The sequence below is a fragment of the Ambystoma mexicanum genome, chromosome 9 (assembly GCF_040938575.1).
Source record: "Ambystoma mexicanum isolate Mex_15411 chromosome 9, UKY_AmexF1_1, whole genome shotgun sequence".
NCBI classification, from domain to species: Eukaryota; Metazoa; Chordata; class Amphibia; order Caudata; family Ambystomatidae; genus Ambystoma; species Ambystoma mexicanum.
In genome coordinates this window covers 1479991513-1480135691 of record NC_090931.1, presented here as the reverse complement: position 1 = coordinate 1480135691, position 144179 = coordinate 1479991513, and positions in this window count along the sequence as shown.

Below are 144179 nucleotides of genomic sequence, written 5' to 3'. Positions count from 1 at the left end.
TCATTTCAGATCAACTCAAGCACCAGGGGGGTCGGTCTCCGAACACAGATGAAAACCCTTCAGCAGTCAGAGTTTCGAAATCACTATCAGCACCAAAGTTGTTTATTGGTGACACAATATTAATTCGGAACTTTACCAGAAAGTGGTGTGAACCTAGATTTGTTGGACTATTCATAGTGGAAGACATTACTCCCTCTGCAGTAGAAGTTCAAGGCAGGAGAGCATGGATCCACCTCAGCAATGTTAAAATTTGCAGTGGAGAGGCCTACACACCCCTAACGATCGATTCGAAAGCAAGACAAGAAGAAGAATTTAAGCCTGTGCAGACTCGATCGATGACAAAGAAGAAGGACGATAAACCAATTGATTGATTAAAAAGTGCAGATTTGCACTTGGACTGTGGCTTTGACTGGACACTCCTTACAGATATTTTAGCAGGTGTGCAAATCCGTTTCTTAAGCCACAGAATTCTTTTAAAATGAACTTTAGAAAGCTGTTGATTAATCGCAAAAATGCCAAAATTCGATTTTGAATATAATTTCGATAATTGGAAGCATGAACAATACACTGATTCCTTTCGTACAGCACAATTGTTTGGTTGAATCTATGGTTCTGACAAACGATGATGCCCATAGGCTCTTACTTGCTGTTTTCATATTCATTCTTCGAGTTTATCCTGCTCTTGTTGGGCATAGTGCCAACATACTTACTTTTCTGCATGATCCTAAAAATGGCCCTGCAATATGGAGGCTGCTTGCAGCGATAATTGAACAGATTCTGCAGCTACCTGATTTACCAAAATTGCCCGATTAAAAAGGTTTTTTCCTTCCTTAAGGTAGTATACAGCCATAATGAGGAATCTTGAAGATGGTACAGTTTTAGAAAATGAGCGAGGCCAAGAGATTTCAGAATGGCACAAGTGGTGGGGTTTCATATGCTGGTTTTTTATATATGTGTTCACGATCATGCTCTGCCGTCCTTTTATTTCTCATGAGTCACCTTTTGTATTATTTCTCTGGTTCAAGAAAAACAGAAGTCCCTTTGATTCTCCCCACTTCAGGAACTACTGTTGATGTACCAATTAATAAAGAGGAAAGGGCTTTTGTGTTCTCCCCCCAGAACAAGGTTGCTTTAGAGTTGTTTCCATGGGTTGCTGATAAGTTCAGAAGGAGATATAGGAGGGATGCAGAGGAAGACAATGAGTGGATAAATAATTATTTTAACAGCACAGCACATTTGGGTCATAACATGTGGTACCAGCACATGAAACAAGTAGGAGAGAGAACATCCAAGCAGGGTTGTTACGTTTGTGCTCTCATACCTTATGCCATGAGTGCTGCCCCAACTTTCATTGACAGAGAAATTCCAGAGTATGATGTCAGATGCCTTGTTCACCTTGCTTCATGTATGACCTGAGGGCAGTTCCAAGGAAATTGGGCCACTTTGCAATGGAGATCGAAATGGTCAATTCCATTTCAAGATTATATAAAGACTACACAGATGGAGAGAGAGCCTGTGTGGAAAAGCAAGATGCTCACGTATCCTACGGCAGGATAAGATGAAGTGGTCATAAAAAAGATGAGGAAGATGGAATGTCCTGATAAAATAGAGACACCTTGGGCACCTGGATGTTGGGAACAGTCTCAGAAGCTAGTCTATGGACGTGTGAAAACCAAGAAGGGATAGGAAGAAGGGCTGATGTCCTGTGCAGCTCACTTGTTGAAGTCAGACTATGTGGGAGGAGTACAAAAAGTGAATGATGAATGTTTAAAGTCATGGACTGAACGCGCCAAGCTTCTGACATGGGTAGAAGATGAATCAAGTCCACTGATTGTGATCCCAATCACAAATGCGACATTGTGCTTCCGAATGCCTCCTTCCCTTAAGAGGGAAGGAGGCATGTGGGAATTGATATAGGTTGCAAGACTACAGTTGATGTCTCCAAAATGGGAGCAGGAACGGCTGGCTTGATGGATCGATACTGAGCCTGTGCACCCAGAGCTTACATGAAGGTGCCTAAGGATGGGGGAGGAACTTGTTCCTTAGTGATTATTCATTTTCCAGCATTAGTGATAACTCAAAGTGACCTGAACATTGGCGAATTTCCAAAAGGGAACACCCATCTAAGGAAAAGAAGATCACTCGAGTTTCTCAATCAAACAAGGAGAGAGAACTCTTTTTCAGCTAAATCAATAGTCTCCTTTGATGCTATTCCATATGAGCACAGACTGTTCAGCAAAACTGCTTCAATCTTTACGGTTATCTTCATGCCTGGGATCCAGACAATGGTGAATGTGAAGTGGTTGCAAATCACTTGCTGGGAGCTCCTGCAGATGATCAATACTACCATAAAGGGATTCAATGCTATCAGAGAAGAATTGAGAGCCATAAGACTGATGACTCTCCAGAACAGATATGTCCTTGATATGATCACTGCAATGGAAGGAGGAGTTTGTGCCAAAATTGGGCCATCATGTTGCACATTCATACCTTCTCATGATGATGAGAATGGGACCTTGATGGAGGCCAAAACGCTGCTGACAAACCTGCAGAATAAAATGGAAGATGAGGTGGAAGGCATTGCAGACAACAGTTGGTTTGCATCCATCTTCTCATGGATAACACAATAGATGGCAAGTATCTGCAAGTTCCTTGGAGCACTCTTAGTGATGATCATGTTTGGTTCATTATGATACGGATAATAATCACACAGTGTAAGAAGACAACGAAGAAGGCAGTAGGAATGAAGATCATGATCGATGTCTAATCAGGAGTCAGACCCAAGGAGGTGACAGATGAAGAAATCAGAGAATATATAAAGGCCAGTATTGTAGCACCAGAGGGAACAAAGTTCCTGTATCAAAGAAACCGCAGCAAGTATGTGAGGCGATGGGTCTATTGTAATCTGAATGGCCAGTGCAGCTACATGACCTGGAGTATTGATGAACATGTAAAATCAGCAGGACCCCTGAAAGGAGTAGTAACGATCTGGACCCCAAAGAAGCCCTTCTTCTAGAGAGGATGTCTAGATGTGGAGACTGGTGAAGGTGTGGTTGATGAATCAAACAGAGGGGGGAGTGTAGAGGAGGAGCCAAATGCCTCTACAGGAAGTCCCGCCCCGCTGCTACCTTTGTGCTGGAAACCAGAGGCTGTGCCAAGTTTCATACCAGTAACTGTGACTATTCCGAGGAAGGACTTTGAAACAAGGTATCCATTAAGAAGACTTATATGATGTACCCCCGAAGAGATGATGATCTAATGGAAGCAGTACCCAAATATGAAAATAAGGGAGAAAGAGCGTGGTGACATCACAAGAAATAAGCGTGATGCACCGAGAAGAATCGTCGAAGGGGAAGATGTGTAGACTATATGGAAACTGATGAGTAAGCTTTTATGTGCAGAATGAAGATTGCATGTGTGAAGAGCACTGCAGCAAACACATGCCATTTTACAATTGTACAGACGCTGCAACGCAAGTACACTAAGTATTCTTAAGGCTGGCTATACGTAGTATATAGACTGCAGGCAGTGCAACTAATATATATGTACATAGAGTTCTAGACATTCGATAATACAATTTTAGTAAGCAAGTCTCTATGAAGGAAGATGGACTGAAAGCTATGCGTGTGTCGCAGCAAAGAATAGACTCGGATTCAAAGCAAGACCAAAGAGACTATCTGGCTTGATGTCAAAGACTGGAAGCAGCCATGAACTGGTTATCAGCGTGTGAAGTACAGTATACGTGAGAAGCCGAAGCATCCCTTGTTAAGTTGGAAAGAAAGAACACCATGAGTGCCAACTTTCTTCATTAAAGACCATTAAATGCTATAATACGAGCAAATTCACGGTCTCTGATCACGTGAGCTGGGGATTAAAATAGACAGAGAGCATGGTGCACCAGATTGAAGATAGGGAGTGCCTGCACTCCCTTATATTCCCAGAGGCGAGAAGCTACTACAAGGCCAAGTTCAAAGACAATGTGAATGGCAAATGGCATGAGTGATGAGAGATGTTGGGCTAATTGGGTGGGAGCATCGAGTGTTCCAGAAGGGTACAAGCATGCCAACCATTGTAGAAGGCAGTATAATGAAGATCCTTATAATTTGAGAGCCAATGAAGTGTTGTGTTTCTAATTACTGTTGGAGATGACTTCCACTATGACTTGCACTAAGGGAGGGCATGAGTGCCCACCTGACTATAGAGACCCAATCATGATCCTAACTCATATAGAAGGTATACTTAGACGTTCCCCTTGAGCCAACCACAATCTCACGTATGACGAACTTTTAGTATATAAATGTGATTTTTTTCATGAGATACTTTGAGATTATGCTGTGCGACGTCCGTTGATGTCTGTTGTGCTCCCTGTTTTAGACAATTGAAAATAAAAGTGTTTTTTGCCAATTTTCTAAGTCGGTCTTACTGCTTAGTGTAAGCAGTTAATCTCTGTCCCATCCATAGTATGATATGTTACCTTGACTAAAAGAGCTTCTAGGGTTCAGTAGGGCGCTGCTGTTCTTGGGGCTTGTTAAGGGAATGCAACTTATGTTTGTGATGGTGTATGCCCCCAACCAAGGGCAATTGTAGTTTCTGAGGGCAACAATTGCATGGGTGGTGAGTGAATGCAAAGGTCATTTGATAGTGGAGGAGACCTCAACAGGTGGGCTGTTACCAAAGCTTGATAGATGGGTGCTGGGAGTGGTTGGAGATGGGGTACCCCGGTGGGATATGAGGGCTTGCAGGCCTGCCTGGATTCTCACGACTTGCATGATGTGTGGCGTCTCTTTCATCCCCAGGGAAGAGGTTATACTTTTTACTCTCCGCCTCGTGACTTATACCCGCATTGATTATGTTTGTATTTCAGGAGAGTTGCTGGGCAGTGTGCTGGGGTCGGAGATTCTCCCAATAAGTTGGTCGGATCATTACATGGTGTTGCTGGATTTATCGTGGTCTGGGTTGAGCGCTCCTCGCTCATTGTGGGATGTAATGAATCGCTCCAGAAGGACTCAGTGTTTAGGGAGGAATTTGAGGGAGTCATTAAGGATAATATATTTTTTTTTTATGACACGGGTGAGGTGGATTTGTGTACTGTCTGGGACACTGCTAAAGTGAAGTGGAGGGGATTGTTGATTAGGGAAGGCACCCGTAAGAAAAGGGAGAGAACTTTATTGGGAAACAGGTTGCGCACAGAGATCAGGGTCCTGGAAAGGCATATACAGGATTCGAATGTGGGGTAGGGGAACAGATAGAGGAGGTGAGGGGCAAAAGAGAGGAGTTGAGGTTGTTGGAGGAGGGCAAAATTGTTCAAAAGCTTTCGTTTTTAAGGTATTACGAAAAGGTAGAAAAGGCAGACACGTTTCTGGTGGCCCGCCTTCATGGGCAACATGCCGATTGGTGGATAACGGCCATGCAGGGAGCAGAAGGCCGAGTTGATATGACTTCTGAGGGGATTGTGGATAGTTTTTCCTCCTTCTATGAGGGTTTGTACAAGGTGAAGGAGCGATTGGACTCTGGGGATCTGGAGGCTTACCTGAATGGGGTTTCTCTTCCGGTATTGACACCCGAGGACGTGGTGAGTACGGGCGCTCCTATAACGGGGGAAGTGATTTTGACTGCGATTCACCTTTTACAGCTTGGAAAGGCCCCGGGTGAAGATGCTTATATGCTGTGATTCTATAAATCATTCTCTGGTGTGCTGGTACCTCATTTGAGGAGGTTATTCGATAATATCTTGTCATCGGGATGAACCCCAGGTTCTTACGTGAGGGCCCTTATCTCAGTGACACCCAAGGAGGGTAAGGATCCTCGTTTCTGTGGGACGTATCGCCTCATCTCGCTTCTTAACGTAGATGCAAAGATATTTACCTTGCTTTCAGATTGGATACACACATGCCTTGACTGGTCCACTCGGATCTGGTAGGCTTTATAAGGGTGGCAGCAAAGAACGGATACAGTGTGGATATCCCTGCATCTGCTTGATCGGGCTCAAGGGAAGGGGGGGAGGCAATCCTACATTGCTGTCTATTGATGCTGAGAAGGCCTTCGACAGAGTTGACTTGGCCTTTCTCGCAGCAGTGTTGCGCAAGTTTGGGTTGGGGAATAGGGTGTTGAAGGGGATTACGGCTTTGTATTTGAGTCCAACAGCATGTGTGGTGGTTAAATGGATGGTTTTCCCGCTGGTTTACCTTGGGCAGGGGCACGAGACAAGGCTATCCCCTCTTGACACTTTTTTTGCGCTTTCCTTTGAACCGTTGGCCCAAAGGTTACGGGAAGATCCACAAGTGGAAGATATTACAATAGGTGAGGTGGATTATGAAGTGGAATTATATGCGGACGACATTTTGTTTCATCTGCGGAACCCGTTGGTATCGGTCCTGGCTGCGGTTGATTTAATTGAGCAGTACGGGGTGTTTTCAGTGTTTAAAATTAATGGGTGCAAATCCATCTTGTTTCCTTTTGACCTGGAGGCGGATCGAGATGCACAGAGGTTGGAATATTTAGGGATGGAGGTGAGAGAGGACCAATTGAACTACCTGTGGGTACTAGTTACAAGGGGTATATACCGGGGTTGTATGAAGCTAACTATCCTCCCTTGTTGCAGAGATTGTTTGATGATATGGTGAAGTGGGATAGACTTACCATATCATGGATGGGGCACCTTAATGCCATAAAGATGAACTTCCTCCCCAGACTGTTGTATTTATTCCAGATGTTGCCCATTGGGGTACCCGACTCCATGTTTCAAGACATGAAGGGGCGTGTGTTTACGTTTTTATGACAAGTGGGAAAAAGCACAGGTGGCCTGAGATATTTTGGTGCTACTGAAAGAGAGAGGTGGTGTGGGTTTTAAGGTGGCTCAGCTTTAAGTTGTGGTAATGCATCAGAGGGAATAGGTGGAGCATACGTGGGTTGAGTTGGATAATTATCACCTTCGACCAGCGATGGTGGGGTAATGGTTGTGGTGCACAGGGACCAGATTCCAAGACGGTTAAGGAAGCATCCTATACACTGAGTCATTTGGAATATCTGGGAGAAGAGACGCAAGGTGGTGGGGGTTACGAATTGACCCTCCATGTTGAGCCACTTGTGGGCCCTGGGAGTGAGGGACCATATCCCAAATTTGGAGAGGTTTTAGAGTTGGTTTGAGGCAGGTTTGATGAGGGTTGGACAGTTATAGAGGAATCAGTGGTTTATCCCTGTACCGGAAATGGAAGAGACCATGGAAATAGGTAACATGTCAGTGTTCTCATATTTACAGCTGAAGGGGGTGGTTACGGCCAAAGTCTGGAAGGGATGGGTGCAGTGGAATCTCACTCTGACGGAGAAAGTCCTCGACTCCCGAACAGAGATGAAGGGCTTGATCCCCCTGCTTTATGGTGCCCTGGTTGAGACAGGTAAGGAGAGCACTGATAGACTTTGAGGTAGGTGGGAAAGAGACCTGGGGATGGAATTGAACGGGGCTTTATGGTACCAACTGTCATACAAGGCATTTGTTGATTGCCTGCCAGTACAAGCTCACACCATAAAAGTATTGCATCAGTGGCAGTATGATCCGGTAAGCCTTTCTGAAATGTTTGCGGGTGCGAGTCTGCTTTGCTGGCACGATTGTGGAGTGCACATGGATTACTGGCATATGTTGTTTTGGTGTGATAGGGTGTGCAGTTTCTTTGGGATGAAGTGCTTGGATGGATAAAGGAGATGGATGGGCTTCAGTTCTGCTGACAAAAGGCAAAAGTCCTCACAGGAGATCATAGGTAGATAAAAGGCTGTTTTTCCACTGACAGATGTCAGATGTCCTCACATGATATCATTATAGAGATAAAAGGCTGCAGTTCGGCTGACAGAAGGCAGATGTGCTCACATGATATCAACATAGAGATAAAAGGCTGCAGTTCCACCACAGAAGGCAGATGTCCTCACATTATATCATCATAGAGATAAAAGGCTGCAGTTCCACCACAGAAGGCAGATGTCCTCACATGATATCATCATAGAGATAAAAGGCTGCGGTTCTTCTGACAAAAGACAGATGTCCTCACAAGAGATCAAGCGTACAGTTGTGTTTACAGAAGGAATATGCCCTCACAGAGATCAAGAGGAGACAAAACGGTTCATTTTCACTCACAAGACAGATGTCCTCACAGGAGATCATAGATACATAAAAGTTAGCAGTTCCCTGACAGAAAGCAGATGCCCTTAGATGAAATCATAGATAGATAAAAGGCTGCAGTTCCACTGACGGAAGCCAGATGGCAACATAAAAGAATATAGATACATTAAAAGCTGCAGCTCTAAGCTTGCAGTTGTGTTGACATATGCCCTCACAGGAGGTCAAGAGGATACAAAATGCTACAATTCCACTGGCAAGTCAGATGTCCTTATTAGAGATCATAGACGGTAAATGGATGGCATGTTCCTTTGACAAAAAGACAACTGTCTTCACAGGAGATCATTATAGATTTAAAAGGCTGCAGTTACTCTGACAGAAGGCATATGACGTCACATGAGATGATAGAGAATTGAAAGGCTACAGTTCCGATGACGTCGAAGTGTACAAAAAGAAGTAGTGGAACTATGTTCCCTGCTGGCCTGCACCCACTCCCCATAAAACCCATCACCATGCCCCCTCCCACACACAATACAAACCCCCCAAACACATGCACCTGCTGCTTAAGGAAACGTTCAGTGCGTTGCAGTGAAAGTGCAAGTCTCAACTTCTTCCTATACTTTTATTTTAAAAACGAAACCATTCCGGAACGGTTTCTTTTTAAAATAAAAGTATAGGAACAGTAAAACTTAATTAAAAAAAGTAGAGGAGCACTGCTCGCAACCGCTCCCGCTCACTTCGACCACTGGTCCTCACAGAGAGCATATTAGAGATAAAAGGCTGCAGTTCCACTGACAAAGGGAAGATGTCCTCATATGAGATCATTATAGAGATTAAAAAACTGCAGTACCACTTACAGGCGAAAGATGTCCTGACAGGAGATCATAGATACATAGAAGGCTGCAGTTCCACTGACAGAAGGAAGATGTCCTTAGATGAGCTGACGAGGAGACAAAAAGCTGCAACAGAATACAGGGGTCCACACATGAAATAATAGATAGATGAAATGCTGGTGTTCTGCTGACAGAAGACAGCTGTTCGCACAAGAGATCATAGATAATTAAAAGGCTGCAGTTCCGCTGACAGAAGACTGATGTCCTCACATGGAGACAAAAAGCTGCATTTCCTGTAACAGAATACATATGTATTCTGTTAGAGGAAAAATAAAACAAAAAATAAAAATAAAATAAATAAATGTCCTCAAATGATATTGTAGAGAGCTAAAAGGCTACAGTTGTGCTGACAGAAGGCAGACGTTCTCACATGTGATTATATATAAAAGGCAGCAGTACCACTGACAGACGGAAGATGTCCTCACAGCAGATCATAGATACATAAACGGCTGCAGTTCCTCTAACAGAAGGAAGATGTCCTCAGTGATATCATAGGTACACAAAAGGCTGCAGTTCTTCCAACAGAATACAGATGTCCTCACATGAGATCATATATACATACACGGCTGCAGTTCCGCTGACAGAAGGCAAATCTCCTCAGATGAGTTAATTATTGAGAAAAAAAAAGACTGCAGTTCTGCTGACAGAAGACAGATGTTCTCACATGAATCATACTTGAGAAAACGGCTACAGTCCTGCTGACAGAAGGCACATTTTCTCACATGAGATCATGGATAAAAGGCTGCAGTTCCCGACAGAAGACAAATGTCCTCGGGGGTGGAGCATTATAGAGATAAAAGGCTACGGTTCGAATGACAAAAGGCAGATGTCCTAAGATGTGAACATAGATAGATTAGAGATCATAGACAGTGAATGCCAGCAGTTCCTTTGGCATAAGACAAAAGGCCCGCTTCATGGAATTTCCTGCGCGGTCAAGAGGGACTTTGCGTGCCAAACCATGTGCAGTGTAGTGGGGCAGTGTAGGGGGCAGAACATGGAAAATGGGGAAGAACATGTGAAAAGGTGGGCGTTACGAAAGACGGGTGCAGGCAGTCCAACACACGACCACAAATGCGGGGAACAAGAGGTATTCATGGATCGAAGCGCGCAACCTCTCGACAGGGAAATGGCCACACAAAGCCCTTATTCTATTCGCTACTGGAAGACAGGCATATAGACACTTGCTCATAGAATTCACTGCACAGAGGTGAGATTGCATGTGGGATTTGGAGGTGCGTGCACGCAGTCGGGTTTCCGATTGAAATTAGGGGTGTGCGTTAGCTGGGTGCAGGCAAGTTTTATGGGGGTTCACACGCATATTTATTGGGAAATATCAACTTTTACGATACATGGTACGCATGTTGTTGGGGTGCTGTGTGCAGTTACTGGGGACCCTACGCAGTGTCGCTGGTGTGTTCTCTCGGTTCCGGGAGACCCCATGCAGAATTACTGAGATGCATGAGTTCGCTATGAAGGACAAGGCATAGGTAAGAATCAGTGGCTACATTTACTTTGCAGGTACAGCGTGTCGAGGGCGCTCCGGCCGCCACTTGCGCATAGCGTTGCTTTGCAGGAAAGATTCCATGACTACGCAAATCATGCACAAGTGCTTCGTGAGCGAGGGGTCATGCAAAGTCCTTCTCGACATGCAAACTTTGCAGGGTCTATGTGCACTTTTCTACAAATCAGGCCAAACATTTCCTCACAGGAGATCATTATAGAGATAAAAGGCTGCAGCTCCACTGACAGAAGATAGATGTCCGCACATGAGATGATGAGACAAAAAGCTGCAATTCCTCCAAAAGAAGACGGATCTCCTCAAATGAAATCAAAAATAAATAAAAGGCTGTGGTTCCGCTGACAGAAGACTGATGTCCTCACAAAGAGAGAAAAAGCTGCATTTTCCCTAACAGAATACAGATGTATTCTGTTAGAGGAAAAACAAAACATACAAATACAATAAATAAATGTCCTCAAATGAGATTGTAGAGAGATAAAGGGCTACAGTTGCGTTGACAGAAGACAGATACACTCACGTGAGATTATAGGTACACAAAAGGCTGCAGTTCCACTGATGGAAGATAGATGTCCTCACATGCACTGGCGAGGAAACAAAAAGCTGCAGTTCTTGCAACAGAATACATGTATCCTCACATGAAATCATAGATAGATAAAAGGCGGGTGTTCTGCCCACAGAAGACAGATGTCCTCACAAGAAATCGTTATAGAGATAAACGGCTACAGTCCTGCTGACAGAAGACAAATGTTCTCACATGATATCATGGATAAAAGGCTGGAGTTCCTGACAGAAGACAAAGGTCCTGGGGGGGCGGGGGTGGAGCATTATAGAAATAAAAGGCTACGGTTAGAATGACAAAAGGCAGATGTCCTAAAATGAGAACATAGATAGATTAGAGATCATGGACAGTGAATGCCAGCAGTTCCTTTGGCATAAGACAAAACGCCTGCTTCATCGAATTTCCTGTGCGGTAAATAGGGACTTTGCGTGCCAAACCACGTGCCACGTAGGGTGGCCTACGGAGAGGGCAGTGTAAGGGGCGGAACATGGAAAATAGGGAAAATCATGTGAAAAGGTGGGCGCTACGAAAGACGGGTGAAGGTAGTCCAACACACACCCACAAATGCGGGGAACAAGACATATTCATGGATCCAACCGCGCAACCTCTCGTCAGGGAAATGGCCACCCAAAGCCCTTATTCTATCCGCTATCGGAAGACAGGCGTATAGACATTTGCACTTAGAATTCACTGCACAGAGGTGAGATTGCATGTTGGATTTGGATGTGCGTTGTAGGGGAGGACTGGTCCTAGACGACCCCCCTCGCCTGCACTTTCTCCCCAGGTGAGGACTATGGCTCTCTTGGGCGTCCCCTCATGCCACCCGGGCCCAGGTGGTGGAGGGCTCACCCACTGGAGACATTGCCCGCACGTATTAATTGCCCACACGTATTAAAATTTAGCTAGGCCTAGACACCATTTTGTCTGGTAAAGATGGTGTGAGCTCAGCGCACTGTAGCGCGGCCCCCACCCTTGGAGGGTTTCAGTCATCCTTGTTGCCGCAGCACCCTGGTAGATCCGCTGCGAGCCCGTTCCCACGAACCAGAAGGATATGAGCTAGTGTAATACACTAACATTGTAACAGTTCACCTCCCGCAGTGTATCGTATCATCGCTCCCAGCATGACCCGGCCAGCAGGCCTAGGCAAAATGAAATGAACAGTAAAATGGTCGTCACAGGCCTGACAATCCTCGTATATCAATGTGTAGACTACTTGCAAAGGATGCTTTCCTCTCATAAAATCCCTTATATTATAAAAGCCTGTAAGATGTATAATTTAAAGAGATCATGCCCCCATGACGTAAGCAATGATGAGCATATACCATTGCAGTTGGATGCTAATAATAAAGGAACGCACCAGGAAGCTATTTGTTACGTGTATTACTGAGAAACTTACACCCCATGGGCTCGCGCCATAACTGAACTAATGCTGCTAGAATACACGAGAAAACGAATGTAACCAGACTGTGGAACTCATGTGAAGAATGCGCAAGAAATGCACTTGTTATGTGTGTATGTCTAAGCTTCTTATGTGCCACCACCGTCACGTACCGTGGCGAGTCATTTCCTATGTATTCCACCAACCCGACTACTACCTCACTTACTGCATATATATATATGCATATAATTAAATACTGTAGTTGTTAAAACATAGTATACGAATACGGTGTTCAGACTGGGTATAATCGAGACACATCCAGCAAAGTTGAAATGCATGTTTTAAAAGGATTTGAATAAGTATTATAGAATGTTCAAATGTTTGATGTTTATACCTAACTCAGCAACACACGAGGGAGATACCTTTGTGAAATACTTGCAAGGCCATTCCCCCTCCCACCCTGTGAGGGCTGCCAAAGGCATGAGAGCAGAGACCGCGCCGCGCTGCTTTACCTCCCCCAACCAGACTGGAGCCGCTTCAAAGATTTGTAACCCCCTCTGTAGCACCCAAGGCCACCACCCGCCACCTGCATTATTTACAGCACAGCAGTAAACCTCTGCCTGAACATACGCGCCCCCTCGTAAACCTCACAACCCACCGGACCACCTCAGACTTATGGCCCTGTGCAATAAAGACACCCAACACTTTGACAACACACAGCGGAACATCCATAACAACTTCTAACAAGGCAGAAAGACATGTACCGCCCGTGCCAGGCCCTGAAGCTTAGCCCCTCGACCTATGGCCCCGGTCAACAGGACACTGGTAACCATGCCCTGACGTATTGCCTCCAGTCCCCTCACAAGGTGCATTCCTCCTGTGTTGCATTAACCTGTTGTATAACCTATTGTAAGATTTACTGAAGAAAATAATGCTAAAAATGCTCGAATGACTGCGGTGTGCATGGCATAGGGCTAATAAGTCAGGAAGAGACATTCATCTCTGCCACTGGCCACGATGGCCCCACAACACCGCCTGGATGAACTCCGCCACCCGGCCAGGCCTAGCCCAACCCACGAGGCTGCCCAATGACGTCTTCCAGCCAAAGCCAACCACATCACAGCAGCACCTATAGTTAGTCGTCGCCACCCAATCCCCATGAACTTGTGCCCCTTATAGTGTGTAGGTTCTTATGACGTTTTTTGTAAATATATACGCCTGTCTTTGCTATTGTCAGACAGAGCGCTCTCGGAGTTTGCAGAGTTCTTTGCATGCCCAATTCTGATTGATAAACTCCCATTTACGCTCACCCGCACTCTGTCTTGGCCTTATTCCCATCTTGGGAGAGTCCTTCATTGTCTCTCATTGCGGGGAGGATCGTGCTGTTTGGGGACGCTTGCCTTCAGTGGTGACCCCGATTGCGTGATTTTATTTCTTCCTAAACCCATTATAACCGTCCCCTTTTGGCACGAGAATCTCCGGTCGAAAAGGGATACGCACGGTGAGCCGGCTCCGGGAGGCTGCCCGCCAACGGCGACCGGTACACTAAGAAGTGCGCACTCAATAGAGAAAGGGTACGGGATCCCGATTGGAAAAAAATCCCCTTTGAGTACCGCTCGCCGGAGCCGGGGCTGACTGTTGAGTTGACGGCGACACTGCCTGGACGGACCCAGTTTCGGAGACTATCGGTTCAAGACGGGCACGTGAGTACTGAGTGTGAGCGATTGTAAAGGGAGCGGGGAGAGAAGGGTAGGACAGGGAACGAGAAGGGGGTACGAAGATATACTAAAGATTACTCTAAAATTTCCTTTCTTTTTCTTTGCATATGGCCATTAGGATTACGAGGTGAATAAAGAGATAGAAGTGACGGGAACCTAGCTCCGAAAGGGGGTGGAAGGCGGCGCCGCATAGTGCTATATTGACTAGTGCTGGGAATATATGACGAAGTGAAATACAAGATAAAAGTGTTCAGCAAAAGGGGGCACTGAGAATATATTAGTGATCGCTACTACTTCTTTTTCTTTTTTCTTTAGGGGTAGGGGGAGAATAAAAACGGAATTAGCACAAACTTGGGAGAAAAGTAAGAGAACAAGGGTCCTACTAGAGGGGGGAGAGAAGGTTAAAACCTATAAATATATGCATATGCACTAAGTAAGATAGACAGGAACAGCCGGCTAGGGAGGAAAGGGAGGGCAGCGTGAATGGTGTACTAAGTGTTACCAAGAGGTGTGTGCACCTCGTATGTGTCAAGGGACGACTTTGATGTTGCGAATGTGTAAAACGGCTATAAATGTATAATTGTCAAATGGTCATGGTAAGTGTGACCGGATAAAAACTCTTTTTGAAGCAATGCTGAGACAGTGACGTGAGTGGGTACCTTTTGATTTCCGGGTTGATAGTGTCAAAATAAATGATGGATTGCTCTTGTATGTGTCCCCCGAAGAGAACAAAGTAGAAATTGTGTACAGACAGTTTTTGTATTGGGCAATCAAGGGAGGGAGAGCCCAACCGAGCATAACACTGGATGTGAAGTAGAATACGAAAAAAAAAACAATATCGATACTACAGTAACATTGAAGTTGCAGACATACAGAGACACATAAGCACTAGGAGGGCACACAGAGATGGGGCCTGAAACACCATTATCACATATTTGTAAAAGCCTTCCAGGGCACGCGGAGCGGATTAAAAAATACCACGACCAATGGGTAACCGAGTTGAAAGGAGAGGGGCTACCCCAGATATGGCCAGAGGGAGGGTCATTTGACAAAAGCGTTCTAGATATGGTGATGACATGCATTTTCTTGAAGTACCGAGGGAAGCAGCTACAGAATAGAAGGGAAATATTAGATCTTTGGCGGTTATTTGAAGAGATACCACCGCCTAAAGCGCCAGCATCAGATCCTGATCTCCCATCTACTACAGACAATCCACTGATGTTACAGAAAGATATCAAAGAATTACCAGGTGCAGCGCCACCAGTAGAGGTAATAAGTTTATACCCGATATTAAAGAAACCCGTACCCGCGGAAGGATACAGTGATCCAACGTATGTACCTCCCCCGACAACTACTACACCCCACCGGCCCACTGCACCCCCACCATATGAAAGTACAAGGGAGCGAGGCCAGGCGGGTACACAAAGGGTGGACATAGAGAAACTCACAGATGATCTAGAGTCAAGACTGTCGATAGCAAAGGATGAGCTCTCGAGGATAAAAAACATATGCGAACGGACAGCACTGGATACAACTAGAGCTGGACGTACGTCTAGAGCATCGGATGAAAGCAGAAGGCCCGAAGAGGGGTGGAAGAAGGGCGAGATCCTGTTTAGGATTGAGGAAGAACCAACGCGAATAATAGAAGTAGGGACCCGAGAGGAAGATGGTGGTAACGAAGAAAGGCTTGGGGGACTTAGAGAGGAATTACTATGTGATATTAGAGAAGAGCTAGACGAAAGCGACAGATTGAGTATGGCAATAGGAGGGGGAAGCGAGGGGGAGGAAGGTGCATGTTCTATGAGAACCCTAGATGATGAGTGGTCGGGACGACTAAGGAACAGAGTGGGGAAAATGGCATCACTGGGAACATCAGCAGCCAAAACGGGTCTGGATGCAACAACGAAAGGAAAGCTACAGCTCCCGTTGATACATAGGGGAGGAGGAAGACCTAACTATATCCCATGGGCACAGATGGATAAAGCTAATTTATTAAAGCTATTGCCCCCGTTATCAGGAGGGGCTAGTAAGTGGATATACGCCTTCGAAAAACATACAGCTGGGGTACCCCTAGCTGTAGGAGATGTGAAAAGTCTGCTCGTATCAGCGGTGGGAGACCAGGCTGAAAGAGTATGGGTTAAAGCCGGTTTCCCGGGAGTAACATTGGACTGCGACCGCCATGATGGGGCCTCCTTTAACACAGTGCGTGCTAGGGTGTGGGACGCCTTACGCGAAACATTTCCAGACACACCTGACTTACAGTCCGTGATGCAGTGTGCCATGAATGACGGGGAGGAGGCTATGGATTACATTTTTCGGGTCCAAGAGATGTGGAGAGCGGAAACGGGCACGCCCTGGTATCAATCGACATCTTTATTTTACTTCATTATAAAAAGGGGGCTCCCAAAGGAAGTGCAGAAGGCGCTTGACAAAATAGCAGGTATAGAAGCAAAGGGATGGCCGGAAATTCAGAGCATAATAGTACACCATTGTAAGCGAATAAAGGAAAGGGAGAAGGAGGTGGCGCAGAAAAGATTGGCAGACGAGGCGAAGTTGGTGCAGACAAAGTTAGTGAAGGTTGCAGCAGCAGTAGCCGCGCTCCCACACAGCAGGGAGGGGGAAGATGAGGAGGAGGGGCTGATAGCAATACAAGGAAGGGTGGCAACTAATTGGGCGGGAACAGGACAGCGGCAGTGGAACGAGCAGGAGCAGGGTGGAGGTCCGCAGTGGCAAGAGTGGACCCCTCGAGGGGGACGAGGTGGGTACAGGAGCCGAAGAGGAGGTGGACCACAGGGGTACGGGGGAATGGGAGGAAGTGGATGGCAGGGTCCCAGGGGCCCTCAGGGGAGTTGCTGGAACTGTGGGCGATGGGGACATTACTCCAGGGAGTGCAGAAGTAGACAAAACAACGGGTTCCAGGAAGTGGAACAGTATGGCCATCCCCACCCGGGAAGCCCATATGGCCTTCCGATGGGACAACAGCAACTGAGAGACCCAAGCCAGGGTAACATGAGCCAGCAACAGGGACCCCAATATAGAACACAGAACCACCCACAAAACATGCCTAACAACGACAGCATGCAATATACACCAGGCAACCCTTTCGCGACAGCAGCTAACGGGGCCCCCGCACCAGCACCTTATAACGGCATGTCAGTGGTCTCAGGTAACGTATTTAATGAAGGGGGGGCCATGAGACACCCCGCATAGGACAGCCCACAGAGAACACTTGCGTGTCCAGTTCTATCTTCCACCCACAGTGCAGCAGAGGAACCATTGGTGGGGGCGCAGATAGGAGACAGGCAATTTATATTCATGGTTGATTCGGGAGCGGAGAAATCATGTGTCAGAGAGGGCCGATTCCCGTTATCTAACAGGAAGTTAGAGACGCAGGGGTTCTCTGGGGCTGTAATTGAAGTTCCTTACACAGAAGCTTTGGATGTAACCATAGGGGGCAAGACCGTAAAAGCACCCTTACTGTATTATGAACAGTCCCCGATAAATTTGCTGGGGAGGGACCTTATGAGTAAACTTAACATGACCATATAATTTACCGAAGGAGGAATAGTGTGTTCTACACCCGGGATATGCCCCTTGCGTGCAATGTTGGTAGTGCAAGCCTACACAACCACACAGGAAATACGAGGGCTGCCACAAAAGGAAGAGATGTTTATTGCAGGGCTAAAGACTTTGGCCCTTATAGTCCCAGAGCTAAAAAACATGGATTGGAGGATTCCAGCAGAATTCCTCTTCCGCCCCATAGTGTGTCCGAATGCAACACCAGGATCAGTGGTGTCGTTGGATTTGCACGCTGTGCAGGTATCAACGAAGCGGATCGCTGTGATTGGAATGGACAGAGAAGGATGTGAGTGGCGCACCGTACTGTGTACAAACGCCAACCTTGCCCTACGCGAGGTAACAGATGAGGATCTCTTTTCAGACACAGAAGTAGATGGTGAGATAGTAATGGAAATAGCGATGCCCTGTGACATTTTGATCCAAGCCAGAGAGATCCCCGTCCAATTGATGGCAGTGGTAGGAACACCACCGTCATTTTTTGATGACGACATGAGGCTAGTACCAAACAATTTATGGACAACAGGCCCACATGATGTAGGGCTGTTGCATGGAGTACAACCTGTGAGAATAAACCTAAAACAAGGAGCTATCTTACCCAGAGTTAAACAGTATCCATTGTCCCGTGAAGCTGAAGAAGGGATAAAAGAGACTATAAATGCACTACTAGTACAAGGAATAATAGTGCCTTCAAACTCCCCATGTAACACATGTATTTATCCAATCAAAAAAGCAAAGGGGGGATCTTGGCGGATGATACAGGATTTACGCCCCCTCAATGATGTAATACAGAAAGAGTTCCCTCTAGTCCCGAACCCTGCATCCATACTATGCAGTATCCCAAAAACAGCATCACATTTTACAGTAGTGGACTTGAAAAACGCATTTTTCTCAATACCCCTGGCTGAAGAGAGTAGATACCTTACAGCGTTCACACTGGGGGGAAAAAGATATGAACACTGCAGACTGCCACAGGGATACTGTGAGAGCCCGAGCATATTCAACCGCATATTGCATGAAGACTTGGGGAACCTATCGGTAGAGAGTACGATTATTCAGTACGTGGACGATTTATTGGTGTGTGCTCAAGACAAAGAAACGTGTAGAAAAGATTGAACAACGCTCCTGACTTTACTGGCCAACAAAGGATACAAGGTAGACAAGGAGAAGCTACAGTATTGTCTGCCTGAGGTCCTATACCTGGGACAGCTCATATCGAAAGATGGAAAAAGAATAATTCCCGACAGGGTAGAGGCAATAAGATCAGTAGGAGAACCCACAACAGTGAAAGATATGCAGAAATTTTTGGGGATGTGCAATTATTGCCGAGCATGGATACTAGACTATGCAGCATACACCAGGCCCCTCCTACAAGCACTCAAAGAAGCACAACAGGAGAATGTAAAAATAAAATGGTCAGAAGAAATGAGCATATCGTTCAAATCACTGAAAGAGCTAATTTCAAGCGCTCCAGTACTAGCAAACCCTGATTATGGACACGAATTTTACCTATTTTCCCATTGCAAAGGAACACTTATGACAGCGGTGCTGACACAAAAGACATCCTTAGGACACAAGCCCCTAGCTTACTATAGTGGTACTTTAGATGCCGTGATGCAGGGTCATTTCGCGTGCGAACAATCGCTCGCAGCAGCCGCATTTGCGATTGAAAAAAGTGCCACAATAGTAATGGGATGCCCTGTGACATTGTTTGTGGAGCACTCATTATTTGCAATACTTGAAAGATCAAAAAGCACACTGACCACACAGCGGGCAACAGCATACGAGATTATATTGTCCAGCGCCAACATCCACATAGTGAGATGTAAAACAGTGAACCCCGCTACATTCATTACAGAAGCGTGCACAGTAGAAGACATGCAAAATCACGATTGCGCAACCCACACAGGAGAAGGAGGGGAGGGCACAGTGGTGTGTGAAAACGCTCTCAGCGAGGGGGAAGTGTACTTTGTGGATGGGTCTGCATCAATTGATATGGACACGGGAGAAAAACACGTTGGCATGGCGGTAGTGAGATTAGAGGAAGGTGAGTTTGAAACACTAGTACAGTACCGCCTCCCGTCGCATTACTCTGCACAGGCAGCAGAACTGGTTGCGCTCATAGAAGCACTACACGCAGCAAAGGGCTGTGCAGTTACAATATACACAGACTCAGCTTACATGACAACGACAGTACATGGAGGTCTAGCAAGATGGGGCCGTAGGGGTTTCAGAAGAGCAGATGGAACACCAGTGCAGCATGCAGAATTGTTAAAAGAATTAATTGAGGCCCTACAAAACCCTACTGCCGTAGCAATAGTGAAGTGCCAGGCCCATACCTCCAACTCAGACGTTGTGTCTTTAGGGAACGCGGCAGCGGACGCTGCCGCCAAGGAGGCTTCCTATTTTCAGAAATACGACACCGGTGAGTTCATGATCAAGAACACAACAACCAAAGAACTGTCAGAAGGGTATAACATGATGTCCTTATCACAAATACTAGAATTACAGGAAGGAGCTAGTGCAGAAGAAAAACTAACATGGACGAAACGGGGATGCAGCCAATCAGGGACAGATCTACTATGGCGGCAAAATAACTCAGGGAAAGTGGTAATGCCACTGCAGTTGCTAGAAGTTGCATTTCAACAGTTACACTTCCCCGCACACAACACCAAGCAGCACATCGCAGCAGAGAAACAGGAAGAATGGTTTGTGCCCTGTCTCCAGGAACATGTGTCTCGATTGACAATGGAATGTACAACATGCCAAATATACAACTCAGGAATGACATTACGCACACTCCGGGGAACAATTCCCAAACCCATTGGCCCCTTCAGAGAACTGCATATAGATTATGTAGACATGGGGGAAAGGTGTAATGGCTCGCGGTACATGATCGTGGTGGTGTGCCCATTTTCAAGGTGGGTGGAAGCGGGACCATGTGCGCGACCTGATGCCAAAAGCGCCGCCAAGTTCCTAGTAAGGGAAGTGTTCCCGCGCTGGGGAATTTGTGACGTAATACGCTCAGACAACGGCTCTCACTTTGTGAATGAACTTTTCAAGGAAGTTACCACGTTATTGGGTATAAAACATAAATTATGTTCGATTTATCATCCACAAAGTAATGGCGTAGTGGAAAAGATGAACGGCCTGTTAAAGGGCAGATTATCAAAACTATGCTTCTCATTGAAGAAAAATTGGATTTACTGTCTACCCCTGGCACTATTTGAGTTGAGAAATCAACCAAGTAAAGACCACCACTTGTCCCCACACGAGATCGTGACTGGGAGACGAATGAACACAGCACACTCTCCACTGCGTGAACACTCAGATGCTCACAGAAGCGCCGTAATATTGGGAGATGAGTTCACAGACTACCTAAGAAAATTAACAAGGGCAGCGCGCGCAATATCGAAGCAACTCTCCCCACCCTTCACTAGAGAAGAGGGAAATGTAACAGGATCTGTCACGGAGCCAGAGCAGCAGCTACAGTTAATGCCAGGCGACTCAATTTATGTCAGAAGCTTCGTGCGTCGGTGGAATGCTCCACGATTTCATGGCCCATACGAAGTAATATTTTGCACGCCCACGGCAGTAAAGGTGAAGGGTTTGAGATACTGGGTGCACTTAACCGACGTACGAAAAGCATACAGCAATGTACACGAGGAGATAGACGAGGAGGCACAGACAACAGCAAACGATGCAAATGAGTAGGATGTCTAAATATCGACTTGCGTGAGTGTGTGTGTCAGCACTGGACCTGAATGGAATAATGTCAGCACTGGAATTGAATGAAATAATGACTGACAAAGATATTACAAAAAAAAAAAAAAAAAAAAGGTTGTGTGTGTGTGGGATTTCCTTTTTTTTTTAATATCAGTGAGTGATGTATAATTAATGACATAATAATATTATATCATGTATATACCCTTGTCTGTGAATACCCCTCCCCCGAACCCCCACCCGCTTCCATTCCCCGTCAAATGTATTGGCACAGATGGTGCCTGCAAAACGTTTACATGCATGCACTTAATGCACTTTTATATCTCAAACAGGATCTTCCATGGCATCTAACGGGCAGCCTGCAACGGATAGAATTAGTAGAATGAAAGAATTAGTATATGAGAGATGTAGATATTCGTATGAGTGTGGATTATCAGTATGCATCACATTGTTTTTTATGATAATGTTTGGCTTGGTTACATATTGGTTTATAGCGTTCATCTCTATCGAGATGTACGAGGGGGGAGGGAGTAATAACACTACGGGACCAAGTAACAGTACCACCGGGCCCGATACAACTGCAGGTGTCAATACCAGGGAAGGTGATTTTTTGATATGGGACGGAACTAAACTTGTCTGGGGGTATCATACCACACCATCAAGTGTTGTGACCGCACAAAGAGAAAAGCCACATGGTGAAATGCAGAGCAACACAGTGTCTCCACCAGGGGTATCCAGTTACAATGCCCATAGTCTCAATGATCGAAACCCGTCTGCCATATCATGGTTGTATAACACCCCCACTAGCAAGCTTGCCCCCATCCCAAAAAACAATCTGCCAGATAGCGTCAGGAAAGAAAACGAAAAACTACTAGAAATGCACGAAATACTATATGATGAATGGGCCAAGGGGGGCGGGAATGAGGAAGGGGGGTCTAGTTTGCCCACTGCTCAAGGGGTTGGGAAGTACATGAGTAACAAGAACACCAGACGAAAGAGAGAAACATGGAGGAAGAAGTATGATGAGTACTATGGGCTAGGTCTAGATAAGATGGAAGACCCACGACACCCCCATCAAACAAATAAGTGGTATGCAGACATGAGTGCCACAGCTAAACAGACAACAAACGAAAGCTGTTATGTCTGTTCCCTCATCCCCCATGCATCAGGTACACCCAAAGTATTGTTACCCAAAGAGTTGCCTATTGTGGATGCCCAATGTCTCCTTCATCTCACGCTGTGCAGGATTAAGAACACCTTCCAGGCACACGAAGTGACTTTTCAAATGCTGCAGAACGAGAAAACATGTTAACCAAAAACGGCAGGAGTAGTATGTTTGAAAGAACCATTTTTTGTGATAGAAGGGACACTTTTTTCTGACAACAAGCGGAAGGATGAAGAAGTGCTGTGCAAAGCGGAGGCACTAAGAGGTGTGGTGCCGGATAAATTACAGTGGATAGAGGAAACATGTACACCAGTATGGAGAGAACACATTTCAAAGCTAACTTGGGTAACTGCCATTGAAAAGCCGTTCAAACTACAGAGCGAAATGGACTATAAACTGTGCTTTAAAGGAGAAGGGAGAACCCCCATGGGGACAAACAAGAACTGCAACAAGACCCTCACCATCCCAGACCTAAAGAAAGGGACTGCGGCCCTCATGGACACGTACTGGGTGTGCGGCAAACAGGCATACCTACACCTCCCCCAGTCATGGAGTGGCAGCTGCTCAATGGCTACTCTGCACTCGGCACTAATGGTGATACCAGAAAGCCACATCGATGGGAGCAAAAGGACACAGGAACGCATGCAGAGTGTGGCTCAACCAACTGCAGAGTCACAAATATATGTCCTGTCTTCTGGAAGCAAGGGAGAAGTGCTGACCCGTAAAAGACGAGCATCAAATTACATATCAAAGGCATCATCAGAACTATTGGCCCAGATCCCAGACAAATATCGATTATTCAGCTCAGCAGAAACATTTTTTGCCTCACTAGTCTCAAGTGTCCAAGCACGGGCAAACGCAAAATGGCTCCAGATAACACGCTGGGAATTGATTCAGCTGGCGAACGACACTGAAGAAGGATTCAATATCATCAGAGTTGAACTAAGAGCTTTACGACTAATGACCATGCAAAACAGGTATATCCTGGACCTGTTGACAGCGATGGACGGTGGTGTTTGCCGAAAAATAGGAAGTGCCTGCTGCACTTTCGTACCTTCCGAAGACGCAGAGAATGGCTCCCTGTCCCATGTGATCGAAGCAGTCCACAACCTAGGAGAAAAAATGAAAATGGAAGGTGGAGCAGAAGCGAGTACCTGGTTCGACAACATCTTCTCCTGGGTTCCCTCATGGCTTGGAACAACTGTGAAATTTTTAATACCAGCTGTTGTGTTCCTCCTTCTACTTTTTTGCCTGTGCCAGGTGGGTCTTCGAGTCTGTGCTAACGCAGTACCAAATGGTGCAATGATGATGGTGACAATGGGCAACTCACACGGTACAATAAAAACAATGCAAGAAGCACAAGTACAAACAGGGATAGATAATTCGCCCAGGTACCAACTGGTGCCCATATACCACGATAAAGATATTGTAGATAAGTTGTGGCACACCACCATCAAAGAGCCCCGTATACTAGAATGGTATGAGGAAGTTTGGGTAGATTTAGAAGCAGATGGTGGGTGCATATATCTAACGTGTACTCCAGATGAATATGCCCGGAGAGGTGAGAGCCTAAGAGCAGTGTGCAGGGCATGGATGCCCATCAAAGGAACTCCGGCATGGGATGAGGCGGTGATGGACGAGGCAGAATGTAGGAGGATAGAAGATTTAAAGAATTCGTTACTTTAGTAACGAAAGGGGGGAATGTAGGGGAGGACTGGTCCTAGACGACCCCCCTCGCCTGCACTTTCTCCCCAGGTGAGGACTATGGCTCTCTTGGGCGTCCCCTCATGCCACCCGGGCCCAGGTGGTGGAGGGCTCACCCACTGGAGACATTGCCCGCACGTATTAATTGCCCACACGTATTAAAATTTAGCTAGGCCTAGACACCATTTTGTCTGGTAAAGATGGTGTGAGCTCAGCGCACTGTAGCGCGGCCCCCACCCTTGGAGGGTTTCAGTCATCCTTGTTGCCGCAGCACCCTGGTAGATCCGCTGCGAGCCCGTTCCCACGAACCAGAAGGATATGAGCTAGTGTAATACACTAACATTGTAACAGTTCACCTCCCGCAGTGTATCGTATCATCGCTCCCAGCATGACCCGGCCAGCAGGCCTAGGCAAAATGAAATGAACAGTAAAATGGTCGTCACAGGCCTGACAATCCTCGTATATCAATGTGTAGACTACTTGCAAAGGATGCTTTCCTCTCATAAAATCCCTTATATTATAAAAGCCTGTAAGATGTATAATTTAAAGAGATCATGCCCCCATGACGTAAGCAATGATGAGCATATACCATTGCAGTTGGATGCTAATAATAAAGGAACGCACCAGGAAGCTATTTGTTACGTGTATTACTGAGAAACTTACACCCCATGGGCTCGCGCCATAACTGAACTAATGCTGCTAGAATACACGAGAAAACGAATGTAACCAGACTGTGGAACTCATGTGAAGAATGCGCAAGAAATGCACTTGTTATGTGTGTATGTCTAAGCTTCTTATGTGCCACCACCGTCACGTACCGTGGTGAGTCATTTCCTATGTATTCCACCAACCCGACTACTACCTCACTTACTGCATATATATATATGCATATAATTAAATACTGTAGTTGTTAAAACATAGTATACGAATACGGTGTTCAGACTGGGTATAATCGAGACACATCCAGCAAAGTTGAAATGCATGTTTTAAAAGGATTTGAATAAGTATTATAGAATGTTCAAATGTTTGATGTTTATACCTAACTCAGCAACACACGAGGGAGATACCTTTGTGAAATACTTGCAAGGCCATTCCCCCTCCCACCCTGTGAGGGCTGCCAAAGGCATGAGAGCAGAGACCGCGCCGCGCTGCTTTACCTCCCCCAACCAGACTGGAGCCGCTTCAAAGATTTGTAACCCCCTCTGTAGCACCCAAGGCCACCACCCGCCACCTGCATTATTTACAGCACAGCAGTAAACCTCTGCCTGAACATACGCGCCCCCTCGTAAACCTCACAACCCACCGGACCACCTCAGACTTATGGCCCTGTGCAATAAAGACACCCAACACTTTGACAACACACAGCGGAACATCCATAACAACTTCTAACAAGGCAGAAAGACATGTACCGCCCGTGCCAGGCCCTGAAGCTTAGCCCCTCGACCTATGGCCCCGGTCAACAGGACACTGGTAACCATGCCCTGACGTATTGCCTCCAGTCCCCTCACAAGGTGCATTCCTCCTGTGTTGCATTAACCTGTTGTATAACCTATTGTAAGATTTACTGAAGAAAATAATGCTAAAAATGCTCGAATGACTGCGGTGTGCATGGCATAGGGCTAATAAGTCAGGAAGAGACATTCATCTCTGCCACTGGCCACGATGGCCCCACAACACCGCCTGGATGAACTCCGCCACCCGGCCAGGCCTAGCCCAACCCACGAGGCTGCCCAATGACGTCTTCCAGCCAAAGCCAACCACATCACAGCAGCACCTATAGTTAGTCGTCGCCACCCAATCCCCATGAACTTGTGCCCCCTATAGTGTGTAGGTTCTTATGACGTTTTTTGTAAATATATACGCCTGTCTTTGCTATTGTCAGACAGAGCGCTCTCGGAGTTTGCAGAGTTCTTTGCATGCCCAATTCTGATTGATAAACTCCCATTTACGCTCACCCGCACTCTGTCTTGGCCTTATTCCCATCTTGGGAGAGTCCTTCATTGTCTCTCATTGCGGGGAGGATCGTGCTGTTTGGGGACGCTTGCCTTCAGCGTGCACGCAGTCGGGTTTCCGATCGAAATTAGGGGTGCACGTAACCAGTCTAGCAGGTGCAGGCAAATTTGATGGGGCTTTGCATGCATATTTATCTGGAAATATCAACTTTTATGATACATGGTACGCATGTTGTCGGGGTGCTGTGTGCAGTTACCGGGGTCCCTATGCAGTGTCGCTGGTGTGTTCTCTTGGTTCTGGGAGACCCCATGCAGGATTACTGAGATGCATGAGTTCGCTATGGAGGAGCAGGCATAGGTAAGAATGAATGGCTACGTTTGCTTTGCGGGTACAGTGTGTCGGGGGCGCTCTGGCAACCACTTGCGTGTAGCGTTGCTTTGTGGGAAAGATTCCATGACTGTGCGAATTACACCCAGGTGCTTCGTGTGCAAGGGGGCATGCAAAGTCCTTCTCACCATGCAAATTTTGCAGGGTCTATGCGCACTTTTCTACAAATCAGTCCAAACATTTCCTCACAGGAGATCATTATAGAGATAAAAGGCTCCAGTTCCGCTGACAGAAACAGATGTATTCTGTTAGAGTAAAAATAAAACCAACAAATAAAAGTAAAATAATTAAATGTTCTCACATGAGATTGTAGAGAGATAAAAGGCTACAGTTGCGCTGACAGAAGGCAGATGTTCTCACATGAGATTATAGTTACAAGGCAGCGGAAAGATGTCCTCACAGGAGATAATAGATACATAAATCATAGGTACACAAAAGGCTGCAGTTCCACTGACAGAAGACAATGTCCTCCAATGTGCTGGCGAGTGCAAAAAAAGCTGCAGTTCTTTCACCAGAATACAGGGGTCCACACATGAAATCATAGATAGATAAAAAGCTGGTGTTCTGCCGACAGAAGGCAGATGTCCTCAGATCAGATCACTATTGAGAAAAAAGACTGCAGTTCTACTGACAGAAGACAGATGTATTCTGTTAGAGGAAAAATAAAACATACAAATTAAATAAATAAATGTCCTCAAATGAGATTGTAGAGAGATAAAAGACTACAGTTGCGTTGACAGAAAGCAGACTTTCTCACATGAGATCATAGATAAAGGGCTGTAGTTCCACTAACAGAAGACAGGTGTCCTCACGTGAGATTATAGGTACACATAAGGCTGCAGTTCCACTGACGAACGATAGATGTCCTCGCAGTAGAGCACTTTAGAGATAAAAGGCAGAAGTTCCGCTGCCAAAAGGCAGATGTCTGCACAGGAGATCATAGATACATAAAGGCTGCAGTTCCTCTCAAGGAAGGAAGATGTCCTCACGTGAGATTATAGGTACATAAAAGGCTGCAGTTCCGGTGACAGAAGACAGATGTCCTCACATGAGCTGACAAGGAGAAAAAAGCTGAAGTTCTTGCAACAGAATACAGGGGTCCACACATGAAATAATAGATAAATGAAAGACAGCTGTTCACAGAGGAGATCATTATAGAGATCAAAGGCTGTAATTCCATTGACAGAAGGCAGATGTCCTCACAGGAAATTGTAGATACATAAAAGGCTGTAGTTCCGCCGACAGAAGACAGATGTCCTCACATGATTTCACAGATACATACATTATTTCAATTCCGCTGACAGGCGGCACATCTCCTCAGATCGATCATTATTGAGAAAAAAGACTGCAGTTTTGCTGACAGAAGACAGATGTCCTCACAGGAAATCATTATGGAGATAAACGGCTCCAGTCCTGCTGACAGAAGACACATGTCCTCACAGGAGATCATGGATAAAAGGCTGCAGTTCCTGACAGAAGACAAATGTCCTGGTGGGGGGGCGGGGTGGAGCATTATAGAGATAAAAGTCTACGGTTCGAATGACAAAAGGCAGATGTCCTAAAATGAGAACATAGATAGATTAGAGATCATAGACAGTGAATGCCAGCAGTTCCTTTGGCATAAGACAAAGGACCCGCTTCATGGAATTTCATGTGCGGTAAATAGGGACTTTGCGTGCCAAACAGTGTGCGATGTAGGCGTGGCCTGTGCAGTGGTCAGTGTAGGGGGCGGAACATGGAAATGGGAAGAACATGTGAAAATATTGGCATTATGAAAGACGGGCAGCAGGCAGTACAACACATGCCCACAAATGTGGGGAACAAGACATATTCATGGATCCGACCGTGCAACCTCTCATCAGAGGACTGGTATATGGGAGGACAGGTCAAAGAGACCCCCCTCCCCTGCAGTCCCCTCCTTGTGATGTCTATGACTTGTCAGGGGACCCCCTGCCACCAGGGCCCAGGTGGTGGGTGGACCACTGGCCGACACATGGACCAAACATACTGTAATAAGCTAGACCCAGGAAACCATTTTGAAAACCAGAACGCCATCTTAAGACATGACTCCATGTGCTCTGCAGCACGGCCCCCACCTTCAGAGAGTCCTCGTCTACCCTGTTGCCTCCGCTCCCTGGCAGATTGGCTGAAAGCCCGTTCCCACGACCAGTCGGACATGAGCTAGAGTTAGAGCAAACACTGTATCTTTCACCTTCCGTAGTGCATCATTATCCTCAGCGTGACCCGGGCAGCGGGGCTGGCTTGGAAAATAACTGTAAACCGTCCTCGATGAAACAAAAGCCTCTATCCCACACCAAGAAACTGTTCATACATATATACATATATATTGCATTACAATGATATTCCTTCTGCACGACCCCCATGTCAAAAATCTACAAACACTGCACGAATAGAAGAATGTGTTATTCTTTGACAACATAGTCACGATACTCAAACCCCCTCAGTTATGTGCACACACTCAGTGCCCCTGGCCTCCTACTATGTGCTTCTCTAGGGGTGATGTAAAGAGAGTGATACCAAGTCCTTATGCCATGACTACCCTGATGCTGCTAGAGTGCAAAGGAACACAAGTGCGACAGTATTGTGAGCTCATGTAAATTGTTTAATGAGATAAATAGAACGCCATCAAATGTGAATGTACGAGTTTAACGTGTATTACTGCTGTCAACCGTATTGGTCTGTTGCTCCTGTGTGCTCCACCAACCCTAATGCTACCTCACGCATTGTGTTTACAATATGATGCTAGAGCTGCTAACCTTGCAAATACTTACCCTGTAGTGACTAATAGAACTGTTGATATAGTTAACGTGTTTTGAAATGACTATGTACTGATGCAAAAATTATAGACGTGTAACCCTTTAGCCATTTTACATTATACGAATCCCTTCGTATTCAATACAATTTGCAGCTTGCGAGAAGACTATCATCGTGGGCATATCCAAGGCCACCTCCCCTCCCTTCCCATTGAAGCCTGCCAGAGAAAGCAAAGGCCCGAGCTTCACCGCCTCACCTCCCCCAATTCGGTTGGAGCCACTTCAAGCATTCATGATTCCCCCGCAGCTCACATGGCCACGAACAGCCACCTGAATTATTTACAGCCCAGCAGCAAAATCTGGCCATAACCAGAGGCCAGAGGTGCCCCCTCATAGGTCCCACGACCCACCAGTTCACCCCAGATTAATGACGCTTGTAAAAGAAGACACCTAATATTGCACCAACATTGTGTAAAAGCATCCGTCATGACTTCTAACGAGACCCCAAGCTCGGACAGCTTACCCCGTGCCCTGAGAACCGACCCCGTGGCCTATGATACCTAGTCAACAGGATAACAGCAACCCTGTATTGATGTATTGCCAAAGTACCCCACCTAATGCACATTCCTCCTGTGTTATATTAACCTGTAGAATAACCTATTGTAGGATTTACAGGGCAACTGACTTTGCAGCATTGAATGAATGGGGTGTGCATGGTCCTTAGGGCAGAAAGCCAAGAAAGACGCCTGACCGGACAGCGCCTCCCGGATGAGCCCAGCTGACCTGCCCACCCCACGTTGGCACCCGGCGGTGTCCACCAACCACGAAGCGATGCATCACAGCTGCACATATAGTTAGTCGACGCCACCCAATCCCCATGATCATGTGCCCCCTATAGTATGTAGCTGCCTATGACACTTTTTGTAAATATAAACGCCTGTCTTTGCGATTGTCAGACAGAGCGCTCTCGGAGTTTGCAGAGTTCTTTGCATGCCCTATTTTTGACTTAGATAAAGCTTCCCTTAAGTTCACCCGCACTTGGTCCTAGCGTTATTCCCATTCGTGGGAGAGTCCATTATTGCCTCTCATTGCAGTGAGGGTTGTGCTATCTGGGGACGCTCGCCTTCAGTGGTGACCCCGATTGCGTGATTACATCTCCTGGTACATCCCTTCTGTCCCCTCTGACACGAAAGTCTCCGGTCGAAAGGGGAGATGCACGGTACACCTGCTGCGGAAAGCTACTTGCCTACGGCGACTGGTACGCTTAGAAGTGCGCACACATTAGAGAAAGGGTAAGGAATCCCGTTTCAAAAAATCTCCTTTGAGTACCGCTTGCCGGAGCTGGGGCTGGCCGTTGAGCGTGTGGCAGCGCCACCTGGACGAACCCTGTTCGGAGACTCTTGGTTCAAGACGGGCACGTGAGTATTAAGTGCGAGTGATCCTAAGGGATAAGGGGAGTAGGGGAAGGGAGAAGGATTTAAAAAAAAACAACAAAAAAAACAAGGTCATTTAAAAAGGAGACACGTTTGGGATCACTAGAATCAATACTATACTTTCTTTCCTTTTTCTTTGTATATGGCCATTAGGATGAAAAGGTGAAAAGAGATAAAGAGACGGGAACCTAGCTCTGCAAGGGGGTAGAAGGCGGTGCCGCATAGTGCTATCTTGACTAGTACTGGGAATATATGAATAAGTGGAGAATAAGATAAGGTGTCTGGTAGAAAAGGGAGACACGGTGAATATATTAGTAAACACTTTTCTTTCATTCTTTCTGAGTCTATAAATGAAAATAGGTTAATACTGAGTAAAGACAAAAGGAGATTTGCGGGAAAAAGGGGGACCTCATATCAAATAAAGAAAGACTGGGTGAAACAAGGGAGGGAAGAAAGAGATTAAGGGGCCGATTCATGGAACAAATGTGCACCGAAAATCTATGCGAAAGCAGGCGCAAGCGCGAAAAAACAGGCACACGCGCACACGTGCGATTCATGGAAACCCCTGCGCGTGTTTTCCTCGGGATGTGCGCCAAACCCGTACATGGCGCACACGTCACTGAAACATCCCGAACGGCGTGCGCGACGCGCACAGTGAAAGCGCACATCCTCTGCGCACACACCAAAAAGGGGGCGGAACACGGGGCGTAACGTGCGGAATGGGGAACAAAGCGCGAAAATAAGGGCGTAACTGGGATGTACTGCTGGGAAGCAGACGGAACGGCCACACGCACGCGAACCACACGTATTCATGGAATCGAATAGGGCAAAGCTGTGCACGGCCAAAGACACGCACAGGCCTAAACACATCTGCCACACGAAGGCAGGCGGTAGCGTCCCTGCGCATCACAAAAGCGCCAATATACAGCAATGATGAATGTCCCATACTGCTATTGTGCCTGGGGTTCGCATGAAGTTTTTCACGTGATCGGGCCTGGGGGAGCGGGCTACGTGTATTACAGGGGTTCGCGTGAAGTTTTTCACGCGATCGGGCCTGGGGGAGCGGGCTACGTGTATTACGGGGGTCCGCGTGAAGTTTTTCACGCGATCGGGCCTGGGGGAACGGGCTACGTGTATTACGGGGGTTCGCGTGAAGTTTTTCACGCGATCGGGCCTGGGGGAGCGGGCTACATGTATTACGGGGGTTTGCGTGAAGTTTTTCACGTGTTCAGGACTGGGGGAGCGGGCTACCACTCACCGTCTGCCTTGCGTGTAGAAGAACGCATAGCCAACACCCGCTGTGAAGTAATAGCGTGTGAACCCCAACGGCTGGAAAACACACGCACCGCACCCCACGAAAAGCATGTACAGAGCAATGTAAAGGCACGTGGGATCTACAAGCCCTGCCAGGGAAATGCCCGTGCGCGAAACGTCACAGACGCGCTTACGCGCTAAGGGCCTTTGGTCCAATGAAATCGCGTATGCGTGCTAACGCGCTTATGCGCTAAGGGCCTTTGGTCCAATGAAATCGCGTATGCGTGCTGACGCGCTTATGCGCTAAGGGCCTTTCCTCGATTTACACGCAGACGTGCAAGATTTTCACGTGCCAAATCACTCTGTATCAAGCTGGCCACGTGTAAGCACACGGAAGACCATGCTCCTGCCCAAAAGGCCGAATTACTGCCCCCCAAACCCCCGAGCAGCCTCCCACGAGCCATCTGCTGCTGCCTGCCTGCCTGCTGCCACCGTGCCCTGCCATTTGGTGCCTGCACATCAGCCATCTGCAGGGGTCCATTTGCTGTGTCCACCCCTGCTGGAACAGAAGACTCCCGACTGGGATACCATCGCTCCACAGCCCAGCCCCAGGACCCAGTTGCCCACCCACTCCTGCCTCTGGGGTTGCCATGTCGGGCACTGAAACATCTGGCACCACTGGCAACCCCCAGCCAGAGAGGCAGAGGGGCACCAGCTTCACTGCCACCGAAGTTGGTGCCCTGGTGGAGCAAGTCCTGGGGCAGTATGATGCCTTCTTCGGAAGTAAGCGCGCCAACAAGGAAGGACGGACTCGGATATGGACGGACATCGTGACTGCCATCAACGCGGAGGGGGTGGCAGTCCGCGACTACCAACATGTCAAGAAGCGCTGGGATGACTGCAGGTCCAGGACCCTCTTGAAGGCCCGGCGCCTCGTGGAGGGGGGCCGGGGCCGCATGAGTACCATCCAGATGAGGGTCCTGGAACGCGTAGGCCCAGCGCTTCACGCCCAGATCCTTGAGAGGCAGACCCTTCTGGAGTTGAGCGGTAAGTGGCCAAGCATTGCTGTGTGAGACAGGGCATGTTGCAGTGTGCTGGTTGTCTGATACTTGCCTGTATGTGTGACATAGGCCATGTATGCATGGGTGTGTGCAGGGACGTCATGCATGTGAGACCAGTAATGTGTGAACCACATGGTTGGTGCATGTGTTCAAATGCAACATGGGTTGCCCTATGCGGAATGGCCACATGAAAGCATGCCAGTCTCTGTTCCTGGACATGGGTGGGGGTGAGGGATGGGTGCTGATGCCATGTACATGTATGCTGTCCATGTCTGTGTGTCTGACCTGCGTGTCTGTGACTTGTGAATGCCAGGGATGCATGACACATGTCTGTCGCAATGTTCAGGTTCACTGATGCAGCCTAGTCATCCTTGTATCCACTGTGTCTGTGGTGTACGAGGCCAGATGGATGAAACTAGGGTGAAGTATGTGCATGTAATAGGCATGGCCCATGATGCATGTGAGTTCCAAAACAACATTGTATGTTTCAAGAATCCCTTGGACATGTATGCTAATTTCCATAGCATGCGCCATTCCTGTTACCGCATGTGTTTTACCTGCACTGAGCCATGTGTTGTGGAGGGACATGATGGAAGTGATCTTTGACAGTGCCACTCATCTGCTATTGCTTCCTGTCTAGGGGACCATTGTACAGTACCCTGATGCTTGTGTTCTATGTCTCCCTCTACACAGCGCCACGTGAAGAAGAAGGCGGAGACGGCTCTGTGGAGCAAAGCGGCGGGGATGCCCCCACGGCTGCAGCGGAAGGGGTGGGTGAGCCCCCACAGGGGCTTGCAACAGTGGAAGACGGGGAGGTTTCATCCAAGTCGGTGGTTTCCAAAGAGGAGGAGGAGGCCGCTACTGAGGCGCACATGGGGCCTGGTGGGGGCATCCCTGCTGGTGCAAGTGTTGCAGTCCAGGGGCAGGGGCAGGAGGCAGCACAGGTCGCCGTGGAGGGGCCTGTGCATGTCACTGTCCCTGACACTGTGACTGCACCACCATGCACCAGCAGGGATGCCCCATCCAAGGCCCGTCCGCAGGTAGGGGGGATGTCCATGTCATCTGACTCCCCTCCACCTGCGGACGAGGGGACCCCTGGCTGTATGGAGAAGGTCCTGATTGGTGTCGCGTTGCGCACAGGTGCAATTCGTGATGAGGTGCGTGCTTCCCGGGAGGAGCATGCACGTCATCACGGAGAGCACCGTGCCGACGTGGCCCAGTTGGGATCGGCCATGGTCGGGGGTTTCCTACATGTGTCGGCCAATCTGGCGACCCTCTCCTCCTCTGTGGAGACTATGCACCAGTCGTTCTCCATGCCGTCTTCCGGCCCAGATGCCACCAGGGCCCCCTGTGGACCTGCCCCGACCAATGCAGCCGGGTTGGTGGGGATCCGATCCCTGCCACAGTCGGGAGTCGGAGGTCCAGCAGGGGTGGACACACCAGCAACTGGACCCCAGCAGATGGAGGATGTGACGGCATCATCGGGCAGGGCACGTGCACGACGGCGTCGGTGGATTCCATCAGCCTGGATGCCGTCGTGCTGGCACAGGCAGTTGCGTCGGAGGCAGCGGCAGGCTCGACATGGGAGGCATCATGGCTCGGGGCCATCAACATCAGGGGTGCAGGCATCGGCCGGAGGGCAGGAGAACCCTGGAATGGGAGTGCCTTCCATGTGGGAGCGGTTGGGCCAGCAGATAGGTGCGGAGCGGCAGCGGGCAGAGGAGGAACGGCTCACAATGGTCAGGGCGGAGAACTCCATGCGGAGGGCGCAGAGGCGGGCTGAGTGCCTCGAGGGTCTTCGCTGGGAGTTGGAGCTGGACACTGCTTTATCCCTGCGAGACCTCGGGGACAGGGAACATGCCCGCCTCCAAGCCATTGAACAGGAGTTCGATGATGCCCTGGCCCATGACAACATCCAGTGAGCCGTTGGACTAGCCCGCTGCCCATGTAAATAGTTATGTAGTTAGTGTTAGGTTTCCTTTGTTTTTGCATTTTCTTTGGACTTTTTGGACAATGGGCCACATTTTTGTATATAGTTATTTTTTATTAGGTAGTGTTAGATAGGTTTCATTTCTTTTGTTGGGATCATGGACCCTGGCTTGTTCACCTGTACATAGTTCACCGTTGGATTTTCTTTTCTTTTTACAATTTACCCATGGAGCAATGGCTTTCAATTATAATTTCCCATTGGATTTTCTTTTGTGGACTGTGACTTTGGACACCATTCCTTTGGATTCTGATTTTTGGTTTTGCATTTTTTCACGGACATGCTTCTTTTTACTTTTTTTACATTCCCATTTCTGTTAGTTTATTTTTGATTCAATTCATGTTTCCTTTAATACATATTTTTTGATCAAACTTCAATGTGTAGTATCATCTCATTGGTTTCATGCATATCATGATATGGGTTTTGAGATTCACTGACACCCATTGGGTGTATGTGAGGGACATGTGTTCGTTTCCAAACTTGCAATTGGTGTTCTATCATGTTATTGCCATTTCTAAGTGGGTGGATGCAATACTCGGGTGGGTGTTTTGCATTTGGAGGCTGACCATAGGGACCAGGGATCTATATTGTGATGACATGTTGGCTGGGGAACATGAGTTGGACATGAGTGGGGGCCTGCTGGCAGGTGCCCCACAGTGCTGGGGCGTGGGGGTGCAGGGGAACATGAGTTGGACATGAGTGGGGGCCTGCTGGCAGGTGCCCCACAGTGCTGGGGGGTGGGGGTGCAGGGGAACATGAGTTGGACATGAGTGGGGGCCTGCTGGCAGGTGCCCCACAGTGCTGGGGGTTGGGGGTGCAGGGGAACATGAGTTGGACATGAGTGGGGGCCTGCTGGCACCTGCCCCACAGTGCTGGGGGGTGGGGGTGCAGGGGAACATGAGTTGGACATGAGTGGGGGCCTGCTGGCAGGTGCCCCACAGTGCTGGGTGGTGGGGGTGCAGGGGAACATGAGTTGGACATGAGTGGGGGCCTGCTGGCAGGTGCCCCACAGTGCTGGGGGTGGGGGTGCAGGGAGACAGGAGTGGGGGGCTGGTGGAGGGTGCCCCTGACTGCTGGGGGGTGGGGGTGCAGGGAGACAGGAATGGGGGCCTGGTGGAGGGTGCCCCTGACTGCTGGGGGGTGGGGGTGCAGGGAGACAGGAGTGGGGGCCTGGTGGAGGGTGCCCCTGACTGCTGGGGGTGCTGGGAGACATGCATTGTTGATCAGTAGTGCAAGGTGACATGTGGCTTGGCTGGGGGGCATGCCCATGGTGGATGGGCTGCCTGCGGGACATGAGCAGGGGTGCAGGGTAGTCCCCCGTGGTGTGGGCTGCCTGCAGGGGCCGTGGAGGTTGTAGAGCGAACACCTGGGAGGACCCACACGGCCAATTCACGTGTAGTACTCCCCAGAACCCCTGAAATACACGTACCCTGCTGAAATTGCGTGTGGAACTTCCCGCGCACCCCTGAAATACACGTACCCTGCTGAAATCGCAGGTGGAACTTCCCGCGCACCCCTGAAATACACGTACCCTGCTGAAATCGCGTGTGGAACTTCCTGCACACCCCTGAAATACACGTACCCTGCTGAAATCACGTGTGGAACTTCCGGCGCACACCTGAAATACACGTACCCTGCTGAAATCGCGTGTGGAACTTCCCGCGCACCCCAGTAATACACGTACCCTGCTCGCACTGGGCCAATCGCGTGTGGAACTTCCCGCGCACCCCTGAAATACACGTACCCTGATGGAATCACGTGTGGAACTTCCCGCGCACCCCTGAAATACACGTACCCTGCTCGCACGGGGCCAATTGCGTGTGGAACTTCCCACGCACCCCTGAAATACACGTACCCTGATGGAATCGCGTGTGGAACTTCCCGCGCACCCCTGAAATACACGTACCCTGCTCGCACAGGGCCAATCGCGTGTGGAACTTCCCGCGCACCCCTGACATACACGTACCTTGATGGAATTGCGTGTGGAACTTCCCGCGCACCCCTGAAATACACGTACCCTGCTTGCACGGGGCCAATCGCGTGTGGAACTTCCCGCGCACCCCTGAAATACACGTACCCTGATGGAATCGCGTGTGGAACTTCCCGCGCACCCCTGAAATACACGTACCCTGCTCGCACGGGGCCAATCGCGTGTGGAACTTCCCGCGCACCCCTGAAATACACGTACTCTGATGGAATCGCGTGTGGAACTTCCTGCGCACCCCTGAAATACACGTACCCTGCTCGCACGGGTCCAATCGTGTGTGGAACTTCCCGCGCACCCCTGAAATACACGTACCCTGATGGAATCGCGTGTGGAACTTCCCGCGCACCCCTGAAATACACGTACCCTGATGGAATCGCGTGTGGAACTTCCCACGCACCCCTGAAATACACGTACCCTGCTGAAATCGCGTGTGGAACTTCCCGCGCACACCTGAAATACACGTACCCTGCTGAAATCGCGTGTGGAACTTCCCCCGCACCCCAGTAATACACGTACCCTGATGGAATCGCGTGTGGAACTTCCCGCGCACCCCTGAAATACACGTACCATGCTCGCACAGGGCCAATCGCGTGTGGAACTTCCTGCGCACCCCTGAAATACACGTACCCTGATGGAATCGCGTGTGGAACTTCCCGCGCACCCCTGAAATACACGTACCCTGCTCACACTGGGCCAATCGCGTGTGGAACTTCCCGCGCACCCCTGAAATACACGTACCCTGATGGAATCGCGTGTGGAACTTCCCGCGCACCCCTGAAATACACGTACCCTGCTCACACGGGGCCAATCACGTGTGGAACTTCCCGCGCACCCCTGAAATATACGTACCCTGATGGAATCGCGTGTGGAACTTCCCGCGCACCCCTGAAATACATGTACCCTGCTCGCACGGGGCCAATCGCATGTGGAACTTCCCGCGCACCCCTGAAATACACGTACCCTGCTTGCACGGGGCCAATCGCATGTGGAACTTCCCGCGCACCCCTGAAATACACGTACCCTGATGGAATCGCGTGTGGAACTTCCCGCGTACCCCTGAAATACACGTACCCTGCTCGCACGGGGCCAATCGCGTTGGACCTTCCCGCGCACCCCTGAAATACACGTACCCTGATGGAATCGCGTGTGGAACTTCCCGCGCACCCCTGAAATACACGTACCCTGATGGAATTGCGTGTGGAACTTCCCACGCACCCCTGAAATACACGTACCCTGCTGAAATCGCGTGTGGAACTTCCCGTGCACACCTGAAATACACGTACCCTGCTGAAATCGCGTGTGGAACTTCCCGCGCACCCCAGTAATACACGTACCCTGCTCGCACGGGGCCAATCAGGTGTGGAACTTCCCGCGCACCCCTGAAATACACGTACCCTGATGGAATCGCATGTGGAACTTCCCGCGCACCCCTGAAATACACGTGCCGTGCTCGCACAGGGCCAATCGTGTGTGGAACTTCCCGCGCACCCCTGAAATACACGTACCCTGATGGAATCGCGTGTGGAACTTCCCGCGCACCCCTGAAATACACGTACCCTGCTCACACTGAGCCAATCGCGTGTGGAACTTCCCGCGCACCCCTGAAATACACGTACCCTGATGGAATCGCATGTGGAACTTCCCTTGCACCCCTGAAATACATGTACCCTGCTCGCACGGGGCCAATCGCGTGTGGAACTTCCCGCGCACCCCTGAAATACACGTACCCTGATGGAATCGCATGTGGAACTTCCCGCGCACCCCTGAAATGCACGTACCCAGCTGAAATGACGTGAGGTACTTCCCGCGCACCCCAGTGATACACGTAGCCCGCTTGCCGTGCTGGTACAGGGTTAGCGCAGCCCTTTGTGCTGGATTGGGGATTTTGATGGCTTTTCCCTGCGCAAGAGGCGTTCTTGGGGGTGTAACTGGCGCTGCTGCAGGGTCGCTGCGCCACTGTGCGCCACGGCTGTTTTTGGTAGCTGGAATCCATGAATACGCTGTGCGCGGAAATGGATTTTAGCGCACGCAGCTGGTGCAGGGATGCGCACACTGTGCGCCAGCCGCGTGCGCCACTTGTGCGCTGAATTCTATGAATTACCCCCTAAAGGTTAACTTTCAATAGGGTATTGACTGTCATTGTATATGCATTATATGTGTTGAAACAGAGCCATGTTATAATGATTTTAGTAAATTGTAAAATGTGCATGATCATGGTGCGGTCATGGTAAGTGTGACCAGGAAACATCGTAAGGTGGTAAGCCCAATGAATTGAGCTGTTTCCTTTGAATATTTGTGCAGGAAATATTGGTAGTGTGTAAAAGGTGGTTTGCTCTTGTATGTGCCCCCTAAGTTATTTTTAGTATAAACTACACAACCACACACTCCCTTATTGCCAAGGTGTCAAAAAAGTACAAGGTTTCAAAGATATATATATATATATATATATATATATATATATATATATATATATATATATATATAGTTACACCAGCCAAACGCATACAATGGGGACAGAGACGCCCCTGGCCCATATCTGTAAGAGTTTACCTGGATATGCTGAACGCATTAGAAAATACCACGATCAGTGGGCCACAGAGTTAAAGGGAGAAGGTCTGCCCCAAATATGGCCCGAAGGAGGATCGTTTGATAAAAATGTTCTAGACATGGTGGCTACCTGCATCTTTATGAAATATAAGGGGAAACAGTTCCACAATAGGAGGGAGATACTAGATCTCTGGCGATTGTTCGAAGAGGTGCCCCCTATCAAAAAGATAGAGCTGACGACCAATTTGCCGTCCACCACAGACAACCCATTACTGATACCCAAAGGTGAAAAAGAAATGACTGAGGAAGAAAAGTCAGGTGAAGTGACACGGTTGTACCCTATACTTAATAAACTGGTGCCCGCGGAAGGGTATAGTGACCCCACATATGTGCCCCCAACTCAAGCTACAACAACACATGGCCCGACTGCACCCCCGCTGTATGAAAGTCATAGACAGCGTGACAGATAAGTACACCCGTAGTAGACATAGAGAAGTTAACAGAGGACTTAGATTCAAGGCTCTCATTAGCAAGAGAAGAATTATCTAGAATTAAACATACCTGTGAGCAAAGTGGGACTAATGCTGCCCGGTTAGAGCAAACACCAAGGGCACAAAACAATGACAGGGCGATTGAAGAGGGGTGGAAGAAGGGGGAAATATTGCTCAGAATACAAGAAGAGCCCACGCGAATAATAGAAATAGACGGGGCAAGTGAACATGCGGATGATGAGATTTTGGTCGCAGGGGCATGAGAGGATTTGTGGTGTGATGTGGAGGACGATGAAGAAGAAGGTGGGAGATTAAGTGTGGCAATGGGAGGAGAGAGTGGGAGGATGGATAGTACACATCTGGGGAGAACAATGGATGAGGAATGGACAGGACGATTAAGAAATAGGCTGGGGAGAATGGCTCCACTAGGGAAGAAGGGAACGACAAGCAAAGCGACAAAGGGAAAGTTACAACTCCCATTGATACACAGGGCGGGAGGGAGACCAAACTACATACCCTGGGCTGAAATGGATAAGGCCAATCTGTTAATGTTGTTACCACCACTGTCCGGAGGGGCAAGTAAGTGGATATATACATTCGAGAAGCACACAGCTGGGGTCCCACTGGCGGTAGGGGATGTAAAGAGCCTGCTAGTATCAGCGGTAGGGGACCAGGCAGATAGAGTGTGGGTCAAAGCTGGTTTCCCGGGGGTAACACTAGATTGTGACCGTCATGATGGTGCCTCATTCAACACAGTGCGAGCACGAGTGTGGGAGATACACCAGACTTACAGTCGGTTATGCAATGCACAATGAATGAGGGGGAGGATGCTATGGATTACATTTTCCCGGGTACAGGAGATGTGGAGAGCGGAAACAGGCACGCCCTGGTACCAGTCAACTTCATTATTTTATTTCATAATAAAGAGAGGCCTGCCTAAAGAGGTACAAAAAGCACTTGACAAAATTGCAGGGATCGAGGTGAAGGGGTGGCCCGAAATACAGAGTATAATAGTTCACCACTGCAAACGAATAAAGGAACGAGAAAAAGAAATAGCACAAAAAAGATTGTTGATGTTATTACAAACGAAACTGGTGAAGGTCGCTGCAGCAGTTGCGGCGCTCCCACATAGCAGGGAGAGAGAAGAGGAGGAGGAGGGGCTGGTAGCGATACAGGGGAGGATGGCAGCGAATTGGGCAGGAGCGGGACAACAACAGTGGAACAGACAGGAACAGTACGGAGGTCCACAGTGGCAGGATTGGGCCCCTCGAGGGGGACGAGGTGGGTACAGGGGTCACAGAGGAGGGGGGCAGGGGTACGGTGGAAATGGAGGATATGGGGGGCAAGCCCCCAGAGGTGCACAAGGGAGCTGTTGGAATTGCGGGAGGTGGGGGCACTTCTCACGAGAATGTAGGAACAGACCAAACAACGGTTTCAGGATATGGAGCAATACGGTAACCCCCACCCAGGGAGCCCATACAGCCTCCCAATGGGAAGACAACAGAGGCAACAGGAGCATGGGTATGTAGACCAGAGACCCGTTCAACACAATAGAACACAGGGTCACCCACAGAACGACGAACCTATGCTCTACACACCAGGAAACCCCTTTGCAATAGTCGCGAACGGGGCACTTGCCCCCGCCTCCTACAGCGGTGTAGCTGTTATGTCAGGTAATGTCTTCAGTCAAAGGGGAGCAATGAGGCAGCCAGCATAGGACAGCCCACAGGGAACACTTGCGTGTCCCATCCTATCTACCACCTACAATGCAGCGGAAGAACCATAGTGGGGGCACAGATAGGAGACAAGCAGTTCATATTTATGGTGGATTCGGGAGCCGAAAAATCATGCATACGTGAGGGTCGGTTTCTGCTTTCTAACCGTAGGTTGGAGACGCAGGGGTTCTCTGGGGCTGTCATTGAAGTTCCTTACACAGAAGATTTGGATGTGACAGTGGGGGGTAAAACAGTGAGAACGCCCCTACTGTATTACGAACATTCCCCAATAAACTTGCTCGGAAGGCACCTTCTCAGCAAGCTCAATATGACTATATCCTTCACAGAAAGAGGGATGGTTTGCTCCACCCCAGGAATATGCCCGCTGCGTGTAATGCTAGTGGTACATGCGCGAGCAACAGCACCAGAGATACGTGGCATGCCGGTAGACGAAAGTGTGTTCATTGAAGGGTTGAAAACTCTAGCCCGAGTAGTACCTGAGCTAAAAAGGTTAGAATGGAGGGTACCAACAGAATTCATCTTCCACCCAATAGTACGCACATACATTACACCGGGGTCAGTGATATCTTTAGATTTGCATGCAGTACAGATATCAGCCAAAAGAATTGCAGTAATCGGTATGGACATAGATGGGTGAGAATGGCGCACTGTGTTATGCATCAATGCTGACATTGCATTACGTGATCTATCAGATGAGGATGTCTTTTCAGACTCAGAAAGTGACGGAGAAATAATAATGGAAATAGCAATACCATGTGATATCTTGATACAAACAAGACAAGTGCCTGTACAGTTAATGGCTGTGGTGGGAGCACCACCTTCCTTTTTTGATGACGACATGAAATTACTGCCAAGCAACTTGTGGACTACAGGCCCCCATCATGTAGGGTTGTTGCACGGAGTTACCCCAGTCACGATAAAACGAAAACCAGGAGTAATCCTGCCCCGAGTCAAACAGTACCCATTGTCCTGCGAAGCTGAGGAAGGGATAAAGGAAACAATAAGTGCCTTATTGGCCCAGGGAATAATAATACCCTCAAATTCTCCATGTAATACTTGCATTTATCCGATCAAAAAAGCAAAGGGAGGGGCATGGAGGATGATCCAGGACCTACGCCCACTAAATGACGTCATACAAAAAGAGTTTCGCCTAGTCTCGAACCCTGCATCAATACTTTGCAGTATCCCAAAAAACGCATCCCATTTCACAGTAGTTGATTTGAAAAATGCATTTTTCTCCATTCCCCTAGCAGAAGAGAGTAGATACTTAACAGCATTTACACTAGGGGGGAAAAGATATGAGCATTGCAGGTTACCACAGGGTTACTGTGAGAGCCCCAGTATATTCAATCGTATCCTCCACGAAGACTTGGGAAACTTAACAGCTGAGAGTACAATCATTCAGTACGTAGATGACTTGCTCATATGCGCACAGAATGAGGAAGAGTGTAGAAAGGGCTCAGTTACCCTCCTAACACTGCTAGCCCACAAAGGGTACAAAGTGGACAGAGGGAAACTACAATACTGCCAACCAGAAGTATTATACCTGGGACAGCTGATATCAAAGGATGGAAAAAAGATAATACCTGACAGAGTAGAAGCGATCACAGCAGTAAGAGAGCCAAAAACAGTAAAAGAAATGCAACAGTTTTTAGGAATGTGCAACTATTGCAGAGCATGAACACTAGACTACGCAGAATACACAAGACCCTTACTACAAGCACTCAAAGAGGCCCAGCAGGAGAACAAAGAAATAAAATGGTCAAAAGAGATGAGTTACTCATTCGCGTCACTGAAACAGTTAATTTTAAGCGCTCCAGTACTCGCCAACCCGGACTATGAGCGCAAATTTTACCTATTTTCTCACTGCAAGGGAACACTAATGACAGCTGTTCTGACACAAAAGACATCCATGGGACACAAGCCATTGGCTTACTACAGTGGCACACTCAACGCAGTTATGCAAGGACACTTCGCGTGCGAACAGTCTCTCGCTTCCGCTGCGTTCACCATTGAGAAAAGTGCCACTATAGTAATGGGGTGCTCCGTTACATTATATGTGGAACACTCCCTTTTCGCAATACTGGAAAGATCAAAAAGCACACTAACAACACAGCGAGCAACAGCGTACGAGATAATATTATCCAGTGCTAACATCCACATAGTAAGATGCAGAACAGTAAACCCAGCGACATTCATCACAGAGCCATGTACAATGGAAGACATGCAAGAGCACACAGGAGAACAGGGTGAGGGCCCGGTGGTAAGTGAAAATGCCCTAACGGAAGGAGAAGTGTACTTTGTAGATGGATCAGTATCAATTGACAAGGATACAGGTGAAAAACATGTGGGAATGGCGGTAGTGAGATTAGAAAAAGGTGAGTAAGAAGTGCTAGTACAATATCGTCTGCCATCACACTTTTCCGCTCAAGCAGCAGAACTTGTTGCCCTAATTGAAGCATTATGTGCAGCCAAGGGATGCACAGTCACAATATACACAGATTCAGCATACATGACTGCAACGGTACACAGTGGTCTGGCCCGGTGGGGTGGAGAGGGTTTCGCAGGGCGGGCGGGACCCCAGTACAACATGCCGAACTGCTACAGGAATTAATTGAGGCACTGAAAGAACCTACAATGGTGGCAATCGTCAAGTGCCAAGCCCAAATGTCCAATACAGATATTTTATCTTTGGGAAACGCGTCAGCGGACGCTGCCGCCAAGGAGGCGTCATATTTTCAAAAGGAAACTGTAGGTGAGTACATATTGCAGCAACAAGCGAGTGAGGAACTACCAGAAGGGTACAATGCCATGCCCATATTGCAAATACTAGAGTTACAGGAAGGAGCAAGTAATGAAGAAAAAGCATTGTGGGAAAAAAGGGGTTGCAGCCAATCAGCAACAGATTTACTATGGCACCAGAATAACACAGGTAAAGTGGTGATGCCCATTAAATTGATGGAGATAGCATTCCAGCAATTACACTTTCCAGCACACAATGCCAAACAAAACATAGCAGCAGAGATACAGGAAGATTGGTTTGTGCTAGGGCTCCAGGAACATATATCAAGATTAGCAATGGAGTGCACAACGTGTCAGATATACAATTCTGGGATGACATTACGGACACTCAGAGGGACAATTCCAAAACCCACAGGGTCCTTCAGGGAATTACATATTGATTACGCAGACATGGGGGAAAGGTGTAATGGGGCACGCTACATGATAGTAGTTGTATGTCCATTCTCGAGGTGGGTTGAGGCTGGTCCATGTGCACGTCCTGATGCTAAGTGCGCCGCAAACTTCCTAGTGAGAGAGGTATTCCCGCGCTGGGGAATTTGCGACTTGATTCGCTCAGACAACGGCACTCATTTTGTGAACGAACTGTTCAAGGAAGTTACTGCATTATTGGGGATCAAGCACAAGCTGTGCTCGATTTATCACCCTCAAAGTAATGGCGTTGTCGAGAAGATCAACGGCCTATTAAAAGGAAGATTGTCCAAACTATGCTTCTCACTCAAAAAGAACTGGGTGTATTGTTTGCCCTTTGCACTATTTGAACTGAGAATCCAGCCAAGTAAGGACCACCACTTGTCCCTGCACGAGATTGTGACGGGGAGATGAATGCACACAGCACATTCCCCGTTGCATAGACACTCAGATGCACATAGAAGCGCCACAATATTAGGAGATGAATATACAGATTATCTGAAAAAACTGACTAGAGCGGCGCGTGCAATCTCAAGACAACTGTCACCGCCATTTACAAGAGAAGAGGGAAACCAAGCTGTGTCATTTGTGGAACAGAGTCCCCAAGGAAAATTAATGCCAGGGGATTTTATTTATGTTGAAGTTTTGTGCACAGACGGAGTGCCCCAAAATTCCATGGCCCAAACGAGGTAGTTTTTCGTACTCCCACAGCAGTAAAGGTTAAAGGGCTGAGATACTGGATACATTTAACAGACGTACAGAGGGCATACAATAATGTTCAGGACGAAGTGAATGAGGAGGCACAGACAACAGCAAACGATAACAAATGAAAAAGTTGAATGAAAAGGTGAAATTAAAAAGAAATGTATCAGGTATATCAATATGCTAACAAAGAAATTGAATTACAGGTACGCGAAAGAAATATATGAATAACATTAATGGTTGAAATGAAAAATGGAAAAAGTGATTAAAAATGAATGAGAATATGTCTCTCTCTCTCTCTCTCTCTTTCTCTCTCGTTCTCTCTGAACCCATCCCCTCTCTCTCCCTCTATCTCACACTATAATTGTATGGTGGCTACAGTACAAAAGGAAAATGTTTACATGTATATACTTAATGCACTTTTATGTTTTAAATAGGAACAACTATGGCAACAAATGGAACGGGCAGCCCGCAACGGAGAGCAATAGAATATCGAGATATAGAAATGCTATAGTAGAAAGTTGTAGATATTCGTATGAATGTGGACTATCTGTGCGCATCGTATTATTTTTTGTGATACTGTTTGGCGTAAGCACATATTGGTTCATAGCATTCATCTCTGTCGAGATGAATGAGGGGGTAGGGGGGAACAGAAGTAATAATGCAAATGAAAATATAACAACTGAAAGGGCAAAAGAAGGTGATTTTTTGGTATGGAACGGATACCAGCTTGTGTGGGGGTATGACACGAAACCGCCCAAAACAATCAATCACTCCAAGAAAAGCAGTGCTGAAATGAATGTTAGCATAGGTCCCCTGCCAAATGTCTCTAACTACAATGCCCATAGCTTAAATGACCGCAACCCTTCTGTCATATTGTGGCTTTACAACACCCCCACCACCTCACCCACACAAGTAACCACCCCTACAGCAGCCAGTACATTACATCATAGAATAACAGAAGAGAACAAAAAGATGGCAGAAAAGTTTGCATTGCTATATGATGAATGGAAAGAGGGGGATGTGGGAAAAGGGGGGTATAGATCACACATTGCCCATGAAGCTGCGAGATATCTTAGAAATAATAGAAGGAAAAGGGAGGTGGGAAGTAGGAAGTATGATGAGTATCATGGTCTGGGTTTAGATCAAATGGAAGATCCAAGACACCCTCACCAGACTAATAAATGGTATGCAGACATGAGTGCAACTGCCAAGCAAACAACAAATGAGAGTTGCTATGTCTGCTCCCTTATCCCCCATCCCTCAGGAACACCCAAGGTGTTGCTACCAAAAGAATTGCCTCTGATAAATGCCCAATGTCTCCTTCATCTTACGCTGTGCAGAATTAGGAACACCTTTCTGGCACACGAAATAACTTTTAGCATGCTGCAGAACGAGAAAACATGCTACCCGAAAGTGGAAGGAGTAATATGCCTGAAAGAACCATTTTTTGTCATAAAGGGGACATTATTTACAGACAACAGATGGAAAGATGAAGAAGTTACATGCAAAGCGGAGGCGCTGCGGGGAGTGTCACCTGAAAAGCTGCAGTGGATCGAAAGAACGTGTACACCCATCTGGAAGGAGCACATCACAAAGTTAACATGAGTGATTGCCATTGAAAAACCGTTCAAACTGCAGAAAGAAATAACATATGAACTATGCTTCCAGGGGGAAGGAAAGATCGCAATGGGAATAAACAAAGACTGCAACAGGACTTTCACCATCCCAGACATGAGGAAGGGGACAGCAGCACTCATGGACATCTAAAGGGTGTGTGGCCGCCAGGCAGACTTGCATCTCCCACAATCATGGAGCGGCAGTTGCTGACTGGCCACACTACATTCAGCACGAATGGTCATACCAGAGAGCCACATCGGTGGGGGCAGGAAAGAGCAAGATGCCCCCCGCGAAAACAAGGCCCAACCAACAGAAGAACCACAAATGTATGTTTTGTCCTCTGGCACCAAGGAAGAAATGCTGTCCCGAAACAGGCGATCATCCAACTACATATCCAAAGCATCTTCAGAACTATTGGCACAGATCCCAGACAGATATCGATTGTTTAGCTCTGCAGAGACATTCTTTGCCTCACTCATTCCAAGCATCCAGGCACGGGCAAATGCTAAGTGGCTCCAAATAACACGCTGGGAGCTGATCCAGTTAGCAAACGACACTGAAGAAGATTTCAACATGATCAAGGTAGAGCTGAGAGCCCTGCGGCTAATGACAATGCAAAATAGGTATGTCCTAGACCTATTAACAGCGATGGACGGAAGTGTTTGCCGAAAAATTGGAAGTGCATGTTGCACTTTCGTACCTTCTGAAGACGCAGATAATGGTACATTGTGCCACGTGATCGCAGCAGTGCACAACCTAGGAGAAAGAATGAAAACGGAAGGAGGGGCAGAAGCAATCACGTGGTTCGACACCCTCTTCTCCTGGGTCCCATCATGGTTGGGAATGACTGTCAAACTACTAATGCCCACAGTAGTGTTTTTACTTCTGATTTTTTGTGTGTGCCAGATGGGCCTTCGATGTTGTGCAGGCGCAGTACCAAACGGTACATTGATGATGGTGACAATGGGCAATGCTCGAGGCACAGTGCAAGCTATGCAGGAAGCTCAAGTGCAAACAGGCGAAGAGCCTGGGCCTAAATACCAGATGGTGCCGGTATACCGCAATGGGGATATAGTAGACAGCTTATGACACACAACAATTAGGGAGCCCCGGGAACTTGAATGGTATGAGGAGGTGTGGGTAAACTTGGAGGGGAATAGGGATTGTATATACCTGACTTGTACCCCAGACGAATATGCTAGAAGGGCCCAGACGAATATGCTAGAAGGGGAGAAAGCCTGAGGGGGGTGTGCAGGGCCTGGATGCCCATAAGGGGAACCCTGGCATGGGATGAGGCAGTAGCTGATGAAAAAGAATGTGAGCGGTTGGGGGATTTACGGTATTCGTTACTTAAGTAACGAAAGGGGGGAATTGTATGGGAGGAGAGGTCAAAGAGACCCCCCTCCCCTGCAGTCCCCTCCTTGTGATGTCTATGACTCGTCAGGGGACCCCCTGCCACCAGGGCCCAGGTGGTGGGTGGACCACTGGCCGACACATGGACCAAACGTGCTGTAATAGGCTAGACCCAGGAAACCATTTTGGAAACCAGAACGCCATCTTAAGACATGACTCCATGTGCGCTGCAGCACGGCCCCCACCTTCAGAGAGTCCTCGTCTACCCTGTTGCCTCCGCTCCCTGGCAGATCGGCTGAAAGCCCGTTCTCACGACCAGTCGGACATGAGCTAGTGTTAGAGCAAACACTGTATCTTTCACCTTCTGCAGTGCATCATTATCCTCAGCGTGACCCGGGCAGCAGGGCTGGCTTGGAAAATAACTGTAAACCATCCTTGATGAAACAAAAGCCTCAATCCCACACCAAGAAACTGTTCATACATATATACATATATATTGCATTACAATGATATTCCTTCTGCACGACCCCCATGTAAAAAATCTACAAACACTGCACGAATAGAAGAATGTGTTATTGTGTGACAACATGGTCATGATACTCAAACCCCCTCAGTTATGTGCACACACTCAGTGCCCCTGACCTCCTACTATGTGCTTCTCTAGGGGTGATGTAAAGAGAGTGATACCAAGTCCTTATGCCATGACTACCCTGATGCTCCTAGAGTGCAAAGGAACACAAGTGCGACAGTATTGTGAGCTCATGTAAATTGTTTAATGAGATAAATAGAACGCCATCAAATGTGAATGTACGAGTTTAACGTGTATTACTGCTTTCAACCGTATTGGTCTGTTGCTCCTGCGTGCTCCACCAACCCTAATGCTACCTCACGTATCTGTTTATAATATGATGCTAGAGCTGCTAATCTTGCAAATACTTACCCTGTAGTGACTAATAGAACTGTTGATATAGTTAACGTGTTTTGAAATGACTATGTACTGATGCAAAAATTATAGACGTGTAACCCTTTAGCCATTTTACATTATACGAATCCCTTCGTATTCAATACAATTTGCAGCTTGCGAGAAGACTATCATCGTGGTCATATCCAAGGCCACCTCCCCTCCCTTCCCATTGAAGCCTGCCAGAGAAAGCAAAGGCCCGAGCTACACCGCCTCACCTCCCCCAATTCGGCTGGAGCTGCTTCAAGCATTCATGATTCCCCCGCAGCTCACATGGCCACGAACAGCCACCTGAATTATTTAAAGCCCAGCAGCAAAATCCAGCCTTAACCAGAGGCCAGAGGTGCCCCCTCATAGGTCCCACGACCCACCAGTTCACCCCAGATTAATGACGCTTGTAAAAGAAGACACCTAATATTGCACCAACATTGTGTAAAAGCATCCGTCATGACTTCTAATGAGACCCCAAGCTCGGACAGCTTACCCCGTGCCCTGAGACCCGACCCCATGGCCTATGATACCTAGTCAACAGGATAATAGCAACCCTATATTGATGTATCGCCAAAGTACCCCACCTAATGCACATTCCTCCTGTGTTATATTAACCTGTAGAATAACCAATTGTAGGATTTACAGGGCAACTGACATTGCAGCATTGAATGAATGGGGTGTGCATGGCCCTTAGGGCAGAAAGCCAAGAAAGACGTCCATCAATGACACTGACCATGCCTGACCGGACAGCGCCTCCCGGATGAGCCCAGCTGACCTGCCCACCCCACGTTGGCACCCGGCGGTGTCCACCAACCACGAAGCGACGCATCACAGCTGCACATATAGTTAGTCGACGCCTCCCAATCCCCATGAACATGTGCCCCCAATATTATGTAGGTGCCTATGACACTTTTTGTAAATATAAACGTCTGTCGTTGCGATTGTCAGACAGAGCGCTCTCAGAGTTTGCAGAGTTCTTTGCATGCCCTATTTTTGACTTAGATAAAGCTTCCCTTAAGCTCACCCGCACTTGGTCCTAGCCTTATTCCCATTCGTGGGAGAGTCCATTATTGCCTCTCATTGCGGGGAGGATCGTGCTATCTGGGGACGCTCGCCTTCAATGGCCACACAAAGCCCTTATTCTATCCGCCACCCGGAGACAGGCGTATAGACACTTGCGCATAGAAGTCACTGAGGTGAGATTGCATGTTGGATTTAGAGGTGCGTACACGCAGTTGGGGTTCGGATCGGACTTAGGGGTGTGCCTAAGCAGTTTAGTGGGGTGCAGGCAAGTTTTATGTGGGTTCGCATGCATATTTACTGGGATATTACAACATTTACAATACATGGTACGCATCTTGTCGGGGTGCTGTGTGCCATTACTGGGGACTCTACGCAGTGTCGCCGGTGTGTTGGCTTGGTTCCGGGAGAACTCAAGCAGGATTACTGAGGTGCATGAGTTTGCGCCAGAGGACCAGGTAGGAATTAGTGGCTATATTTGCTTTGTGGGTACGGCGTGTTGGGGGCATTCCGGCCGTGACTTGCGCATAGGGTTGCTTTACAAGAAAGATTCCATAACTCCTGAATCATGCACAGGTGCCTCATGTGCGAGGGGGCATGCAAAGTCCTTCTGTTTGCGCACTTTTCTTTGAATCAGGCCAAAAATGTCCTCACAGGAGATCATTATAGAGATAAAAGGCTGCAGAACCTCTGGCAGAAAATAGATGTCCTCAAATGAGATGATGAGACAAAAAAACTGCAATTCCTCCAACAGAAGACAGATCTCATCACATGTAATCATAGATAGATAAAATGCTGTGGTTACGCTGACAGTAGACTGATGTCCTCACATGGAGACAAAAAGCTGCATTTCCTATAACAGAATACAGATGTATTCTGTCAGAGGAAAAATAAAACAAAAAAAATGAAAATAAAATAAATGTCTTCACATGAGATTGTAGAGAGATAAAAGGCTACGGTTGCGCTGACAGAAGGCAGATGTTCTCACATGAGATTATAGATAAAAGGCAGCAGTACCACTGACAGACGAAAGATGTCCTCACAGGAGTTAATAGATACATGCAAGGCTGAAGTTCCTCTGACAGAAGACAGATGTCATCACGTGAGATCATAAGTACACAAAGGGCTGCAGTTCCACTGACCGAAGACAGATGTCCTCACAGTAGAGTGCTTTAGAGATAAAAGGCTGCAGTTCCTCTGACGGAAGGGAGATGTCCTCTCGTGACATCATAGGTACACTAAAGGTTGCAGTTCTGGTGACAGAAGACAGATATCCTCACATGAAATCATAGATAGATAAAAGGCTGCAGTTCCACTGACAGACGAAAGATGTCCTCACAGGAGATCATATATACATACAAGGCTGCAGTTCCGCTGACAGAAGGCAAATCTCAGATCAGATCATTATTGAGAAAAAAGACGCAGTTCTGCTGACAGAAACCTCACATGAATCATTCTAGAGAAAAACGGCTACAGTTGCGCTGACAGAAAGCACATGTTCTCACATGCGATCATGGATAAAAGGCTACAGTTCCACTGACAAAAAGGCAGATGTCCTAAAATGAGAACATAAATAGATTAGAGACTATAGACAGTGAATGCCAGCAGTTCCTTTGGCATAAGACAAAAGACCTGCTTCATGGAATTTCCTGCGCGGTCAAGAGGGACTTTGTGTGTCAAACGTGTGCAATGTAGGCATGGCCTGCGGAGAGGGCCGTGTAGGGGGTGGAACATGGAAAACGGGGAAGAACATGTGAAAATGTTGGCATTATGAAAGACGGGCAGCAGGCAGTCCAACACACGCCCCAAAATGTGTGGAACGAGACATATTCAGGGATCTGACCGTGCAACCTCTTGTGGCCACACAAAGCCCTTATTCTATCCGCCACCCAATGACAGCCGTGTAGCCACTTGCAGATAGAATTCACTGCACAGAGGTGAGATTGCATGTTGGATTTCGAGTTGCGTGCTGGCAGTCAGTTTTCCGATTGGACTTAGGGGTGCGTGTAAGCAGTGTAGCGAGGTACAGTCATGTTTTATGTGGGTTTGCACACATATTATCCGGGAAATTACAACTTTTATGATATATGGTATGTATGTTGTCAGGGTGTTGTGTGCAGTTACTGGGGACCCTACGCAGTGTCGCCGGTGTGTTGGCTTGGTTCCGGGAGACCCCAGGCAGGATTACTGAGGTGCATGAGTTTACACCGGAGGACCATGCATAGGTAGGAATTAGTGGCTACATTTCATTTGTGGGTACGGTGTGTTGGGACATTCCGGCCGTGACATGCGCATATGGTTGCTTTGCAGGAAAGATTCCATGACTAGGCGATTCACGCAGATGTGCCTCATGTGCGAGGGGGCAAGTCTTTCTCGCTGCATAAACCTTGCAGGGTTGCAGGGTCTATTCGCACTTTTCTATGAATCGGACCAAAAATGTCCTCACAGGAGATCATTATAGAGATACAAAGCTGCAGATCCTCTGACAGAAGGCAGATGCCCTCACATGAGATCATTATAGAGCTAAAAGGCTGCAGTTCCGTTTACAGACGATAGATGTCCTCACATGCGATTATGAGACAAAAAGCTGCAATTGCTCCAACAGATGACAGATGTCCTCAGATGAAATCATAGATACATAAAAGGCTGCAATTCCGGTGATAAAAACAGATGTCCTCACATTAGGTGACGAGGAGACAAAAAGCTGCAGTTCTTGCAACAGAATACAGGGGTCCACACATGAAATCATAGATAGATGAAAGGCTGGTGTTCTGCTGACAGAAGACAGCTGTTCGCACAGGAGAAACTATTTTAGATAAAAGGCATTCATTCCCCTGACAGAAGGCAGACGTCCTCAAGTGATATCACAGATACATAAAAGATTGCAATTCCACTGACAGAAAGCAAATCTCCTCAGATGAGATCATTATAGAGATAAACGGCTCCAGTCCTGCTGACAGAAGACGCATGTTCTAACATGAGATCATAGATAAAAGGCTGCAGTTCTGCTGACAGAAGGCAGATGTCCTCATATGAGATCATATATAGCGAAAAGGCTGTAGTTTCTCTGACAGAAGACAGATGTCCTCACATTAAATCCTTATAGAGATAAAAGGATGCAGTTCCGTTGACAGAACCAGATGTCCTCAAATGAGATAATATATAGATAAAAGGCTGTAGTTCCTCTGACTGAAGGCAGATGACCTCACAGGAGATCACAGATACACAAAAGGATGCAGTTCCACTGACAAAAGACAGATGTCCTCAGATGAGGTCATTATTCAGATAAAAGACTCCAGTTCCTCTGACAGAAGACAGATGTTCTCACATGAGATCATAGATACATAAAAGGCTGCAGTTCTAGAGGAGAGGAAACGGTGCAATTCCATTGACAAGACAGATGTACTCCTAAGAGATCACAGACGGGTAAATGGCGACTGTTCCTTTTACAAACTACAAATGTCCTCACAGGACACACTGCATATTCTTCTAGGCGATCCTTTCCCCCACAGTGTTGTGAAACCAACATTTGGTAACTGCAAATGAGATAAGACCATCAGACACAGAGACAAGTTTAAACAATGGAGTTTATTTGCTTCAAGTGGACCCAGGTTCTATACAACAATAGTCGTGGAGAAGTGAGCAATTTCCAGAAAGGAAATCACGTCTTTTATGGTCCCTAGTTTACATGAGTTCTGCTGCAAGTGCTACGACATAAATGTTTACAGCGTCCTGCTATGTATAGGGTTTTGTGTGAAAACATACATTCATCAGTGATTTCATGCTTGCACCTTCTGATCTTACAAGACAACAGACTCTTCCCACTGAAAGAAGACATTCCTACCGCTATTATCTTTGTTTTCATGACCGAGGGTTACTGTGCATCAGTGTGTCTTACAGTTTATTTAGAGTAACCCTTTCCTGGTACATACAGAACATCTCCTATCGCATAAATTATTAGTACTTGCATTTGTGAGACCCACGCAATTAATCAGCTGCAGACGGGACGGCACCCCCATATATCTTATTGTACAGGGTCCTGGCTGTTCAAGACCCAACGCTCTATAAACAATGAGATCATCGTTCTTTGCAACAACATTTCTGTGTGGCTCAGCATTTCTGTGCGGCAAACATATTCCTTCCAGCTCCAAATAGGAGATAGCAAAATGGAGCGAGTGCATGAAATAAAATGGAGGAGTTAAGGCTAACATGAGTACATGTATTTTCACATTGTTGAATCTAGGTGCCTCACCATGCCCCACTCTGCCCAGATCAGAGCCACACCCCAGCACTCCAAAAACATAGCCAATATCACGTCCTCAACCGACTTCCCCTCTTCACAATCCATTGCCCACACATGCCTTCTCCTTCTCAAAACCCCCTTTCCTACCAGACAATCTGGCCTCCTCCCCCTTCCTATGTCCCCCCACCTCACGTCCTCTCAAACCCACTCCCCTTTGTCCCCCACAGACACCCAGAACAGAGACAAATGTTGGTGCTGTACGGTCCAGAACATCAGTCCCAGTCCACCATCCACCGATCCATCTCCTTCACCCACTCCCACCTACCTCAACAAAAAACTGGCCTCCTCTCACATCCTGCATCCCCCACCTGCCCTCACCTCTCATCTGCCAAAACCCATTTCCCCTGCCTCCACCACAACTCCAGGAACAGAGCGGCACGCTGGTGTTCTGCTGTCCAGAACATCAGCACCTGCTATCCAACGGCCCTCCTTTCACAAACCCTCATCTCCCTCACACTCCCAGACACTCCCTGTAGCACCTGTCCTCCCCTTTCAACCCTCCAAACCTCTTCCACCTACACTAACTCCCAGTACTCCTATCTCGCACTTCACCTTTCTTATTGCAGCGTGGACCGCCCTGGCTAGCGCACCTCACTCAACTTCTCTTCCCACTCTCACCCACACCCCAATGCCCTCAAACTACCACCTAAGAGAATGAGGCTCATCCACTAGAGGACTTCACACAATCAGTTCTCTCCTCAGCTCCACCCAGAATCCCACCCTGCACCACCTATTTACTCCTCTCAACAATCTCCTCCACTCCCAACCCCGTCCTAGCTCTCTTCACCTCCCCGCTAAATTCCCCCTCACCTACCAACAGCCCACATCCCCACCACCCTGGAAATACCAAAGTGCAGCCAATCACTAGCACCCCTCCCCATTTATAGCACCACTTCTGATCAACATCCTGATTCCCCTCAGGCCATCCTCCCTCCCTGTCACCCTTATCTGCCTCCCCATGCACAAACCTCCCCATCCATCCCCTATCAGACTCCACATCAGAAGCCACACCAGCTTTCCTGCATACTCATTAGTGCCAGATCTGTCTCAAAAAACAAATACAACATTTTAGACCTTATTTCTAATGCAATTCCTGATATACTATTAATCACAGAAACATGGTTCACCAAGGACTGTGGACCCATCGAACATGGATTTTTACCCTGGGCTACTCCATGATCGTACAAAATAGGCCCAACAGAGAAGGAAGACTAGTCATCCTCCATAAAAAACAGATCTCTGTCATATCCACTGAGAATCTACGCTGTAACTCTTATTGCAAATCATTACTAGTAAAGATCTGCATCCCCCCCACCCTCACCCACAGCTTCGTACTCGAATATAGACCTCCAGGCTACAATATGAGCTTTGGCGACACCCTCAGTAAATACCTATCAGCCACCCTAATCCTACATCCATCCTTCACTATATTAAGAGACTTCAATATCTGGTTTGACGTCCCCACCAACCCGATGACCCGTTCGCTGACAACTTGGAAGCTTTCAGCTTGACTCAGCTGATCTTCCTCCCAACTCACACCGCAGGGTACAACCTCAATGCCCTTTTCAGCAGATCATACCTACTGTCCATCCTCCAGCCTCACCCACCAATCTGGCTGGATCACTACGCTATATTCTTCTCCCTCTGCATCCGTCTCTCACCCCCCCACCAACCCCAACTCTGTCCCACTCCCCACAGTACCCTTCTGGAATAAAGAAATCATAATCCCTGATCTGGCCAATTCCCTTCTACAAACCCTTCCAGTCCTATTGCACGGTGGCCCATCGACCTTTTCGATCCTTGGCTCACCAAATCCCTGATCCCCCTCCCGTCAACCAGACGCACCTCTCAGAGATCAGGCCCCATTGCGAAATGCTACATACCCTCCCTTAAATCACTTAAAACCAGAGCGAACTTGGAGGTCCAATCCCACTCCTCAAAACAAAATTGCTTTTCCAAGATTAAATCGGGCCTAGTTGACCGAAATAAGAAATGCCAAAAAAACCTTCTATGGAAACTGGATTTCTAACTCCAAAAACCCAAGCAGGAAACTCTACAAAATCATCACTGAATTCCAGACCTCAAGCTGCGCCACCCCTCACTGACTACACTCTTGCCTTTCTCTTCTGTATTGCTATGGAAAGACACCACCTCATCCTCTCCAAACTAGCTTTGGTCTCCACACCCCCGTCCTTCTGTCCTATCCCTCCCTGGCCCACTCAGCTAGTCCTCCCCTCGTTCACACCTATCTCCCACATGAGGTCCTCAAACTCCTAGCACTGAGCCGACCCTCGGGCTACCCTGGAGATCCTGGTCTTGCAACACTTCTTTAAAAAATCCTAACTACAACATATGCTGGCAACGTTGCTCGAGCCATTGTTAACAACTTTCTCTCATCTCGTATCTTCCCGGAAGACTTCAAAACCTCAGATGTCAAACACCTTCTCAAAAAACCCTCTCTTGACCCCCTCCTTCCCTATAACTACAGACCTATCTCCAACACCCACTTTCTTGCTTTCCTAAACTCCGTGACCGCGCGGCTTACAAGCAACTCTGCCTATTCAAAGAAGCCAACATGCTTCTCGACCCAGCCCAATCTGGCCGCAGGCCCTTTTGAGGAGCCGAATCGACTCTTGTGTCCATCTGGGATGATTTAAAAAGAACAGCTGACTTGGAAGGATGCGCTGCACTCTTCCTGCTAGATCTATCTGCCGCTTTTGACACCATTTACCATGCAGTTCTCATAGATAGGCATCACACACTAGGCATCAGAGACTCTGCCCAACAATGGATCTCAGCATTCAATTGAATGTAAATCATGCTTCTTTGGCCTTTCACTTCCATCCCTCGCCCTGTCCCTTCTCTTCAATCTCTACCTCAGCCCATTGCCAGCACTCATTCTCTCTCACAACCTTTCATGCTATAACTATGCTGATGACACCCAGATCATTTTCAAGTCCCCAAAACACCAACATCCTCCCAACCCGACCACTCCTTCTGCCTCCCTGCATTCGATCACTGGATGACACCCAACCACCTTCTCCTCAACCCTGGCAAAACCTAAATACTACTATGCTGCAATACCGCCCTCATCCCCCAACCAATACCATGGTCACACGCACTAGGAGCTCCATCAGCGGTTTCCGCCAATGTAGAAAATCATGGATGCACAATGGACTTTGAGCTATCCCTCTCCCAACACATCAACTCTGTGTCAAGAACATACAACTTCTACTTACGCCTCCTAAGGCGAATCTTCCCTTATCTATCCGACCCTCATAGGCTCTCAGCAATACTTGCCATTATTCTCCAACTCCAACTCCAACTCCCTCTATGTAGGCATCCCAGCACATCTACTCAGGAAACTCCAACAAACCAAAACTCTGTGGCCAGGCTCCTCCCTGCCCTCTGACCCAGAGAAGATATTCCTCGCCCTCATAGGACTACACTGGCTCCCTATATGTCAACAGGTCACATTTAAACCCATGTGCATCACTCACCGTGCCCTCCACCACACTGGACAAGAGTTCCTCCAGGACAAGATCACTTGCTACCATCTGACGCATAATCTCCCCCCCCCACAACTCCATCAAAGTAGGAGCATCACCTTCTCTAAGCCCCCTCCATCTGGAACTCCCTTCCACTGCACATTAGTCGCAGAAAACAGTACCCCTCCTTCAGATATGACCTGAAAACGTGGCAAGTCCCTCCCCCACCTCCATCACAACCTTGTCACTCTTCAAGCCACATCCCCATTCATATCCAAACTAATTCACTCTGCAAGATGTAGAATAACACAGATCAGCCAGGGCACTGCCATCCTGTAACAGCGACAGTGCAAAACTCTGCAGGGACGTGACCTGACACCCCAGGTGGTGCCGGCCGTTATCTCAGTGGCCCGCCTTGCAAACTGGCAACCCCAGGTGGCACCGACCATTATCACGCCAGCCCACCTCACAGATTGGCAACCACAAATGACTATCCACACAACTCAATCATCCACCAACAATGGACATGCCAGGCTGTTGCTAATGTTGCTAATATTTAACTGCTAGGGGTATGAAATGTGTCACACTCAGTTGGATTGTTGAGAGTAGGAATTGTATTGCACTTAGATGGTCTGTGTGGGATAGGAAACCAGTTAGACTTAGATGGACTGTTGGGGGTAGCAAACGTCTCACCCTCTTCTGTATTTTGGGGCAGGAAATGTGTTATACTAAGATGGATTGCTGGGGGTAGGTAATTAATTAGACTTTGTTTTGTGAGGGATAGAAAATGTGTTACACCTAGAGGGATTGTTGGGGGTAGGAAATGTCTCAGCCTCAGCAGTATTTGGGGGTAGGAAATGTGTTACACTTAGATGGATTGTCGGGGGTAGGAAAGGTGTCATACTCAGATGGACTGTGGGGGTAGGAAATGCATTACTCTTAGATGTTTGTGAGGGATGGTAAATGTGTTACACATAGAGGGACTGTGGGTGTAGGAAATGTGTCACACTTGGATGGATCGCTAGGGGGGGAATGTGTTGTGCCTAGATGGATCGTTGTGGGGGTGGGAATTGTATTGCACTTAGACGGATCTTGCGGTGGGAAACGTCATCACACTTGGATCATTTTTGGGTGGTAGGGAGGGACATTGCACATTTAGAAGACTGCACATGTAGGTCATCACATGTGGGGCACCTGGAGAAAATGGTGTCAGTTATAACATGCACTGCATTCGAATATCTGAAGAATAGCACATGCTTTGCACTTAGAAGCGATTGGTAAAATGACACGTAATATTAGCACGCCTTTACACTAAAGCTCTATGCTGGTAACCTCCATTGCACCTAAAAATCCTAAATTCGCATTGGTATCCTAATATCGCAGTTAGTAGCATTTATAGAACTAGTAAAATAGTAAGACTCCAACGTAGCCTATGACGCTTTCAGAATCCTATATCCTAGATCCCATGCTAGCCTGCTTGTCACACCTAGAACAGGTAGTAGGATAGCCAGTCTATTGCACTTAGAAGACAAGAGGGTAGCCTCTCCGTAGTCCCTAGAGAAGGCTATGAAGGGAGATCTGATGACACAGTGACATCAAAGATAAGCTCCATCTGAGTTCCAGGTACGTATAAACGCACCACTTCAGTGGACATCTGTCATAGCAATGGCTATCCATCCGTACAAAGAATGCAGCTACGACCTATGACAAAAATTCGGTCTATCTGGACACTTTTAATGTTTTTAAGCCTACTCACTCCAGGCTTGCCTCGTCACCTCTGCCGTTAGAATACAGTGACAACCTATGACAAATCTCCAGTTTCACTCGTACACACTTGTGACCGACCTCAGCACCCACCCCCTCACATGCCTGATCTTGTGGATTGCTTACTGGAGCCTAGCCAGCCATCCAATCTCTAATTTTGGTTATATGCACACACGCATTCTAAACCTCTATGAAAATTTCCCATACTCTGGACTGCAGTCCCTGAGGGCGTAGTGTTGGGACCATAGTAATGGTAAATAAATCACAATTACAATTACTGATCAACGTAGAGATAAAAGGCTGACGTTCCTCTGAGAAAAGGCAGATGTCCTCACATGAGAATTTAAAGAGATAAAAGGATACAGTTCCACTGACAGAAGGCATATTTTCTCACATGAGATCAAAGATAAGAAGCTGCAATTGCACTGACAGAAGACAGATGTTCTCACATGAGATCATAGATAAAAAGGATGCTGTTCTGTGGAGAGAAGACACGTTCTCAAAGGAGAGCATTTTAGAGATAAAAGGCTGCAGTTCCGCTGACAAAAGACAGATGTCCTCAGATGAGATCAAAGATAGATAAAAGACTGCAGTTCCTCTGACAGGAAGGCAGATGTCCTCATGAGAGATCATAGATACATACAATTTCCAGTGTGATAGAAGACAGATGTGCTCAGATGAGATCATTATAGAGATAAAAGTCTGCAGTTCCACTGACAGAAGACAGGTGTTCTCACAGGAGATCATATATATATATATATATATATATATATATATATATATATATATATATATATATATATATATATATATATATATATATATATATACATAACAAACTGCAGTTCCGTTGACAGAAGACAGATGTCCTCACATGATATCACAGATACATAAAAGGCTACAGTTACTCTGAGCTAAGGCAGATGTCCTCACAGATCATAGATACATAAACGGCTGCAGTTCTGTGGACAGAAGACAGATGATCTCACAGGAGATCATTATAGAGATGAAAGGCTGCAGTTCTGCTGAAAGAAGAAAGATGTCCTCACATCCTTGCCTCTGTCATGAGGATCCGCCTGAAACCTGCCTCTAAATGCAACGGCTGGTATGATTCCATTCTGACATCCCTGAAGCGTTAGTACAAAGTTGCTGAACGGAATTGGCAGACTTCGGGCTCATCATCTGACAAGCTGGCCTGTCGCCTGCTCCAAAGGCATTATCACTTTTCTATTTGCTCTAAGATGGCCCACATACAGGCCCGCATCTCTGGAGCCACTGATAACATGGCAGAGCTTTTCAAAATCTGCAAGGAACTCAACAATCCAACTGCAGTCTCTACCTCTCTCCCTCCTCCCAAGACTCTCTGCACCGCCTTTCCCTCACATTTCACCTCTAAAACCCAGGACATCTTATCTTCACTCTCCACTACCTTCATTCCCATTCACACAGTCTTGCCTTCCTTGTACTCCCCTTCAACACTGGCACTCTCCTCTCTCCTGCCCATAAGACCTGATAAGGGAGCTAGAACTGTCTGCTCTATGAAGGTACCATACAAACAGGTGCTCCCCTGCTCTTCTTGAGCCATTAAGGATAACATCTCCTCTCTCGACCCAGACTTGCCGACTTCTGTAACCACTCATTCACCACTGGCTCCTTCCCTCTTTCCCTCAAGCACTCCTTGTGCACCCTGTCCTAGAAATGCTGTCTGCTGACCCTTCCTGCCTGGCTAACTATCATTCCATCTCCACCACCCCTTTCCTGGGTAAACTCCTGGAGAAGTTGGCCCACCCCCAACTGACCCTCCATACTGAACTTGTTGGTTGTCCCCATGACCATCAATCTGGATTCCGGAGTATCCAGAGGCATGCAAACTGCTTGCCTGAACACCTGTGAAGACATGCTCGCAAATCTTGATTCTAATTCTCCTGCTGTTCTTATCCTTCTCGACCTCTCCTCTGCCTTTGACACGGTCAATGACTCTATCCTCATAAAATAGCCCTGAGACACCCTTGGCATTGAGGGCCAGGCACTGGATTGGCGGACCTCTTTTCTCACTAACTACCCATACCAATTGCAGCTCGGCCCTTTACTTCACTTTCTACCTGTGGTATCCCCCAGGGCTCTATGCTATCGCCATGGTTTTTCAATATCTATCTCACCCCTCTCACTCACTTGATCTACTCCTTCTCTCCTCATTTCTAGTGTTATGCTAATGACACACAGCTTTCCTTCAAACTCCCCTTTACCACTTCCTCTTCCTCCTCTATCATTCCTGATTGCCTGCCCACTATCCAGGCATGGTGCATGGCTAATGACCACTGTGTTAATGCCAGTAAGTTGGTGATCCTTCCTATCGGGACTCCAGGTCTCTGTTTCCCTCCTACCCTCTGGTCACCCTCCTTGGGCCTTCTACTTTCACCTGCCCTCGAGGCCAAAAACCTCAGGGTCATCTTTGACCCCTCTCTCTCCTTCACCCCTCACATCTTGGACCTTGCCACAAAAGCCTATTTCCAGCTTTACCTCCTTAGATGCATTCTCCCTTTCCTCACCTGTCCCCCGAATGTCAATGTTTCCAGAGCTCTGGTCCCCTCTAGGCTGGACTACTGCAACAGCCTCTTCCTCAATCTCCCTTTTTTCTCTATACGTCCCCTTCAACACCTCCACCATAAGACTGCAACACTTATACTTGGCCTCAAGCCCAGGGACCGTATCTCTCCAACCCTAAGATCTCTCCACTGGCTCCCGGTGGCTTCAAGGATAAAATGTAAGACCCTCTGCATCATCCACAAGGATTTCTGGGGCCTTGGTACACACTATCGCCAACTCTATCTCCCTAAATACTTCCCTGCTAGAGCCCTCCGCTCCTCTAACTCCCACTCTCTGATTGTTACATGCTACTCCAAGCAGAGTGGGGGGCAGGTCTCTCCCTTCGGCTAGTGCCTCCCTCTGGAAGAGCCTCCCTGCTCCTCGCAGACTTGGGCCAGGCCTCCTTAAATTCCAGAACCTTCTCAAATCTCTTCACTACCTCTTTCTCTCTTTCCCTTTCCTGCTAACCACCCCTCTGCCATTGAGACTGGTAGCCTGATACCTTCATGAATCTCGCAGGTTCCAGGCCCTCTGCCCAGTTGACACCAGTACCATCCCCCCTCAGCATGGTGGCTGTGCGTGCCACTCCTTGGGATCCTTCCGCCAATACTTACCCAGTGCACTCCTCACTGGCAGCCTTTGCACTTCCCTTCCAGGTTCACATGCACTTGTCCATCCCTAACCCCCCGTCCCCCTTCCTTACCTCCTGCACATTGCTGCATTGCACTTGCACGTCAGAATGCGACAAGGCCTTTTGGGAGCATATTTGTATACTTACTGTTCTTTTGCAATGTATTTACTCCCCTTGTTTACTCCCCATTTGTCTTGTGGCGCTTGGAAACACGATTTTGTTCTATATGCACCTAACAAATGATCGAAAAATAGATAACTGATATCACAGATATATAAAAGGCTGCAGTTCCTCCAACAGGAGACAGATGTCCTCACATGAAATCATAGCTAGATAAAAGGCTGAAGTTTTGCTGACAGAAGACAGATGTCCTCACATTAAATCATAGATAAAAGGCTGAAGTTCTGCTGACAGAAGGCAGATGTCCTCACATGAGATCGTTATAGAGATAAAAGGCTGCAGTTCCACTGACAGAAGGCAGATGTCCTCACATGAGATCATTATAGAGATCAAAGGCTGCGGTTCCGCTGACAGAAGACAAATGCCCTCATAATATATCACGATAGTGGTGGAGGGGGTTGCCATTATAGCTAAAGACTCCCTCTCTATATATGAGAAATAAACAACTTCACTTTCCAATCAGGAGAACTGCTACCTGTTAAACGGACCCTTTCCCACACTGCCACACTAACTATCTACTTGATCTACCGGCCACCAGGCCCACCTCTCTCTTTTGAGGACGACATTACACATCTCCTCTCTGCAGATTATAAACTACATCAAAAATTATCCTTATAGGCGATTTAAATCTGGGATTCAATGACAATTCTGACACTAATGCACTTGCCCTAACTAATGCCATTGAGGCTGCAGGCTTCACACAACGCATTGCATCTCCCACCCACACCAAAGGCCGGAGCCTAGAAGGCTTACTGACCTAAACTGTGACATTTCAACTGTGATAGGATTTGACCACGGACAGCCTTGTCCGTGGTCAAATCCTATCATCTCCTTCAACATACCTGTTTGCTACACTCCACCTGCACTGCCAACGTTGCTGGCGGCACCTTTAACAAGGAACAAACTATGCTGATGACACTCAGCTACTCCTACCCATCACAGGCGACTACTTCACTGACTCCAATACGTTGAGCTCAGTCTACCAAACCATCCGGGCATGGATGGCTACACACATGCTGTCCCTCAACAACGACAAGGCCAAGCTGCTTCTGGTTGGATCACAATCTCTACTAAACAAACTTGATGCTGCCTACAAATCCTTCCATATTGACGGCATCACCATTCCAGTCTCGGGAGATGTCAAAACACTTGGGGTCTTCATAGTCTTGACCCTGTTACTAACCAGGCAAGTCAATGCAATCGCCTCATCGTTGGCTTAAACTACCAAGCTAATTTATGCTTGAAACCTTTTTTTATCTCCACCGACAGCTGCCTCACAATTGCTAGAGCATTTATAGGGTCCGTGCTGGACCACTGCAATGCATTATTTGCAGGCACAACTGCCTGAAATATCAATAAACTGCAGATTATACAAAATAATGCATTAAGGGCTGCCCTGAACATTGCAAAAAAAGGACCATGGGCCTGATTCATGGACATTTTAGAGCGGTACAAAGTGACTTTTCAGTGGCTCAAAGTGACTTTGCTCTGCCAACAGACACCCTGATTCACAAAGCGGTGTAAAGTGTATTCTTGCAGTGCAAAGTCAGTGCAAAGTGTATTTTTGTCACTTTGCACTACAAGAATACACTTTGCACCGCTCTGTGAATCAGGGTGCATATCTCCCCAGCTAGAAGAAAAGCGCACTGGCTTCCTATTCGGCAGCGCATCTTATTAAAAACTCTAGCCATCACACACAAGTATATCTCGAACACTGCCCCAAGATAAATCACGCGTAAGTTCAACAAGGCACCGTCTACCAGCCTCACCCGGTCCTCTTGCATGCACCGCCTCACCACCCCAAGATTCAGGCTCCAAAGATCAGGTGGTGTGAGCTTCCCGGATATTGCTGCCAAGAATTGGCATGCCCTCCCATTGATTTTAAGATCAGTGCAATCCTATTGGGCTTTCCGCAAGCATCTCAAGAGACTTATTTTTTCCCCAAGTGTTGTAGATGAGGTGCATCCTTCAAGAACCTGTCATACTGTCATGTAACTTGTATTTTATGCTCTGACAACATAATGCATGAAATGTTTGTAACTCTTGCAACCATTGCATTGATGCCCTAGGGTTTAGTGCGCTTTGTAAATGATACAATAAATAAATAGAGAGGTGAAAGGCTTCAGTTACATTAACAGAAGACAAATGTCCACACTGGAGACCATTACAGAGATAAAACGCTGCAATACCACTGACAGAAGACAGATGTCCCCACAAGCATGTCATGTAAACAAAAGGCTGCAGTGACAAAATACAGATGGCCACACAGGAGGTCTCAAGGAGACAAAAGCTGCAGTTCCTGTAACAGAAGAAAGATGTCCTCACATGAAATTGCAGAGAGATAACAAGCTCCACTGATGGAAAGCAGATGACCTTGTAAAAGATCATAGAGGGGTAAAGGGCTGCAGTTCTACTGATAGATACAAATGTCTTTGCAAGAGATCAAGCTTGCAGTTCTGTTGACAGACGCCATATGCCCTCATGGAGATCAAGAGGAGACAAAACGCTGCAATTCCACTGGCGAGATAAATGTCCTCACAGGAGATCATTATAGAGATAAAAGGCTGCAATTCCTCTGACAGAAGGCTGATGTCCTCAGGAGAATGGCATGTAAATCCCTAAATTCTTTCCCATCTCAGGAAAGAGCAGCGCACAGAAACGAGCAACCAATCAAGTCCGGCATCCGGACTGCTTTGTCATTAAAAAGAAATAGTACCTCTTGTTCATGAAATGACCAAACTCATTCCTCCAGTACGACAGCAGATGAACAACTGCAGAATGAAAATGCACTGTCGGGCTACCACTTTTCTTTTTCTCTTATGGGCAGCACATCACAGGGATATGTGAATGAAAAGTTTCAGCAACGAGAACTTCAGAACACACATGGGGGCTGATTCATGGAAATGCTCACGCAGAAAATAGGCTACTTGCGCCCAATCTGCATGAGCAACATCAAATGCGCGGGACTGCTCCTGGACTTGCATGGATTTCACGCTGCCTGTGCGAGCTGTCGAGGGCCTTGCGCGAGATTCCGAGCAGTGGGTGGGTCTGGCCTGCGCAGAGGGCTGGGAAGGGGGCTAAACACCAGAAATGGGGAATAAATTGCGAAGAAGTTGGCATTACAAGGGACGGCCTCCATGCAGCCCCTTGCACGCCCACTATTGTGCGGCAAGAGATGTATTCATGGGGCCTCATTAGGAGTTTGGCGGTAGCCATGCCCTTAATAAATGGCATGGCTACCCCCAAACTCGGATCCGTGTTCCCTGAATGGGGAAATACCGGACCATTCCGACCTTGAACATAGGGCTCAATGGGAATGGGGAGCATGCTAACAACGGGCCCGTTAATGTCGGGCCGTTGTTAGCATGCTGGTCCCGCGAGCGGACCTCGTAATAGGGCAGTAATGGGTTAACGGCTCCGGCACCTTTACCGGCGCCGTTAACCCCTTACCGCCCTCCTCGTAATGAGGCCCATGGAGTTGATCGTGCAACTTCTCGGCTGGGAAATACCCACGCAAGTCCTCCATAGGATGCGCCACCCGAAGGCTGGCGTAAGTACACTTGCATGTAGGATTTTCAACACGCATGTTGGATCGCATGTCGTATTCTGGAGTGTCTGTACTCAATCGGGGTTCCGATGTAACATAGGGGTGCATGTACGCTGTGTCGCAGGATGCAGGAATGTTTTACATGGGTTTGCATGCACATTTCCCGAGTTATTGCTGAGTTATGATTTTTCTTATGTCTATTGTAGGGGTGCCTGATACAGGAGGACCGCGCACATGCTCACTAAGTCACAGGCCTGCTTACAGGGTACAGCACACACTATTTGAATGGTGCATGTATTTGTGATTGGGGGACCGCGCAAATGTTGCTGATCTGGAAATGTCCTGCTTTGTATATGAGCGTCCCTGGGGCTTACCAGCCGGGACATGTGAATACGGTTACTTTCCGTGAACAATTTCATGAATATGCATTGTGTGCAGATCTACTAATTCACACAGCCTCACGCAGTGGCTTTTTCGGCACGCGGCCCTTGCGTGATTTCCATGAATCAGCGGCCATGATGAACAATGCGACACGTGCATTCATTCTACTAAATATCATTCTTCTTCCATCGAAAGAGAACGTGCGCACGCATGTCACATCTCATAGGTCCTCTACTCCAACAAAGATCACCTCTTTTTCCAGACGTGGCACACAGCAACCAGGAGACTAACACCAGAATGCCTGGCATTCCTCTCAATAGCAATACCCCATCACAATGTATGTGATATCATCATTTGTTATACAGAAAGACAGGGAGCAGAGCTCCTGTCTGCCAATGGCCACAATGGACCACCCGGCCAATTCACCCCTGCAAAGACTGCGCAGGCCAAAGAGGGAGCGTACTGCATCTGATAAATCATTCGCCATAAACTTGCATGTCTGTGGTGGGTGGACGAATCACCATGGTGACAATGGAGTACTTATATTTTGCTTGGAACAGCGCCCATACCGCAACAATCACAGATAACCACATCTCTCAGAATGCAGTGGTCCACTGCAAACCCAGTATCGAGGCCATGTACCAATGAGTGCAACGGGGCCACGCCATGAAAATATTACAAACACTGACCTTCCAAGTGTCTCTGAGGCCTCTTGAGCCCCTCTCGGCTCATATTCGAATTTATGGACCAGCACCATCTCATGTGGAGCATTGACAGCATCACCATCATATAAGGCCATATTCTCCAAGCGGAATCAGCACACGGGCAACATCTCAACATGACTCTGAGCACGAGACCAGCAGCAGTGGCTCCACCTTTCACCATGGCTCCATATTTTAATGTGGAAAGACCAACTAGGCGGCAATTTGCAGTGTACATAAAGACATGATTTACTGGTAAGTGACAGGAACCACACTGGAGTTATCAGCTAAGAAAGTGGAATAAGCTTTACTGTTGATACAGGGCAATAGATAGGAAATAGGGAGAGAGGTAATGTGGGTACATCCTTAGGCTACCATCTCCCATCATGAAGTGTCCAACTGCCACATGTGGAACACAGGACCCACATTGTTCCAACACACCAACATTCTGCTAGCTTGCATTGAATCCGCACACACTACAAGAGCATAGATACATAAAATGTTGCATTACTGCAGACAGAAGAAGGATGTCCTCAGATGAGATCATAGATGGATAAAAGGCTGCGGTTCCGCTGACAGAAGGCAGATGTCCTCGCAGGAGGTCATGGATCAAAGGCTGCAGTTCTGCTGACACAAGGCAGATGTCCACACAGGAGAACATTATAGAGATAAAAGGCTGCAGTTCCACTGACAGAAGACAGCTGTCCTCACAGGAGATCAAAAGGAGAGAAAAAGCTGGAACTTCACTGAAAAGACAGATGTCCAGATAAAAGACAGGTGAATGACAGCAGTTCCTTTGACAGATGACAAATGTCCTCACAGGAGATCATTATAGAGATAAAAGGCTGCATTTCCGGTGACAGAAGCCACATGTCCTCGCATGGGCTCATTATAGTAATGAAAGGCTGCAGATCGGCTGAAAAAAGACAAATGTTCTCACATGAGAAGATAGATACAAATAAAGGTTGCAGTTCAGCTGACTGAAGACATATGTCCTCACATGAGATGACTGAGAGATAAAAGGCTTTTGTTCTGCTTACAGAAGACAGATGTCCTCACATGAGAACATAGATATATGGAACGCTGCAGTTCCGCTCATAGAAGACAGATGTCCTCACATGAGAAGAAAGATAGGTAAAGGGCGAGCGATATCCTCACATGAAATGATAAATAGATGGAAAACTGCAGTTCTGTTGACAGAAGACAGATGTTTTCAAATGAAAACATTGAGGTAAAATGCTGCAATTCCGCTGACAGAAGGCAGATATCGGGGGTCATTCCGAGGTTGGAGGTAAGGGATTACCGGCGCCTGTAAGGGCACCGATGGCGGTAATCCCTTACCTCCGTATTCCGAGTTCCCTTTGCGAGTCCCTCTTTACCTCCTGCTTTTAGCAGGAGTAAATTATGGGACCCGCAAAGTGACCTTGGAGTAAATTACGGCACCGTAATTTACGGTGCCGTAATTACCCATTGAGCCCTATGGGGGCAGAAATGGGGATGGGGAAGGGCTATGGTGAATGGGGAATTACCAGTCCATCCAACCTTGGAATGGACCGGAAATTACTCCATTCACCATGCCGGTATTCCATGGAGTAAATAGCTCCATGGTTGCCAACCATGGAGCTATTTACTCCATGGTGTAGTCCTAACTCGGAATGAGGGCCATCCTCACATGAGATCGTAGATAGATGGAAGGCTGCAGTTCCGATGACAAAAGACAGATGTCCTCACATGAGAGCATAGACAGGTAAAAGGCTGCAGTTATGCTGACAGAATACATGTGTCCTCAAATGAGATCATAGATAGATGAAAGGATGCAGTTCCGCTGACAGAAGACAGATGTCCTCACAGGTGAACATTGAGGTTAAAGGCTGCAGTTCCGCTGGCACAAGACAGGTGTCCTCACATGAGATGATAGCTACATAAAAGGTTTCAGTTCCATTGACAGAATACAGATGTACTCACATGAAATTAAAGACAGATGAAAGACTGCCGTTCAGCTAACAGAAGGCAGATGTCCTCACATGAGATGACTAAGAGATAAAAGGCTGCAGTTCCGCTGACAGAAGATAGATGTCCTCACATGAGATGATAAAGGCTGAAGTTCAGCTGACAGAAGACATATGTCCTCTCATGAGATCAGGGATACATAAAAGGCTGCAGTTCTGCTGTCAGAAGTCAGATGTCCTCACATGAGATCACAGAAAGATGAAAGGTTGCTGTTCCGCTGACAGAAGACAGATGTCCTCACATGGGATCATTATAGTGAGGAAAGGATTCAATTCCGCTGACAGAAGACAAATGTTCTCACATGAGAAGATAGATATAAATAAATGCTGCAGTTCCATTGACAGACGACAGATGTCCTCACATGAAATTAAAGACAGATAAAAGGCTTCAGTTCAGCTGACTGAAGGCAGATGTCCTCACATGCGATGATTAAGAGATAAAAGGCTGCAGTTCTGCTGACAAAAGGCAGATGTCCTCACACTAGATGACTGAGAGATAAAAGGCTGCAGTTCCACTGACAGACGATAGATGTCCACACATGAAATGATAGATTGAGGGAAGGCTGTAGTTCCGCTCACAACAGACGTCCTCACATGAGACCATAGATAGGTAAAAGACTGCAATTCCGCTGACAAAAGACAGGTGTGTTACGCTCACCTGGACCCCACAGGGGTGTCGATCGGACTCGGACAGCTGCGGTCTCCTTCAACGTGATGCGTAGTGCAGAGATGACTGTCTGGACTGGCCCGCCTAGTCTTGTCTGCTCGACCCGAAGAAGTATTTTCCTGCAAGTGGAGACAGGGATTAACCACCTGTGGGTTTTAGTGATGGCCTCCCAACTGTTCTCGCTCTCCCCCACTAATCACCTCTGATATCCCCTTAGTAACCTCACCTTATGTTTGTAAAGGATGAGCTCTCCATCCTGTGTGTCTTGCAGGGGCGCATAGATACCAGTTACTTCACTGGTTTGAAGGCATTGGGAGAGTTCCGGTAAGTATTGACTCTGAAGTCCCTGGCGGGATTGGTAAGTATCAAGTTCAAAGAGTTCAATGTGCCCGATGTTCACTCTTGTCCCCTTCCTTCCTTAAGTTGCAAATGAGTTCGTGAGAAGAAGGTCTCGTAGCTGCTGCTGGCGTTCAGGTAAGAGTCTGTGTTACCCAACGCTGTCCGGTAACTATTGCATGCGTTAACGTGTTGTTTTTCTCCCTCTCTACAGATGCGGCATATGAAAATGTGGAGAGTTATGGAATAATACCGCCGGTGGTAAATCACGTAAGTCTATGGTGGTAAGAAGTTGTATTTGTTGATTCCCTTGGCTCACCTTGTTTTTTCTTGTGTCCCCTAGGTGCCGGATTACGGCAAAGAAATGATGGAGACAGTGCCGGATCGAAAGATGCTGTGAGAACTGGTGAGTATGGCACCGTGCTGGAGCTGGTGAAGCTACGCGTGCAGGACTGATGTACCTTCCAGGTCCGGAGATGAAATGTTTCCGGAATTAGGTGAGGAATTTGAAATAAGTTCGTTTTCTAACCTTGTCCTTTTCTTCTTCTTTATTATAGGAGCTCCGGATTGGAGGCGGGCGTGGCAGAAGACTGGAAGCTGGCTGCAGGCACGCGGGCGTGGCAGAAGACTGGATGCTGGCTGCAGGCACAGTGAGCGTCACGCTGCTGGATTCAGAATAACGTGAAGCATGTGCTGCTGTTCGGGTGTGGTTTAAATAGCCTCCAAAGTAGTTCCAGGTAAGAAGTTCCCGAGAGCCACGGCTGAGTAAAAAATAGTCCCTGTAACAAAATAGTCCCAATTAGTATTTCAACATTGGGTACTCCCAGTTTTTTGTTATCAAGGGGACGACACTATCAATGGGAGACTGATACACTGAAAGCAAAAGAAAATAGGTCCACTACCCCTACCTTAAGACCCTGAGTCGCACAAGGTTAGATCCAATTTTAAGATTACTCATACCACACATAATTGTCAAAAATATTTTTCTTTTTATTGTTAAGACAACATATGCCTAAAATAAAAAAGGCTTTCTAACGCCTAAATCTATAAAAATGAACTGTGCTACTCACTTACAATCTAACTGGTGTAAACACACCAGACCTTTCAAGATGCCAAATTAAATGAGGAAAGGAAACAAGAAAAACAGTGTATATTACTGCAGGTAAGTGAAGACACGGAAGAATGGTGCATTTTGCCCAAGCTACTTTAATAATACCCCCTCCTCAATCCCCTCTCCTCTCCTTCAGCATGCCTGATAATGTATGGAAGCAGGGGTTGAGTAAGTCACTAAATGCGACGGATTAGAGCTATCAAGACACTGGGTGATATTTTATATCTATTTACCACGCAGTAACTCCACAGCTGGTTCTGTAAAACCTGCGTGGCTGTTAAAACACGAGTAAGACTTCAGAGTCTTAAGTCATTGGGCGTGCTTACATTTATTCAGCATGCAGTAATTTAATAATTTAATAATTTGAACTCATGTCTTCTAAAACATGAGCAAGAACACAATTTGGCGCTTCACCCATTTTTTTAACGTAGCTTGGCACGCTATGGGCCTCATTCTGACTCAGGCGTTAAGGGGTTTACAGCGCCGTAAACGGCGCCGACCCTTAACGCCTGACCCTTAACGCCTGATTACAAGGTTCCCTTTGCAGGATGGCTGTTTAACAGCTGCTTTTTGCAGCCGTTAAAAGCCATGCCGCAAAGGGACCTTGGCGATAATTACGGCACCGTAATTTACGGTGCCGTAATTGTCGCCTTTCCCCATTCCCATTATGCCCTATGGGGCAAAAATGGGAATAGGGAAGGGGCCATTGGTGAATGGGGAATTACCGCCCCACTCACCTTGGAATGGGGTGGTAATTCTGCCATCCACCATGGCGGAATTGCAACCTTAGTGGCATGGACCATGGTGTTAATTGCACCATGGTCCTCCGCCAAGGGCCTATATCTCTCAACTCAAATTTGAGGGCCTATATCTCTCAACTCAAATTTATTAACAAGATATATGTAATTTTGAGCAGAATGCTTGAATAATTATGGCAGGTTCAGGCACCCCCAATGGATGGGTCAAGTAGGAATTAACTATACAATAAAATAAAATGAATAATTATATATTTTTTGCAATGAGCCATGACCAACTCTGTCACTCTTTACAGCTGCTGCTCATTAACAGATGAAAGTGCCACCACTTTGAACACAAGACCAGGTGAATAAAGCTGAGTGGAGATTTCTTGCTTTCATCAGTTCGTCACAAGTCAAAGTCAAAAATATTAAAGGTACTTTTAACTAAGTTAGCACTACATACTGGCCAATCTTCAAATCACTAATTAGCGCAAAGTAAACATTAGCGCCCTATTGATTACTGTATGCATTTTTAAAGATACAGTGCATGAAAATACTTTGACTACGCGGCATTCATCTAAGAAGCCGGATGAAAACGCTGATATAGTTACCTTATACGTCCCAAAGAAATTGAGAAAAACTCAGGTTAGTCCAAGAAGCAACTGTTTCAATACTGTTAGCTACCACCGTTTTTAGTTTTTGTTGATAAAATGCTCTTAGTAAAACACATTTTTTTATGTATTTCGTTTTCTAGATATTAATGGAAAAGTATAATTTACTGAAAACAATAAAATTTTCTCTGTCCTGAAGACGGCCACTATTACCATCAGAACCAACGGCACCAAGAGAGAGTCCCGTATGAGTCAGAAAGGCCGAAACATATGTCGACTTGTTAATAGGAACTTTTTCACTTCTTTGATTCCTATCTCTCATTTCAGTAATCTGTGAAAGGTAGCTGGTGTGTATTAAGTAACCCTCAGTTACCCTACATCAATGTAGGTTAATTAGAATAGAGTGGGTAATAAATAAAACACAGAACTAGATCATCCGCTCTGGTTAAAAAACCTTTGAGGCATAAATTACAGTTGGGAGGCTCTAATATACTTGATTCTTCCTCGAAAGTATATGCATCCATGTTTGCAGTAATATACACTGTTTTTCCCATTTCCTTTCCTCATGTAATTTGGCATCTTGAAAGGTCTGGTGTGTTTACACCAGTTAGATTGTAAGTGAGTAGCACAGTTCGTTTTTATAGATTTAGGCGTTAGAAAGCCTTTTTTATTTTAGGCATATGTTGTCTTAACAATAAAAAGAAAAATATTTTTGACAATTATGTGTGGTATGAGTAATCTTAAAATTGCATGAGATTACCTTGGATCTAACCTTGTGCGACTCAGGGTCTTAAGGTAGGGGTAGTCGACCTATTTTCTTTTGCTTTCACAAAATAGTCCCATCCAGGCCTCATGTAGGCTTGGACTCTTTTGCAGCATGGTCTGCATCAGGTAAGTAAAGTCTATGGGCCTCATTACATGGATGGCGGTAGGGATTTACCGGTACCGGTAAAATACCGGTACCGGTAAATCCCTGCCGCCTTACTACGAGGTCCCTTAGCGGGTTGGAGCTTTAACGCCTGCTATTTTGCAGGCGTTAAAAACCAACCCGCTAAGGGACCTCGGAGCTAATTACGGCACCGCAAAATTGCGGTGCCGTAATTAGCGCCTTCCCCATTCCCATAGAGCCCTATGGGGCAGAAATGGGAATGGGGAAGGGCAATGGCGGAAGGGGGATTTACCGCCCCTCCAACCTTGGAATGGGGCGGTAAATCCCCTTTCCGCCAAGGCGGTGCCGGTATTTTACCGGCATGAGCCATGGCGCTAATAGCGCCATGGCTCACCGCCTACCGTGTAATGAGGCCCTATGAGCCTGACGCTTATGGCGCCAGGACTGATTTCTATGATGAGCCTGGCGCATAAGGCGCCAGGACTGAACCCAGACAGTCCCTAGCCGGGGCTGCTGAGGTTTAAACAAATGGCTGGATGCCTGCTCCAGGAGCTGAGGGCCTTGGTCCTGATGCCCGGGGGTAGGCATCATGACAGCTGTCCTCCTATGAGATCATAGATAGATGGAAGGCTGCAGTTCCGCTGACAACAGACATATGTCCTCACATGAGAGCATAGATAGGTAAAAGGCTGCATTTCCGCTGACAGAGTAATATCCTCACGAGATCATAGATCGATGGGAGCCTGCAGGTCCGCTGACAAACGACAGATGTCCTCAGATGAGAGCATAGATAGGTAAAAGGCTGCAATTCCGCTGACAGGAGGCAGATGACATCACATGAGAGCATAGATAGGTAAAAGGCTGCAGTTCCGCTGACAGAAGACAGGTGTCCTCATACGAGATCAAAGACAGATGTTCTCACAGGAGAACATTGAGGTTAAAGGCTGCAGTTCCGCTGACAAAAGACAGATGCCCTCACATTAGAGAATAGACAGGTAAAAGGCTGAAGTTATGCTGACAGAAGACAAGTGCCCTCACATGAGATGATAGATGGATGGAAGGCTGCAGTTCCGCTGACAACAGACAGATGTCATCACATGAGACCATAGATAGGTAAAAGGCTGCAATTCCGCTGACAAAAGACAGGTGTCCTCATGTGAGATCATCGATAGATGGGAGGCTGCAATTCCGCTGACAAAAGACAGGTGTCCTCATATCAGATCATAGATAGGTAAAAGGCTGCATTTCCGCTGACAGAGAGATATACTCACGAGATCATAGATAGATAGGAGGCTGCAGGTCCACTGACAAACGACAGATGTTCTCAGATGAGAGCATAGTTAGGTACAAGTCTGCAGTTCCGCTGACAGAGGGATATGTCTTCAAATGAGATCATAGATAGATGGAAGGCTGCAGTTCCGCTGACAAAAAACAGATGTCCTCACATGAGAGCATAGATTGGTAAACCGGCTGCAGTTATGCTGACAGAAGACAGGTGTCCTCATATGAGATCATAGCTAGAAGGAATGCTGCAGTTCCGCTGACAGAAGACAGATGTCCTCACAGGAAAAGAAAGACAGATGAAAGGCTGCAGTTCAGCTAACTGAAGGCAGATGTTTTCACATGAGATGACTCAGAAATAAAAGGCTGCAGTTCCGGTGATAGAAGATAGATGTCCTCACATGAAATGATAGATTGATTTCATGTTATGACATCTTTCGTCTGTAAGCGGAACAAAAGCCTTTTATCTAAAACAGATAAAAGGCTGCAGTTCATTTGACAGAGAACAGATGTCCTCAAAATGAGATCATAGATAAATGGAAGGCTGTAGTTCCGCTAACAACAGACAGATGTCAATTGAGACCATAGATAGGTAAAAGGCTGCAGTTCCGCTGCTAGAAGACAGATGTCCTCACATTAGAGCATAGATAGGTAAAAGGCTGAAGTTATGCTGACAGAAGACAAGTGTCCTCACATGAGATGATAGAGAGATGAAAGGCTGCAGTTCTGAAGACACATGTTCTCACATGAGAAGGTAAAAGGCTGCAGTTCCACTGACAGAAGACAGATGTTCTCACAGGAGAACATTGAGGTTAAAGGCTGAAGTTCCGCTGACAAAAGACAGATGTCCTCACATTAGAGCATAGATAGGTAAAAGGCTGAAGTTATGCTGACAGAAGACAAGTGTCCTCACATGAGATGATAGAGAGATGAAAGGCTGCAGTTCTGAAGACACATGTTCTCACATGAGAAGGTAAAAGGCTGCAGTTCCACTGACAGAAGACAGATGTCTTCACATGAGATCATAGCTAGACGAAAGGTTGCAGTTCAGCTAACTGAAGACATATGTCCTCACATGAGATCATAGCTGAACTAAAGGCTGCAGTTTCATTGACAGTAGATAGATGTCCTCACATGAAATTAAAGACAGATGAAAATCTGTAGTTCAGCTAACTGAAGACATATGTCCTCACATGAGATCACGCATACATAAAATGCTGCAGTCCCGCTGTCAGAAGTCAGATGCCCTCACATGAGATCATAGATAAATGAAAGGCTGCAGTTCTGCTGACAGAAGACAGATGTCCTCGCATGGGATCATTATAGTGAGGAAAGGCTTCAGTTCCGCTGAAAGACAGGGCCGGCCTTAAGAGCAGCAGTGCCCTGGGCGAATTGCCCCCCCTTGCTACTGGTTAACAGGGGGCAGGGCGTCAGGGCAGAAGGGTGGCGAGGCCAGGATGGGGCACTTTTTTTTTCTTTTTTATCCTCCTCGCTCTGGCGAGGAGTTAATGATAAAAATAGCGTCAGCACCCTATTGTCATGCAATGCGCCCGCAGCTGCGGGCGCATTTAACAGCAAAAGCCGCCTGCCGTGCCTCCTTCCACTATGCCAGCTCGAGGGATCCATTGAAAGACTCGCCGAATGGCGTGGTGGGGGCTAACGGGGACCTGGGGGGCGTGGCACCCGTGCAGTCGCCCGGATCCCCCCCAAGGCCGGGCTCTTCTGACAGAAGACAAATGTTCTCACATGAGAAGATAGATACAAATAAAGGCTGTAGTTCCATTGACGGAAGACAGAGGGCCTCACTTGAAATTAAAGACAGATAAAAGGCTGCAGTTCAGCTGACTGAAGACATATGTCCTCACATGAGATCATAGAGATGAAAGGCTGCAGTTCTGCTGACAACAGACAGATGTCCTCACATGATACCATAGATAGCTAAAATGCTGCAATTCCACTGACAGAAGGCAGGTGTCCTCCTATGAAATCATAGATAGATGGAATGCTGCAGTTCCGCTGACAGAAGACAGATGTCCTCACATGAGAGCATAGATAGGTAAACGGCTGCAGTTATGCTGACAGAAGACAGGTGTCCTCATATGAGATCATAGCTAGAAGGAATGCTGCAGTTCCGCTGACAGAAGACAGATGTCTTCACAGGAAAAGAAAGACAGATGAAAGGCTGCAGTTCAGCTAACTGAAGGCAAATGTCCTCACATGAGATGACTCAGAAATAAAAGGCTGCAGTTCCGCTGATAGAAGACATATGTCCTCACATTAGAGCATAGATAGGTAAAAGGCTGAAGTTATGCTGACAGAAGACAAGTGTCCTCACATGAGATGATAGAGAGATGAAAGGCTGAAGTTCTGAAGACACATGTTCTCACATGAGAAGGTAAAAGGCTGCAGTTCCATTGACAGACGACAGGTGTCCTCATATGAGATCATAGATAGATGTAAGGCTGCAGTTCCGCTGACAGAAGACAGATGTCCTCACATGAGAACATAGACAGGTAAAAGGCTGCAGTTATGCTGACAGAAGACAGGTGTCCTCATACGAGATCATAGATAGAAGGAAGGCTGCAGTTCTGAAGACAGATGTTCTCACATGAGAAGGTAAAAGGCTGCAGTTCAACTGACAGAAGACAGATGACAGATGTCTTCACATGAGATCATAGCTAGACGAAAGGCTGCAGTTCCGTTGACAGAAGATAGATGTCCTCACATGAGATGATAGCTACATAAAATGCTGCAGTTCCATTGACAGAATACAGATGTCCTCACGTGAAATTAAAGACAGATGAAAGGCTGCAGTTCAGCAAACTGACGACATATGTCCTCACATGAGATTGTAGATACAGAAAAGGCTGCAGTTCCGCTGACAGAAGGCAGATGTCCTCACATGAGACGATAAATTAAGAAAAGGCTTCAACTCCACTGACAGAAGGCAGATGTCCTCACGAGACCATAGATAGGTAAAAGGGTGTAATTCCGCTGACAAAAGACAGGGGTCCTCAGGTGAGATCATAGATAGGTGTAAGGCTGCAGTTCTGCTGACAACAGACATATGTCCTCACATGAGAACATAGATAGGTAAAAGGCTGCATTTCAGCTGACAGAGTGATATCCTCACGAGATCATATATAGATGGGAGCTTCCAGGTCCGCTGACAAATGACAGATGTCCTCAGATGAGAGCATAGATAGGTAAAAGGCTGCAATTCCGCTGACAGGAGGCAGATGACATCACATGGAACCATAGATAGGTAAACGGCTGCAGTTATGCTGACAGAAGACAGGTGTCCTCATATGAGATCATAGATAGATGAAAGGCTGCTGTTTCGCTGACAGAGAGAGATAGCCTCACACGAGATGATAGATAGATGGAAGGCTGCAGTTCCGTAGACAGAAGACAGCTGTTCTCACATAAGAACATTGAGGTAAAATGCTGCAATTCCGCTGACAAAAGGCAGATTTCCTCACATGAAAGCATAGACAGGTAAAAGGCTGCAGTTATGCTGACAGAAGACAAATGTCCTCACATGAGATGATAGAGAGATGAAAGGCTGCAGTTCTGAAGACAGATGTTCTCACATGAGAAGGTAAAAGGCTGCAGTTACGTTGACAGAAGATAGATGTTCTCACATGTTAAGATAGCTACATAAAATGCTGCAGTTCCATTGACAGACAACAAATGTCCTCACATGAAATTAAAGACAGATGAAAGGCTGCAGTTCAGCTGACTGAAGACATATGTCCTCACATGAGATTGTAGATACATAAAAGGCTGCAGTTCCGCTGACAGAAAGCAGGTGTCCTCAAATGAGATGACTGAGGCCCTCATTACGACCCTGGCGTAGGACCATGGTGTTATTAGCACCATGGTCCATGCCGGTCTCCGCCATGGTGGATGGCGGAATTAGCGCCATATTCCAAGGTGGGTGGGAGTGCTAATTCTGCCATCCACCATTGCCCCTTCACCATTGCCAGTCAGCTCCATAGGGCTCCATGTTAATGGTGAAGATGCTAATTACGGCACCGTAAATTACGGTGCCGAAATAAGCTCCAGGGTCCCTTTGAGGCTTGGATTTTAACGTCTGCAAAAAGCAGGCGTTAAAATGCAACCCGCAAAGGGAACCTTGTAATCAGGCGTTTAGGGTCGGCGCCGTTTGCGCCGCTGTTAATCCCTTAACGCCTGACTTGTAATGAGGTCCTCAGAGATAAAAGGATGCAGTTCCTCTGACAAAAAGCAGGTGTCCTCACATGAGATGACAGATGAAAGACTGTAGTTCTGCTGACAGAAGATAGATGTCCTCACATGAGATGATAAATAGAGAAAAGGCTGTAGTTCAGCTGACAGAAGACAGATGTCCTCACATGAGATCACTGATACATAATTTCCGCTGACAGAAGACAGATGTCCTCACATGGGATCATTATAGTGAGGAAAGGCTTCAATTCCACTGACAGAAGACAAATGTTCTCACATGAGAAGATAGATATATATAAAGGCTGCAGTTCCATTGACAGACGACAGATGTCCTCACATGAAATTAAAGACAGAAAAAAGGCTTCAGTTCAGCTGACAGAAGGCAGATGTCCTCACATGAGAACAGAGGTAAAATGCTGCAGTTCCGCTGATAGAAGGCAGATGTCCTCACATGAGATGGCTGAGAGATAAAAGGCTGCAGTTCCACTGACAGAAGATAGATGTCCTCACATGAAATGATAGATTGGTTTCATGTGAGGACAAATTTCTTCTGCAAGCAGGACAAAAGCCTAAAACAGATAAAAGGCTGCAGTTCATTTGACAGAGAACAGATGCCCTCAAATAAGATCATAGATAGATGGAAGGCTGTAGTTCCGATCACAACAGACATATGTCCTCAAATGAGACCATGGATAGGTAAAAGGCAGCAATTCCGCTGACAAAAGACAGGTGTCCTCATGTGAGATCATAGATAGATGGAAGGCTGTAGTTCCGCTCACAACAGACAGATGTCATCACATGAGACCATAGATAGATAAAAGGCTGCAATTCCGCTGACAAAAGACAGGTGTCCTCATATCAGATCATAGATAGGTAAAAGGCTGCATTTCCGCTGACAGAGAGATATACTCACGAGATCATAGATAGATGGGAGGCTGCAGGTCCACTGATAGAAGACAGGTGTCCTCATATGAAACTATAGATAGGTAAACAGCTGCAGTTATGCTGACAGAAGGCAGATGTCCTCACATGAGATTGTAGTTACATAAAAGGATGCAGTTCCTCTGACAGAAATCAGGTATCCTCACATGAGATGAGAGATAAAAGACTGCAGTTCCTCTGACAGAGAAATATCCTCACGAGATCATAGATAGATGGGAGGCTGCAGGTCCACTGACGAACGACAGTTGTCCTCAGATGAGAGCATAGATAGGTAAAAGGCTTTAATTCCGCTGACAGAAGACATGTCCTCACATGAGATCATAGATAGATGAAAGGCTGCAGTTCCACTGACAGAAGACAGGTGTCCTCACATGAAATGATAGATTGGTTTCATGTGAGGACATCTTTCTTCTGTAACCAGAACAAAAGCCTTTTGTCTAAAACAGATAAAAGGATGCAGTTCATTTGACAGAGAACAGATGTCCTCAAATGAGATCATAGATAGATGGAAGGCTGTAGTTCCTCTAACAACAGACAGATGTCGTCACATGAGACCCTAGATAGGTAAAATGATGCAATTCCGCTGACAGAAGGCAGATGTCCTCACATTACAGCATAGACAGGTTATGAAGTTATGCTGAAGTTATGCTGACAGAAGACAAGTGTCCTCACATGAGATGATAGAGAGATGAAAGGCTGCAGTTCTGAAGACAGATGTTCTCACATGAGAAAGTAAAAGGATGCAGTTCCGCTGACAGAAGACAGATGTCTACACATGAGATCATAGCTAGACGAAAGGCTGCAGTTCTGTTGACCGAAGATAGATGTCCTCACATGAGATGATAGTTACATAAAAGGCTGCAGTTCCATTGACAGACTACAGATGTCCTCAGATGAAATTAAAGACAGATGAAAGGCTGCAGTTCAGCAAACTGAAGACATATGTCCTCACATGAGATTGTAGATCCATAAAAGACTGCAGTTCCGCTGACAGAAAGCAGGTGTCCTCAAATGAGATGACTGAGAGATAAAAGGATGCAGCTCCACTGACAGAAGGCAGATGTCCTCACATGAGATGATAGAGAGATAAAAGGCTGCAGTTCCGCTGACAGAAGATATATATCCTCATATGAGATTATAAATAAAGAAAAGGCTGCAACTCCACTGACAGAAGGCAGATGTCCTCACATGAGATGATAGAGAGATGAAAGGCTGCAGTTCTGAAGACAGATGTTCTCACATGAGAAGGTAAAAGGCTGCAGTTCCGCTGACAGAAGACAGATGTCTTCACATGAGATGAAAGCTACATAAAAGGCTGCAGTTCCATTGACAGAATACATATGTCCTCACATGAGATGATAGAGAGATAAAAGGCTGCAGTTCAGCTGACAGAAGTCCACACATGAGACCATTGATAGGTAAAATGCTGTAATTCCGCTGACAAAAGACAGGTGTCCTCAGGTGAGATCATAGATAGAAGGCTGCAGTTCCACGGACAAAAGACAGATGTCATCACATGAGGGCATAGATATGTAAAAAGCTGCAGTTCCGGTGACAGAAGACAGATGTCCTCACATGAGACCATAGATATGTAAAAGGCTGTTATTCCGCTGAAAAAAAACAGGTGTCCTGAGGTGAGATCATAGATAGATGGAAGGCTGCAGTTCCGCTGACAACAGACATATGTCCTCACATCAGAACATAGATAGGCAAAAGGTTGCATTTCTGCTGACAGAAGGCAGATGTCCTCACATGAGAACAAAGATAGGTAAAAGGCTGCTGTTCTGCTACCAGAAGACAGATTTCCTCACATGAGATCATAGATTAAAGGTTGCAGTTCTGCTGACAAAAGGCAGATGTCCTCACATTAAATTATCGATAAACGGCTGGCTGACAGAAGGCAGATGTCCACACGGGAAGACCATTATAGAGATAAAAGGCTGCAATTCCACTGATGGAAGGCAGATGTCCTCACAGGAGATCATTATAGTGATAAAAGGCTACAGATCCACTGACAGAAGACAGCTGTCCTCACAGGAGAACAAGAGGAGAGACAAATCTCGAACATTACTGAAAAGACAGATGTCCAGATAAGGGACAGGTGAATAACAGCAGTTCCTTTAACAGATGACAAATGTCCTCACAGGAGATCATTATAGGGACCAAAGGCTGCGTTTTTCTGCTGACTGAAGACATACTTCCTCTCATGAGATTGTAGACACATAAAAGGCTGCAGTTCCGCTAACTCAAGGCAGATGTTCTCACATGAGATGACTGAGAGATAAAAAGGCTTTTGTTCCGCTTACATGAGTACATAGATAGGTAAAAGGCTGCAGTTCCACTGACAACAGACAGATGTCCTCAAATGAGACCATTGAGAAATAAAAGGCTGTAATTCCGCTGACAGAAGACAGGTGTCCTCATAAGAAATCATAGATAGATGGAACACTGCAGTTCCGCAGACAAAAGACAGATGTCCTCACATGAGAGCATAAACAGGTAAAAGGCTGCAGTTATGCTGATAGAAGACAGGTGTCCTCATATGAGATGATAGACAGATGAAGGGCTGCAGTTCCGCTGACAGAAGAGAGATGTTCTCACAGGAGAACATTGAGGTTAAAGGTTGGAGATCCGCTGACAGAAGCACATGTCCTCACATGAGATGATAGAGAGATGAAATGCTGCAGTTCTGATGACAGATGTTCTCACCTGAGAAGGTAAAAACAGTAAAAACGAAGCAATCAAAACAAACCTCTTTGTTTGATGTATCCTATGATGTAACCTGTGATGTTCCAAAACATGTGACTCTGTAATATGAACAAGTTCTCTCATTGGGCGCCTTCATTGTAACCCTCAAATAAACCTCCTTAAGCTCTGTTATAGCGCCTCGATGCCTGTGGGCTGCAGCGCGCTCTACAAATCCAAATAAATAAATAAATAAAATACTGCAGTTCCACTGACAGAAGACAGATGTCCTCACATGAGAAGAAAGATGGGTAAAAGGCTGCAGTTCCACTGACAGAGAGAGATATCCTCACACGAGATGATAGATGGAAGGCTGCAGTTCCTCTGACAGAAGACAGGTGTCCTCACATGAAATGATAGATTGGTTTCATGTGAGGACACCTTTCTTCTGTAAGCGGAACAAAAGCCTTTTGTCTAAAACAGATAAAAGGCTGTAGTTCATTTGACAGAGAACAGATGTCCTCAAATGAGATCATAGATAGATGGAAGGCTGTAGTTCAGCTCACCACAGACAGATGTCATTACATGAAACCATAGATAGGTAAAAGGCTGCAATTCCACTGACAAAAGACAGGTGTCCTCATATCAGATCATAGATAGGTAACAGGCTGCATTTCCGCTGACAGAGAGATATACTCACGAGATCATAGATAGATTGGAGGCTGCAGATCCATTGACAAACGACAGATGTCATCAGATGAGAGCATAGTTAGGTAAACGGTTGCAGTTATGCTCACGCGAAGACAGGTGTCCTCATATGAGAAGAAAGATAGGTAGAGGATGTGGTTACGCTGACAGAAAACAGATGTTCTCACAGGAGAACATTGAGGTTAAAGGTTGGAGTTCCGCTGACAGACGCAGATGTCCTCACATGAAAGAAAGATGGGTAAAAGGCTGCAGTTCCGCTGACAGAGCGAGATATCCTCACATGAGATGATATAGAGATGAAAGGCTGCCGTTCTGAAGACAGATGTTCTCACATGAGAAGGTAAAAATGGTAAAAACGAAGCAATCAAAACAAACCTCTTTGTTTGATGTATCCTGTGATGTAACTTGTGATGTTCCAAAACATGTGACTCTGTAATATGAACAAGTTCTCTCATTGGGCGGCTTCATTGTAACCCTTAAGTAAACCTCCTTAAGCTCTGTTATAGCGCCTCGATGCCTGCGGGCTGCAGCACGCTCTACACATCCAAATAAATAAATAAATAAAATACTGCAGTTCCACTGACAGAAGACAGATGTCTTCACATGAAATCATAGCTGAACGAAAGGCTGCATTTCCGTTGACAGAAGATAGATGTCCTCACATGAGATGAAAGCTACATAAAAGGCTGCAGTTCCATTGACAGAATACATATGTCCTCACATGAGATGATAGAGAGATAAAAGGCTGCAGTTCAGCTGACAGAAGACAGATGTCCTCACATGAGACCATAGATATGTAAAAGGCTGTTATTCCGCTGAAAAAAAACAGGTGTCCTGAGGTGAGATCATAGATAGATGGAAGGCTGCAGTTCCGCTGACAACAGACATATGTCCTCACATCAGAACATAGATAGGCAAAAGGTTGCATTTCTGCTGACAGAAGGCAGATGTCCTCACATGAGAACAAAGATAGGTAAAAGGCTGCTGTTCTGCTACCAGAAGACAGATTTCCTCACATGAGATCATAGATTAAAGGTTGCAGTTCTGCTGACAAAAGGCAGATGTCCTCACATTAAATTATCGATAAAAGGCTGGCTGACAGAAGGCAGATGTCCACACGGGAAGACCATTATAGAGATAAATGGCTGCAATTCCACTGATGGAAGGCAGATGTCCTCACAGGAGATGATTATAGTGATAAAAGGCTACAGATCCACTGACAGAAGACAGAGGTCCTCACAGGATATCACAAGTTGTAATTTCACTGATGGAAGACAGCTGTCCTCACAGGAGAACAAGAGAAGAGAAAAAGCTGGAACATCACCGAAAAGACAGATGTCCAGATAAGAGACAGGTGAACAACAGCAGTTCCTTTGACAGATGACAAATGTCCTCAAAGGAGATCATTATAGAGATCAAAGGCTGCAGTTCCACTGACAGAGAGAGATATCCTCACATGAGATGATATAGAGATGAAAGGCTGCCGTTCTGAAGACAGATGTTCTCACATGAGAAGGTAAAAACGGTAAAAACAAAGCAATCAAAACAAACCTCTTTGTTTGATGTATCCTGTGATGTAACTTGTGATGTTCCAAAACATGTGACTCTGTAATATGAACAAGTTCTCTGATTGGGCGGCTTCATTGTAACCCTCAAGTAAACCTCCTTAAGCTCTGTTATAGCGCCTCGATGCCTGCGGGCTGCACCGCGCTCTACAAATCCAAATAAATAAATAAATAAATCAAATACTGCAGTTCCACTGACAGAAGACAGATGTCTTGACATGAGATCATAGCTGAACGAAGGGCTGAAGTTCCGTTGAAAGAAGATATAAGTCCTCACATGAAATGATAGCTACATAAAAGGCTGCAGTTCCATTGACAGACTACAGATGTCCTCACATGAAATTAAAGGCAGATGAAAGGCTGCAGTTCAGCTGACTGAAGACGTATGTCCTCACATGAGATTGTAGATACATAAAAGGCTGCAGTTCCGCTGACAGAAGACAGATGTCCTCACATGAAATGATAGATTGATTTCATGTTACGACATCTTTAGCCTGTAAGTGGAACACATGCCTTTTATCTAAATAAGATAAAAGGCTGCAGTTCATTTGACAGAGAACAAATGTCCTCAAATGAGATCATAGATAGGTAAAAGGCTGCAGTTCCGCTGATAGAAGACAGATGTCCTCACATGAAACCATAGACAGGTAAAAGGCTGCAGTTCTCCTGACAGAAGACAAGTGTCCTCACATGAGATGATAGAGAGATGAAAGGCTGCAGTTCTGAAGACAGATGTCTTCACATGAGATGATAGCTAGACGAAAGGTTGCAGTTCCGTTGACAGAAGATAGATGTCCTCACATGAGATGATAAATAAAGAAAAGGCTGCAGCTCCACTGACAGACTACAGATGTCCTCACATTAAATTAAAGACAGATGAAAGGCTGCAGTTCAGCTAACTGAAGACATATGTCCTCACATGAGATTGTAAATACACAAAAGGCTGTAGTTCCTCTGACATAAAGCAGGTGTACTCAAATGAGATGACTGAGAGATAAAAGGATGCAGCTCCACTGACAGAAGGCAGATGTCCTCACATGAGATGATAGAGAGATAAAAGGCTGCAATTCTGCTGACAGAAGATAAATGTCCTCACATGAGAAAATAAAGAAAAGGCTGCAGCTCCACTGACAGAAGGCAGATGTCCTCCCATGAGATGATAGAGAGCTAAGAGGCTGCAGTTCATATGACAAAAAGCAGGTGTCCTCACGTGAGATGACAGATGAAAGACTGCAGTTCCGCTGACAGAAGATAGATGTCCTCACATGAGATGATAAATAGAGAAAAGGCTGTAGTTCAGCTGACAGAAGACAGATGTCCTCACATGGGATCATTATAGTGAGGAAAGGCTTCAATTCCGCTACAGAAGACACATGTTCTCACATGTGAAGACAGATATAAATAAAGGTTGCAGTTCCATTGACAGACAGATGTCCTCATATGAAATTAAAGACAGATAAAAGGCTGCAGTTCCGCTGACAGAAGGCAGATGTCCTCACATGAGATGGCTGAGAGATAAAAGTCTGCAGTTCCACTGACAGAAGGCAGATGTCCTCACATGAGATGGCTTAGAGATAAAAGGCTGCAGTTCCACTGACAGAAGATATATGTCCTCACATGAAATGATAGATTGGTTTCATGTGAGGACAAATTTCTTCTGTAAGCAGAACAAAAGCCTTTTGTGTAAAACAGATAAAAGGCTGCAGTTCATTTGACAGAGAACAGATTTCCTCAAATGAGATCATAGATAGATGGAAGGCTGTAGTTCCCCTCACAACAGACAGATGTCATCACATGAGACCATAGATAGGTAAGGCTGCAATTCCGCTGACAAAAGACAGGTGTCCTCATATCAGATCATAGATAGGTAAAAGTCTGCAGTTCCGCTGACAGAGGGAGCTGTCCTCACATGAAACCATAGATAGGTAAACGGCTGCAGTTATGCTGACAGAAGACAGGTGTCCTCATTTGAGATCATAGATAGAAGGAATGCTACAGTTCCACTCACAGAAGGCAGATGTCCTCACATGAGATGATACAGAGATGAAAGGCTGCCGTTCTGAAGACAGATGTTCTCACATGAGAAGGTAAAAGGCTGCAGTTCAGCTGACAGACGACAGATGTCCTCACATGAGGCCATAGATAGGTAAAAGGCTGTAATTCCGCTGACAAAAGACAGGTGTCCTCAGGTGAGATCATAGATAGATGGGAGGCTGACAAGACATATGTCCTCACATGAGAACAGAGGTAAAATGCTGCAATTCCGCTGACAGAAGACAGGTGTCCTCGTATGAAATCAATAAACGATGGAACGTTGCAGTTCCACTGACAGACGACAGATGTCCTCACACGTGATCGTAGAGATGGAAGGCTGCAGTTCCGCTGACAAAAGATAGATGTCCTTACATGAGAGCATAGACAGGTAAAAGGCTGCAGTTATGCTGACAGAAGAAAGGTGTCCTCATATGAGATCATAAATGAAAGGCTGCAGTTCCGCTGACAGATGTCTTCACATGAGAGCATAGACAGGTAAAAGGCTGCAGTTATGCTGAGAGAAGACAAGTGTCCTCACATGAGATGAAAGGCTGCAGTTCTGAAGACAGATGTTCTCACATGAGAAGGTAAAAGGCGGCAGTTCCACTGACAGAAGACAGGTGTCTTCACATGAGATCATAGCTAGACGAAAGGTTGCAGTTCCGTTGACAGAAGATAGATGTCCTCACATGAGATTAAAGACAGATGAAAGGCTGCAGTTCAGCTAACTGAAGACATATGTCCTCACATGAGATTGTAGATACATAAAAGGCTGCAGTTCTGCTGACAGAAAGCTGGTGTCCTCAAATGCGACGGGCTCCCGCGCCCTACGAAGGAGGGCCCCTCGCCAGGGGCCCCCCTTAGTGACGACTGCCTCACAAGGCACGGTGGCGCGAGGAGTCGGGAGGGTGAGGGGGGGGGTGAGCGCCAGGCATCACTCCACCCTGGTGAGGGAGTGGAGGGGTGGGTGACGTCATCACCCGCGCGCCCATTTGGGGCTTAAATACACCCGGTCTGAAGACGCAGGGTCTCTCTCTGCCGGCTTCCCTCCTACGTTGCTGTTGTCCTGTTGCTGTCCTGTGTTGGGCGCAGTCGTGGCCTTGTTTTGGTTCCAGTGGAAGTTGGAGATCGGAGCTTCGGTTTTCCAGTGCAAGCTGATCCAGTTCCAGGCGGTAAAGAAGCAAAGCAAGTACGGGTGAGCGAAGGCGAACGGGTATGGAGGGGCCACGGATCCATAGTGGGTTTGACGGGTGCATGCGAAGGGGGGGGTGCACGGGGAAAAGGCAGGGCGGTCTTGGCAGCCACATTAAGGCTATCCACGAGAACATGAATACGCGCGAGGGGTAGGGATGTTGATGGATGGTGGCTGGGTGGTTGGGGGCTGCGTGGACCCGGGCCGTAAAGCTTGCAGCGTGCACAGGATCGGGGAGCACGTGCCTCGGTTTTAATTCTAAAGTGCGTGGGTGTAATTAACGGGATTGCCTCGCCATGGTAGCCGGCAGTCGGGCCGAAATGGGGTTTCATGCAATCAATTCCCATTGCCTATTTGTCGGCAGCATGTTGCACAGGGAGCTGGGGGCAATGGGTACATTATGGGTGCTGCGTTGGGGGGGGCGATTGAGGGTGAACCCTCGTGGCCAATGGCTGCTGGAGTGGGGGCTAGGTGGCAGGCACTGCCTACCACATTGGCCTTCGGGCGAATTCCACGTGCCCAGTTAAAGGATGAGGGTGGGTTAACACGCTATACACAGGGTCGACACGATTTAAAGCCTCATACGGCGGCAGTTGGGAAACGGCATTTGGGCATGTAGCTATGCAGGCGGGTGAGTATAGGCGGGAGTGGGGGCATGGTGTCCGTGGGTTTCAATGCGCAAATTGTTTACGTTTATTCGCAAAAGAACTAGATCCAATCCGTTGAACAGAGCTAATACCGTTTACACCCATGAAATGTAGACATTGTTGTACGGTTGATGCAGACAGCAGAAGTTGGGGAGCAGATAAGCCAACCCTGATCGCCTCCTTTAGGCACGAGCTATCAGGTATTAATTACAAAGGGGGGCTCAGTATGTGGGAAGTTAAACCCAGCAGAGGGGCCCTGGAAAGAAGGGGGATCAGCTTGTAATCGCATGTCGCTGCCGCAAGAGGGAAAGGTGCCCGTAGGGAAGTGTATGGGGAGGCAGAGACGTGACATGCGGGGAAGTATGGCCCCCAAACGTTGGCAAAATGTATTTTAAAGGGCTGGATGGTCCCGTTTTCAATTTCTGGAATGCCATTGGTGGGCTTTCTGGAAGCCGGGACCTCGTCTGGGCGGAGGCGGTTGTAATCTCTGGTGTTGCTGCCTAGCGTTGGGAGGAGCTATCTGCGGAAGGCTTTCGCTCGTTGTTTCCCAGGCATGACCTTTTGGGGGGAACATGGGGCTGCGGGGCGCGCAGTGCCTTGGTCGTAACATGCCGAAATTCGGCAAACAGTAATTGTGGAGGAAAGATTTTGCCTCATCAAGATAATTTTGCTCTGTGCAGCATGGGTTTATGGCCGTCGGCATATCGATGGGTGTTCCCGGAGCTAGGGCTAGTGGCATGGTGCATGAGAGGGGAGGGTGTGCGGAAAGGCTGGACGGGTATGCATACACAGGTGGGATGCGTTTGCCACAAGGGGGGTAGGTGGTACATTTGGATCGCTCTGGGAGAAGGGGTTGATAGGAAAAGTTGTAAATGGTTGCTTGATTAGAGATTACAGAAAGGTTTCCGTTCATGCTTCGTGTGCTAGGAAGGCGTTCAATTCCTCTTGCGTCCTCCATGCCATGTGCTTTGGGTCACCGCAGGGGTAAGGATGTTTGGTGAGGTGGTATCCGTGCCTTGTGGTTGTGATCACGGATTGGACAAGGGGAACGGGGAGAATGGGTTGCGGCGCAAGGCTGGTTGGGTGGTCGGCAGCGTGGGTTTAAAGTGATTTTCCAGCCATGGCCTACCTTGTCGAACTTTGTGGCCGCGGTGCGAGCTGTACATTGGTCACCGCAGGGGGATTAAAAAATAAAAAAAATAAAAAATTCGGGGGGGGGGGGGGGGAGGGTTCGCTCTTAACGAAGGGCCCATGTGGAATGTTCGGTAGGGCCCGTTTTGCCAGTATGGTCGGTGTATTTATACAATACAATGGGGTCAGTGTATTTGCTAGTGGCTACAATGAGCTGCTGGGGAAATGCCTTGTTGTGGGGAGATCGCTTTGGGGTGACAACGTAATGCAGCATGTTTCCCCGAATGCATGGGCGCCGCGCCGTGTGTAAAAAATTTAAAGTGTGGCAGCATATTCAGAGAGTCATGGGCCGCCGCGGCACGTGCACTATTCCAGCTGGGGAACTGGGTGGCATCTTGGGAAGACCTGTAATTAAAGCTATTTGCACTGTAATTAAAGCTATTTGCACTGTAATTAAAGCTATTTGCACTCCAAGCGTGGGTGGGTCGGGGTTCACAAACTTCTGAAATCCCATTTTGCAGTCATAGGTTGGGAAGGAGCTATTTTGGGACTGCTTATGTGTGTCAGCATTTCGGGTCTGCCCTTGGGGTAGTCGCAAATCTGGGTGCCGGCTACAGCGCTGCCGTCAAGGCGCGGACTCGCATTGTTTTCCCTAGGACGACGCAGGGATGCATGTTAAACATTGATGTAGGGATAGGGGGCCCGGTAAGCGGGGAGCGTTCACGGAACCAGAAACACAGCGGAGGGGCCAAGCAAGGAATGTGCGACGAAGAAAAGTTGTATGGCACAGGCTGCGCTGCATGGCTCAGTGCTGCGTTTCCGTACGGTAATTCAGGCAGGGAAGGTGTTTTGCAAGAAAGGTGTGGGGTCGAGGGGGCGGAGTCAGGAGCATGGCGCCTGGCGTCGCTCACTCCGAGTGGACGTTGTCGGGACGGGATTAATGGGCAAGGGGGGGGGCGGCGGAGGAGGGTTAGGTAGGGGCAAATACTGTTATATGAATATGTGGGATGGCCGGGTTTTTCGGACGAAAATTGCCAGTGGTTTCAGCTTTCGGTGTCGTCACTGCGCGGGGGCAAGGCGGTTTGCCAAGTACAGCTGGACCCACGCACATGCTGAACTCCCATTGGCGCGCAAAAGAATGCAAGTTATGCGCGCGCTCCACCCTTTGCAAGCATGCAGAATGCATGTACCTGCGCTAGAACGGTGAGGTAGAAGAGCCACCTCCGACCCAATCTTCTTCAGCTGGCGCTGAAATCACCCCGAGAAAGCCAAATGAAAGTGACTTGCTGCTTTGGCCAAACATATCCGAACACACGAACACACGTTTAAATGTGGCATAAAGATATCCATGACAGGATCAGAATGAGCACATAAAGCCCACTGGCCTACCCGATAATTCAAGTCATAATAACATAGTCCCAGCAAAACAAGTGAAAACCACGAGTCATTTTGGACACATTCAGGTTTAGGGGGTCAGGTTACGGCTGGGGGGGGGTACAATGTTATTAGTATAGAATTGTGGCCAGGTTGGTGGTTACTAGGAGGCAGTCGCTTGACTGCCGGTTTGGCTCTGAGTGGGCGTTTGTGGTCGGGCTTAACGACTGCTTGTTGGGTTTCAGATTAAAGGGAGGATCGTTCGCGCGCAACGAAGGGTGCATGGGTGGAGGTCTGAAGGGGGTTAATTTCTTGCTTACAAGGCAGGGCAGCGGGGGATGCGTTGCAACCACGGGATGGGGCAGTGCTAGTGACCAGACCGTGCTAGGTGCGAAATGCTTGTTGTCGTTACCGTTTGGGGTGATGCTCTGGGTAGCAGGCAGGGCCCTCTGGTGGACACAGTTGGTTGCCGGGCAGCATGGTTACACTGGCAACGCCACATCCATTTTGGGAATTCAAGCTAAGGTCGCGCATGATTAGCTATGATTAGACAGAGCATTTTGGGCAGGGTGCATGGGCAAACACGCCCCCTCCGGAAGGGGAAGCGATGGAGCGGCACGGGTGCAATCTCCGCCACAGGCTTAGATGTGGGATGGACAATGGCGCGGGTTAGACTATGGTGAAGGTAGGGCGCGCAAGCCTGATCCCCCTCTCTCTCTGGTAGGAGAAGGGTGCTCGGGCGGGCGAGGGAAGGGGGCAAAGGGAGGGGGTCGCTAGGAGGGGCAGAGTACGCGCACATTTACAGGGGGGTTGCTAGGAAGGGGGAGTGGGCGATTGTTGAGGGTACACGGGAGGGGGGATGGAGGAATTGGCAGGTCTTTCAGCACACTGAAAGGACAATACATAGCCCTGGAGTATGGTGTTTTGGGGAGGGGGCAACAACAGTTTGTCGACTCGCTCACCGTGTTTCTTTCATCCTTCAGGGTCCACCTGACAGCTCACGTACCACGCAGGGAGAGGAGCCGGGGTATTTTGCGCACCAGGTGGCAGCAGTGGCGAGCCCCCTAGTTTGGGTTAGGAAGACAGGGTCGCCAGGCTTCATCTTCTAAGGATGGACCGGGAGAAGATGGGAGACGAGCAGGCAGCAGTGGAAGCAAGGGTCGAGATCGGTTGCTTGCCGCATCCGCTTCAATAATGAACGCAGAGGCCTGGGCAAGATTTGCAGTGCTGGCCAAGACCGAAGGATGGGAAACTGCGGTGGCCAGGATGGGGGGCCCACAGCCGGACGGCGAAGCAACCAGCTCCCGGGCTGCAGCCGCCTCCTCCTACTCGGGCTCGTCATCTCCTATAGGGAACAAGGTTAACCAGGCGAGTCCTACAGCCAACAATAACGAGGAGCGTGGACATGCAAGGTCGAGCGAACGGTTTGGGGCACCAACGCCAGGGGGTGGCGGGCTACCGGAGGACGTGTTCCGAGGGCAGGACACCCTGCAGTCATGTGGGAGCAGAGTGCAGGCCGGAAAAAGGGTGAGGCCTGATGAAAACCTGCAGAACTGGTTGGCGGCATTCAGAGTCATGGAGCAGATAATAACGGAGAAGGACCACGACCAGGGGCCAGCCCTTCAACACTACAGAGAATGCGTGGTGGAGGAACACAGAAAGTGGGGGGGCACGTTTTGGCTGAGGAACGACCTAAGGTTTAGGAAAAGCATGGAGTGTGACCACGGCTTGAGATGGGAGCACAAGCAGGTGGGGGTTTAGTGGCTAGGAGAAGGGGGGTCAAACCGGACTGACAATAGAAGGGGCAGACGCAAGGGAGGCCAAGGCACGAACAATCGAAGGTATGGGGCCTACAGGACAATTCCCTTTTAAGGGGCACAAGGGCTCAGCCGGAACTCAGTTCTATCAGCAATCATTACTAGATGGGAATGTAGACAATAATAATGGTCAAAAAATAAATAAGAGATTTTACAAAAGTGCATTACTTATCGTAGTTGGCGTGGTTCGCCAAACTGGGGAAATTCCTAATCAGCAGGGGCTTTGGGTGGGTCAAGCATGCCTGGATTAGTTTGAAAACTGCGGGTTGCTTCGGGGAGGAAAAAGTTCACTTATCCGAAGTGGGGGTAAGGGCGATGGTGTACAACCTAAAGGATGCTCTGCAGGGGATGGGCTGCAATTGAACAGCGGTGGGGGGAGCAGGGGTGAGTGTCGATTTCGGTTTTTTGCAAATAAAGGAAGCCTTTAGGGGCCCGAAACGCCCCCCCCCCACCTAAATCTGGGAGGGGGGGTCTCCATTTATGGAACGGAACGGTCAAGGGAAGACCTCTTTCGGCACGCCGCTGCCAGGTCAGTTGGCCCTCCTGCACATGTAAGCTGCAAACAGTCAGGAGGAGCACCAGCGGGGAAGGCTGCGACACAAGTCATCACGCCACCGGTTGTCAGCCGGAGGGCCTGCGTGCCTGTTGCGGACGGAGTGAAAGGGATGAAAGGCGCATTGATAGTTTCCTGAGCTAAGGCGACCAGGTGCATGAGGGGGAACTCACTACGGCCGGTGGCCCGCTGTGAGTCATGGCGGTGACACCGGTCGCAGCGACTGGTCTTTGGCAGACAAGCCCAGCGGATGTTACCTGGTGTTCCCATTAGAAAGTACTGGCGGAGACCACAAGGGGAACTGCACAGCCATCAGTTTATTAAGAACGGCGCCCAGGAGTATTAGACTCAGGGGAGGCCCACGTTAATGGGGAGGGTTAGGGGGCTTGGAAGACCTTTCCAACTCCAAAAGTGGGTGGGGGAAATGGGAAGTGCATCGTTGGAAACTGAAAATTGCAAAGCATCAATGAAGTCAGCAAGGGGGGGGTGAATTGAAAGTTTGCACTGTAAACAGGGCTCCGGCAAGTACGTTGGTAACTGAGGGGAAGGGGGGGCCCCTGGGAGATAGGGGGGCTCAAGAGAAGGGGGTCCTTTGGGATTGGCAGCTTAAGGAGATCAAAAAGAAACCTGGGGGGAGGGCCTTGGAGTGCGGGGGCTAGGGGCCAGGAGGAGCAGGGGGGTTAGTTGGGGTGGACCCCCCTTAGCGAAAGGCGGGGGAAGAGGAGGGGGATAAGAAGGATGCTGGGGCTCTGGGGGATAGGTATGCGCTTGATGGATGGGGCTCTCTAGAACAGGAGGGCGCAATGGGGGCCGGAGGGGATGGGACAACTAAGGCGGCGGGGAGAGCTTGGGCTGATCGGGGTCTTGGCTGAAAGGGGGAGAGGGGCTCCCTGGCAGGATGGGCTGGAGGAAGACCTGTTTGGGGAGAGAAAGTTAACTATGATCAATAAGCCAACCAGGGGAAACGGGAAGAGAGAATCCAGGGGAAAGGGAGCAAGAAGGGGAAAAGAAGACCGGAACGCATCCTTTAGAAGGAGCCTAAGCGGAAATGAAGAATGGAAAGAAAGTAAAGCACGAAATAAAAATTGCACTTAAATAGCGTTGGGGAAAGAAATGAAAAGAAAAATTGCAAAATAAAGAAATGGCCAAAGGGTAGAGAGGGACTGCTGAGGAAGGGACTGGGCGCCCGCGTCGGGTCCCCCAAGGACCCGAGGGGGATGGGGGAAAGTTGCTTGCTCTCAGAGTAGAAAATCCTGAGCGTGAACGGAACACCTGTAAGCTAACTCCTGACTTTATGTGTAATAAAGTTTGCTGTGGCAATTTTTCTCCCACTCATCCTACTGGTCTCTGCCTATCCTTTGGGTGGATGGGGGTTGGGTTGCTTTGGGAGGAGGGTAGTTGGGAAGGAGTGAGAGTCGGAATGTGGAATGAGAGCTGGGGGGCGGGGGGGTTATTGGGAGCAGCATGGGCAGCCACCGTGCCACCCCACTGAGGGTGTCGGCGCTACGACGGGCTCCCGCGCCCTACGAAGGAGGGCCCCTCGGCGGGGGCCCCCCCTTAGTGACGACTGCCTCACAAGGCACGGTGACGCGAGGAGTCGGGAGGGGGGTGAGGGGGGGGTGTGCGCCAGGCATCACTCCACCCTGGTGAGGGAGTGGAGGGGTGGGTGACGTCATCACCTGCGCGCCCATTTGGGGCTTAAATACACCCGGTCTGAAGACGCAGGGTCTCTCTCTGCCGGCTTCCCTCCTACCTTGCCCTCCCGCCCTCCCTCTTTACAATGTTGTACTGATGTGTGATGTTTTTTCTTGCAGACAAGCCCAGCGGATGTTACCTGGTGTTCCCATTAGAAAGTACTGGCGGAGACCACAAGGGGAACTGCACAGCCATCAGTTTATTAAGAACGGCGCCCAGGAGTATTAGACTCAGGGGAGGCCCACGTTAATGGGGAGGGTTAGGGGGCTTGGAAGACCTTTCCAACTCCAAAAGTGGGTGGGGGAAATGGGAAGTGCATCGTTTGAAACTGAAAATTACAAAGCATCAATGAAGTCAGCAAGGGGGGGGTGAATTGAAAGTTTGCACTGTAAACGGGGCCCCGGCAAGTACGTTAGTAACTGAGGGGAAGGGGGGGCCCCTGGGAGATAGGGGGGGCTCAAGAGAAGGGGGCCCTTTAGGATTGGCAGCTTAAGGAGTTCAAAAAGAAACCTGGGGGGAGGGCCTTGGAGTGCGGGGGCTAGGGGCCAGGAGGAGCAGGGGGGTTAGTTGGGGTGGACCCCCCTTAGCGAAAGGCGGGGGAAAAGGAGGGGGATAAGAAGGATGCTGGGGCTCTGGGGGATAGGTATGCGCTTGATGGATGGGGCTCTCTAGAACAGGAGGGCGCGATGGGGGCCGGAGGGGATGGGACAACTAAGGCGGCGGGGAGAGCTTGGGCTGATCGGGGTCTTGGCTGAAAGGGGGAGAGGGGCTCCCTGGCAGGATGGGCTGGAGGAAGACCTGTTTGGGGAGAGAAAGTTAACTATGATCAATAAGTCAACCCGGGGAAACGGGAAGAGAGAATCCAGGGGAAAGGGAGCAAGAAGGGGAAAAGAAGACCGGAACACATCCTTTAGAAGGAGCCTAAGCGGAAATGAAGAATGGAAAGAAAGTAAAGCACGAAATAAAAATTGCACTTAAATAGCGTTGGGGAAAGAAATGAAAAGAAAAATTGCAAAATAAAGAAATGGCCAAAGGGTAGAGAGGGACTGCTGAGGAAGGGACTGGGCGCCCGCGTCGGGTCCCCCAAGGACCCGAGGGGGCGGGGGGGGGAAAGTTGCTTGCTCTCAGAGTAGAAAATCCTGAGCGTGAATGGAACACCTGTAAGCTAACTCCTGACTTTATGTGTAATAAAGTTTGCTGTGGCAATTTTTCTCCCACTCATCCTACTGGTCTCTGCCTATCCTTTGGGTGGATGGGGATTGGGTTGCTTTGGGAGGAGGGTAGTTGGGAAGGAGTGAGAGTCGGAATGTGGAATGAGAGCTGGGGGGTGGGGGGGTTATTGGGAGCAGCATGGGCGGCCACCGTGCCACCCCACTGAGGGTGTCCTCAAATGAGATGACTGAGAGATAAAAGGATGCAGCTCCACTGACAGAAGATAGATGTCCTCACATGAGATGATAGAGAGATAAAAGGCTGCAGTTCAGCTGACAGAAGACAGATGTCCTCACACGAGACCGACCATAGATGAAAGGCTTTGTTCTGCTGACAAAAGGCAAATGTCCTCACTTTAAATTATCGATAAAAGGCTGGCTGACAGAAGGCAGATGTCCACACGGGAAGACCATAATAGAGATACAAGGCTGCAATTCCACTGATGGAAGGCAGATGTCCTCACAGGAGAACAAGAGGAGAGAAAAAGCTGGAACATCACCGAAAAGACAGATGTCCAGTTAAGAGACAGGTGAATGACAGCAGTTCCTTTGACAGATGACAAATGTCCTCAAAGGAGATCATTATAGAGATCAAAGGCTGCAGTTCCGCTGACAGAAGACAGGTGTCCTCACATGAAATTAAAGACAGATAAAAGGTTGCAGTTCAGCTGACTGAAGACATATGTCCTCACATGAGATTGTAGACACATAAAAGGCTGCAGTTCCATTGACAGAAGACAGATGTCCTCACATGAAATTAAAGACAGATGAAAATCTGCAGTTCAGCTGACTGAAGACATATGTCCTCACATGAGATTGCAGATACTTAAAAGGCTGCAGTTCCGCTGACAGAAGACAGGTGTCCTCACATGAAATTAAAGACATAAAAGGTTGCAGTTCAGCTGACTGAAGACATATGTCCTCACATGAGATTGTAGACACATAAAAGGCTGCAGTTCCATTGACAGAAGACAGATGTCCTCACATGAAATTAAAGACAGATGAAAATCTGCAGTTCAGCTGACTGAAGACATATGTCCTCACATGAGATTGCAGATACTTAAAAGGCTGCAGTTCCGCTGACAGAAGGCAGATGTCCTCACATGAGAATGTACATACATAAAAGGCTGCACTTCCATTGACAGACTACAGATGAGATGACTGCGAGATAAAATGCTGCAGTTCAGCTGACAGAAGACAGATGTCCTCACATGAGATCACGCATACATAAAAGGCTGCAGTCCCGCTGTCAGAAGTCAGATGCCCTCACATGAAAGAAGTCTATAACAACAGGATCATATAAGCTCAATCCAACACTAAGGAACTCTTTAAAATCCTCAAGGAATTAGAGTCCCCAGTTGCCCCCCTTGACACGTGTACCTCCGACGCCGAATGGTGTGCTAACATACAAAAAGCACTACTAAACAAAATCACTACACTCCAAGCTAAAATCAATACCAAAAAAAAACATCTCCTTGATTCAGCAGGTAACACCCAATCCTACAACATCCCATCCCCTAATCACTCCTTCAAACCTTTTAGTTTCTTGCCTCTCACCATTAGGGAAGTGGAAAATATCATCATGAAGTTAAAACCATCCAAGTGTCAAGGTGACGCCTGCCCAGCACCAGTCATAAAAGAAGCAGCACCTGACCTTGCTCCTTTCATCACCGCCTTCATCAACTCCTCCTTTAAGTCTGGCATAGTACCGAATAACCTCAAGGATGCTTGGGTAATCCCCTTAATCAAAAAACCAAACTTAGACCCTAGCAATCCCACGAACTACAGGCCTACCACCACAGTGCCCTACCTCCTTAAAATCCTTGACCATGCTGCATATCTCCAAATTCAAGATTATCTCGACAACAACAACCTATTAGGACTTAGGCAATCTGGCTTCCGTCCGAGACACGGCACAGAGACAGCTCTAATAGATCTAAAAACGCAAATTGAAGATCTGAAAGACAAGGGCAAATAAGCGCTCCTACTCCTTCTTGATCTGTCCACCGCTTTCGATCTGGTGGACCACCAAATCCTTTGCCAGCACCTTAAAACTGCTGCCCACTTTTCCGATTCAGCTACCTCTTGGATCAGCTCCTTCCTTGCTAACAGATTCATGAGAGTCTTCTCACCTCTTGCCGCTGCTGACCCAGCTGACGTCCCCTGCGGAGTCCCACAAGGCTTGTGCGTATCACCTACGCTCTATAACGTATTTACTAAACCACTCTTTGATATTCTTGACCATCTGGGTGTTACCTATACAAATTATGCGGATGACACCCAGATACTCATCCCTGTCACTGGTGATTATGTAACCGACGGCAAAGCTCTTAATGCAGTCTACACCGTCATCTAGGCGTGGATGGCCCACCACGGTCATTGCTTAAATGATGAGAAAACTGAGTTACTCATCCTAGGCTCTCAGTCCAAACTCTCAAAACTCGACAGTAAATATGAGGCCTTCAACATCGATGGTAACATCATCAAGGTCACCAATGTCACTAAAACCCTCGGAATTTACCTAGACTCCACCCTCTCTCTCATCAGACAAACCAACTCAGTAGTTTCAGCATCTGCATATACGTGTAAACTAATCACTGCTTTCCATCCCTTCTTAACAATGGCCAACTGCCTGATCCTTGCCAGAACCCTCATCTTATCTAAAATTGACTACTGCAACACCCTTTACCTCGGAACGAGCCAAAGAAACTTGGAAAAACTTCAGGTAACCCAGAATAACGCCATCAGGGCTACTCTTAACATACCCAGGCGCGCCCACATCTCATCCACCAGAAGCAACATACACTGGCTCCCCATTTCCCAGCGTATCGCCCTTAAAACTCTTGTTCTAAGTCACAAAGCACAGAACAATGCGGCACCGGCCTACCTGTCAGCACGCTTCACCCAACACACAGCCTCCAGACCCTTAAGATCTGCACAAGCAGACACACTCATCATTCCCAGTTTCAAGCTTTAGACTGCCAGAGGTTCGAGCTTCCCAGTCCTTGCAGCGAAGCTCTGGAACTCCCTACCCAACGATCTTAGGAATATCCCTTTGCTCCAATCCTTCAAAAATAGAACAAAACAATGGCTCTTTGAGCAAGACGATGCTCCGGCCACCCCTTTGTAACACCTGCTGCATGCCGAGCCCTTTCGATCACCTTGTACATACTGAACCGACTGACTCCCCTTGTAAATGTATGTATATATCTTTGTTCTATGTATATATAATTTGCAAATTTGTGTAATCTGTAACTGCCTTCTGTAACACTTTACTGTAAACACCTTTCTAAACATGCGCCCTGATGCACGTGGGCAGGTTGCGCAATATAAATAAATACAAATGAGATCATAGATAAATGAAAGGCTGCAGTTCTGCTGACAGAAGACAGATGTCCTCGCATGGGATCATTATAGTGAGGAAAGGATTCAGTTCCGCTGACAGACAGGGCCGGCCTTAAGGGCAGCAGCGCCCTGGGTGAGCGAATTGCCCCCCCCGCCCTTGCCATTGGTTAACAGGGGGCAGGGCGGAAGGGTGGCAAGGCCAGGATGGGGCACTTTTATTCTCTCTTTTTTATCCTCCTCGCTCTGGCGAGGAGTTAATGATCAGCACCCTATTGTCATGCAATGTGCCCACAGCTGCGGGCGCATTTAACAGCAAAAGCCTGCCTGCCGCACCTCCTTCCACTATGCCAGCTCGGGGGAGCCATTGAAAGACTCCCCGAGCTGGTGTGGTGGGGGCTAACGGGACCCTGGGGGGTATGGCGCCCCTGGCGGTCGCCCGGCTCGCCCCCCCCCCAAAGCCGGCTCTTCTGACAGAAGACAAATGTTCTCACATGAGAAGATAGATACAAATAAAGGCTGCAGTTCCATTGACAGAAGATGGCCTCAATTGAAATTAAAGACAGATAAAAGGCTGCAGTTCAGCTGACTGAAGACATATGTCCTCACATGAGATCATAGAGATGAAAGGCTGCAGTTCTGCTGACAACAGACAGATGTCCTCACATGAGACCATTGATAGGTAAAATGCTGCAATTCCGCTGACAGAAGACAGGTGTCCTCATATGAAATCATAGATAGATGGAACACTGGAGTTCCGCTGACAGAAGACAGATGTCCTCACATGAGAAGAAAGATAGATGGAAGGTTGCAGTTCCGTTAACAGAAGACAGATGTTCTCACATGAAAACATTGAGGTAAAATGCTGCAATTCCCCTGACAGAAGGCAGATGTCCTCACATGATGTCGTATAAAGATGGATGCTGCAGTTCCGCTGACAAAAGACAGATGTCCTCACATGTGAGCATACACAGGTAAAAGGCTGCAGTTATGCTGACAGAACACGTGTCCTCACATGAGATGATAGAGAGATGAAAGGCTGCAGTTCCATTGACAGAATACAGATGTCCTCACATGAAATTAAATCCAGATTAAAGGCTGCAGTTCCGCTGTCAGAAGTCTGCTGTCCTCACATGAGATCATAGATAAATAAAAGGCTGCAGGTCTATTGACAGAAGACAGATGTCCTCGCATGAGATCATTATAGTGAGGAAAGGCTTCAGTTCCGCTGACAGACAGGGCCGGCCTTAAGAGCAGCAGCGCCCTGGGCGAATTGCCCCCCCTTGCTACTGGTTAAGAGGGGGCAGGGCGTCAGGGCGGAAGGGTGGCGAGGCCAGGATGGGGCACTTTTTTTTTCTTTTTTAACCTCCTCGCTCCTACGAGCAGTTAATGATATGAATAGGGCACGTCAGCACCCTATTGTCATGAAATGTGCATTTAACAGCAAAAGCCCGCCTGCCGCGCCTCCTCCTACTATGCCAGCTCCGGGAGCCATTGAAAGACTACCCGAGCTGGCGTGGCAGGGGCTAATGGTACCCTGGGGGGTGTGGCGCCCCGGGTAGTCACCCGGCTTACCCCCGCAAAGCTGGCTCTGCTGACAGAAGAGAAATGTTCTCACATGAAAAGATAGATACAAATAAAGGCTGCAATTCCAGTGACAGAAGACAGAGGGCCTCACATGAAATTAAAGACAGATAAAAGGCTGCAGTTCAGCTGACTGAAGACATGTCTTCACATGAGATTGTAGATACATAAAAGGCTGCAGTTCCTCTGACTGAAGGCAGATGTCCTCACATCAGATGACTGAGACATAAAAGGCTTTTGTTCCGCTTACAGAAGACAGATGTCCTAACATGAGAAGAGAGATAGGTAAAAGGCTGCAGTTCCGCGGACAGAGAGAGATATCCTCACACGAGATGATAGATGGAAGGCTGTAGTTCCTCTGACAGAAGACAGGTGTCCTCACATGAAACAATTGAGGTAAAATGCTGCAATTCCGCTGACAGAAGGCAGATGTCCTCACACGTGATCGTAGATAGATGGAAGGCTGCAGTTCCGCTGACAAAAGATAGATGTCCTCACATGAGAGCATAGACAGATAAAAGGCTGCAGTTATGCTGACAGAAGACAAGTGTCCTCACATGAGATGATAGAGAGATGAAAGGCTGCAGTTCTGAAAACAGATGTTCTCACATGAGAAGGTAAAAGGTTGCAGTTCCACTGACAGAAGACAGATTTTCTCACATGAGCATATAGCAGGGACATAATTTGGGGGTCACAGCTGCGACCCCTGTGGTCTTCCTTGCTACACATAAAAAAAGAAATTAAACCCCACCCCCTTTTTAAAAATAAAGTAAGCACCTGGGCTGTGGCCAGCGCCATGTGGCTCTTTGTTTATGTAGAGGCTGGCTTTCTTGCTCGGCCTGTTAAAAAAAACAGGGGGTTCCACAAGTGTAACACTTTCAGCAGTGACTCTAAATAAGAGAGAATAGCAATAACAAATAATGTGTCTTTCTGGAATTCTATGCAATAATTGCTAGATTCATGAAAGGTTTATTTCTGGCACACTTCAGGGGGTGAGTCACTGTTTTAGGTCTTGGTTCATAGAATTATTTGCGTGTAAAAAACGCATTTGCGTGCCATTCTGCCCGCAAATCTCCATTCAACAAGCAGGCATTTGCATGCAGAATGGCATGCAAATCCCTGTTTTGCACGCAAATAATTCCATGAATCAGGGCCTTAGTATTTCATAAATACCTCATCTCAACCTTTGATCCTTCTGAGGTCGATAAATGAGTACCAACACAGTTTGGGTGATATTGTAAATATACTTGTTCTATAGAAAGCGCTTATGCGTAAGTGCTACACAAAAACACATCATTATCATTTGGCATTGGCCATCTGCTTGCAATCACAGTAATTTGATAATATGGGGCTATAAACACTGATATTAACAATACACATGGCGATACATTCTTGTATAAAACGTACATCACAGTATACTGATATCGTAATCGTTTGTTTCGTAGTGTACTTAGGATTTTCAGTGTCTTTTGACAATTGCTCAGCCTTCTTCACGACAACTACAAAATCACACCCCAAAGCTGCCTCCCAACCAAATTCAAATGCCTTCAAGTAAACAGGAAAAATAAAAAAGGAGGAGGCCTCTCAATAGCATTAAAAGGACACCTGAAAATAAAAACGGACAAACCTCTCAACATCATCAACTGCGTAACCATGGTCATATACCTATCAGGAAACCCAAAAACCAACATCACATTCATCCTGGTGTACAGACCACTGACCTACGATGCAACCTTCGTCGAAAAATTCATAGAAGCCATCACCAACACAGCCATCAAGCACGAACATCTAATTATCCTGGGGGACTGCAACATCTGGTTTGAAGAAAGTCACGCCAACTCCCAAAACTCACTGATTGGACAACTCACAACCATGAAACTATGACATCTGGTCAAAGGGGCAACACACTTGGCAGGATACACCCTTGACGCAATCTTTGCCAAGAAAAAACTTATCACCATGGCACCACCGATACAAATACTGTGACACAATCATCTCATCCTCCCATTTGTGATCAGAGTACCAACTGAAGTCTGATCATAATGTCCAGTGTCTGGGTTGTTTGTTGCTCGCAGTCGTTTGTTCTTGTGGAAGATGTGTGGCTTGTGTGTAGTATGGCTAGCCCCATGAGTGTGTGTGGTACGTGGAAGGTATGGAGGTGTGTACTTAGTAGTGTGTGGTTGTTCTATTGCCAGTTCCAGGATCTGTACTGTCCCAAGATTGCCTTGGGTCTGGGTATCAGTTGTTGGAGGTGCCCGCTTTTATGCTTGTCTCAGTGAATTGAATAGCAAGGTTTTCAGTTGTTTTCTGAAGATTCGGTGATCTTCTGTTCTTATTTCCTTCAGTAATGAGTTGCATAGTTTGGCTGGTTTGGCTATCAAGCGGGAGAATGTGGTTCCTGCAAATTTCCTTTCTCGTAGTGTTTTGTTTTGATTTGGACGTCGTTGCTTGATCTTAGGCTTCTTTCTGGTTGGTAGCGGTTGATTTTGGCTTGGAGAAATTCTGCTCCTTGTCCATGTAGTGATTTGTGATCGATGTAGAGTGCTTTGAAGTTAATGCATTTTTTACTGGAACCTTATTAGACTTCTCAGGGCTGTTGTGATATGGTCTTGTCTGTTTATTGTCAGGAGTAGTCTTGCTGCAGTATTTTGGATGCGTTAGATTTTTTTGTGAGGCGTTCTGGCATACCAAGGTAGAAACTGTTTGTGTAGTCTTGTCTAGATACTACCAATGAGTTGATTGAAAGAGTTCTGTGTGGGAAGATGAGGTAGGGGAGTATCACTCTAATTAGTGGCAGGAGGTAGAAGAATGTCCTTGCTATCGCGTTGACTCACACTTTCAGTGACAGTTCGTTGTCTATGAGTATTTTATCATGGAAGGTGCCTCCGGTTGGGGTGCCATGCATGGTGGCCACTCAGGTTTGGGTGTGTTGTGCTATCCTCTGGGGGAGGGGGAGGAGAACATTATTTCGGTTTTGGTCGGGTTTAGTGTGAGATTGTTGATTGTCATCTAGGTGTATATATCTGTGAGGCATTTGTTGAGGGTGTTGTTGGGGTCTTGGGTTGATGTTATCTTGAAGATGAGTTGGGTATCGTCTGCTTAGTTGTAGATGGTCAGTCCATGGGTTTGAATGAGTTTCATTAGGGGGGATATGTATATGTTGAAGAGGAGTGGGGAGAGGCTAGATCCTTGTGGTGCACCACAGCTAATGATTTTAGTGTTAGATGTAAATGGCAGTATGTTCTTTCAGTATCTCCCCACGGTCTGGCCCCTCACAATATGCATAACTTCCATTTGACCTCTACCACCCCAAAACATAACAATAGCCCTCCTTGTATATTCTAATAGTCTGTCTTCTGTTTCCCTCCCATCTCTCGTCATCCTGTGATCCTCTGCTTCCTGGTCGATTGCTTTGGTCTGACGATGTCCGCCACCCCCTGATGCACTGAGAGAGAGAGAGAGAGAGAGAGAGAGAGAGAGAGAGAGAGAGAGAGACCGACCACCCCCCCCTCCCTCCCTCCCTCTCGGGGCAAGTATTTCCTGAAGCCAATACATGGGGATTTCCCTGTACGTTGTCCACTAGGATTTAAAGAAAAATAATAAACATTTGGATATATCTATAAGGAGAGTGACACTTTAGGTATTGACATATATTCCCAGACTCCTCCATATCGTTGTTTACCTTTATTTATGATCACTGGCATCATCACAAGTCTTGTCACCCTGACCCCACCCCTGTGAGTTATCAACGTTCACAGACTCCCCCTTTTGTGCTTCCAGTGCAACTAATTTAAATGCACTTCTTATACCTCTGCACGAAATCCCAGTTCACCTGTTTGCACAGGGAATTCTGTTCTAATTCCCCCCCATGGTGCACTCGTGCTTTGCTTTTGCAGGTAAACCATCACCACTACATTACTCTTTACAGTATATACAATCACCCTCATGGGTTTGCATCAATTTCCCCAATTCCTTCTGTAACATCACAGTTTCCTGCAGTATTTCTACTAGAGTGAGGAAGAGGTTGAGGTCAGGGGCTGACCGACGAGGAGGCCAGCTGGAGGGTCTATTCTGAATTACCACAGCTCTTGAATGGCAAAGGCACCTCATACGACACCAGATTTCCCCTGCCAATATAACTGAAAATGCTGTGAGACATACAGAGGTGGCGATGTAAGGCTGTGCAGGCGCTTCCTGATTTACTGCACACAAAACATCTCCTGCAATGCATGTTGTGGCTGTGCGATGGGACACTTCAAATCCTGCTTTTCTTTATTAAACACTGTCTCCAACATCTGAACACCATTTGTCGCATCTGTTACATGCTTCACTGGTTATACTTTATCCAGATCCTGAAATCTATGTGGCACCAACTTGGGCCACCCCTTCAAAAACTCATTATACACATTTACCATTCTCCTCTCTGTAGCTGGCCAGAAAGCAGTAAATTGCTTAGTACCTGTATGAACAGTGAAATGCACATTAGACTCTGGCAGAGCTACATGTCGATCCTTCCTTCGAAACAACCTTCTCCCTACCAAACTGTATCCAGCTCCCTCACCCTCCCAGCTCACTGTTTCCAACCAACACTTTATGTCCCTCACTTAATGTACTGAAACATTGCAACAGTGGGGGCTGTAAGGCCATAGCTCCCAATTTGAACCAAGACCAAACCACAGATCAGGGGTCATCCCAGGGGCAGACATCAGGTATCGGGAGGCATTAATGGGTGGTTTGATTTCCCACACTTCATGATGTGTCACCCATGCCCAGTGGCATCTTGCCCACATTCCGGGCAGTATTCTGCTGGCCAGTGCCCATAATGGGCCTCCTTACGAGGTTTTAGGTAGCCTTGCCAGTTTTACCGGCAAGGCTACCTCCAAACTCGCATCCGGCTCCGGCACCAGCAAATGGGCAATTACTGGGCTATTCCGGCCCAGCCGGACCCGGTAATTGCCCTTTCGCGGGTGCCGGGCCCGGTACCTCCCCATTCTCATTGAGCCCTATAGGGCTCAATGGGAATGGGGAGGTTGGTAGCACCGGTACCATTAATAATGGTACCGGTGCTACCATCATGTTCTGCTCGCGGGTGCCGGTATGGCCACCAGGTCAGACCTGGGGGCTGCAAGGGTACCCGCGAGCAGAACTCCTACTATGGCGGTACGGTAGGAATGGTGCCGGTAGCCATACTGGCGCCGTTGTTGCCTTACCGCCATACTTGTAATGAGGCCCATAGTCTTTTAATTGGCCCATGTGCTGTAAACAAAGAGTTTTTGGGGGTAATTCATGGAATAAATGTGTGCTGAAATTTGTGGCGCAAGCTGGCGCAAGCGTGAAAAAGCTAGCGCACGCGTGCGATTCTTGGACAGCCGTGCGCGTGGTTTCCCCGGGATGGGTGCCAAATCCACGCGTGGCGCACACGGGCGCACACATCACTGCGACATCCCGAATGCCATGCGCGACGGGCACAGCGAAAGCGCACAACATGTAGCACACACACCAAAAAGGGGGCGGAACACGCGGAATGGGGAACAACGTGTGAAAATGAGGGCGTAACTGTAGAAGTACTGCTGGGAAATACACAGAACGCCCACACGCGCGCGACCAACACGTATTCATGGAATCGAATAAGGGAAACCTGCGCACACCAAAAGACACGCACAGGCGTAAACACGTCTGCCATACGAAGGCAGGCGGAAGCGTCCCCGCGCAGTATAAAATTGCGTGCAAACAACAAACACGTATATACAGCTACGATGGATGTCCCATTTCTCGCAGCACTGATCGTGGGACACCTTAGGACGAGGAGAATAGCCAGGCCCCGCATTTATTTTGCCCAGGACCAGCCTTTTTGGGATGCCTGATGACTAGGTCTATGGCAGGTATAGATATCCACCTCATATCATCCTAGACCTGGTCACTGAGTGGGAGAAGGACCTCACATCACCCACCTTGTGCTCCCAAGCGCTGAGCCCCTTGGAAAAGGTGCTCAATGTCCTGAATTATTTGGCCACTGGGTCATTTCAGCAGACAACTGCCATAGTCGGGGGCGTCTCACAGCCCACGCAGTCACGCTGCCTACACCAGGTGTTGGCAATCATGACTGCGCGCCCCTCAGTCCGCAGGCACATATACATGCCCAGAACACCCGCAGAAAGGCTGGCCTTGGTCCAGGATTTTTACAGGGTGGCACACTTCCCCAAAGTGCTTGGTGCCATAGATTGCACCCATGTGGCTCTACGTCCACCTAGGGCCACTGAGAACATCTACCGCAACCGCAAGCACCGCAAACAAGGTTGTTTGTGATGCCCATGGAATCATCACCTCTGTTTATGCAAACTATCCTGGGTCTACTCATGACAGTTTCATATACAGAATGCCCGCCCTGAGCCAGGACCTGGAAGCTGGGAAGCATGGCAACACATGGCTCATTGGTGAGTACAAATGTCTGTGCACATGCATGCATGTCACACACAGACAAATACACGAACCCAACAAATGACAACCATCCTCACCTCCCCAGGGGACAGTGCCTACCCTCTGAGCATCCACACGATGACACCAATACGGAACCCCACCACACCACCCCAGGTTAGATACAACGCAGCCCATATTGCAACCAGGGGCATAGTGGAGCGCACATTTGGAGTGCTCAAGTCACGCTTCCTCTCCCTTGACCGCTCTGGCGGGCAGCTACTATATGCACCCCCAGTAGTGTGCAGGATCATTGTGGCAGCATGTGTCCTGCACAATGTTGCAACACGGCGGGGCGTACCGGTGGACATGGGGGTGCCCCCACATCTCTAACCACAGGCTCTGGTGCTGCTCATGGGAGGGGAAAGGGCACGTGGCGAGGCAGCCCAGACACAGCTTGTGGCCACATTTTTCACCTAAACTCCCACACCTGCAGAGTGCACACAGGCCTGGCACATACCAGGTGACAATCGATGATGACAAAGAGACAGTCAACTGTCACAACCTTACCACCCTGAGAATGTTGCCACGGAAGTGCTACATTGTGTGCATCCCTAGCTACTTAAACATAACCAATCCTGTGTGACCAAAAGGAACACATGCAAGGTGCATATCACACCACCACCCTGTAAAACAGGCCATGAAATTCACTGGTATGTCACCCAAACCCTCCCAAACCCCATCACCCTCGTCGGCCACACCATGACATGCATGCAACAGCAAAAGAGCAAACCAAAAGCACAACACATGGCCAATTAGATACGTAGTGACACGTGATAAATGGAAAGAGGCCTGAGACAATCACACCTCACATGGAATCAGATGAAAGGACTGACCAACAACCTCCCACACATACAAAGTCATACACAAATGCATGCCACCAGCGGTACCATCAACAAAAGACAGAATGCCTGTTGGCATGCACATTGCCCAATCCAAACCCGCAAATCCCAAAACTGTGTGCTGTGTGTGTCTCCTGCAACACACCACTCAGCACACAGCATAGTGAGCAGCCATTGTGTTGGGGATACACCTTGAGCATCATTTAAAAAGGACAAGCAACAAAAATAACCCAGTGACGCATGTACATAATCCCCAAATGATAAGTGATCATGCGCTGCAGGGACACAGCATGCCAGAGAAGGCTATCTGTGTGCACGTGTGGGCATTGAAGTGTGGTTGTATGTGTGGTGGTGTATTGTGTAAGTGTGTGTGTGTCGTATGGACATGCGTTCAATACATGCATGTGAAATGAAGTGACCCTCAGTGTCCTGTACACATCACATGTGAACATTGTCCATGTGGACACCCGAGTATGTCAAACCACAACAATCCCCTGACACCTGAAAAGTAAACCCAACACAGGAACAGCCATTGACCAGCAGAACACATCATGTACATAGTACCCCACAATGACAATGTCAGAGAGTGCCCAATCACTGTAGCCCAAGCGTACTGTCCGACAACAAAAGCCCCTCCCTCATTTCCTCATCACCATGACCTTCAGAAGAACAGTGTCTGGGGTCCGTCAGCTCCTTCCTTCTAGTCTACCTGGCTTCAGGATCCCCCTTCCCCTTCGTTTCCTTGTTCTTCCTTTCGTGTAAATAAGGTCCAGCCCCTTCAGAGGCCACCTAGACTGGTAAAAATACCAAATTGCAGAGAACTCCAAGGAGCCAAACCCCCAAACCTGGGAAAAAGCCTCTAGCCACCAAAAAAACCCTGGAAGAGTCTCCAGTAGATGACTTTAAGTCGCAGAATATGGCCAAGCACATGTCCAAGCTGAATGACAGAATAACTACCAAGGTAGCACAGTTGAACAATGGTTCAACTGGATGGATAGCAATTTGAGTACACAATAATCAATGAGGATGCCACAACTGATGGGTAGCGTCACAGCTCCGGTCTCCAGGAGCAGGAGTGGCACGGACCAACCACCCCCTCTGCGGTCTGGGCGCCTGCAAGGTAAAACTTACACAGGCCTCCGAGAACCCAGCAGGGAAAGTGGGTTAGGGATCCATTGGTTGGATAGGTATCGGACCGGAAAGTTGGATAGGTGACCGGAAAGAGGGTCAGGAGAGGGGAGGTGGATGGCCAAGGGAAAGTAGAGAAAATACAAAATACACCAATTGACAATTACACATACTCAATTAGAGAAACCATGTTCTTCATGCACATTGTACAAACTGGCTCAAAGGTGAGCCAAAGAGAAACTTATCTCTGGGGTGAGTGCTGGCCTCCTGCCTCCACACTCTCAGCTCCGGTAACAGGAGCGGTTCAATGCTGCAAAGAGAGCGGGAGTTACTATTCTGTGGGTGTTGCCTCACGCACACATAACACCATTCATGCCTCGGACTTAGTGACTCCTCCCCAAACAAGCCCTCTTGTCTGCTGCTTCGTTCGTATTGTTTTGCTTGCCCCGTGATGGTTCATACACTGTTAATGCGGTAAGGTAGCCGCACGTGGCTCTGCGGTAAACGGAAGACCATGTGTTAAGAATCACACATGATAGTATGGGCTTTGGATGTGCTGCTAGCCACGTGTGGCGAGGTGCGACTTCAGTACAAGTCACGTTCTGCCAGCCCGGTTTTCTATAGGCAGCGCACGTGGCTAATTGCATATGCTAATGATAGGCACTGCACTCGAGTGTGTGCGTCGCTGGGTGCCCCCCCCTTGCGCTGTATTAGTTTGTGGCTAGGAATGCTACTGCGCTAATAACTTAGCTTCTCTGGAGCAGGGGGGACTCAAGGATATGGATGACGCCCCCTGTGTGTGCCCCTGACAACTTGGAAAGCTTCTTGGCATTTGCTCCTCAGCACAGCTCTGCTGTACTGTGCGCGTCTTCCCCAATGCCTGGCTAAACTCCCCAGCACTGGTGCTACTTAGCTTGCATGTGCGAGGGGCCTGGAGGAAGGTCAGCTGGGGCGTCGCCTCTCGTGCTGCTCTCCTTGCTCGGAGCTCCTGGAAACACACCTGCTTCTGTCTGACATCTGAGCACAAGCCCCGTGCTTCTGCTTGTGCGCGCATGCTCTTGTGTGCCCCACCCAACGTGGGCAGGGTTTTGTAGTCCTTGGCCCGGTGTCTGCTGGGAAAGGTATCCTGGAGGCTCCTTTTCCTGCACAAAGGGCATAAAAGCCCTTTATAAGGCTGGAATCTTTTCTGTGTGTGTTTCTTTTTGCTGCTTGTTACTCGGCCATGTCTGAGACCTACATCTGACCTCCGCCCACACAACCCCATGGTCTGTACCCTGACAGGTGGAGCTGGAACTTGAGTAGAAAATAACCAAGGAGGCTGGCACAACAGAATGGTTCAGCTGAAACCCAATCAATCCTTGATAGTGTGAATGAAGAAAGGCAGAGACAGCACAAGTCTGGAAAGGCACAGTGAATGCGAGGTAGCCGGAAACAGCTGACAGCAAGTTAAGAGTCACAACAGTTGAATAGCATTGGTAAAAGCCCAAAGTCAACATAAAGGTATGGATGTAATAGATGAAAGACAGGAGGAGTGACAGACAGATGCTGTGGAACAGAAGTGTACTGAGGCAAACCGAGGTAGTGTAAGTGTATGTTGAAATAACTGCCTGAGAGACGGGTGGCCAGATCTGCAACAAGAACAGTAGCAGGAAGAAAAACAGGGACTAAAGGCACCAGAGTGTGAAAAACAAGTAATAGAGCTGTAGTCCACTAGGAAAACTGTGCCTTCAGGCAGCAGCGAAGTCCAAGAGGGAAGACAGATACAACGTGCCCTCCAAACGGAACGGAGTGGAGTAGTAGTATAGGCGACATCTCAGGTGAGGACTGGACTGTGAGTTGTGCCTCTTGGGTCACATTCCTAATGCATCCTCCTTTGCCACAATCCCCAGGGGCTGAACTCAACACGTACCAACTTGACATTGTCACCACCCGGCCCCCTCCCACCATCAGTGTTACTTTGACAGCTAAAGGGTGCAGGCTACCGTCTACAGCATGAAGTGCATCAAGCATGTATACAGGCAAGAAATAAAAATACATCACTATCAACTTCAATAAATGGACAGTTCAAAAACATACTCACCAAAATTGATTGCAGACATGCCGTGGAGACAATTTCCATAATCCCCACTTGGGGTGTAAACACAAGTAGTACAGCAGCAGACAGGCCACAGATATGAAGAAAGTCCAATGCCCTTGTGCAAATTGTTGTCACACCGAACCATCCTTGCAAGCCCATGGAAAGGGGAAGCAAGAGTGGCATATGTGTCAGGACCCCAAGCCACAAACAGATACACGAGACAAGCTTGAATGGACCCAGCAGGAACAGACAGTGGATGCTTTCAAAAGCCACAAAGCACCACACCGTCATAAGAATGCACAATAGACAAAGGCCCTCATTACGACCCTGGCGGAGATCCAAGGTGCAATTTGCACCATGGTCCATGGCGCTAAGCTGCCAACTCCGCCATGGTGGTTGGCGGACTTACCGCCCCATTCCGACCTTGGCGGGGCGGTAAGTCCCCAATCCCCATTTACCCTTCCCCATTCCCATTTTTGCCCCATAGGGTATAATGGGAGTGGGGAAGGCGTTAATTACGCCACCGTAAATTACGGTGGCGTAATTAACAACAAGTCCCGTAGCGCCATGGATTTTTCCGCCTGCAAAAAGCAGGCGTAAAAATCACCATGGCGCTACGGGAACTCGTAGTCTGGCGGAAAGGTACGCCATGCTTTACACCGGCGTAAACCCCTTTCCGCCAGGGTCGTAATGAGGGCCAAACACTTTTAAACTAATAAAATTTAAAATGGCCAAATACGACCTGGGAAGGGGGAGGCACCAAGGACGGGGGAGGTACAGGGTGCACCTCAACACCCACATGCGATGATGTTGAGATTAAAAAAAACTCCATGGGCTCAACGCCTGCACGGCCCGACCTGTGTGGGAGATAAGTCGTCGTCCTGCTCACCCTCTGGATGGAAATCAGGAGGTGGACGTGGCACAGTACCCTGACCACACCTATGCGCAGCTTGCCCCTTGTCGGCAGCAAGTCTGTGGGACTGGTAAGCCTGGTCCTGTACGGCGATGGCATGTAGGTCAGCATGCAGCACCTCACATGATACGTGTTCTTCCTCTTGCAAGGTAGCACATGTAATACGGAGTTCTGCCTGCATGGCCTCGCATAACATCTGGAGCACCTCCCGGCATGCACGTAGCTCAGCCGAGATGGTATTCTCAAGCTGCTCCAACCTCTCCTCTGACCGCTTCCTCTGGGACATTTTGAGCACACCCAGAGTAGATCTGAGGGATTGATGGTCATCCCTCAGGGCATTCATGTGTGCCTCTGCGTGAGCAACAAGTGCTTGACGCAGAGACACCATTTCAGCCCGGCGTGCCCTGTCTGAGGCCGCCAGGCCCAGCCTGAGTGAGCGGGTCGTGGACTGCGCTGCCCGCTGCTGGAGCTGCACCTGCCTAGCAGGGGGAGCACTGATTGGGCCACACATTCCATGCTCTGAGTGATCTTATCGATAGCTGCCCCCTGTTGTTCTGAATTGGCATACATGGATTGCTCCCACTCAGTATACCCCGGTGGCACACGGCCACCACATTGCCGGGCATGACACCCACGGGGCCCAAGGAGCCGTGGTCCTCGCTGGATTTGCACCGCCCGTGGCTACAGGACTACATCCCTCCATTGACATGATGCCCCAGGTACATCAGCAACTGGTGTGGAGTGTGACCGTGCGTCCCGATCCATCACAGGTGGAGGTTCCAACACCATCTGGCCCCTCAGTGCAGGTGTTGCGGACAGAAGATCGTCCACATCAGGATCACTCACCGGCGTTGAATGGACATGACGCGCATCCAATTCAACACAGTCATCTTCAGAGCTAGACTGATTGCCAGCCCTGGACACGATAGTCTGGAGCACAAGTGGGTTCTCGTGATCTACCACCCCACTTCCCCCACTTGGGCTGGGTTGCTGTTGTAATAACAACCCTGTGTCTGGAATGACATCACCATCCTCTGGCTCCATTGCGTCATCATCTGTAATGTGGAAGAAAACAAACATGAGTACACATGTCAGAAGCACTTAACCCACACACACATACACATCACATCAACAGCCAACACATGTAGCAGACATGTCACACACAACTGAAATTTTGGCATGCATCCAGTGGCATTGATATGCAAACACATCCCAAAAGCAGAAATGGATGTGTCTAAATAGCAATGGGTTGCATGCTACAGGTAATACCCCCCCTCCCCCCTTAGTGAAAATGCAGGGAGGCATTGCATGGCAGTGAAAGGTTGACCAGAGAACTGTGTATTGGCAGACAGTGTTGAGTAGCGTCAATTGCATCATCTGAGTCAACTGACAACACAGCAGATGAGAATGGGGCAGTAAGCAGGACACATGATGAACCCTCTGTAGTAGACCCATTTGTGCAGAAGGTACTGCACCAGTTGGTCAGGGGGCCTGAAACAGGGGTAGGCCTGTGCCCCACACAGACTATGAAACCCTAAACATGTGCATGATGCAGGTCTGAGCCAGAGTGAGCATGGAATGGATGATCAAATGCCATTAAATGTATGTCATCCTGGACACGTACTACAATGAACATCCTGCCAAGGATACATGGGGCATGCATGGAATGCACATGGAGCATGAATTTGCACTCATGTCCCTGCGGAGCATCTGCCATCTGCACAGTCTGAGTGAGACACCCTGCATCAAGGACAAAGGATGTACCCCACAGTATGAGTCTGGCAGGTTGGCAGGAGGAAGTGTGCATGTAGACAGGAGCATTGAACAGGCCATTGCAGTAGTCCAACATGTTACCCACCAGTGCCATGGTGAAATTGGGATGCAGGGGGGTGGAGGGACAAGGCAGCATGCCTACGTGGAGTACCCGCATGCAGGTAGAACATACATGGATGTCAGTCATGCAATGACATAGTCCGAGTGCTGAGTGGAAAGACACCCCAGGCTACATGCAGAAGGGCCAGTGAGCTGGAGCATGGACTGGAGGGGCAGCCAGGTGACTAGCATGTGAGTAGGGTGCAAGTGTGGTGATGAGGAGAGTCCCAGTCTGCACTACATGTCCAGCATGCTGCACAGCAGGCACGCATTAATGAAGCATTGCATGACTCGCACATGAGAACCATGTACACATAGCATGTATTGGCAGTCAAGCACAACACATCACACAAACAAACCACACATGGGCTGGACAAACATGCAACAACACTCACTGGACGGGGCATCAAAATCCAGCATCTCTCGCACTCCTTCAACCAATTCTTCCGGGGATGAACTCTGCAGCGATCACCTCATGCAGAGTGAGTTCTTCCTCCTCAGGTGGTGGCCCACTGCCAGTCACCCGAGTCAGGGCATAATTGGAGGCACGCTTTAGCTTAGCACAGCGTCAGAGGTCATCCCAACCTTTTTGCACTCCTTAACTGTGCGCACCTCATGTCCGAATGCACTAACACCCTCCGCAACATGTTTCCAGTGGTCCCAACGCTGGGCAGGCGTAGTGTGACAATTTGGGCCCACTAGCATATTACGGTTGTGTTCTGACACGTAGCCCACAAGGAAGTCCAGTTCCTGCTTGCTGAAAGGCTTCATACTCGACGTGCCGGAGGCCAGAGCCATGTCTGGGGTCCCAGACTCTTGTGCAGGAGCAACCTTCCTCCTCTTGGGCAGTGGTCTGGACACTGACTGGCAAATGCCGCCCTGATCAGTAGGGGCAGTGGCGCTGGTGGAAAGGACCAAGGGAGTGGCAGGTGGAACTAGGACGGAAGCCCTGACTTGCGTCAGTGGCTGCTGCCTGCTCTTGACTGGACCCTGCGCAGCAACCGCCGCTGTGCCAAGGTCATTGACTGAGACTGTCCTGGCTGGCAGACTCACAGCCGGGGTGGTGTTGGCTGCATCTACCCATGCAGTTGCCAACACCGACTGATCGGGGCAGCAGATGACAACACTGCCCCAGGGACATATGCCTCAGTGAGAGCAGCCCTGCATGCCTCCTGACCACCTGGAAATCATCCTGGGACTCTTCAGGTGCCAACGCTGCATGCGCTGGCGGACCCTGAGCCTGGGTGGTGGTGGCCACAGCTGCACCTGCAGCTACCACTACCCTTGGGCCCGTGGCAGTAGATGAAATTGACTGCCAGGACACATGGGCGCCAGTGTCAGATGCAAGAGCTGCATCTCCCGGAACGACAGGGGGTGGTGGCATGACTGCACCAACACGTGGCAGAACATCCTGCCAAAGTGGTGCACCCCTGCTTCGTCCCCCTCTGCAGCCATCCTGGACACCCTGGAGTCCCCCTACTCCCTGGTCACCCTGGCCACGTCCCTGACCACGCCCACCACGTGGAGGACACCCAGCTGAGGCGCCCCTCACCTTTCGTGGCCTCCCAACCATGGCACAGATGTAGTAGTGCCAATGGGAGGTGTACACGACAATTGTCCTGGGCAATTGGGGTGAAGGGGGTGGGATACTAGATGTAAACAGGACCCCTGTGCGCCTGCAAGGCTGTATGTGACCCCAGTGAGAAAATGACGCAACGCCCAGGCACCCCAAAACTGCAGTAAAACTGTGTACGCAACCCCCGGTAGCCCACATGTGTGGAATTAACCTCCCGCAGTACGCGGTGGCCCCCATGGACACGAAAAACACGTACACGTGGGACACACAGGCTACTATGACCTCGAAAACAGGTAAGCGATACACAGGGGGACCCGCAGTGGGAAAAATAGCATGCGCGTCTCACCGTCTGACTAGCGTGGTAATGAAAAACATGCGTAGCCAATACCCCTGCCAAAAAAAGAGATATGTCCTTGATCCGCTGTGAAGTAGTGATGGCGCGTGAAACAACAAGAAGTAGCAACACAGGCGTCGGTCTCCACGAAAAGCTCGTACAACGAACTGCTGGGCCCGCTCACCTTTAACCTGTGCCGAGGGAAACGCCTGTGTGCGTCACGTCACTTACGCGCTTAGGCCCTTTCCTCGAATTACATGCATTAACACACGGATGTGCTGTTTTTGAACGTGCGGATTCACTATGCACCCATGTCGAGGGAAACGCCTGCACGCGTCACGTCACTTATGCGCTTACGAGCTAAGGACCTTTCCTCGAATTACACGCTGACGTGCTCTTTTTTCATGTGCCAAATCACTCCGTATCAAGCTGGCCATGCGACAACACACGGAAGACCACGCTCCTGCCCAGAAGGCCATTTCCCTGCCCCCCAGAGACCCGAGCCGCGTCCCACAAGCCATCTGCTGCTGCTTGCCTGCCTGCTGGCCACGTGCCCTGCTATTTGGTGCCTGCACGTCAGCCATCGGCAGGGGTCCAGTTGCTGTGACCACCCCTGCTGGAACAGAAGACTCCTGACTGCAGTTCCATCACTCCACAGCCCAGCACCAGGACCCAGTTGCCCACCCACACCTGCCTTGGGGGTTGCCATGTCGGGCCAAAATCCATCTGGGACCAGTGGCGACCCCCTGGTAGAGAGGCAGAGGGCTGCCATCTTCACTGCAGGAGAAGTTGGCATCCTGGTGGAGCAAGTCCTGGTGCATTATGATGCCCTCTTCGGAAGAACATGCGCCGACAAGGATGGACGGAAGAGGATCTGGATGGACATCATGGTTGCCATCAACGCGGAGGGGGTGGCAACCAGAAACCTACCATATGTCCATAAGCGCTGGGAGGACTTCAGGTCCAGGACCCTCAGGAAGGACCGGCACCTCTTGGACACAGCGGATGCAGTGGGGTGCCGGGTCCGCCTTACCAAAGACCAGATGAGGGTCCTGGAACGCATTCGCCCAGCGCTTCACCTCAAGGTCCTCGAGAGGCAGACCCGCCCGTAGTCGAGCGGTATGTGTCCATGCGTACTGATTGGACACAGTGCATGTTGAGGTGTGCCAGGAGTGTGCAGCTTGGACATATGTCTTGAAAGGCCCATCTATGGATGTGTATGTGCAGGGACATGACCGTGATGCATGTGAGTCCAGTCATGTGTGATGCACATCAATGGTTTATGTGTTCCAAAGCATCATGCACAACTGCAGGTGGAGACGCACACATGTTAGCATTTCTGTGTATGTACTATGCCATGGTTGGGGTGTGACACATGGATGCTGGTTCCACCTTCATGTACGTGCACAGTGTACATGTGCGTGTGTGTGTGTTTGACATGTGTGCGACTGTGATACGCCATGGATACATGTGACACAGACATGTAGGAACCCGTTTGGCAGATGTGACATAGTTGCCGATGATTGCACTGTGACAGGTGGTGGAGATGTACAGATGCATGTCTGTCTAGTGGCGTGTGTGCATGTGTTCGGCACTTCCCATGTTGCTTGTGACGTCATGCCAACCTTCGATGTTCATGCTGTTGTGTGTGTATGGATGCTGCTGCCTGCTGCACGATTCCTGCTAATTTGTGCATGTGTGTCGGTTCAAATGATATGAGTGTTGGGGAGTATGATGCCATCTGTGAAGTTTTACACTGTCACTCATGTGCAACTGTCATGTGTGTATCAGACCATTGTACAGTGCCCTGATGCCTGTGTTCTGTCTCTCCCTGTCTGCAGCATCGACTGATGAAGACAATGGAGACGGTGCTGTGGAACACAGCGGCAGGGATCCCATCGCCAGCCGGAGACGCAAGGCCCAGCTCCTCCCCCAGCTAGTGATCTTTTCCGGGAGTGAGGAGTCTGGTGCCTCGTCCATGGCCGCAGCTGCCGAGGGAAGGTCCAAGAGGCGGAGTTTGGAGTTGGACTCCTTGGCAGCAGTAGGGGCAGCTGAGCCCACACAGGGGCCTATGGAGGAAGATGGCACGGAGTCATCCAGGTTGGTGGGGGGTTTGATTGAGGAGGAGGCCATGGAAGCCCCATGCACTGGGCCTAGAAGGGGAGATTCCACTGGTGCTAGTGGTGCAGTCCAGGGGCAGGGACAGGAGGCAGCACAGGGCGCCGCGGAGGCGCCTGTGTGTAATCCTGTCCCTGATCCTGTGACTGCATCATCCGGCACCAGCCGGTATGCCTCCGTCCAGACCCGTTTTCAGGGAGGGGATGCACATGCAACAACAGGCTTTCCTCTCCCTACGGACATTGCAATCCGTGACCTGGCTGGGGTGGCGTTGCGCCAACGTGGTATTGGGGATGGCGTGCAGGGTTCTCGTCTGGACAATGCACGTCATTTCGAATACCTCTTTGGCCGCGTCGACCTACTAGGACAGGTCGTCAGCACTGGGTTCATCCGTGTGCTGGATCTTCTTGCAACCCCCTCCTGCACTGAACCCCCTATATGCACCAGTCGTCCTCCGTGCCATCTTCCCGCCCAAGTATCACCTGGCCCCCCTGTGGAGCTGCCCTTGAGCCAGCGGCCAGGCTGGTAGAGGACACATCCCTGCCACAGTCGCGAGGCGGAGGTCCAGCAGGGGTGGCCACCTCACCAACTGGACCCCAGCAAGAAGAGGACGCGCAGGCATCAACAGGCAGGGCATGTACACGGCAGCAGCAGGCTCGGGGTGGGAGCGATCCTGGCTCAGGCCATCAACATCACAGGGGCAGGCATCAGCCGATGGGCAGGAGGACCCAGGATTGGGAGTGTCTTCCGTGTGGCAGCGGTTGGGCCGGCAAATAGATGCAGAGCGGCGGCGGGTGGAGAGGGCAAGGCTCACAATGGTCAGGACGGAGAACCCCATGCACCGGGCGTTGAGGCGGGCTGCGTGCCTCGAGGCAACTCGCAGGGAGTTGGAGCAGGCCATGGCTGCATCCCTGCGAGACCTCGAGGCCAGGGAAGAGACCCGCCTCCGGGACATTGAAGTGGAGTTCGATGATGCCCTGGCCTGGGACTTCTGCTGCTCATCTCCCTCTTGAGATAAGTCTGACTGCTTAGCCACAGCTACCAACTAACTCTTTGTGGTACAGACTGATACCAAAGAGGATTTATTGCTCATACCTGTAGTCTTAACTTTCTGTAGTGCTCCCTAAGGGAACTGCATAGGATTCTGCCTACAGTGGGCTGCCTACGGGGCATGGGGAGGGGGGTAAGGGGCACACCCGGGAGGGCCCACACTGACAAATCGCGTGTCAAATTCCCCACGCACCCCCGGAATACGCGTACCCCGCTCGCGCCAGGCCAATCGCGTGCAAAACTCCCCGCGCACCCCTGGAATGCGCGTACCCCAGGCCAATTGCATGTAAAACTCCCCGTGCACCCCTCGGAATACACGTACCCCGCTCGCGCCAGCGGAATCATGTGCAAAACTACGCGCGCACACCTGGGAATACTTGTACCCCGCACGCGCCAGGCCAATCGCGTGTAAAAACCCCCCGCGCACCTCTCGGTATACGCATACCAAGCTCGTGCCAGGTCGATCGCGTGTAGAACTCCCCACGCATTCCCCAGAATACACGCAATCAGCCCATCCACCCTCCCCATGCCCTGCAGGCAGCCCATCACCCCAGACCATGGCCCGCAGGCAGCCCATCACCCCTAGGCCTGCTCCGCAGGCAGCCCATCACCCCAGACCATGCCCCGCAGGCAGCCCATCACCCCTGCACATGCCCCACAGGCAGCCCATCACCCTTGCACATGCACCACAGGCTGCCTACCACCCCTGTTCATGCCCCGCAGCCAGCACACAACACACGTCCCCCCCACCCCTCACCATGCCCTGCAGCCAGCCCATCACCCCTGCACATGCACCACAGGCAGCCCATCACCCTTGCACATGCACCACAGGCAGCCCATCACCCCTGCACATGCCCCGCAGGCACCCCATCACCCCTGCACATGCCCCACAGGCAGCCCATCACCCCAGACCATGCCCCACAGGAAGCCCATCACCCCTGCACATGCCCCACAGGCAGCCCGCAACATAGGCCCTCCCCACCCTTCACCATGCCCTGCAGCCAGCCCATCACCCCTGGGCATGCCCCGCAGGCAGCCCATCACCCCTGGACATGCCCTGCAGGCAGCCCAACACCCCTGGGCATGCCCCGCAGGCATCACCCCAGACCATGTCCTGCAGGCAGCCCATCACCCCTGCACATGCCCCACAGGCAGCCCATCACCCTTGCACATGCACCACAGGCAGCCCATCACCCCTGCACATGACCCGCAGGCAGCCCATCACCCCTGCACATGCCCCACAGACAGCCCATCACCCCAGACCATGCCCCACAGGAAGCCCATCACCCCTGCACATGCCCCACAGGCAGCCCACAACACAGGCCCCCCGATCCCTCACCATGCCCTGTAGCCAGCCCATCACCCCTGCACATGCACCACAGGCAGCCCATCACCCTTGCACATGCACCACAGGCAGCCCATCACCCCTGCACATGCCCCACAGGCCGCCCATCACCCCAGACCATGCCCCACAGGAAGCCCATCACCCCTGCACATGCCCCACAGGCAGCCCGCAACACAGGCCCCCGACCCCTCACCATGCCCTGCAGCCAGCCCATCACCCCTGGGCATGCCCCACAGGCAGGCCATCACCCCAGACCATGCCCCGCAGGCAGCCCATCACCCCAGACTATGCCCCGCAGGCAGCCCATCATCCCAGACCATGCCCCGCAGGCAGCCCATCACCCCTGGGCATGCCCAACAGGCAGCCCATCACCCCTGCACATGCCCCACAGGCAGCCCATCACCCCAGACCATGCTCCACAGGAAGCCCATCACCCCTGCACATGCCCCACAGGCAGCCCGCAACACAGCCCCCCCGACCCCTCACCATGCCCTGCAGCCAGCCCATCACCCATGGGCATGCCCCACAGGCAGCCCATCACCCCAGACCATGCCCCGCAGGCAGCCCATCACCCCTGGGCATGCCCTGCAGGCAGCCCATCACCCCTGGGCATGCCCTGCAGGAAGCCCATCACCCCTGCACATGCCCCACAGGCAGACAGCACACAACATAGGCCCCCCACCCCTCACCATGCCCTGCAGCCAGCCCATCACCCATTGGCATGCCCCACAGGCAGCCCATCACCCCAGACCATGCCCTGCAGGCAGCCCATCACCCCTGGGCATGCCCCGCAGGCAGCCCATCACCCCTGCACATGCCCCGCAGCCAGCACACAACACAGGCCCCCCCACCCCTCACCATGCCCTGCTGCCAGCCCATCACCCCTGCACATGCCCCGCATCCAGCTCATCACCCCTGGGCATGCCCTGTCGGCAGCCCATCACCCCAGACTATGCCCCGCAGGCAGCCCATCACCCCAGACCATGCCCCGCAGGCAGCCCATCACCCCTGGGCATGCCCTGCAGCCAGCCCATCACCCCTGCACATGCCCCGCAGCCAGCACACAACACAGGCCCCCCCACCCCTCACCATGCCCTGCAGCCAGCCCATCACCCCTGCACATGCCCCGCAGCCAGCCCATCACCCCTAGGCATGCCGCGCAGTAGCCCATCACCCCAAACCATGCCTCGCAGGCAGCCCATCACCCCTGGGCATGCCCCGCAGGCAGCCAATCACCCTGGGCATGCCCTGCAGCCAGCCCATCACCCCTGCACATGCCCCGTAGCCAGCACACACCACAGGGGGGACTTTTTCCACGCTATTTGCCTGGCGCAAACGGGGTATGCGTATTCCGAGGGGTGCACAGGGAGTTTTACATGCGATTGGCCTGGGGTATGCATATTCCGAGGGGTGTGCAGGGAGTTTTGCATGCGATTGGCCTGGCGTGAGCAGTGTACGGGTATTCCAAGGGGTGCGCGGGGAATTTTACACACAATTTCGCTGGCGTGAGCGGGGTACGCGTATTCCGAGGGGTGCACAGTCAATTTTACACGCGATTTTGCTGGCGCGAGCGGGGTACGCGTATTCCAAGGGGTGCGCAGGGAGTTTTACATGCGATTTCTCTGACGCGTGAGGGCTGTGTGGGGTTTTAGCGCGTTTTTGTGGTTGGGGGCTTTATGCTGGTCCACTGGCCTTTGCACCATGTAGGGGATTTGTGCAATGTTTTTGGCGCACAGGCGGGGTTGGGGGCGTAACTGGCGCAGCTGCAGGGTCTCTGCACCACTCTGCGCCACGGCTGGTTATGGATGTAAGTATCCATGAATCCGCTGTGCGTGAAAATGGGTTTTGGCGTACGCAGCTAGCGCACGCTGGCGCACGCTCCCTCTCTGCGCTGCCCGCGTGCGCTGCTTCTGCGCTAAAATCTATGAATTACCCCCTTTATCTTCACAGTACCAACCACTGAAATTTCAGCAGTTCCTCCATTGCCATAGACATTCAGATATCCAAGAGTCATTCTTCAACAATCGTGGCCAAGTATTATGTCGCACATCTTCTCTCATTGGTATCAAGTGGGTATTCAGATAGTCTTGCACCTCTTAGCATGCCTTGTCCCACTCCAGTATCTGAAGAGCACCTTTGGTGAGCTGACTGAGGCTGCCTATTGCATAGAGTTTGCCAATTTGTGCCTCACTATCTGTAAGCACTAACACAGATATGAGCCCGGTGGCCTTCTCAAGTTGGTCAACTAGACCCTCTAAATTTGTACCTTTATATATACACACTGCAGTTTGCAAGTGCAGTATTATCTCCACCGCACATTGTATACAGTACTTCCCTTTTCTATCACCCTTCAAACAACTCCTCTTGCTGTTGTGCCAACCAGATTCCAGCCCCCTTTGTGTAATAGGGTGTCACCTGGAAAGTATAAAAAAGAAACAGTAAGTAAAACAGTGGCTACCGTTGCATTTAACACCATATATCTATAGGCAGATCTATCCGGATTCGGCACAGTGTAATACCATAACCGTTGATTATACACTTGGGTATACTTCATACCCTCTCCTATTCCCATCTCTGGGAACTGCAAATGCTGAATCATAATACACATTCAATTGGCGAGACTCTCTGAAAACTGACACTGGGCAATTTCGAACACACATTCACTTATCTAGTACAATTTCTCCCGTCCACTACTGTTAGTAAATAACACTCCAAACGTACTGGACATTCCTTTCCTTTACCTACTACAGCGCTGACATCCTCCAATTCACAATGCCCTGGCACCACCAATCTGTGCATAGCCATGGGCAAGTTTACCAAATCTGGAGCTACGCTTCCATTACCACCACGTTCTCTTTGTGCTGTCAGCTCCATGGTTCCGGTCCATTGTTTATACCAATAGATTTATTTAGAAATCATTTTGTTTCTCCTCCTTGTAGAAAGAACAGAGTCACAGTAATGTATTAGACCAGGAACATGTGAAGTCTCTGGAAACAACGCAGTCAGCCTTTCGGTTACAGCAGTAGGTGTGTTAGAAGTTGCACTTGTTTCTCTATCTCTAATGTTAGGTCGGGGCTTCACTGTGGGCTCTTCTAATTCACAGTTCAGAACTTTCAAATAAGTAGAGCCTCATAGGGAGATGGTACTACCCCCACTGGCCATTCGGCTGGCCGTGGAATACATCCCAACCAAAGGTCCACCCCACATTCCCAGCTCCATTTAGATCACAGGTGCCCCCTTGCCAATGCACTGTCCTTCATTTCTTATACCATGGCCAGCCCCTGACATCAACCGAAGTCACCACGTTAATCAAGCTTTTCTTAGCTAATATAGTTTGCATAACAGTCATGTTCTCCAATAGCTACATTAGCGCAAGCCAGCACAGATAGGCAAAACAACAGTTCCTACAATGCACGCAGTGATTAATTTGTGGGGGTGTTTGCCAGGACTTAGCCCTGGATCTTATTTCTGAGCCCTGGACCTTATTTGTCTCTACAAAATCAGAACAAAATGTTAACAATGATTGTGTTTGAAGACACACTTAAACATTTGTCTCATATCAAGATACAACAAGAATGTTATCTTATGTTATGTTGATTAGAATTTGTAACTCACACATCTGCCATAGCCAGTAAATTCATCAACCCCAATGAGCCAGTGGGAGTTGCAGCTTTAATCTTTAAGCAGCTTTAATTCTAGAAAATATGTGAGCCCTGCCTCTTATTCTTTTACAAATTAAGCACTGACTGCACGGGCTACTGCCCACTTGCAGTGACTCACGTGCACCTTTGTTGGGTGTTCCTGAACCTTTACAGTGCGTTTGAGGTGAGTAGGATGAGCTAGGGCCCCTTCCACCTGGGGGCCAGAGCAGTGTTTCTTTTGTGGACCTTTATCAGGACACTGTCCCCAGGCTGTAAGGAATGACCCAGAGGGTCTGGTTCCCGTGGCAGAGTAGCTAGCTTGAACCTGATTGTGAATGAGACTGACAGAAAACATTAATCTCTTGGCATATTCCAACAATCGATCATCTGACAAGTGGTGCTACAGGCAATCTCATAGGTCTTCCATAAAGAATTTCATGACGAATCAAACCAGTTTTCTTAGCAGGTGTACTTCTCATACTAAATAGAACCACAGTTTGGCCAATGTATTCTTCAAGAGACCCATTTCATCTCTCTACTGCCCCTGCAGACTTTGGGTGGCGAGGACAATGTAAATTGTGCTCGATGTTCAATGGGGATAACAGTGTTTTAATGATTTTAATGACAAAGTGGGTTCCCTGATTGCTGTTGATACATACAGATATTCCAAACCAAGGTACAAATTCCTGAATCAATATTTTTGCGACAGTCACTGTATCTGCCTTTCTACAGAAGTAGGCTTCTACCCACCCTGAAAACAGGTGATCTATCACTAGCAGGCATTGCCACTGATTGTACTTTGGCAATTGGAGAAAATCTGTAACCCCATGAATGGGCCATAAGGGGGAGGATGTGCCCTTGGTCTGATCGGTACACTTTCCCCAATGATATTACGCAGACAGATTGCACATCTTTGACAGTATTTTTGGGCCATAGTGGTAAACTCAGGTGCAAACTATCAACGTCCCACTCCCATCATCATTCCATCCCTACCAACATGAGGCTGTCCATGATACATATTGATAAGGTGTGACACCAGTATTTTTGAAGCCACTAACTGACCCTGTTCATCTTGCCACAGAGAGTCCTCATGCAACCCTTTCTGATCCAATTATCTTTTTCATTATATAGCACAATTTCTTGCATGTGTGCAATGTCATCTAAAGTTTTATATGGAGTCACCTCCTGCACTGTTTGAACCGTTAAAAACTACGCACCACTGTCTTCCAATGTGGCTGCCAATTTGAAAGTTTGATCAGCAAAATCATTCCCATAGCTAATAGAATTATCCAGCGCCTGGGTGTGGCACACATAACGATAGCAATCTGTTCAGGCAGCCTTATGGCATCTAAAAGAGCGAACCGCGGAGCAAATCAGAGTCTAGCTGAGTGTCTTCAGCAGTTGGCAGCAGTAATACAATGTGAGTTTTGATGGTGGTGGTGTATGTGAATTCCAGTCTTTCTTCACTACCTACTACGAGGCGGACCCAAAACCCCAAGCTATCCACGCAGCAAAGCTGGGTGTAGCTAAGTCTCTTCAGCAGTTGGCAGCAGTAATACAGTGTGAGTTGTGACAGTGGTGGTGCACGTGAATTCCAATCTTTCTTCACTACCCACTATGAGGCAGACCCAAAACCCCTGGCGATACCGCGGAGCGAAGCAGAGTCTAGCTGAGTCTCTTTAGTAGTTGGCAGTAGTTAGCAGGGGGAGTGAACAGCGTCTGGGGTAGTCTTTACAAGCTTTGATCCAGTCTTACTCTGTGCTGACTGAAGCAGAGAACGAAACAACGTTGGGCAGGAACTGGCGTCAAAGACAAATTCAAAGTGAGCTGGTCCGCCTCCCGCTCGCCACAGTGAAGTTTCTTCCCTTTCCTTCTCCCTCCTATGTCCGGGTCGGAGGAGAATCCCGGTCCAGTTTTGCCCTCCAAGACTGCTCTATTGAGCGGAGGGAAATTGGGGAAGCTGAGGAAACATATTATGGCAGAGTCAGATAGACTGATGTAATGGATGAGGAAATGCTGACTCGGCCAGGTGATAGCCCGTCTGGCTTGGACAATTCAATCTGTGCCAGTCGGTGTGGATCTGGCCCCGTAAATCTGGCTCTCGAAGCCAGTATCTTGCCAGTAACTACATTGTTAGAGGGCATCCAGTCTCCTACTATTTTATGCCCTCAGACAGATATAATGAGCAATCAGACCCTATCTTTCATTAGAGGTCTTGAGCGAGGGCCCTTCACTGTCACATCAAGTGACCCCCCCAGCAACAATGGATATGGGTGGTACTACTCCGAGGAGCCCTCCGTTGGCTGAGAACGTGGCTATTTCTGGAGATCAGTCTTACCCGGCCTTATCATCCTCGTTGCTTGTGCTCCGCTTGTCTCAGGACATAGCCCTCATTCAGGCCTCTTTAAATAAAAAAAACGAATTGGGAAGGAATAGTCAATAAGCCCAGGTGAATGAATTATTAAAGGAACTGGCCTCTCCCATTTGTTTAGGCCAACCAACAGCCACTAAAAACATTGGCTATGCTGGGAAATACTGCATCATCTGGTGTTTCTTTCCATCTCAAAACCCGGGGAGGTTACTGGGGCTGCGATGACTAATCAGACTGTTATTCCCCCGAGGTCTGGATCTATTGTAGGGCATTCACCCATACTTTCTGCAATTCTGCCAGAGTCTACGCAAGCTTTTGAAGAATCAACCTTGAGTGACCGTTTTTTTCTCCAAATATCTATAATTCAATCCCGCAAATTGGTGGCCAGTCTATTCAACAAATTCAAGCTGTAATTATGTCAACATTATCAATTTCACTGACCCCCTTTATGAAGCTCTTTGAAACTATTAGTGAGGACTTCAAGGACCAAGTCACTTTGTTGGCAATTATCCATTCAAAACTGATCTATTTAGAAGTAATTTCTAATAAATTGCAGGCTTGAAGGATCAGGGAGCGGAAGCTCAATTCGATGGCAAAGCAAGCTATGTGAAATGGCAGGCGTGGAGCAGACCGATAAAAGGTCTTTGATGTAGACAATTTTTGAATCACATAGGTGGATCTGCAAATCGACGGAGCAGAGTGACAGGGCCGCCCAGGGTGGGCCCGCTCAGCTAACATCTGTCCTGTGCCCAACAAAGATTGTAAACAGAGGAGATAATAGGAGCCTCCTGGGCGGCTTGGACACATTGAACCAGGGTGGCCGAAAACAAGTGATGGGAGAGAGTCTGCCTAGAAGTTTGGTGAACATTCGGAGGGTGGAGGCCCCCTGTTGTGGGATTGACAACCCGGCTCCACCTTCAACAATATGCAATATGGAACCTGTTCTCATTGATCAAGTGGTAGATCCGGTGGCTAGCCCCCTAATGATGTCAAATTAGGAGTGTTTGAGCGCGGGGGCTCCAAATGGCAGTAGAGAAGTATGAAAGGGCCCGCAGGCAAGTTATGTTATGTTATATATATTTATAAAGCGCACGGTCGCCCGGAGGCATCATGTCGCTGGTAAGGAAGCTGCAAGCTCAGAGAGCACAATAAAGGCAGAACGATAAAACAGGGTGGTCTTCAGAGCTTTCCTGAAAGCCAGATGGTTAGCAGAGGATTTAAGTGATAATGGCAGAGTGTTCCAAAGCTTGGCTGCGGTAATAGAGAAGGCTCTACCGCCATGTCTTTCCCGATTAAACCTGGGGACCTTAAGTAGGTTGGTTGTGGAAGAGCAAAGGTTACGATCCGGGATGTATCGGGAAAATTTAGCTTGGAGAAATTCCGCTCCTAAGCCATGAATTGCCCGGTGGACGATACATAGTGACTTAAACTTAACTCGCTGTACCACCGGGAGCCAGTGGAGACGGTGAAGTACTGGTGAAATGTGGGCACCATAGGGAGAACCAGTAGCCAATCTGGCTGCCAGATTTTGCATACGTTGGAGGCGTTGTAGCAAACCCGTCGGCTGGGATAAGTACAGAGAGTTACAATAGTCCAGCCGTGAGAGAACCAGTGCCGCCACCACCGGAGGACGCACGGTTTCTGGGATCATAGGTAGCACCTTCTTTAGTACCCTGATCTGGTGATGTGCGGACTGACAGACAGCCGAGACCTGGTTTGACATAGAAAGGGAGGCAGAGAGGATAACCCCCGAATTCTTTACCTTGTTCACTGGACAGGGTAGTGGACCCAACGATGTGGGCCAAAACGCGGTAGTCCATAATGATGGGTTGGGAGGGCAGCCAACAAGCATTACTTCCGTTTTGTCACCATTAAGTTTGAGCCAATTTTGGTCCATCCAGATACCGACTGACTTAAGGCAATCATGAAGACGGGCTGAGACCACAGATTGATCCTGATGAAGCCGGATCAGGATCTGGGTGTCATCCGCATAGGAATAACAATTAAGTCCGTAGGAGCGGATAAGGCAGACCAGTGCCCAGATGTAAATGTTGAACAGGATCGGGGAGAGAGAGGATCCCTGGGGGACCCAACAGGTAAGGGCACAAGGGGCAGAAAGAAAGGGAGGCATGGCAAGAGTCTGGGTGCGTTCAGAAAGAAAAGAAGTGAACCAAGCGAGAACAGAACCGGAGATCCCAATCTGTGCGATACGAGATAGAAGGATAGAATGGTCTACCGTGTCGAATGCGGCAGATAAATCCAGCAGGATCAAAGCCCCTACTCTGCCCGCATCGACCAGTCTGGACATATCATCTTGTACGGAGACAAGTACACTTTCCGTCCCTCTACCAGGTCTAAAGCCAGCCTGTGCATGGTCAAAAATATTAGAGGATTCCAAGAAGGAGGACAGAAGAGGTGAGACCAGAGATTCCAAAGGTTTAGCCAAGAATGGAAGAAGAGAGATCGGACGGAAATTGGCAGGGACGGTGGGATCAAGAGAAGGCTTCTTGAGGAGGGGGATGACCCTGGCAGATTTCAATTCTGGGGGGACCAGTCCAGTTTGGCAGGAGTTGTTAATAGCCGCAGTAATTTCAGCCAGAATGTCGGGGGCGATCGTTTTCATAATGATAGCAGTGATGGCATCCTCAGGGGAGGAGGATTTAATCTTGGATAAGGCTGCCATGACTTCTCCCTCACTAAACAGAGGGAAGGTCGACCAGCTAGGAGACGAATCAGTAGGGGGAGAAGGCACAAAGTCTATGGTACCAGGGGGCAGTGTCTGTCACGATGCCTGCCCCCGGGAAACCAGGTTAGGCCCAGCTACCCCGGAAGCAGGCATCATGCCATTTAATGCAAGCCCATGAACCCCAATTAGGGGCTATTTGGGTGCAGTCCTGGCGCCTATGGCGCCAGGCTCATAAGTTCAGAATCAGTCCTGGCGCCATGGGCGCCAGGCTGATGGTCAAGGACTTACCTAAAGCAGACCATGCTGCTAACTTACCTGAGGCAGACCATGCTGCCAGTGACCAGAAGTCAAATGAGGCCTAGGAGGAACTATTTTTCCTAGGAACTATTTTTTTACTCGGGTGGGGCCGCGGAAGGATACTTACCTGGAACTACTTCCAAGGCTATTTAAACCACGCCCTGACAGAAACCCATGCTTCGCGTTATTCTGCACCTGCAGCGTAACGCTCACCGTGCCTGCAGCAGCTTCCAGTCTTCAGCCACGCCCGCCTGGATGCCGGAGCTCCTGAAAACCTGAAAGAAAGCAGAGGGAAGGTTAGAACCGGAGTTTTTACCTGCAATCCTTACCTGAATCCTGAATCTTCTTGGCTCAGACCTAGAAGGAAGAAATCATCAGACGCGCGCCGCTTCGCGTCCTGCAGAGCCACGCGGGAACTCACCTGTAGCGATCCTCCACATTCCATTGCGCTTTTCAGCATCCAGCGGCCGCTCTCCAACACCTGTGGAAATAAAGACAATAAGGTGAGCAAGGGAGCATTCCCAGACAATAAACACCATCCCCAGGACTTACCTGTTACCAAAGGGGGTACTCACCTCATCTTGGGTCGCCGCGGCCTCCACAGCTTCTGCGCCGTACCCCGGCCCCAAAGGGGAAACAACTGCAACACAAAAGCGCAAGTAGGGGAAACCGAATCCCGCTACAGACTTACCTGGTTACTGCCTGAGGCCGCAATCACCGGAACCTCCACCGATTCGGCGCCTGCAAAAGAAAAGGGTCACAGGTTAGACCAGGTCCTCATTATCGAACTGAACAGAATCCATAAACACTTACCTGCATCTTACTGGTTGCCACTTGGAACTCTTCTCAAGAACTATTAAGGCAACCTAGGGAATTTGGATAGAGTGAAGGCCAGACGTTTTTGAACTCTTTTTCAAACTATTTCCTTACGGAGTCAATTCCGTTCTGCAACTCTCCAACATCCCACACCAGTGAAGTAACTGGTCATCTACGCGCCCCTGCGCTCGAGGCAGGATGGAGAGCTCATCTTTCCAAACTATCGGGTGAGAACATAGCAAGAGTTCGGAAGTAATTTGTGGGAAGAGATCGTAGGAGTGGGGGAAGGTGGGGTTGGCGCCCAGTCCCCGCAGGTGGCTAATTCCCTTTTCTCCATTACATAAGAATATTCATACGGGCAAAACAAGCTAAGCTGGGTGGTCCGGTCCAGTCCGTCATTTCGGCGCTCCGTGTGTTGCTGGAAGAGGTAACAACAGCCCAGTTCAGATCGACGCCCCCCGTGGACACCAGGTGAGCGTAACAGAACGCGAAGCCTACCCACAAAAGGCCACCTGGGCGTTATGGAGACCTCAGAGACGGATCAGTTAGCCCAATTATTAGGGGAGCTAAGAGCTGAAGTGCACTCCGCCCGCCAGGAAACTAATGCCCTTAGAAGGGAACTGATAGTTTCAAAGGAACGAACAGATGATTTGGCCAGACAGTTATTGCAAAACCAGGCGGGGCAAACACCACTACCTGGACTCGGGGCTAGTCCAGCTCCTGTACCATCAAGTCACCCAGTACAAATAAATTTGCCAGGAACTGTTCCATTGGCTCCGCCCAAACGTTTTGCCGGAGACCTTAAAAGGTTTTCCGTATTCATGAATCAGTGCCGCTTACACCTTTTATGCAGACCTGCAGCATTCCCAAGTGATCAAGCCAAGGAAGCCTTTGTGCTGTCCTATCTCAGCGGCAGTGCAGCAGATTGGTCAATTCCTCTAGTTAATCAGGATGACCCAATTCTTCGGGATTTCCAGGGGTTTCAAACAAGCATGGAAAGACTTTTTGCCCGACACTCCCAGGGTCAGGCCCTGGATAACAAACTTTTGTCCCTACGACAGGGGAATCAGGATCTTCTTTCTTACATTGCAACCTTTAATAGACTAATAGTAGAAACCGAATGGCCTGAAGTAAATCGAATCACATTGTTTCATCGAGGGCTTCGAGGAGAACTCAAAGATGTCTTGGCCCAAATTGTGAACCTGCCTCAAGATTGTGCGGAATACATCAACCTAGTGGTCCAACTAGATCACAGACTTCAAAATAGGAAGGCCGATCGAGCCAAGTTTGAGAACCGAGCGTTGGTCAAGACCCACGTCAGTTCCAAGGGAGCAGAAGCCTCAGAACCTATGCAAATCGGTGAGGTGAGAGGACCCTTGACTCAAAAAGAGAGAGAAAGGAGACGGCAAATGCAGCTGTGCTTATATTGCGGGAATACTGGTCATTTTCTGCAGAACTGTCCTATAAAACCGCCCAAGAAGGTTGTGGGGGCAGCAGATAAAAACTCTGACTCGGGAAACGATCTCACCCGGCAAGCGTAGAGGTCCGCTTGCCGAGCTTAAAGAAGGACACTCAGACCTCGCATTTCATCATTCCAATGGTCCTCGTAGATCCAGAACAGCCATATCGGATGCATGCGGTAAAAGCATACGTTGATAGCGGAGCCATAGTAAACTACGTGGACCGTGAATTGGCTTCCAGGATGAACCTACCTCTCGCCCAAAAAAACACCTTAGATGTCATCACCACAGCTGATGGAACGGAAATTGCCTCTGGTCCCGTAACTCACTCCACCACAGAGATGACATTGCTGGCACAGGATGGGCACCGGAGGTTTTGGTGTTTGATTTAATCAAGGACCTGCAGTTTCAAGTAATACTGGGGATACCTTGGTTGGAAAAACATAATCCCTGCATTGATTGGCGAGAGAAGAGAATCACCTTCCCAGAATGTGCGCACACCTGTTACCCCAGGAAATCTCAGAACACAGCCCTGGCTTCTGTAACCCCAGCCGCCATGCAATTACCTGTGGAATATCAAGAGTTTCAAGATGTCTTCCAAAAAGAACAGGCAAACACTTTACCTCCGCACAGATCGTATGATTGCCAAATAGATCTCATCCCAGGCGCACAACCCCCTTACAGCAGAATCTATGCCCTTACGGAGCCCGAAAACCTTCACCTACGCCAATACCTGGACCAATACCTTGCTAATGTTTTATTCGCCCGTCTAAGTCCCCTGCATCATCCGCTTTGTTCTTCGTGCCCAAAAAAGAAGGTGACCTCAGAACATGCATAGACTATCGCGCACTGAACCAGATAACCATTAAAAATCGGTACCGGTTGCCTTTGATCCCAGAATTACTAGACCAAGTGAAAGAAGCTTGCATTTATACTAAACTCGACCTCCGGGGGGCATATCATTTGGTACGTGTCAAAGAGGGCGACGAATGGAAAACAGCTTTTCGCACTAAGTACGGACTATTTGAGTACCAGGTGATGCCTTTCGGACTGTGCAATGCACCAGCAGCCTTCCAGTTCTTCATGAACGATGTCCTTAGAGAACTCATCAATGTTTGTGTTGTCGTTTATATTGATGACATCCTAGTATATTCTTCATCAGAATCTGATCATATCAAACACGTCCGAGCAGTTTTAGAAAAATTACGCCAGCACAAACTTTTTGCCAAATTGGAAAAATGCGTTTCTCACGCCACCGAAGTGGAATTCCTAGGATTTATCCTAACCCCGAGAGGAATCAGGATGGATACACGAAAGGTGGATGCAATTCTCAAATGGCCTTCGCCAAGTTCTGTCAAAGGTGTGCAAAGCATGCTCGGCTTTCCCAACTTTTACCGCAGGTTTATCCCAGACTTTTCGCATATTGATCATCCCATTACGGCGCTCTTACGAAAAAACAAACGCTTTATGTGGACAGACGAAGCGGAAAGCGCCTTTCAAGAGTTAAAGGCTAAATTCACATTTGCACCAGTCCTAAGGCACCCACGTCCTGAACTCCCGTACATTGTGGAGACTGATGCATCCAGCTTGGCAATGGGAGCCGTCCTTTCTCAAAAGGACCCCGAAACTAACCAGATTCACCCAGTGGCCTTTTGGTCAAAAAAGTTCTCAATTCCTGAATTAAACTATGCCATTACTGATAAGGAGCTGTTAGCTATCAAGTCCGCCTTCAAGGCTTGGCGACATTATCTACTCGGAGCCAGACATACCATTACAGTCATCACCGATCACCGAAATTTACAATATCTAAAGACAGCTAAGGCCCAGTCTCCTCGCCAACTCCGTTGGGCACTATTCTTCGCCGAATTTGATTTTGTAATAACCTATCGGCCCGGTTGTAAGAATGGTAAAGCAGACGCCTTATCCCGAATAGGGATGGGAGAAGCAGAAGTTACCCTGGAACCTGTACCTATAATTCCTGAACAGCGAATTCTTGGCAGGACATCTGTACAGACGCTGGAAGACATTGAAGGGATTATTCGACAACTCTTTGATCCTCTTACCTTACAAGACTAGGCTAAGAAAGGCCCAGACTTCTCCGTCACCAATGAGCTACCATATTACCGAGGACGTCTATTTCTGCCACAAAAGGAACTAAAAGAGCTAGTCGTCTCTCGTTACCATGATACGTTAATGGAGGGGCATCCTGGTATTACAAAAACGGAGGCTAAAATCAAGAAACAATTTTGGTGGCCCACCTGGCAAAAGGACATTAAGTCGTTTGTCCTATCTTGTGGCATTTGTGCCCAAAACAAGAGTCAAAAAAGAAGACCAGCTGGTCTATTACAATCTATGGACATCCCACCGATTCCTTCGCACACCTTGTCATTAGACTTTATCACGGACTTACCATCGTGCTATGGTTTCAACACTATCCTAGTTATTGTGAATCTTTTTTCTAAAATGGCCCACTTTATTCCATTAAAAGGGATACCTTCAGCTTCAGCCCTGGCCAAGGAGTTCCTTGAAAACATTGTTCGCCTACACGGCTTCCCATCCGTGTTAATTTCGGACCGAGGGAGTCAATTCATCTCGCACTTCTGGAGAAAATGTTGCCAACTGGCACAAATAGATGTTAGGCTTTCAACTAGTCACCACCCCCAGACCGATGGTCAAACTGAGAGGACCAATCAGACTCTTGAACAGCACCTGCGTTGTATGCTACATCAGTCTGAGAGCAATTGGAAAGACATCTTATGGATCGCTGAATACGCGTACAATAATTTAGTACACTCAGGAACTGGACACAGCCCCTTTTATACTATATATGGACATCATCCTCTAACCTCGGACTTGGATTCACCCCAACGTTTGGAGATGCCTGCAGTAGACCATCTCCACACCGTCATTACACAAACCTTCAAGGAAGCAACAGAACATTTACAGAGAGCTAAGGATAAATACAAGAATAACGCTGATCAACTTAGGAGAGAAGCACCACAATACCAGATAGGAGACCAAGTATGGCTATCTACTAAGCACATCCCACTCAAGGGAACACGAACCTTTAATCCCAGATATTTGGGACCCTACTCGATCAAGACCATTATCAACCCAGTGGCCGTCAAGTTGGACCTGCCCGCCCATATGCAAATTCATCCCGTCTTCCATGTTTCTCTCTTGAAACCAGTCCAACCAGGAACTAGATTAACCAAACCACCAGATCCCATCCTCATTGACGGGGAACCCGAATTTGAAGTTAAAGACATCTTGGACTCCAAGAGGGTTAGGTCAAAACTCTTTTACCTAATCGATTGGAAAGGGTACGGACCCCAAGAAAGGTCCTGGGAAAGTAGTGACCATGTGCACGCACCCCGATTGGTGAAAAATTCCACCGGGAGTTCCCTAACAAACCAAAGCCCAGAGGAAGAACGACTTTAGGAGGGGCCTTGAGGGGGAGTGCTGTCATGATGCCTGCCCCCGGGAAACCAGGTTTGGCCCAGCTACCCCGGAAGCAGGCATCATGCCATTTAATGCAAGCCCATGAACCCCAATTAGGGGCTATTTGGGTGCAGTCCTGGCGCCTATGGCGCCAGGCTCATAAATTCAGAATCAGTCCTGGCGCCATGGGCTCCAGGCTTACCTGAAGCAGACCATGCTGCTAACTTACCTGAGGCAGACCATGCTGCCAGTGACTAGAAGTCAAATGAGGCCTAGGAGGGACTATTTTTCCTAGGAACTATTTTTTTACTTGGGTGGGGCCGCGGAAGGATACTTACCTGGAACTACTTCCAAAGCTATTTAAACCACGCCCTGACAGCAACCCATGCTTCGCGTTATTCTGCACCTGCAGCGTAACGCTCACCGTGCCTGCAGCAGCTTCCAGTCTTCAGCCACGCCCGCCTGGATGCCGGAGCTCCTGAAAACCTGAAAGAAAGCAGAGGGAAGGTTAGAACCGGAGTTTTTACCTGCAATCCTTACCTGAATCCTGAATCTTCTTGGCTCAGACCTAGAAGGAAGAAATCATCAGACGCGCGCCGATTCGCATCCTGCAGCGCCGCGCGGGAACTCACCTGTAGCGATCCTCCACATTCCATCGCGCTTTTCAGCATCCAGCGGCCGCTCTCCAACACCTGTGGAAATAAAGACAATAAGGTGAGCAAGGGAGCATTCCCAGACAATAAACACCATCCCCAGGACTTACCTGATACCAAAGGGGGTACTCACCTCATCTCGGGTCGCCGCGGCCTCCACAGCTTCTGCGCCGTACCCCGGCCCCAAAGGGGAAACAACTGCAACACAAAAGCGCAAGTAGGGGAAACCGAATCCCGCTACAGACTTACCTGGTTACTGCCTGAGGCCGCAATCACCGGAACCTCCACCGATTCGGCGCCTGCAAAAGGAAAGGGTCACAGGTTAGACCAGGTCCTCATTATCGAACTGAACAGAATCCATAAACACTTACCTGCATCTTACTGGTTGCCACTTGGAACTCTTCTCAAGAACTATTAAGGCAACCTAGGGAATTTGGACAGAGTGAAGGCCAGACGTTTTTGAACTCTTTTTCAAACTATTTCCTTACGGAGTCAATTCCGTTCTGCAACTCTCGAACATCCCACACCAGTGAAGTAACTGGTCATCTACGCGCCCCTGCGCTCGAGGCAGGATGGAGAGCTTATCTTTCCAAACTATCGGGTGAGAACATAGCAAGAGTTCGGAAGTAATTTGTGGGAAGAGATCGCAGGAGTGGGGGAAGGTGGGGTTGGCGGCCAGTCCCCGCAGGTGGCTAATTCCCTTTTCTCCATTACAGAAGAATATTCATACGGGCAAAACAAGCTAAACTGGGTGGTCCGGTCCAGTCCGTCATTTCGGCGCTCCGTGTGTCGCTGGAAGAGGTAACAACAGCCCAGTTCAGATCGACGCCCCCGTGGACACCAGGTGAGCGTAACAGTGTCGTCAGGGATTTAGCAATGTTAGATCTAATCACATCAATTTTTGTGGTGAAAAAGGATGCAAGGTCATTACATAGTTTTTGAGATGGCTTAACCATAGAGGTCAGCGACTCTGAGGAAGCAAGAGAGTGTACAATAGAGAATAAAGTTTTCGGTTTAACTGAAGCATTTTCAATTTTTTGAGCAAAAAACTTTGATTTAGCAAGTTTAACACTGGCTAAGTAAGTGGAGAGATTGATCTTGTAAAGGTCTCTAAGCGTTCGGCTTGTCTGAGTTGGAGACGAGCATTTTTTAATAGATCCGTAAACCAGGGCTGAGACGGTAATCTGCGGCCTTGAGTAAGTTTCAGTGGAGCATGATGATTGTGATTTAACTTATACCATTTACAATAAAAAAACGGAAATCTAAACACAGAGGGGCGATACTGCAAAGGAAAAAAGCAAAGAATAAGGTGCTGAAAAATAAGAAGTCTAACTCTGCGAGAGCCTTTATTAGGAATTTGAAATCCTTGGAGGATGGTGCCCAGTCTTTTCCAGAGGAGAATCGAGCAACTGAAATCCCCCTGGTGGCTCCACTGCCAGCGACCATACTCGAAGCCCACCGACCGAATGTAGTTGGAACTGAGGATCGGGAAAGTGGTGCTAATGACTCCATCTCTATTTTATACTTTTCATCGTATTCTGTTGAATCCTCTGAGGAAGACATTCAACCACCTCAGACAAAGATAGTCCCCTTGAGGAGGCTTTTAGGTCTAGCAAACCCACCTGACTCTCCATCGGTAAGTCTGCCTCAGCAAAGTGATACTCTAGAGGCAGCGGAATCCTTTATGACCTTGGAAGCAAGAAGGTCTACGCTGGAGAAAAAATCTGACTGGCAGGAGACGCTGCCTTTTGTTAAAGTCAAAATGCAACAAGGAAAGAAAAGGCTTGGGATGGTGAAGTTGGATCTATGAAGAGGGTCGCCTAGAATATTATCACTGAAGTGGCGTGGGTTTGAATATGATTGCCTGATTTTGAATCGTTCAAATGTGATAGTTCTTTTCCATCACTTACCGGCCTTGTGCTCCTTGTCTTCCAAGGAGATTCTGGTGGTGGAGTTTGCCCAAGAAAACAGAATGGATTGGGCTCTGCTTCATCTGAGATCAGATCAGGTTATGACAACTCTTTGGAACTCCTCCATTGCCTTACGATCCATGGGCTTTGATCTATCTTTACCCTCAGCACAAGAATCCCCTAATTCTAAATTAACATACAAATCCGAAGGAATTCTTGAGGGAGGTATGAAGAGAAATTATCTCAAAACCAGGGATCTTAAACAAGCAAAGGTGACCAAATTTAGTCACACCAACGTTGGTGCCGAGTCTCCCACTGAAAATCACTTTTTCTACGAGGCCACAGAGTGAACGGACTGAGGAATTTGGTATTCCCAGGATAGCAACGTCTACTAAGAAAGAAAATTGGTCTTGGATCCACGCTGCTCTGGTGCCAGCAAAAAAACACTAATGTCTAAGAAAGTTTTGAGGGGACAGATGCAATTGGGTCCTGGAATACATAGGGCTTTTTGCACCTTATGAGCAATGCCTCTGTAGAATGGGCTCATTATGACATTCTTTTATTCCAGGAAACGTGGCTTTGAGATGTTACGGTATGTGATGGATACACAGCCTTTTACAATCCACCTCATTTTGGCATATTGACACTTGTGAAGTAGTATACACATATAAGAGTTCTAAGCCATGAAACCCCAAATCCTCGGGTGCAGATCATAATGACCCAATGGGCCACTGGGGTCTCCTGGGATCCAATAATATCTGTATGGATTAACGTCTATTGGAACCCGGCGAAAGTGCCTTCTGACATGTTTGCATCCTCTGTGATTAAAGCAATTGATGAGGCTAAATTGGACAATGTTGATCCCCATATCATACTAGTGGGTGATCTTAATATTAACTGTGTAAGTGCCCTGGTGATCGCATCTGGGGTGAATGGGAGGAATAATGTTGGTAGAGCCAGCTTTTAAGCTTGGCACCAGGAAATTAATGCCAGAGACATGCTTATGCTAAATAATAACACAGCAGGAGATTTTCCAGCTAAGCATACCTGGAGTCGAGATTCAGCTAAAGCATTTCTCGATTATTGCTTTGTCTCACGTAACATTGAGGAGAGAGTGGAGTCGCTGGCAGTCTGACCTAAGCGACCACTCTCTATTGCGGATACGCTGGGTAGGACCGTCTTTAAGAAGGAGATCCCCTAAGCTCTTACAGGTTACAGTCTCGCAAGGGAGAAATCAAATTTGCCTGGCCCTCCAAGATGTCATCGATGTAACTATTGTAATAGCCAATAGTAGGAAGCAGGGTATTGACATTTTAAATTATGCACCGCTTCTAGCCAAATATGAGCATTTAAGCTATAAAGGGGGCAAACCAGAATTTGTTCATAAACACAAGTTCAATAATCAACTTGTCGCTGAACAGAAAAAGTATAGGGCTGATATTAAAAATCTTAAGAATATACCCCTGATTAATAGAGTGGTGGAGAAAGAATAGAGAAAGCAACGGTATAAAAACTGGTTGCGTTGCTTCAGCGTGGCTAGAATGCAAGTGGAGGGCGAACAGATGATCTATGTCCTAAGTAAAAAGAACTGTAGGATTACCTGGGAATGGATAAATAAAATTGGAACTTCCCAGAGTGCGGTGCAAACACAAATGGTGGCCGAGCAGCAATGGGTCTCCCATTTTGGGCTTCTCTTCTCCTCCAACTCCATAGATTCACTGGCTCCTCGATGCAGAAAGGCCGGTCAATGGTCCTGGAATCTGAATAAACAAGAAGTGCTTGATGCCATTTTAGGATTTAGCACATCTAGGGCCCACGGTCCAGACGGGCTGTCCAACTATGCTTTGAAGCTAGCATCAGAGGAATGGTCTGAATTAGCATATATTCTCTTTGATCAAATCTTTAGAGAAAAAAAGATCCCTCCAAACTGGAATAAGGCAGTGATTGTCCCATTTTTAAAAAAAGATCTAGGTTGGGTCTGGGCAACTAACGCCCTATAGCACTGTTCGACAGTCTGGGAAAAATCTTCGCTACTATCTTGCTAAGTCGTTTGACAAAATGGGTTAGAGATTCAGGTCATCAAGATCCTAGGCAATCAGGCTTTGTAAAAGGCATAGGTACTAGTTTAAACCTATTTTTGTTAAATCTATTAAAGCTTCAGGCTATTGAGGGGAATACTAAATTGTATGTTGCCTCAATTGACCTGGAGCAAGCCTTTGATAGTGTGGATCAAGGTCGATTGTGGGCTACATTGAAGGAGTGGGGTTGTTTGGAAGACCTGGTTGAGCCAATGGAGGCATTGTATCAGGATACAACAATTCAGGTTCACTAAACCAGGAGGGGTGTTTATCGGAGGCTATTAAGGTCGATAGGGGATTGGAGCAGGGGTGTGCCCTTGCTCTGATCCTCTTCAACCTACATATCTCTAACTTTGGGGATCAACAAGAGGGGGGTTGTGGATTTCCTCCAAAAATCAATGTCTCCCAACAGGGCTCAATGGGAATGGGGATGTCGGATGCACCGGCACTATTCATCAATGGTGCCAGTGCTTCCGTCGAGTTGTGCTCGTGCATGCCGGTCTGCCCGCCAGGTCGGGCAGACCGGCACCCACAAGCACAACTCATAGTTTGCCGGTCCGGTAGTACCGGTGCCGGAAGCTTACCGGCACTGTTACTACCGGACCAGCAAACTTGTAATGAGGCCCAATGTCTTGCAACTCAATCTTGATGTTATATATTGCCAATTGTTGAACATTGCTCGTACCTTGAATCCCCAGGCTTTTGAAACCATCTTTAGCCCAACGTACCTGTTGATCACCGAAAAATATCCTAAAACACACCTTTTTGATCGGGTATATCTCAGTCTTTTGAAACTGTAATTTAGTTGGAGTATTTACTGTATCGTAAAAGTGTTTCCAACATATTGTTACAAGAGGTTTCCAGATCTGACATCAAAACAAGCAAATCATCAGCATGCAATAAAACCTAAAAAGTATAAGAACCACAATTGATACATTTAATTGCAACAAAGCAGTTCTGCAAGATGTTCCATATAAAAGATTAACGTATAAGATTGAAACCTATTTACAAGAGCACAGCCTTTAGACTCATTATAAAAGGCTCTAAAGAGGCTCAAATATGTGGGTCCAAACCGAAATCTCTCCAAATCCTGGTGAAGAAATTACCAGCTCACTGTATCGAAAGCTTTTTCCGCATCAGTGTTCATCACTGCAAGTGGCTCAAAGCAATCTTTACAAAGGTGAATCACGTCTATTAATTCCCACATATTATCACAGCTCTGTCTAACCGTGATGAATCCTGTTTGATTATTGTGCACCTCGCGCCTTGAAAACACTTGTGTATAGGCGCGTTACAAATGCCATATCATATCATATCATATCATACCTGATGTGGTATCAGATCCCCCAAATGGGGAGCAAATATTTTAGTCAATATTTTAATGTTGACATTGAACAAGCAAATCGGCCTGTAATTGGCACAGTCAGTATGATCTCTATTAGGACTCTGGTATCATTCCCCACTCCACAATATTCACATAAAAATCTCCCAGCACTGGTATCAATAATTCCTGGAATGCACTGTAAAATTCAATTTGTGAAACCATTTGGTCCTGGGCATTTCCTTTTTTTCAAGGGACCAATGGCCTTAAGTATTTCCTCATCTGTGACGACAGCGTCAATCTCACTAGATTCAGTGGCATTCAAGCTATTCAAATCGATATCCTCTAGAAATATGTAGGTATTGTCTGTTGTTCATTTGTTATAGCCCTTATATAAATCAATATAAAACTGTTCAAAAGCCTTATTAATGTATTCATTTTTCACTTATATTATCCCATCAGCCTGGACAATAGACAATATTTGGTTTCTAGGCTCCATTTCCTTATGCCGATTGGCAAGCAAAGTACCCACTCTTTCACCATGTTCCCAATATGAGTGTTTTATATATAATATTTCTTGGTCTGCTTTACTGGTGAGTGAGTGATCTAACGCCAACCGAGCCCTGAAAACATTTGCATTATGTTCTGTAGACGGACAGTGTATATTGGTGCGTTCTGCCTCCATGTTCTTTTTATCCAAATCTTCCCCTTGTGCCATTTTCATTTTTCTAATAAGCAAAACACCTGATTTTACCTCGAATAGCCACTTTTAAGATGTCCCAAAGAACAAAGATATCATGACCAGAATACTTATTTTCATCCAGATAATGTTTTATCTCATGCAATGAATCAGGGGTAAGACTCAGACACAAGGGCATTGGGCCTCATTAGGACCCTGGCGGTAAGGGGTTTGCGCCAGCGTTAGCTGCGCCGACCCCTTACCGCCAACTACGAGTTTCCAGAGCGCCATGGACACTTTTCCGCCCGCTTTTTGCGGGCGGAAAAATCCATGGCGCTCTGGGACCTTGGTGTTAATTACGCCACCGTATTTTACGG